At 44.2% G+C, this 144179-nt stretch overlaps 2 protein-coding genes and 1 long non-coding RNA gene across 22 annotated transcripts; all 3 read right to left on the bottom strand.

Moving 5' to 3' along the window:
- Positions 1 to 3369: 3369 nt before the first annotated feature.
- On the bottom strand, positions 3370 to 20452 carry tmem161b (transmembrane protein 161B). The gene is made up of 12 exons (XM_076731867.1): positions 20208 to 20452; positions 15391 to 15494; positions 14298 to 14378; positions 12649 to 12746; positions 12393 to 12549; positions 10932 to 11083; positions 10767 to 10827; positions 10512 to 10652; positions 8892 to 9005; positions 7438 to 7612; positions 6549 to 6645; positions 3370 to 6454 (listed from the first exon to the last, which is right to left on the bottom strand). Exons 1-12 carry the CDS (start codon positions 20208 to 20210, stop codon positions 6165 to 6167), a joined length of 1473 nt encoding a protein of 490 aa, XP_076587982.1. The 5' UTR covers positions 20211 to 20452; the 3' UTR covers positions 3370 to 6164.
- A 15434-nt stretch (positions 20453 to 35886) lies between these two features.
- On the bottom strand, positions 35887 to 74698 carry LOC143320783 (uncharacterized). Its single transcript, XR_013077183.1, has 4 exons — positions 74277 to 74698; positions 59684 to 59760; positions 40615 to 40711; positions 35887 to 36190 (listed from the first exon to the last, which is right to left on the bottom strand). It is a non-coding gene; the product is annotated as an uncharacterized LOC143320783 (long non-coding RNA).
- A 6044-nt stretch (positions 74699 to 80742) lies between these two features.
- On the bottom strand, positions 80743 to 142977 carry mef2cb (myocyte enhancer factor 2cb). 20 transcript variants are annotated; one of them, XM_076730705.1, is made up of 11 exons: positions 142417 to 142977; positions 120899 to 121114; positions 110998 to 111201; positions 96244 to 96387; positions 93301 to 93490; positions 92419 to 92466; positions 87363 to 87535; positions 86808 to 86831; positions 85841 to 85970; positions 85369 to 85504; positions 80743 to 85065 (listed from the first exon to the last, which is right to left on the bottom strand). In XM_076730705.1, the coding sequence occupies exons 2-11, from the start codon at positions 120950 to 120952 to the stop codon at positions 84717 to 84719; spliced, it is 1452 nt and encodes a 483-aa protein (XP_076586820.1). In that variant the 5' UTR covers positions 120953 to 121114; positions 142417 to 142977; the 3' UTR covers positions 80743 to 84716. The 20 variants fall into 20 exon arrangements, with proteins under 20 accessions (XP_076586820.1, XP_076586833.1, XP_076586823.1 ...); XM_076730718.1 differs by having other exon boundaries at positions 80743 to 84969; XM_076730708.1 differs by having other exon boundaries at positions 93310 to 93490.
- Between the last annotated feature and the right edge of the window lie 1202 nt (positions 142978 to 144179).

Below are 144179 nucleotides of genomic sequence, written 5' to 3'. Positions count from 1 at the left end.
GCTTCTGTGAGCTTAATATCCTGCTATTTCACCATGAAAGACATTAAGCTGTGTACAGTAGTGCCGCTTTTGCTAATTAATTTGGAATGTACCATTAATTTGTCCAACAGTTAAGCACAGTTTTCTTGTAAATCATGGATTACACAGACAAGACACAGAATACGAAATTCGCTTCTGTTGGTGGGTGAATATTAGTCTCTGGAGGAGTGTTAAGTCTGGAGTTAAATGCGTCTTAATGGCACAATATGAAATGATTGATAGTAACATATCTCCCTGTAAGAAAAAGGCTCATTTAAAACAGTAAATATGCAGGCCGGTGTTTCTGAACGCACCGTTTGTTACTGTGTGACGCTTTGAGAGAATGAAATGCACTGTTATCGCAATGCATTTCAGATTGATCCTCAATAATATTAAAAAAAAGGACAAAATGTATTAGGAATAATAACACTAAATACATAATCTATATTAAATTAAAAAAGTGGGATGAAATGTCAGTGCTGGTTTACATTAAGCTTCAAAGAGGAGCAATTCATTTAAGTGCTAAATACATGGATATGTGCACACACACACACACACACACACACACACACACACACACACACACACACTTACACAGTCGCGTTTCCATCATTTCTGGGGGCGTTACATAGACTTACATTCATTTCCTGGAGACTTACCCAAACCATAACCGTAAACACTACTTACCTAACCCTTAACTTAACCTTAACACAAGTCTTCACCCTGAAATTTAATGATTCACATTATGAGGACTTGCGTTTTCTCCCCTTAAGGAAGGCGGGTCCCTACAATGTGCACACAGATTTATGTCCCCACAACATGAGTAATACACACACACACACACACAGTTTGAAGGAGCTATGTGTACTGTAGCAGTGTGTCTGTGGTGCAGTATCTGCTCGAGCTCGAGGAGGCTGCTGATTAAAGGCCTGCAACAATGAAGCCTGGAAACCCCAACGGAACAATGTTCATCTAGAGATGAATTAATGTAAGAGCACTGGTGATTACACGAGGGCAGTCAGCCATTTCATATTTCGAGCACGAGGCAGCGGACCTCAAATTTTAACCATGACGAAATTTTAATGTCCTCTGCTCGGCGAGAATCTCAGTTTCTTTCTTTCCTTTTTTTTTTTTTACCTCGCCGTTTTTCCCTGCTTTGCACTGATAACTGGTGCATGTTTAACTCAATTAGGTCGTAACACACAGACAGCTCCATAGATGAACAATATTTCCCATATGTGGGGGTTGTGAGTGTTGAATGGGTTGGAATCAGAGTGTGCGTCAGTGGGATAACATGGAGGAAATACAAAATAAAGCTGCTCCTCCTCAGTGCTTTTAGATGCCGCCTGTGCATCTTGGCTTTCTGTGTTTCTTGTGCACCTCATGAACTGATAGAGAGAAAACCAGATCCTACACTTGACCCTGTGTATTTGTGTAAAATGATTGGAACAATTTTTGATCAAAAACAGCCTTTTCGCTGTCATATTTCAATCTGATTTCTCCGAGCATCACTCGAACACACCGTGGACTCACTGCCTGTCAACACGCTGCACTTTCATCTCAATTATCAATAAAATTCATTTAGAATCGGCTCGTTTTTCTCCTCTAAATTCTTTTATGCAACTTTGTGGAACACGTGCTGAATGAGATGTCTGTCAGCTCGCTGCGGCTCAAGATGCTTAAATGTTGTGCGCCACCTTCTCAGCTGTTGTCATGGTAAAGAAAAGATTATAATTGCATGTATTGCATTTAAGGTGACTGCTCCATGCTGATCTCAGTCAACCGATCTGCAGCTGGCACTCGATTCAGCAGGCGACCGTTTCTGTTTTTCTTATCTTTGTCATAATTTAGAGGTATCGCTGGAGAGAGAAGTAGAAAACAGGTCAGAGGAGTTCAAACAATGTAAAGTGTTCTCTTTTAGGCAATTCACCGTGCAGGGTCATGTCAGTCATGGCTGCTGCTTCTCACAATCGACATGAGGGTGGGATCACCATTCTGTGTCAGACAGAAAGCCCACTATTATAGAGTCACCCCTCCAGAAGCTTCTCAGTTCTTCTGGCTGTGCTGGAGACCGAAGGGTGGGGGTCTTCGCTCCCCTTCCTGAAGCAGAGCTCCACGCCGCTCTTCGGAGAGAGGGACCTCGGTGAATAGGCTCCACTCAAGAGGAATAAAGGAACCTCTCCACTGGTTTGTTTTGGAAGCTGTCTTATTGATCTGTCTACCTATGAATGAATGCATTGGCCCAGTTTTCCCGCTCATGCGGACAATGGCACTCAAGGCCTGTATTAACTGGCTCTATGTTCTTCCCAGAGAATGGCGTGCATTAAGAGGAGTTTGGGAGCGTTTGTCATTTCATCTCTTTATCTACTCCACTAACCTTTCCCACAAGAATAGAGAAGCCAAACTACGAAAAGCAAATCAATGGCCACTGACTGCCTAAATCAATGCCAATTTGCACAAGGACATATTTCATAAGTAGAGTGATGCTGAAGCACAATTACAGTATTATTGAGCACCATCATTCAAAGACTATGAGTCTAGTAAAAAAGACGCCATTTCAAATCCTTCCTGAGACCTTGAGGACCCAAAAAGGAGCCACTGTAAATGCAGAGAAAAGCTTTAAGTACAAAGCAATGGTAGCATTGCTTTGGAAAGAGGACATTATGTGCTTGTACTGTCCAAGCAGAGAATAAAACACTAAAGCTTTAAGAAAGGGACATCTGTGTGGAACTATTTTGTAAGTCGGGATTGAACGGCTGAATCTGAGTCGGGCATATCATCATATCCTTCAAGCACGTTCAAGTATGAATTCCATGAAAAGGCCATACCGAAAAATAAATAAAAGTTCTGCACACGCCCGACGCGACATGCCAAAAAATGTGCTGTGTGATCTCAATCTCGTTTGGAGGACTTTTACTCCTCTTGGCTTGATGTGGAGGAAAGGAGAGAATGAGACTGAACAAGGAGAGACAGACGGAGTCAGTTAACTCTTTTTTAGGCGAGGCATCGTTTCTGAAGCTTGTGTGGGAGAGAATCATCGAGCATTTTGGTCATTTATTGACCGACGAAGCTAAAAGTGAATATGGAGCTATTTAATATCAAACCTCAGCTTCTCTCTTTAGTCATCTGCACTGTTCAATGAGTGTGACCAATAAATCAATCTGAGATTTTTACTTCTCCAGGACTGCAAGCTGGAAGAAAAACATGCTTTTCGATGCTTGCTTTGAATTTCCCTGTAGGTCACAAACGCGTCTAAAGCTTCGTAAATGAATCCACGTGCCTGCTGTGCAGCCGTGACAGCCCTACATGAAGACAACACAGCACGAGGATGAAACAAAAAAAAGGACATAGTAAAGAACATAATTTATTTAAGACAAAATCTAAAGCAGAAATAAATACATGAAGGAACAACAATGTGTGTAATTTACTTTGTGAACTCAACAATGAGTAAGAAACCCTTTGAGTGGTCGCAAACAGAAGAAACAATGCCTCATTAGGCCACTGATTTCTGAGTATCCCAGCTACTTCTTAACGGAGCAGACATTAAAAAAAAAAAAAAAAAAAAGGTTAATCTGTAAATGATTTGTCAAACACATTTCAAAACTGACTTCAGCCATCATGCACTCCGAGAACAAAATAAAGTGTTTGCTGTTAAAATTAGAAATGTTTACAGGCCTCGACATGTGTAATAAATACAAAAACAAAGATAATCAATAAAAACAGTCATTAGGACAAATTAGATTTTGTTGGAAAGGTAGATCGAACAGATGGTAGTAGACGAGTCATGAGTAGAGGAAGTGCGGGGGGCGGGGCGTTAAATCAACTCACCGTACAAAAATCATTTTCATGAAAACAATCGAGAAATTAGGCAGGATTGATACATTCATTATGTGCATGTTCCCCATCATTTAAAACATCAGGACCTTGAAGATGTGATATGGTGCTGCTCGACTCGCTGGAACGTTTCCTGTACAAAACTCATAGAGCTGGAATTCACAAATCACAGCACTACGATACAATAAACGACAGAATGAAACGGCAGAGAGCCGCCGGGCCGCGCGGTCCGGCGTCGTACCCTACAATCCTGAATAGACTGGACAATCATGTCGGGCCAGTGCTTCACGAGCACAGTGATTGTTTGTGCGTACATTTACCCACCGAAGACTCGCAGCACGCAGAGACGCTGTAAGCACTGTTACGCGAACCCGAGCTTGTGATTCTCTCGATCGAGACGGATCTACAGAAGACAGAAGGCCGCAGATGTGTAGTCCAGATGTAGTTTCAAACACTAGCAGACACCAAATCTACAGACACTGGGACAGGGGAACACACTCACTTGGCACCATTTAAAAAAAAAACAAAAACCCAAACTTTTACAAATTCACCATTTGATCGATTAGAAAAAGGGAAAAAAAAAGTTTAAAAGCAATGGATGGGTGAAGGTTAAAGAAAGGAAAGCAGAACATGAAGGCGGTAGCTTATCAACAGTAGTTGACATCATCTCCTCTTGATCACAATGCCCTTTCAGATTACAGCTGACCCAGAGCAGAGATCCCCCACATGCAGACAGACACACAGACACAAGCACATACCTCGACTGAGCCCCGAGTGCTGTCCTCCCTTTAAATCATCGCTGCCGCTCAAAAAAAAAGAGCTGCAAATTCTCCCCTAGCTTCGAAAATGGCTCAGATAAAACCAGGGAGGTCACAATGCACATGAAACACCACCAGTCTGCTGGAACGCCTCCCGCTCAAACACCGAAGTTTGTCCGAGATGGCGACTTCATTCAGACGCATTTGAAGACATCAGCTTCAAGTCGACGAGGTGAGTTTAACACCTCCTCTTCCTCCTCCGCAGGTACAACTCTTCTTCACTTGTCCGCTCTCCTCACCCTGGTCAGCTGCATGGCAGCTCTACCCAACCAGCCATTCTGGGAATATCCACAGGCTGCTCCTCCCTCCTCTTCCTCCTCCTCCTCCTCCTCCTCCTCCTCCTCCTCCTCTTCCTGCAAACAGAGACGTGTTGGTCCTCGCTGCAAAACTTTAAGACTCTCTGACACCTTTGTGGTCCGTGGCCATGGAATTCAGACACTTGAGTAATACACGCCATTTTGCTTGAGCACACATTAAAGTTTTGATCAAAGACAAAGATGGGGCACCTGCATGGCAGTTATCAGCTCCCCCAAAACTCAGGAAAACAAAAGGAAAACAAGTAATGCTTATGTATGAAGTCGCACATTCGGCTCCATGAGCAGCTCCAGATTCTGTGATATTCTGACCTAAATGCAGCTTCTTTAAAATCCCTCACTGTTAGAAATTAGCTGTATCATGAACTGGGATGCCGACTGGAACGCAGATAGCTGCATGACTCTTTGTGTCAAAGCCCTGCACATAAGCACCAACCAATAAAACAACATGTGTCCAGTCATGACGAGTTACTCCAGATGTTTTTCCTGGATAAGTTGAACTATAATTCAGACTGAAACCCAGTTTAAAGCAGCCTTAATGACCGCTGAAAACAGGGGAGGGACAACAGCCTGAAATCTGACGTGCATGAAGCTGCATTTAGGGCTGAATCTGAAGAAGCTGATGGATCAAACTCATTGCATGAGAACGACAGTGTTAAAAAGAACATGAATTAAAATCACTGGCATCCCTAAAACCGGTGGAACTGAGCAGAACTGCCACACCACGTTTCAACATGTAGGACGAATTGAAATCAGGATCCAAGATACAGTATTTCACTTCATATCATTCAAATTTCTCACAGCAAACAGGAGCAGTTTCTCTTAGGACGCCATGCCATCACTGACACGGACTGATACTCCTCTCACTCATACTTTAGTTTGTCTGTTATTAAGGTTTAGAAATCTCGCTGTCCAAATAAAAAGGTAGTGGTTGTTGTAGTAAAAACAATGACAAGAGTTCACAGAGTCAACTGTGGAGGAAGCACTGGAAGTTGAACCAGGAGCTCTGATGATATGCTCAGTCATCGTGAGGTGGTCGGTGGGAGGGAGGAGGGAAAGGAGGGCTCGTGGAGCAGAGTCATAAACAGGCCTCTGTCGCCCCCCCGCTCAGTCTTCTCTGATCAGGCCGAACACACAGGAGCCCCGTGGGGGTCTGGCTGCCACTGCTGGGTTGGTGATGCTATGCCGCCATGAGATACTGATGGTAGAAGAGGCCAAAGAGGGAGGTGGAGAAGAGGCAGGCGGCGATCCACCAGGCAAAGAAGGAGAAGAGCCCCCGGAAAAGCAAGGGGCTGAAGACAGTCCGCAGGCCTCCCAGAGCCACCGACAGCTGGGCCACAGACGCCCGGGCTCCTGTTTCTACCACCGCAGCCGGTGTCGGGGCTGCGACTGGAGCCGCCCCCATCACAGAGTTCATTTCATGGGTACAAGGAAGGTCTTCTTCAGGATAGACCCACCAGGAGTGTCCACCTGTAACAAATGAGACAAAGGGAGAAAAAAAGCTCGAACTTGAAGGCAGAGAGATGTTCTAAATTGGAAAATCATCGAGCGGTGCACGACTCACCTAAGGTTTTTAGCAGCAAAGTCGTATGCAGCAGCATCACCAGCGGCGCCACATACTGTAGTGCGATTACACACAAGTAGTAAAAAACACGTGCAACCTGGGTGGAGTTACAGAAGAAGAACCGCGTCACGTTGGGCTTTTGCACAAACTGTTTAACGACACATTCTGCAAGGTTTAACACCAACCTGTTACGGCTGCTTTTCTTTTCTCTGCAATATATCCCCTCAAACATCATCTCCCCATCCAGCTGGGCAGTTTATCAGTTTTAATAACGTTACATCTTATGAGAGAAATGGCATTTTTAATGATGGTGACAGTCGCTGGACGTGCCAGTTCATAAAACCACATTAGCAATAAAATAAGTAAGAAACTTTGCCTGTTAGACCACAACTCTTTCACTGAGTCTCGAAATGACATCTGTGACAGCTGGCCTGGATTAGCAGCACCATATATTCTATTATTTGGGCTGATGTATATAAACACTTGCATCCTGAAGCAGAATACGAGTTGTAAGATAGCGGAGGCTGGTCTGCACTGGACCAGACTATCAGTACTTTATGCTTTTAGAGGTGAGGACACGAGCTGATGTGTTTGGCCACTACTGATGCCAGTCCTAAACACGCTCACTGATAATGTATCCAATTTCCAAGTGCACCACAGGTGGGCTGCACGCCTCCTGCATAATGCATGTCCTGTGCACAGATGACCGACTTTTGTGCTGTTCCTTAATTCACAAAGACCGGAGCCGAAATGTGTCTATATTTGTTTCAGAAAAGGGGGAAACTGGCTTCCTCCTAAATTTTTCCACTTGTGCAAATCCAGCCTTTGAATCCCTTCAACAGTCTAGCTGTGTGTTAAGTGGGCTTATTTTATCTCTTATCTTATTCACCATCTTCTGCAGGTCAACGGTACTTATCCGTCCTGCTTCCTTCTTCATCTGGTCCACACCCTTCTGGGCCAGGTTGAGGTAGGCCTGCAGGTGATGTCTCATCATAGCGAGCCGGAGTATACACATCAGTATGATGATCCATAACCGCAACGTATCGTACGTCTGCTCCGTCATCCTGATGACAACAGAAAGATGTAAGCGAGGAAGAGAACGGAGATGATGAAGGGGTGACGGCTTTTTCTGGCCTGCAGACTCAACGCGTCATGTAAGCTGCTGCAGAGACAATGACTACGTTAACATGTGTACAGAGATGCAGAAGAAAAGTCCACATTTCTGGCTGGAAGGAGAAACAAAGCTACCGTTAAACACTGTGAAGGACTTGGATATCAACAGGTTTTTTGGATATGTGCAAATATCGCAACGTCGACCTTTTCAAGAAGGTGGCTGAATGAATGAAAGAGGGAGTGTGAGGCCGTTAATCAGTGAACGCACAGATGCATGTAAACAGCGATACTAGTGGGATATTCATTTTAATTATCCTTGTAATCAGCTTAGTTGGAATACTGTCTTTTCAGGAATGAAGGCAACAACCGGAATATCTTGTGCATGTAAACGTAGTCATTGAGACAGACAGGAAGATAATAAGAGCAAAGGAGTCATAAACAACTCAGAAGAAGAAGTACAAGAGGGTGAAATTGAGAGATAAAGAGGTGAGAAGGGGGGTGCCGTAACATGAAATCAGGCTTAATCATGTTTGACCTTGATAGTATCAGCGGCACCGTCAGCATCAGAGGAAACTTTGACACATGACAGAATTCAAAGTTGTAACAAATGAAAGCTGTAATCTGGGAAAGAGCTAACAAATGACAGCAGTTAGAGATACGATGAAGAGCTTCCCCTGAGGTATGACTACATTTGTTTACAGTCTAATTTTAACCCAAGCAGACAATGTGTGTGCTGTCACTTCATCTACGGGCTGAATACATTCCTTATCTCATCGAGCCGTTGTAAATTCCATTTTCATAACTGCTGTTGCATTGTTTACATCCATTTCCCAGCACAAAAGCCACAATTACTTTTATTTTCGCAGCTTTGCGACGTCGTCCCGTCCCTCTTGTTTGAATGGCAGGTAATTAGCTTGCTAGATATCAAGGGAGTCCGACGGGTTTGCCTCCAGAGCACAGATCAATCAACACAAGGTGCGAGTATGTACACCTACAGCTCACTCTTGTTCGCCAGAAATGTTGAGGCAATCTCATTCATGAGCTACAAAGCATTTTACCGGCGAGCTCATTGTCCATTGTCCAAAAGGGAACTTTCAAATAACTAAAACAGTCACTTCTGCTACAAATAACAACAAAAAGGTGAAATCTCGCCTTAGCAAACCTCTTTTTGAGCATGCTGACTGTGGTGTACGTTGGCATTTTGGAAGCAGAGTAATAACTTTTACTTACAAAGGCACACTCTCCTTGTCCAGAGTGGGGTTCATTATGTAGTCCTTGGTAATGGGCTTCACCCACAGCAGGACCATGATAAGAGGGGACAGGAAGTTGATATGAAGCAGAGTCCTACAGAAAAAAAAAGGGGGGAGGTGAGGGAGAAGATGTCCACTTACACCAATCCAGACATGCAACACCTTATCCTCCTGGATGCAAGAGTCTCAGAGGATAATTAAAAAAATGTCTGACCACTGAAGAAACTCCAAACTGATTGACAAATACAGGCTTGATGGCTCAGAATCATCAATACCTCCCGTGCATTTAAGAAAAAAAAAAAACAACATCGAAATCTTGCTCTTTAATCTGAAATTTGAAGTTAACGTAGGGAGAAATGAGGTCCATGCTATCAATGCAACTTTTCCTGAGAGGGGTGAGGAGATAACCAGGGCGCATATTTTGAAGGGCTTGGAGATAATCCCTGCTAGTGACAGGGTCTGAGGATGTAAGCTCATGACAGTTAAGAGGGGGAATGGAAGGGGAGGCCATTTTGGAGAGTCTGCTATGCCAAAGTGGATTATCTGGATGCGACGTGCTCCCTGCTCTGCACCCCCTATCATGGTCGTAGACGTGCCACCCAGTGAGTTCTGAAATAGAAATCCGCCCCAACTGAGGAAGTCTTCATCTGACTCACGGGGTGCTTTCTCTCGTATCTGACACTCGGAATAATAGGAGACAAGTTCGGCTGCGCTATATTTGGCTTCTTAGTAGGACTTGAGCGCTGTGTTTGCGGCCCATCTGAGCACATCGTGTATTAATTAAGCCCAGAGGCGCAGATACGGCAGACCATCCTGGAGCTTTTTCCTTTACCAGAAACAATTCGTTCATTTACGTTGGGATGACATGAAAGTTACTTGCTTTCACTTCAAACACCGCTGTTGGGAAAATGAGCGAGGACGTTCGGCGCCGACGCTCAAGGTTGAGTCTGGAGAGCGAGGAGGAAGGGCGACTGAAGCAGCGGAGAAGTGAAAACAAAGCTTACTTTTCCCTGACCAGGAACTGATCCTTCAACAAAGACTGCCGTGACTTCTCACCTTTTTACATCCTCATTACGAGCAGCTCCTGTCACATTTTCACTCACTCACTCAAGCCCTGCACCTCTATGGAAACAGCACAGTCATGTTTAAACGCAGGGAGAGCTCAAAAATGTCTTTTGGGGAAAAAAAGAAGGACGGGGGATCCACATGCTTTACATACAACCTTTACAAAACCGGGCGTTTTCAACACATGTGAGTGCTGGTCTCAGCCTGAACATTCAAGGCCTCCCTGTTGTGCTGAGGAGCGCAGAATTTAAGGTTTTTTGTTTCCAGGAGTCGTGCAGAATAAAGCGATTTGATCAAATACTCCAGTTTTTAGCTTAGAATTGGTTATTTTTCCTGTTCAACAAGCGTCATAAATTTGAAAATCCAACCATATTTTCTATTTTTAGATTTAGATTTTTTTAGAAGAAATCATACTTTCAAACCCGCCGCCGCATTGAGGGGTGCGAGGGTTAAGAATGAGGAAGACATCAAAAGCATTTAATGAAAAATACATGAGTGACCACAGAGGAGGAGACAATAACTGTAGAGGACTCACTGTGTAAATTTGGCTGTGGTCAGATTGAGTGCATCTAGGTGCATCTGGGCCAATCGCAGACCAGGGAAAGTTAGAAATGCTCCAATCAGGGAGCAGAGCAGGGCCAGGATCAGCTTGAAGGTGAGTTTAGATATGGGACCCCTGTGAACGAGAAAACACATAGTGAGTTACTATTGTAGTTTCATGAGTCATAAAGAATTCATGAAGGCAGAGAAAACAAAAATGATACTGTGAGAATACTGATTTTGTACTTACTGGGACTCTAAGCCCTGGTGCTGCAGAAAGTGTAGAGCACTGTCAGAGAAGTTGGCAAAGCCTGGAGATGAAGAAATGTTTGACAGTGACTCACACGCCGGTGCCAAAATTAATCAAATTTGGATGTGACTAACGGGTTCATTCGCGAGACTGTGGAGCACTAACCTGTCTCCAGACCAAACTCCAGGTAGTTTTCAGTGACGATGAGAATGGCCATGGCTTTGACAAAAAAGAAGAAAGCAAAAGTAATGCAGAGCGAACGCTCGCCTCCTTCCTCCAGCTTGAAGTAGTGAGCCGTTAGAGAGAAAAGGGTCTTACTGCGGGAACACAGTCAAGGGAAAACATCTCCAGAAGCACGCTGGCATACAAAGCAAATACAATCCGCTTTTGCAGATATATTTTCAATACCTTTCACACGTTCACGAGGAACAGAAAGGAGCCTCTGCAATCAGCCCTCCACCCATTACACAAGCCCTGACACCGGCAGGTGTGGGCACCAATGCCTGCCACTGAGGTAGTAATAGTATTTTACTGTGTCCTCGAAGACACTGATCGGAAGACGAAGGACAGAACATGTTCTTCGAGCAGACTCTGGTCAACACGGAGATGAAACTCCCCGTTTCTGCAACATTTCAGGTGACAGCATGGCAATTTCTCACTCCCTTTTAGTCCATTTCAAGACTGGTGTTCAATCCAATGGAGTCTTCTTTTCTTTTTCCCCTTCTATTCACTGCTGTGAAGCCAGCTGTATAAACACTCGCCAGACAAGCCTGAGCCAGCGTGAGGCTGAAAAGAGAAACAGCCGTGTTTGAGCCATCACGTGGAGGGCTACAATTAATATACTGCCGAGCTGGCCTGTCAACATTGGCCAAAGGTGAGGACATGCAGTCACATTTATAAATTTCAGGGGGAAAAAAATGGGTGAAGAAGCGAGCGAGGTACCATAAGACGCAGACACCCGAAGAGCATGCTGCTCCCTCGTTATCAGTGGCGGTTAAGGCAGTAGAGCTGATCTCCTGGGCGAGAGTCTTAAACATATCATCAGAGCTGAAATAGGAAAACTGAAATCAAGTGTCCCATTAACACATATATTGAGCCGACCCTTTCCCTCATCTTCATCTTCATAGTCCCATTTCATCTGTTCCACAGTCTGTCCTTTTCCCCAAGCATATCAGTCTGTTGGGCTGTGAAAATTGGGCCTCCAATCTCCGACGTAGGCAGGAAATGACACACCGTCTGACCGCGGTGAGCCGGGCCCAACCAGGAGCACTGGAAAGATTGATCCCTGTGGTTGGTGGCAAGGATAATGCATATTATTTAACCATCATTCGGCGTAGCAAAATGGCAGGTAGCTGTGGAGCGTAAAGGTGCTGAAGTCAAGCCAGTAGGTGCTTTAGCAGTCACTTTATAGTCTCAGCCACTGCTGCATCCACACAATCAAGCTGGAATGATTCGGTCCCTTAAAGACAAAGAGACGTGAACCTACGACGGCGGCGAAGAATGTAAAGTGAAAATAAGGGAAATGTGCAGAGGAGAGTCCCCAAAAAACCTCAAAACCCACCTACAGACATAATGTAAGAGCATACCCCCAGATTAGAAAAAAGGCTAGCCGGGATGTAAGGATACATGACAAAAGCGAGCACCAGCAGGCACCAGACCACGCTGATGTTCATCTCTCCTGAGGCCTGAGCCGCGCTGTAGTACAGCTCTGTTATCAGATAGACCACAGTTGCCGCTACTGTGAAATCCACCAGCCACTGGAACTCCGGGAAGTAGTGCAATGCTGGGGGCATAAAGAGCATAAATGAATCCAAAAATATACAGCACAGCATATACAGACATGACAGAGGAGCTACAATTCAACTGTAGACATCCGTCCTACCTAACGTGTCGACTTCTGTGATGCATTTCGTCTCCAGCTGCAAGTCGATGTCCTTGGGAACCGTGAGCGGCTTATTGTCTATGTGACCATTGTACTTCCTGGGGCAAAGAGGGAGTGCAGCAAAACAGCAAATGAGGTCAGAAACAAGCAACTCAAACAGCAAGTAAACAGAGTTTTACACATTTTCCTTTCCTGTGAGGAGATACGAACTGGAAAAGAAAAGAAATCCTCACAGCGGGGTCTGTCCTCGCAGACGTTTTCTTTCACATTTTTTGTCAACTTGCCTTTTATACAACTGAAAAGAAATAGCAAGTCCACACATTCCTGCACTTTTTCTATTTTGTAAATCTGCGGAAAATATTGGTAAATGTTGCAGGTTGAGTGAGATGGTGGCCTGAGCTGGAGAATCGTCCTTCAAGAAGAACTCGAAATAGATTTCCTACCTCTTAAATACTCATGGCGATAGTAAAGCACAGGTAAAAATGCAGCTCTGGCATCTAAATGCAATGGTTGGCAGAGGTCAGGTTACTTTTTTTTTTACTAATACTACAGGACTCTCCCATGACCAGGAGGGACAATGCATAAGCAGCTCTAAATCGCCAACAGCAGGCTAATGGAGAGCTGTTCTTTGGGCTTGGACAACTGTCCGCTGGGCCTCCTCAGTTCTGGGCTTTGTTTGTTCAGCCCTGTGTGTGCACTGTATTCACAGGACAATACCACTGTAAGACTCAAGGGCCAAACATGCCCCGGACAGATTTCATCTCTGAGGCACCTGACAGGAAAAAAAAAGGGGCTCAGCTTGGCCCCTCACCAAGGGAGTCAGACTGTTAACAAAGGGAACGGAGCTGCATGGCACGAGCTGGCCAAAGGACAGTGAGTCCATCTTTTTCTTCAGGGGATTACTGAACATGTGGTGCTAGAGAGCCTTGACCTGCCTCATACAGGGTCAGAGAAAGGACCGCGCTCCAAAAAAAGTTCGGAGCTGGACACCACGAGGAAGAGTGAGGATTAACTTTCAGTCGTGGCTTCAATTTAGATTCACATTTAACAGGAGAGCACAAAGGAAACGGCACTGAAATCACGTGCTCGACATATGGCTCAACTTCCACCTGCGGCCCGAAAAACCGAACAGCACTTTTATTTTAATTGCAAATTAGCCTTGAAGGAAAATCATCTTCCAGAATCAAAGCTTGACATCTGACCACTTTGAAGACATAATGCTGTGTGGGAAACTTTGATTTCAGAGAAGATGCAATCCCTTTAAACTGTCAGCCCCTAAAATAGCCTAAATAGTAATGGCTCCAAAAAACAGGACCAGCTCTCCTCACATCTACCAGACAGGGCCACTTCTAAGCCGAGTTGCTCTGAGCCTCGATGAAGAGCCATAAAGGAGCAAAACAACAAAAACAGACTTCTGTGTCTTTACTTCAAACGGGCCTTAAATGAGCCACATAAACACATCAGCTTCATCTGTTTGCTGACATGCTTCTGGTCTCCATCCATCTCAAATGTCTGCTTCTCATCTTTTCTCTCCACTCTGATGAAAGGGGTGCCTTTCGTACCTCCTGTGTGCCACTGCATTTCCCCAACCCCCCAAACAAAAGCCCTTCTTCATTCCAGCCCGCACCCCTCCGCCCCCCCCCACCTACCTGTCTTTCCTCTTCTGTCCTTTTTGTTTCCCAGCTAAGCTCCTCAACTCATCTTCCGTAGGGTGCTGATACCACCGCAGACTGTGAACAAAGAAAGGACAGAGACGTGGAATCAGGCTCACACAGGGACAGAGGAGGAAAGAGTGAGACAGAGTGAGACAGGGGACACCACGGAGCAGATATTTAGAGCAAAAATCATGTTGAGTCTGAAGTAAGGAAAGACGAGGTTAAGTGATTTGTACTTTACTGTAAGAATAAAGGGAATTTCCTTATTATTAAAGGCTTGAAGTGCCTTTACATCACTGCTCAAAGCAACTATTTCTAAAATCCTCAAAGCACAAATTTGCAACAGCTCGGAGCTTTATGATTAACTCACAAACAGAACACACACACATACACACACAACAGGCGTTCCTCAAAGCTTCACTTTATATCAGTGACTTTACAAATCTGAAACACACGTGCGAGAAGCTTTACAACAGCAGGGTTATCTGTCCTTCAGGGCCCAGTCTGACACAGGAGCTAATTTAAGAGCGTCCTTTAGAAGACAAACACTTTCAGGCACCCCGTTTAACTTTGAACTGAAAACTTGGAAACGCTCTTGTCGGAGCGTCCCGAGAAGCGGAGGGAAGGAGCACGGCTTGTTTTTCCCCGCGCACGTTTATTTATGATGGAAAATTCATGACTAAATATTCTAGAGGGACGCTCCGGGCCTCACGCTCGGGGTAAAAGTTTTCAGAAAATGTTTCGATGGTGCCCTGAAAAGAAAAATGAATGAATTATTAAACGTGTTCCAAGAAGCTGTTGAAAAACATATGTGGCGCTAATTAGAGGAAATGAGGCGGGCACTTTCTTTCCATGCACCGTCCTCTCGGGTCATCCCAATATTTTGACGCCCTTTGGTCTCTGCAGTGTGATTTAATGATTCCCCTCTTCCTCTTCTTCTTTCCACAGGCCTTTGCGCGCTCTGTCGGGTGAGTAAACACTTTGATCCCCATTGTTCTGGACCCTTTTTGAGGGAAAGTTCAGCTGAATGAAGCCTTGAGCGTAGAGGACCTATCTGAAACATCACATGTGCAGGACATTGCCTTACCTGCCGCTGCAGAGTAGCCATCTTGCAAAGGAATAATGAGGTATGATTTTCTGAATTACACTGGCCATTACCATGGTAACCACCAGCTGCACACCGATCACACCCTGTGGAAAGAGGATGGGGGTTTAAAATCACATTGAAATAGTAATTAGACATATCATAAGGCAATTATGCATAAAAACTACAGGTTCATACACAGCAAACTGATACAGGCTGAAGCATATCTTCAAACTGCACCTTGTGTTTCAAATGGATTCTGAAGTCCATCAAAGGTTTTTGCATCTTAAACTGCTCATGTGATCAATAAAACGCCCTTGACACACCGACGGACACACACAATAACATGTTGTCAACAGGGAGGACACACAGCACGTTGTCCCATCAAACTTGAAGATGACGGTGCAGAGAGGCTCGTGTTCAGCTGTCATGACAGACTCTGAATGTTTACTGCGCCGCATTATAAACACACTGTGCAGATGTACTATATGTGATATTATAATACTAATATGATATTATAATTAGCATTTTTTAACACTGCCTTCAGTGTTTCTGAGGAGTTAGCTCTAAATTGAAAGAGGTGAGGTTACAGACTTTAATGGTGCTGTTTTGTCCCACTTGCAGGAGCCACAGATGCTGTTGCCTGGAACTTTGCATGAATACTCATAGTCTCCGGACTGCATGCAGGGTTTGAGACTAACGGCGTTCTGTCGGCCCGGGGACGACAGACAACGCGTTTGGGGTTGAACTGCAGTTTACTGTGACAACACAACAAGTTTACAGTAAATAAATGGATTGAAGTGCTTCAGGTGAGTTCAGTTTGGAGGTAAAAGTATTTTGAGTTAATGTTACATTTTACCAAATGTCTGTCAGAGATTAAAGTAACCAAATACAAAAAGGGTGTTTAGCTGTTATTGATTAAAAAGTGCTTCATGTAAACTATGTCGCTAGCAACTATAGATGATAATAACAAAGTAAAAAGCCACATCTTGTTTTTGGGAGCGTTAACATCACTTTGGAAAGGTTGGGCTCTGGGACGGAGATGAACCGAAGCTGGAGCCCTGCTGCATGGATCCTTCCTCTCTGTGAGGTGTCAGAAGAATAATGCAGCCAAAAAAGCAAACGCTAGTTGGTTTCAACCAGTCTACATCAGACACCACAGGAAAGGTTTTTATGGTAAACACTGACGAAAGATTAGGCTCCACAACTTTGATTAAGATCCAAAGCTCAAACACAGAACGACCTTCAGTTCAGCATAAACACAGACAGAGTGCAGGCTGTGGAGCCCAGGAGCCGATCACTTCACTGTTACTCAGTCGAACCAAAAACAGGCAACACGCCATGTTAGAATCCTCAAAGCAGTTCCTCTCTGCTTCCACTTGAAGCCATGGTGTGTATAATATGAAAGTTTTCACTTAAAGGCCCCCACAGTTGTGGAACCCAAAAGAGGCCCCGCGGCAAATCTTTCAGGCTTCTGACATCCTTCTATTACCATCCTGATATCTGCTCCCAAGTACTTTAACATCATTTACACCTTGATTCACGTGACGATGGTGTCTCTTGAAATTACTTACAGAGTGATAAATGTCAGAAATGACCACATTCACCGAGATACAACAGAACGTAATGATTTTTAGAGTTTGATTATAAGGGATTTAAATATTAACCAGCCACATGCTGTAATCTGAGTACATTTAGTGGCGTAAATACCATGTTCACTAAATTCCTCAACGTCTCCAACATTTGTCACAATGCCAGCCGCTGCGTGCCCCGGAGAATGAGCAGCCGGCGCTCCTGCGGTAGGCACCGAAAGATTTAGCAACATAAGGAGCTCAATATCAACCCGGCGCAGTTAGATCAATATTCACTTAGGCTTAAGAGGCCAAAATCATTCCCATCATGCTGCGCTTTTATCCACTCACTGTAGGCTAAGGTCTGCAGGTTGGCCTATCTCTTTGGCAATCAGCGGGAATCATTGATATCTGTGCCTACACACATTTGAGCAAAGAGAACCAATTAGATAACTAATCCCCTCTAAAATATTTTCTCTTTTCCAACAACAGTCTGATATCTGTGCTGGCACCTGGGCAGTGAATCTACACTTGCAAACTCATTACCCGAGTATACAGCAATAAATCCTGTAGCCTTCTTTGTGTTCTCAACATGTTTACACATCAACAACATGAGGCTAAACAAAACTCCCCGCCCTCGCTCAACGCTACTCAACAGAGCCCAAATTCACCCTAAAAGGGTAATTTAGAATGCTAATTTCTCTTTGCTTAATCTGTGCCTTGGCGGTAATTTGGAGAAGCACCGGTGCATTAAAAATAACGTTTTTCACTGGATGGAAAATTAATACAGGACTCAATCTTTTCAAAAAGTAAAACACCAACTCTGCTGACATGCAGATTCTGAAAATGTGTCATCTGGGTCGGCGCATTATTGAGCGGGTGCTTGGCCTGTCCTGGCCGGCATACCTTACGCCTTTCGGTTATTGGAGATGTTTATAGTGTCTGTGCAACCATCCACTCCTTCCAGCAACAAATACTAATTAAAACGATGCCCCAGCTCATCGTTTTCTGGTTTCTGTGAATCTTCATCTTTAATTGATTTTTGCACCAAGTCCCCTTTTTTGCCGGTCCAGCCCTCAGCATCTTTACTTAGACCTTCAGCTCGTTTCAATGTTAGCCTCATTCAAAAATATGTAGGCTGAATTACTGCAATGACAAAATGACAAGAAACTGGGTTGGTACTGCGGTGACTGTGAGCAAGCTCACACATATCCTGCTCCTAATATAAAGCTGGACAACAAGCACACATTCATCACAATGAACAACCTGCACATAAGACTAATAAATGCATATCTGAGTTAAGTTTGAACCTATGTCAGCCTGCTGTAGGCGTAGAGGGAGGCAGAGAATGACACCTAAATATGAAAGATGGTGATGGTGAGGCCAGACCTGCACACCAGACCTATATTTTGGATTGGTCATGGGGATCCCCAGTGTCACCCAGCATGGGGTAAGCTCCAAAAGCTAAAGTCAATACCTCTTCTGGAGCCACAGAGGGGACAGTGGGTGCCATTAATTTGGCAATCACACTCACTTCAAGATGCAACGCGTGACCAAACACAACCTCTCTGACTCAAGACATTTCTCCATGTGAGTGTCGGTCAGGCTATATAGGTCAAAAGCACACAACCTTCGCTTGGTGGATGCTGACCGTTCTCCGCGGGGGCCCTGCAAGGATCCCAGGCCTGGGGGAAATTGAGCCAGCATGGACTCTCTTATCTTGGCCAGTCCGCTTGACCCCCCTCCACACAACAACCAAATGAAATCTGTAGGGGGTGGGGAGTGGGAGCTGCAGTGATAACCACCAACCATATGCGCTCAAACACCTCACATGAAACTAACTTTGAGAGGGTGAAACCCCTTATTGACCGGTGCTTCCCCAGTTTCACTCATCTCGACGAGTCTCGGTGTATTAAATCCTTCTCTGTTCAACCACTGACTGTTGGAAATTTAAGACTACACTTTGTAAAAATGAAATATTGCAGCTATAGACGGACCAAAGTGTACATCGAAATGGACCTAATGTTGCAGTAAAAGATTGAATGACATCCTGGATATCTGACATTTCTGTGATATACTGTTGTTAAGATATTTCATTTTTCCACTCCCCTCGTACTACATAATACCCTGAAGGTACTACAATAAAGTGGAAGTGCTCATGCCTTATCTGTTTGTTCCACCTGCTTGAAAAATGGACGACTCCACCTGCCTGTTAATCATCTCCACATTATGAATACTAATTTCTAAGTTTTGTCACTTTTGTCCCGTCCTAGCTGCTCTCACAGAGAATAACACTGAACAGATTGAGACATTCTGGTTGTGTTAACTGAAGAATCATGCAAATCACCACTGATAAATATTCATAAAAACAAATCGCAATACAAATACAACCAAGATAAACTCCCTGATTGTGTTGGAGATCCCCCAAATTATTCAATTTCATATTCTCCGTTTTACTTGTGTCAGTTGTGTCGAGATTACAGATACCATCTGTGTTTCAGGTGGAAATTTGAGGATTATTGTGTGCTATAAGAAAATAACATGCCCATTCTTTGACCAGTATACAAATGTCATGAAAAACGTGCAGCCTGCCTCCAGCAGTATCAATTTCCCTCAGTAAGCTGGCGATGTGAACACTTCCCTGACAGATTTCATAAAAACCTTGACATTTGATTATCAGAGGATTCAACAAATGCTTATAACATTTACCACCAAATGAGCAAAAACACGAAATGTAGTTCCAGTCCCTCTGAGGGCATCCTAATGTCAAACTGAGCAGGTCAAGAGGGTAAACACACCTTGACTTCTCCCAATGGTATCCTGCTGCCAGATGAATGGCATGCTAACTGTATGCTGGTATGATTCATTCTAGTATTTCCAATGTATTCTCAACTTCTCCCCTACAACACCAGCTGATGTCAGGACAACAAAACACTGACTGTGATGAAACACAAACCAAAACTTTAACCATCGAATAGTCCTAACGTCACTAAACCGCAGACGTCCACTTTTAGCTAACGCTAGCTAAATAGCTACATTGGCTAGCCGGCTACAAGCACCTGCTATGGCTAGCAAGCTAAGCTAACGTTACACTGCAATCACAGCAACAAGCTGACCGAACACATAACCGGGTCAGCAGCGTCGCAGTAGACATCGACATGAAAGCTGATGTTAGCAAGTACTGCTCTATGAATGAAGTGCGACAATTCAGAGAAAACGTTGCGTTCAGGTGTTCGCTGTCACACTCACCATGTTGATGCAGTGCAGCTGAAACGGACTCTTCCCCGACAACACTGAGCACCCCGAGTCGGAAATCAAGCGGCGAGGAGCACATAAGCCCTTCTTGCGATGGTTGCGCACAAAATGAAGAGGTTTCTCATTCAAATTGTCATCGTATCCTTGCAGAGATGGGTTATAGCGTCAAAATTCAATGGATCCAACCTCCGCTCCCAAGTATTTTCAACTGCAGTAGAGGTCATGCGAAAATTTTGGGTAAGGAGGTGTCCTCAGATATGCCTGTACACGCAAAATAAAATACGAGGATTTAATTATTCTCACTCTCGCGAATTGAAATGAAACTGTGGTCTTGATAAATATTAAATATACATGTGTGTCAGGTTATTTTAAATTTGATTGAAATATTGTATAGACTTTGGAATTTTGTGTCGGACTTATCAAGATCCCTATAAGTATCCATTAGGACCCCCACAACCGGAAGAGCGCAAGAGTCACCACCACACATGACAGAGCGGTACCTGCATCAGATGCCTGGCAGTGGGCAGTGGAAACACAGCGAGTTGAGGCAAATAACACCCTCTCCTAGTTTCTGCTTTTTTTGATGTCAGAATGTGATTATTGACCGCATACATTGTACTTCGTGGTTGTATCAGTTGGTAAACGAAGTACTTTTGGCACTTCTACTCGTAATTAAGTCGACTGTAATGGGATCCTCGACCCTCGTAATCATAACTCCTCTAACATTTTTAAGTCAGTCATTAACTGTAAGGCAAGTTAGAACAGTCGGCGACTATAAAAAGTTAACAGGATGCAGCCATGCTGTCGTAACTAACGAACCGAAACATTTGAAAGGGTCTCAAACGCGTCCTGTGTACTTTTAGGCCGTGGTCACAGAAATCCAGCAGACACAGAGGCTACTTCTACCGCCCGTATTTAACTCCATCTAATGAAATAATCCATGTCTGTGTAATAATGAACAAGAGTTACACTGTTTTGATGAAGAAAGACTGTTTTAAGATTGTGATTATGTACTGCTGAAGTGCCTGAAGTGCTCATTTAACAGTGGTTTGTCTCTGCTTTCCTTTCAGTGAGCGGATGGTGAAAAAAGGCCCCCGACTCCAATGAACCAAATATAACTGTGGTAGGTCCTGAGTGCTACTGCTTATTCACAGTATCCAATCACTATCTATGTGTATTTGAAAGAGTTACTAGCACACCAAATAAAGGACAAGATATGAGCTTCTGCCACCGTTTAAGTCCAGTTAAACATTGTAATGTCTGCATCACGTACAGCATTAGAACAAATATACAATGAATTATTAGTTCAGTTCAATAAGAAATCCATACTCAAAATGGAACAATGTTGCTGAAATAATACTTTAAATACTTAATTACATTGAAGGTTATTGCTCATACTTTCATCTGTTTACCTAAACTTGAGAAATGCAGGACTAAGAACACAATATATTTCTTATGGAGGATCTTTTTTTCCACAACTACAAATGAGATTGGGTTTGTTTCATGATACATTGAGGTGGTAAGTGAGTGAAGACCCCCCCCCCCCCCCCAAAAAAAAAAAAAACCCTGAGTGAGGAATTATCTGTTCAGTTCACCAACCATTCACTGTCAGTGGCATCACTTTGAATAACTCCCCATGAATTCAGTAAAGCAGACTTTTCTCTTCACAGCTGGGTGAAAGTTCCTTTTCGCATGCTGCATTTAGGAGAAAATGAGAGACATCAAGTGTCAAAATCCCATTAATTAAAGAGAATTCAAATGCAGCACGGTTCAGACACAATCAAACGCTGAGCACTCAAACACAGAGTCCACATGCTTGTGCATTTGCATCTGCAGACATGGAGTGGCCTGTATATCAACATGTGGGTATACGCGGGCTCGGCTGTATTTGCACATGCGCATACGTTGGCTGAGCCCTCCTCTCTTATTGCAGGGATGCCTACCCCACCCCCTCGATGCATCGTACCAGCCCCTCGTGGCATGTAGACACACACACACACACACACACACACACTGCAGCCCTGCGCTTCCACGCTGTCTCAATCTACTCGCTTGCACATTCCCCCCCGTTAATTACCATTCTGCCCCGAGGCCGAGGAGATATCTCTAAGATCGCTGTTTAATAATGATGATGTCAGCAATGAATGCAATTAAGTTAAAGCGATGCGGTAATTCACAGGAGGAAATAAAAATTACATCAGGACACATGAAATCTTGACGATTTTGAAAACAGGACGATGTTTCACAAAAGTGGCTCTAGAGAGACGCAGACGGTGATTTATTTCAGTATCTGGGTTATTCCATACATTTCACACTGATTTCCTTTTCATTTATAATTGAAGGGAGTCTCGTACTGTACATTCTCCTCGTTGTATTCCGTATCACACTCAGCACTATTACTGCTGCTGTTTGAACTCTATTCTCTCTGGAGCTTGTGTTTTTTTTTCTTTTCACATTCAGTGTTGTCTGTTCTTTTTAGTCGGGCTTGTTATTTTTAGATGAAACATAATAGCCAGGATCTTCAGTGTACTGTGAGAGTTTCACACCCCTTCCTAGTGTTTAATCCATATGACATCTCCTCCGTGCCTACTGGTTCCTTTGAGTTTCAACTCACAAGCCTTACAATATAAATAAAGATGATGAGAATATTACAGTAAAAAATCTCAGCCTAGTCAATCAAATAGTCTCATTGTTCAATGTCACGATTCATTTTTAATGGCAGTTCTTTTTGTGTGTGAGTGCTGGTGAGCATTATACATCGTTTCCTTCTTTTATTAATCAAACAACAGTTTGAAATGTGTGTCACTGATCTCAGCAGTATACCTCGAAGCAGAGGAGGAAAATAGAACAAAAATCCATGTCAACTCCTCACCAGTGAGACTGAAATTGGTTCAGAATGTAATTCTCTTTGGTGCAGCGCCTCCTTCTCCATTCTCTGTAATCTACAAGAATGCAAATTACAATGCAAATGCAAATACTGCTGAATAATTTATGTGTAGCGTAGAGTTCCTGTACAGAATCGAGGAGCTTTTTGCTTAAATAGAGTAATGTGGCATTGGGAGCGTACATACGGTTAACCACAGAAACATGGCATAGAAATTCACTGTGTGAAATCCAGCTCGACAATTTAGTGAAGGTTCTGCAGGTGTCGGGATTAAATATCTGAGATGCACAATCTCTGTTTTTGAATTATATCATCTCAAATGCGGCACTCTGCCGTGTGCTCACTTTATAATAATGCTGGTTAAAATCCAGCTCTGGACCTAAACAACACGTTTCTTTGTCTTACTGGTTAAACATTAAATTTCATCTTGCGTCCTCGATTCCTCTTTTGTTGCTGATGTGTAATTTGGTCCATTCTGGCCCGACGAAACGGCCAAACTAAATTTTGCTTGAGGACACTGTAGGTTATAACCAACAGTAGTTTAATTATTTTTTTCCCAGCATTAATTTATTCTCATCGCAGCCGATGGTTAAACACCTTTAACGTACTGTATGTAAATGTCAATCCAAAGCACTGTTGACATTAGACCCAGTCCTCAGATGCTGCTGTGCATCTCCATCCAGCACAACACATCAGTCTCATTTCTCTAAGTCAAATTGAAGCACATGCAGAACGCCGCTGTATTTCGTGTGGAGGCTGGGGGAAAATTACACGTATTACAATTAATGACATTCATATACACTTGAACACATACATTTGTGTTTTTGATAATAAAAAAAAAAAGCGTCGGTTTTTCTAACGTGTGACTGTTCAGGCTTCTCCCTCAGCGGTTTTTCCATCAGGGATTGTAATTAACCAACAGCATTCATGAGTGGGCATGCTCATTTAGCCTGTGTCTGGGCTTAGACAGCTTTAGAGGGATGAAAGAACAAATCCTGGTGGAACAAGGCAATGTATGCTATAGCCAAATTGAAAACACTGCACACAGAATAACAACTGCTCCAAAACTTTTGTATGTATGTGTTTGCAGTAACATTATGTAGTCTGAAACATATACTTTCTCCTGACTATTTTGCCTTGGGAAGCACATATATTAAGACTTTACACTGTATTTACAGCAGCATGTTTTTTTGTTTTTACACAAGTATTAAATAATCCATATACTCTGACCTATTTTTATATTTTTCCTGTGTACGAACAGCACAAAGATCGTTCTGTTTTATAAGCGATGTCTCTTTTATATGCACACTTTCATGGCTAAAAGCTGACGTTATTCTTATCACTGGGGTTAAAAGAGTGAACTTGGGCTCGTTGTAGTTGGACAGGTGGAGCAGTGGATTTGGGACGATAATGACAATAATAACACAATAATAAATAAAAGGCTGGCATGGCACTTTTTCATAGAAGTGACAGAAAATCGTTTTTTAAAACGACTGAAAAATAATATGTTACAACACAATTTTACATAACGATGCCTTTCTGTGCTCATCTGCATATAAAATAGTTATGGAAATGTAATTAATTTGATGCTGTGTCGGTGATGCTGACGCGGTAATAAAATCTCAATATTAAATCATAATTATGTTTTGAGGTTTTCTCTTTGTAAACCACGAGATGAATCTGTGAGGCCAAAATCTGTGACGTTAAAGAATTAGATCTCTTTTCGGGCCTCTTCTTAATTATAATCATCCTCAAAGTATCCTGAGCTTCCAGTCCTTGTTAGGATAATAATAAAAGAATACAGAATTTTTACTTTTGGTGACTGTGAAATGGAAACGTATGCTTTTTATTTAATTGCTTCAGACTGCACTGACCGAGTTTCTGATTTTAAGATGGAACAATTTGGATGTTTCTTTAAAAAAACATAATGATGATAAGAGGCTGCAGGCTTGACTCAGGCTCTGTGGTTGTCCATTTAGATGAGATTAATCATAAACTGCAGTTTTTTTTCTTCTTCACACAAAGAAAGTCAACAAACTAACAATGCAGCATAAGGCACGGTGGCAAAGCCTGGCGTCACAGTGGCCAAACGTTCCCGTCAGTGTTGCCACCTGTCTGAAATCCGCAAAATCAATTAATTGTCAGAGCGTCACTGTGGCGTCTTGTGCTGTATTGTGTTGTTTTACTGTATATTTCACTCCCTGCTCTGAAACTCTATTGTCTGCTGAAGTCACGGGAAAATACCAGGTTTCACCAAAGCCTGCAGAGCGCTTTGCAGCTCCAGAAAATATTAATGCTGATTTTTTTTTTCTCCTCTATTCAATTGAAGACTGATTTATATCAGAATTAGGCTACAGTGTGTGTGTGTGTGTGTGTGTGTGTGTGTGTGAGCATACAGCAACAGACACACAGAGAAATAAAGGCAGAGCTGGAGGGAGAGAGAGAGCGAGAGAGAGAGAGAGAAGCTCATTATAATCAGGCAATTATGCTGGCAGAATTAGAAGCGTCCTTATTTTCTCTTGTGGCAGCCTGAGTGTGGAGACGGTTTTTTAAGTGACTGCAGACTAATCCATGGATATGACTGACTATCCTGTGTTAATATGGAGCATCTGTAGTCGTGTATGACAACAAGATTTGGAAGTGAAAGCCTGTGATTTTGGCTTTTTGGAGAACCGGTGATTCAAGCAAGGCTCCCCAGGTTCTGGGCTCTAATTTGCATTGATGAGGATTTTTTTTTTTCTCTCTCCTGGTTGAGGTTTTGGCTCAGCGGTAGTGAGAGACGAGGGCAGTTATACCCGCCTACAACTCAGGACCATGGCTGTACACAATCAGTGTCCTCCAAACAGTGGTATATAATTATATTGCATGTTTTTTTGAGACATTTTATTCAATTTCATGTGGTATGGTATGTGCATTGCTGCTGTTGTTGATGTTAATATCAGTGACAAAGAGTGTGTGAGAGAGAGGTTGTGTGTGTATGTGTGCGTGTGTGTGTGTGAATTATTTATGATTTATCCCTAAAACTGGAATACATTTTAAAAGTCCATTATCAATCAGAATGTCTTAACGTTTTTGGAATAAAAATCAAAATGTTTCAGGGTTAAGAAATATTGTAGAAATATTGTGATCATCTCATTGATTATTCTCACATAATAAAATGTGTAAAAAATGCAATAAAAGCTCACTTCATACGTCTGTTTGTGAGACCTCTTAAATCCAAATAAATGCACTGTTGTCATCATTATTTGACATATCTGTTGACTGTGCACGAGCAGCATGTTCACACTAAAGACTTTGACCTCAGGTCAAGGGTATTTGACCAGCATTTGACTCTTGACCTCTACTACAAGTCTTATCAACTCGCCTGTTAATGTGTATTGATCATCTCTCCCTGGAGACAGACAGACTGACACGTTATTTTCAGGCATTTTTGGCAGTTTAAACAAGCACTTGCAAAGACATAGAAGTAAAAAACGTCCCCATTCCTGTATAATAAAAAAAAGTCTCACAACAGAATAAGCAATGCAGATTCTGTCCCAGCAGTGTTTTTGCATGAGAAGACAAAATATTAGAGACAGAAGGACATATTTTAATGTCCATCTCGAGGACACGCAGACCCAACACCCAACATCTCCCAGCCATTTTCCACTTACAAAAAAAGATGTTGAATTGTGCATGGAATTTGGCAGTAGGGACTGTCTATGTGTGTGTCAGGAGGCTGGGTGGGGGGGTTTAAGATGAAGTGGAATGACGACTCCCTGAAAGTTCTCAGGGAAGTGCTTGTGTCTGGCCATGGAGCAGGCAGCTGATTTGGGATAGGGCGTTAGCATAACAAAGGGCCTGAGCCTGTGAACTTGGGGCACCTTTCGACCCTGGCACTGTGGAGATGAATGGTCTCTGGGCCTCCCCATAGAGCACCCCCATGGCTAGCCTGATCGTGGCTAAATTGTTAATCAGGGTAATTTAATATAGTTTTCAATATGCCTCATCTCTCATCGGGAAAGCATTCACCGCCTTCTCGCCTTCCCGCCCAAAAAAAGGCCCCCCTATTCAACGGGGCAAGCCGGGCAGCTGCAGGTCTTCCAGCCTTCTCAATTGAAATGTTCAAACATCAACAGCGCGAAGACCCCGGCCCTGTGTTTGTGCATGCGTACGTGTTTGCATGTGTGTGCGCTGGTGTGAGCCACTCCTCGTCCAAACTTTAGCATGAAGAACTATTCATGGATGCGTAAATCTGGACAGAAATACGCAGAGCGCGGATCTGTGGGCGAAAGAGGAGACAAAGAGAGAGATAAGAACTCCACCATCTTCGTTTTAACGAAACGCAATGCCACATATTTACTCAGAAAATGAGGCAGTGTCTTTAAGCTCTGACGTGACGGCCAATCTGTGGCACTTTTCCTCTCTAACCTGGATCAGGGTGAGGTCACGGCGAGCAGTAACTCTCCGTCTCAGGACAGGTGACGTCAGCTCTCCTGGTCGCAGCGTCCAGTAGCGGAGGTGACTCATCGGACTCAGGGCCCTAGTTTTAGGCAGTGTGAGGTGGAGACACCCATCCACCCACACACACACTCAGGGCCTGGGTCCTGACTCTGCTGTCTATAAATACATACTGTAATCTAGAATGACTCAGACACTTCATGGCTCTCTGTGGGGAGGCAGAAGATGGACCGGGGAGGACAAGGAGTCTGTCGGAACAATGCCGGCAAGACCGCGCGTTGCTGTTATCTCTGGGTGCATCCGAGCTGACGTGGTGGCAGAAAATGGAGGTCGATGAACAGGAAGTAGGGTCTGTTGAAATAGTGGGTGACGCTTTTGTGGGACTCATTAATTAAGAATGAAACATGGCAATCTCAATCTGTTACGTACACATTATTAACACCCACACAGATATATAACATATTAAGAAAAGCAGCCTAAAAATATTACGTATGAAGCCTGATTGTCCATTTATTTGCAACTCTAATTATAAACCGCTCTATTATTTTCAGTCATTATCTGCTTTATATCAATCTAACAAACTAGAGCCTGTTCTGACAGATTATATTAGCGACGTATTGACTGCTTATCATACAATGACATGATATTTCCTTGGATTTAGATGTGCGGCGGCTGATTTATTTATCAGCCCGCTTTTTTTTTGAAAATTTTCTCACCTTTTCTGCCACTGATGATATTCTGTCTGTCTTTTAAAACCCTTTGTTCCCAGTCAGACGATAATAAGTGTTGGCATGTAGACATTATGACAACATACTGATGGCAGAGTGCGCACATGTATGTGCAAACACCAGCTAATTAGCATAACACCTAGCCATGAGCAGGCCATGTGCTAACAATGACACTATGAGGAGTCTCAGACCAGCCGACCGGGTTCCCTTGTGGGCCATTGAATAGAAGTGGCCTGCTCTTGTGTACTCTGTCTAAGGCTGTATGTTAATTTGCACTGTGTGACTAGATGATAATTCATGACTAAATCACCAGACAGCACCCCCCAAAACCCAAAATCCAGACATGTGTCTATGGGAACCGAGGACCCTAAGTCAACACAACACCAGACGTATTCACACCGCCCTCACAAACACAGTTCGACTCGGATAACCAAAGCAAAACAAACACAGAATTATTTTAAACAGTGATTATTTTTTAATATCAACACTTATGACTGAAAGAAGTTTCTACACTAAATAAGCATCAATTATTCATTTTTTGTTCATTAATGTGTTTTGACAAATAATATTCTCAAACTACTTTTTGTCGTTACATCTGTAAAATTAAAGCCTCCGTTTTTGTCCACTCTGCAGGTCACTGAGTCACTTACTGCTCCGTGCATGCCTGTAGTCCGAGTTTCAAAGTTTGGATGTCACGGTGTTTGTTGTGCGGCTAGTACGACAGGAAATAGAATTTATCAACATGGAAACAAAGGTATTATAGGCCCCTGGGGGGACAGGGTCTAACTGGGGTCAGGACTGCGGGGCCTTGTCTAGACGGCCTGCTTTTGTGGTTGCGGGGTCTCAGCCTCTATCTCACCCTTTCAATAAGAGAACTTGACCCGTGTCGAGCTGCCGTGGGACTCGGAGACGGGGAGGGATGGACTGACGAGATAGTGGGACAGAAATAGAAGAAGTTGTTTTTGGTAATTAAGTAGTGGAGAGGCTGACTTTTTAAATTTAGGATGATAAAAGTGAAACACAAAGTAGGCCGAAATTGTTTGTGAAAAAAATTATTTTGACTTTTGAACTCTCAAGTTACATTTTTTCCCAGGCTGGAGTTCACCACAAAATGAACCTCAGGCTTGATTTCCAAATTTTTCCAGCTCCTCTGTATGGGTGTGTCACTCCGCACAATACCTAATTCAGAAAATATACGGAGTTAAAACCAACCAATGACAATACCAATACACAGGAACACCAAAACACCATTAAACGCCAAATTCAAATCAATCCCTCCTACTCTCTTAGCTCCCGTCTCAGTGTATGTGGAGGGTGCAGGGTGCTGCTGCGGGGCATGGTATAATTGAAAGGCTGAAGAAGAATACTGCTTGTTTAAACCAACCAGCAGGCAGCAAGGGCATGATGGGAAAACAAAGCCGGAGCCCCAGGAGTGGGTGACACGACATCACTAATGGCGGAGCAGCGAGGAACACTGCCTCTGTTTTGTTACCCTTAGTCCTTGTGACAACCAGCAGGTTGAAGACACTACACAGCGTAATTCAAGAATCCAAATCTGAAGTTTGTGCTGCCGTTGGTTCAATAGGATCTAACAGGGCTCTCCTGGGTGCTGGCTCCAGAGCTATGTTCTTTTTATATGGGAAATATATTGTCAATCATCAGTGTAATTAATTTGGATTTTGTCGCCATGATGGCTTCGGATGTGTTGGTGTGAATTGAATTCCATATTTTCACCTCGAATATAGTTTTCAGGCTGCTGCAAATATATGATTTAAGGGCAGAAGGAGCACATATGGATTCATTTGCTCCTGCACATGTAACAGAACCTCTTTATTTCCTCAGTCCCTTTCATATACAGTGCCTATATACTGTACATACACATCGCTGTGGACAGTAAGTGATAGTTGAGTGGATAGATTGTAGAGTGCCAACACGCTGTTATATTTAGACAATATTGAAAATCTGCAATGTTCCTTGAGACCTTTCCATTTCACATCTCTTGTTTTTTTTTCCACCTATGGATGAGAGTTTGACACAGGCTATATCTTAGCAGTATAAGCCACAGCAGCTGTGAATTCCCTCAAAGCAAATCACCAGGCATGTCTGAGTCTTATTGACCCACATCAGGAATCCCCACCCACCACCTGCAAGACGGAGGCTCATTTTAGCCAGCAATAAATATCAATGTTACATATCAATAAACCCATCAGAGAGGTGGGTAGAAATAGCAGGGAGGAAAAGGGGTTAGATTGAAAGGGGGGTAGATGTGGAAAATGAGAGAGGACAGAGGTGGGAGAAAGGAGAGAGAGAGAGAGAGTAAGAAGAAAGAAAGAGAGAGAAGAAGAAGAAGAAGAAAGTGAAGGCTGCTCGTCTGTTTCGGCCCTGTGGTCTCGTGCCTCCTGGGATAGCCGAACACTCTGTCAAGATTCTGCACTTCAAAATCAATCACTCTCGACTGAGCACAGAGAGAGACGCACACATTCACACGTGTGCATGTCCACACACACACACACACACACACACACACACACAAACAAATATACATTCACACAACATGTTACAGGCGATGTCGTCTGTCCTTGTCCAGCCTCAACAAGGCAGCCTCAGCATGTCACGGCAGTGTGTGATAGGGGGCCGTCGTGACTCCATGACAAGAGGAGACAGGACTCCAGATCACCGACGTGCTCCAAAAACAGAGGCACTACAGGGCTGAGTTACCTGTTACATGTTCCAATGAGATGCAGAGATCATCTATGTGAATTCCCAACCAGGGGTACGCGTACCCCGGGGGTATTTCTGCAGTTGCCTGTGGGTACTTGGAAAATTTGTGGAGGAGCTCAAGTGATTTGAAAGAAAAAAAAACAGAAATCATGCTAAAAAGCAAAATCCAAACATTTTGAGTGAGCTGTAACATCTGATCGCTGTGTGAACTGTGCAGAGAAGTGTGGGCAGTTCGTCAAAACTAATGAATACGTGGTTAAAACAGATTGCTAAAAGTAATGCATAATTAGTTGAAATATTGGATAAATGGTTGAAATTGCTGAAAGTGGTGGATAAATGGTTTAAATCACTCAACATAGCGGATAAAAGTAATAGATGAACAGATGAAATAATGAGCTAAAAGTAATGAATAAACAGATGAAATAATGAGCTAAAAGTGATGAATAAATGGTGAAAAAGCTAAAAGTAATGGAGAAATGGTTGAAGCTTGCTGTCTCTACCACTCTAAGCAGAAGCAATACAAATGCACATTTGACCAAAGTGACCTAAATATTGATAGTTCCAACTGTGTGAAAGAAATATTTCCACAATATCCACTTTCATACAGCTAAAAGCGACGAGCTCTTCTGAAACACAGTGGTTGGTGTTGATGAAGAGGTGCTTGAGTTCACCTGGCAGATACACCAGACAGAAAAGGTGAGGAGCCACAGATTTATAGAACAAGTTATTTTGGTTGATGCGTCTGACGGAAAAGTTAATTTATGACCAGCTTTTCATTTAAAAACGTCCCCTTTTCCCTTTAACCTCCACCAAACTTGAATCATCCCGTCAAACTCCCTTTTCCAGCACCAGATTTTGGTTGTGTTCTTAAACCAGCTGCTTTTTAAAATCTACACACATCCTCGCATTGCATTTTAAAGTACTGTTAACACTATGCAGCCAGCAGCCTCTTGGGTTTCCACTTCTTCCAAGGGAATAACCAGCGGGTTAAACACACACCAAAGGTAGTCTCAGTAAGACCTCATTTTTCTCACTGTGAAGTTTCCAGACTTGGAGTTCTGTATCTTGTCGTCTGTTGGGATCATGGGGCGGATAGTACCTGTGAATCTTCTCCCAAACAAAATAAGATAACACGAAGTCCTGCTATCTGTAGATAAAAGTGAAATACTGTGCCGTCTAGTGGAAAAAAAGAGGAGGGAGACAAAGAAAGGAGCAAAAAAGTTCTATCATATAATGGAGTTTAGAAGTTTTATTCTTTACTTTTCCTCGCCAGCAGCTACCAAGGTCAAGTTCCCGGGCCAAAACAACACCTTAACATAAAAAAAGAGGGTTTTTTTCATCAAAGCTCTGCGTCAATAGTAGAACTCATGCATTTATTTTTTACTGCCTTCAAGAGATCAATCTTAAGTAAGTGCCATCTGAGATCTTTGTGGTTCCCAAATGCTCTTGGTTCAATTCAATTGTACTGAAAGATGTAGACAGCTGCATTATGATTCCAGGAAGACTTATTTAAACTGTGATCCATGTCTTCACGTGTTTGAATCTGTCTCTATTGGATTTCACTTCGCGTTCATCCACCAGCCGGTGTAACACAATATGATCTGCGGTGAACATTTTCTCTCATGGATAAAGCCACATTATTGATGAGGCATTCGTCACGATAAAACATCGTGGTGTACAGCATGTGCGGCGCCCTACGAAAGGTTTCGCATGTTTTCCAGCCCTGAATCTTAATGAGAAATGTATGCCCATGCCTCAACCCAGGCTCATTAAAACATATTATTATTCTTGTCATGTCAGGAGAAATCAGAAGCAGGCTTGCAGCTTATTTTGGGCTCTGATTAAGAATTAAACAAACCATGATCTTAACGATTTCTAGCTGCTTAGAAAACTCAAAGTAGTTGAATTACAGTAATTATATGAATGAATCATGACTGGCCTAAATGGTCTCTACTAATAACTTGTAACGTGTGGATATTTGTTTAAACTGACAAAAGAAAACAGGCCTGCTGCCCTCATTGTGTCCTGATTCAAACCCGAGTCCTTGTGTTACAGCATACTGTATATTGCACATGGTTGCACATACTATAAGGCTTATTGTATGTACTGAGTAGCATGGTATTGGGAAATATAGACATAATGAAAGCAATGGCTTTGCAATGGTGCATTGTGCTGCTGTGGGAAGATTGTTTGTTCACATTTCACCGGTTTGCTCCTGTGGATATACAGTAAAAGAAGCATTTGAGCACCTGTGAGGAAAAAAGGCTTATTCAAAGCAGAACTCCGTTCAGCTTTTGGCTAAAAAAGCTGCACGGAGCATTCTGCTCTCTATGCTAAAAAATAAATCCTTACGAAATGAAACTGCACTTACAAACAGATCAGGGTTCACTTTTGAGATTTGACCTTTTTCAATACTTCAGACCTACATAAGCCATGTTTCCATGAATGTATTTTTGAATTATCACATTCGAAAAGGTTGATGGAAATGGCTAAAATCGAAAAAGCTTCCCTAATTTTGCAAGTTTGTGTAACTCACAATACTGATCAGCTGTTTCTGCTCTGGAAGAAGAAGAAGAAGAAGAAGAAGAAGAAGAAGAAGCTGTTTCTGCAGATTAAAACGTGTCCTCATCGCTTGTAACCTACCTTACATCAATACATGAAACAAACAGAAACGTCATATTTCCATCATGCGTTTAATTTTGTTTTTTCGCCGTTTGAGGTTTGACTGATGCTCTTTAATTATGTCATCTTGTTTCGCCCTTTTCCTCTGCGATGGCGGAGGAAATTGGTGTCAACTACTGCTTATCTCAATGAACCAACAGCAGCCGATGGAAACAACCCTTTATTTGCATTTTTTTTTTTTTTTTTTTTCCAGATTTTCTCACAAATTTGGTAAAATTTGTGATACATTTGGATGGAAGCCCAGCTATAGTGACATGGTACAGTTCATACACACGTCTTCAAATCACTCATTGGTTAAACAGGTCATAACTCAGGTCAGAAAACAACAGCTCTGCCACATCGCACAAGCTGTGTGATCACCTTCATTATGGTGAAGCATTTCTGTCGCTAAATTTTGCCCGTTATCGGTGTGACAACACATACGAACTGGTACAAGAACCAGTGGATATGAACGTATTCTTAGTTTTCAGGTATATAGCGCAAACATTTGCCCTTTCATAGACATTGTCCAAAACGGCGTGATCATCAAGATTTAATGAGATGGAAATGGCAAAATGCTAATACAGCTTTGTCAACAGAAATTTGATTGTTTGGAATATGAGAAGAAATTAAGATTATGCAGCCGTGTGGCAATCATGACAGACCTGAAGGACATCACAGCACATGCTTGTGAATGAGGCCTTTGTGGGTGTTTTGTCTGTCATTGCCATTTTTTCCTCTCTGGATGGAAGTAGCCGTCGGAGAACATGAACACAGTGTAAACCAGAAACCCACGGCTGTGTGTTTCATTGTAGAGCTAATTGTTACAGTATGTTTTTGAAGTGGAGCATTCTCTGCCAGCTGCACGAATGACGGGATATCTTGCACAAGATTTCGTGTTACAGCCTTCAAGTTGACGCCAAGACATGTTGGAGCTATTTTAGCACTCCTGAGACACTTTTTGTTGATGTTGCCTTTATTTTGCTAGTTACCTGTAGATGTGACACCGCTGGCTCCAGGGCATCCTTTGTCTCATCACAAAAGCCACTAGCGGTTGATACAAACATCATTGGACACTCTTGGAATACACACCATCTCACCTGTCATGCTGTAACAATCACATCGACAACTTGGTGCAAACATGAGGTGTAAAAACGTACACAGACAGAACCATCGGCTCAGATTCCCGTCCCATACGACCGCTGACGTGTGTGTTTGTGTGAGCGTGGCTGTGTGTTGGCATGAGTCTACAGTATATGTGTGTGTCTGTCTGTCTGTGAGGGAATAGGTGGAGGCCATCTTTCATCTCTTGCTGTGATCAGATATTCTACATGATATGATATGATGATACAGGCCCAATTAAGGGATGGGGTTGTGTGAAAAATGTGATGACAGGGCAAGCCGAAGACTAGACTGTGATCTGACATCTGAGAGGGAGAGGAAGACAAGGGAGAGAGAGAAAGGTAGCGAGAGAATGGGCAAGGGCGGGGGAGGACGAGCGGGGACAGACGGGACTGAAAGACGGTCGGAGGAAAGAGGGGAAGAGTGATGCTGGTAGAGGAAATGAAGATGGAGTAAGCGTGAGAAAAATAGTGAGAATGAATGTTAAGTGGGGAGGGACGGAGAGAATTAATATGATTAGGAAGGAGAGGGGAAAATGGAGAGGCACATAAAGATGAATGGAGAGTAATGAAAGATAGAAAAGGGAGAAAAATTAGGCTTCTTGCCCATAAGAAACAATTTGTCAAAGATTTTATGGATCCTACTTTTGAGCCTTCTCGTAGAAGAAGAATTTTGGGGAAACTTTGAAGGGAGACAAAAGACAAATTGTTCTATTTTTCTTTAAAAGGCAACATAACTCGGTGTAGAACAGAAGCATAGTGTCATTCTAGCTTTTAATTGTTTCATATTTTGCGCATTTGATTTGACAGACAGGCAGCAGGACACCAAAAAAAGCACACAATCAGGAATGGAGCTGATTTTAAACAGAGAGGCTTCTGGGTACTGTCTGAAATCTGTTTCCCCACATTTCGTAAGTCTGCCTGCACAGACTACAACCGTGTCAGGTGTATGATTTTGATCAGGACGCGCGGCAGCTTTGATCACCCTGCCGGCTTTTATCAGCACGCATGCTCTTTTCATAACCAAATAGGACCCAATTATGTCAAGCACATTGTTCTTAACCTGGAGTACCAAAGCACTACACAGAAAGCAGAAAATAACTCAACTGAAACATCTCTTGAAGGAAAAAAAATCCCTTTATTTAGCTGTCAAAAAATATACTTGTTAGACTCAATCAATTACAAGAAATAAATAGAAGTTTCAACGTGTGAAATATTTTCTTCCATAAAATTCTCCCATGTACAAAATTACAAAAATAAATTAATTGGTATATTAGTGCAAGGTCACAGGATTTGTCAGTTTTGTCTTATATAACCAGATAACAGAGAAACAAAGAAGAGGGCGCAGCTCCAAGCGGGGTAACGTGAGGTTTATCAGCGGACATCTTGAAGCTCCTCTCCGCTTGATCAGGATTCATCTACCTGAAAAAGAGAAATATTAAAATTACTCAAACAATTCACAAACATTCCAGTACCCTCAGCTGATTATTTACCAAATATTACATGTCATCAAATCAAATCGCCATGAAAAACTTCCAGTGAGACTAAATCATCATTCCCAGCTGGTGAGGCTCCTCCAGCAACCTGTCAGTTACAGTAACAAACACACAACCTCTGTGTGCACAGCTGAAGCATGAGGGACAGCACTTGTTGTAGAGTTTCATCACATCCCAAAGCGAGATCCTTGAATGAAAGGAGTTCAGTGAGCTGTGAGTTCCCGGTGTACTTGACGGTGACAAAGGCCTCAACAATAGCCGCTGACATTAGTCCCCCTCATATCACACTGCACTTTCCTCTCATTGTTCCCCCTGCACTTCTCACATGTATTGTCTTACGTGATATCCTTAGAACCTGATAAGACGCCCAGCGAAGGTTTTTGTAGCTGAGGACACAGGCCTGGGAGTGTCTCAGGGTTACAGCTGCTTATTATTCTCTCATAGAGGAGACTGGGAGACTGTAGGGTCTGGGGAACGCCTTATCGGATCCCCTTTACACCCGGTCTAACCTGGGTTACCTGCACCTCCAGCCCTTCCTCCATTACTCTTGCCATACCTGACACTCCCTTCCTCCAGAAGGACATTATGGTATTGCATTTCCCACAAACTATAGAGCTCGCTGACAAGCACGGGAGGTATTCTGGGGCCAATACGAATGTATAGGCTGTACAGAACAGCTGGGGTCATTGGAGACAATAAGGAAGCCTGATTGGCTCAGTGAAATCGTCAGTCTGTGGTGTCATTGTCTGCATAACAACAGAGGCAGAGCAACATGTCCTTTCAGGATTCCAGGAGGTGCTTCTTCTTTACTCTAAATGTACTGGCTGATTTATGCTGTCAGACAAATCTCTCAAAAGTGGATGTGTCCCTCACAGGTTGCTATAAACCTGCATCTCTCCTCAGTCTTTTTCCAGGAATACAGAATGTCCAAAAGTACTTTTTTGGCTGGGCTGTCTACTTCAACAAATTTCTCTGATGTTTGCTTGACAAGACAGAACAGTTCAGGGTTGGCAGAGGGTCCCTGGACCATCAAAAGCCAAACTCAAACCAGCTCCAAGAGATGAAGAGAGGTGGATTCAGACAACTCAAGCACACCACTCTGCCTGCTCACAGCACCTCAAGGGCAAAGCTGCCTGCCTGGCCTGTCTGTCTATCTGTGGCAGCTGATCTTAGTCAAAGCTACATGTGCCTCTCTCTGCATCCTCCTCATCTTCTCTGCTGACACTGCAGTTTAATGCCTATATAAGGATGATGTCCGCAGTGGGTGTGTGTGTGTGTGTGTGTGCGTGTGTGCGTGCATGGGTCCAGGGCTTTGCTGATGGCTCTCAGTATTTCAGATATTCTGGTTACATCAAACAAAGCATTTGACACTCTGAGTCAACTGAAAATTGAAATAGCTGCAAAAATGTTCATCAACTTTTCAGTGTGTGGCATTTCTGACCGTGGATCAGTCAGTGGATGGTGAAGCTGATGTTTTGCTATGCATAGAGAAAATTCCATCACCTGACATGCTTCCTGCACTCAAACCTGCCCATCTAGAATTGCTGACATTTAGGCCTTGACCACACACATATGGATATTTTTTAAAGCAGATATTTTCCTTGATGTTTTCTGTCTGAATGACCTTCGTTTTACAAAATATCTCCAAACACACCGGAACATAAAAACTGATTCCAAACGCACAAACAAGCATGCCGGGCCAGTAGGTGGCGATAACATCTACATCAACGATATGTCAAATACCAGAGAAGAACATTCTGAGTGTAGTGAGCTTATTTTACTTTGGGGTGAAACGAAGACACATGAACATGAACAGGAAAACACAAACAATAGCAGCGAATTATTTGTAATTATTTAACGTCTTTGTTGCACACGGACGAGCAGCTCTAACCAAACGTAACCTAACCAGGAGTCCGCCATTGTTGTTGTTTCAGATCTACGCTCATTACACAAAGCAACAATGGGTGTGCGTGAATCGATGTGGTGACATCATCACTTTGGAGCATCTGAGTTTTTAAAAAGAGATTTTGCATCGAAAAAAGGGCGCAAACCCAGAGGAAAACATTCATTTTTGCTAAATGTCCGTATACCAGTGTAACATTTAGTGGCGTCTAGAGGTGAGGTTGCAACCAACTGAGTATCCCTCGCCTCGCCCATCACCTTCCAAGCAGGGAGTGGAATTTATAATGGCTGCCAAATGTGAAAGACACTCTATAGCCAGTGTTTGGTTTGTCTTTTCAGGGCTACTGCAGAAACATGGCGGTGCAACCTGGGAGGCTCTGTGGAAGAGGACCTGCTGGTTCCTGTGCAGCTGCAAAGGCCTCATTCTAAGGTAACCGAAATATGACTCTCCTTATTTTCAGGTGTCTGTACAATAGTGAAAACGTAATTATGAATATTATATTCAATTTCTGCCAGCAGATCTCCCTAAATCACACAAACTGGACCTTTAAACTTCGTAGTTTTTTAGCAGGACAGCAAAACACCTGCGTGACATCATGAGTGGGGTGTGGCCTGAAATGTAACATGCTCATGTACTTCTGACTTATATACAGTTTAATAGCTGATGGAAATAACAACATGCTTTCCACGAGTGAGCTTCTCAAAACAGGATAGTTGGTGTCAAGGTATCTTTATAAACATGGACATGTTTTCATAGTTTTGGCCTTCTTCCTATCAGAGATAACATTTTCCTGACTATGTTCACTGTGGAGATACATTTGTATTGAAAACAACTCTAGATAGAGCTTTACAGACAACCCACAGGGCACTGCAACACGTCTCTTAGCAGTTTAGTCAACTTTTTTTTTTTTCTTAGTGATTCAAACCATTTGCAGTGTTAGAAATGAGGGCAAAGAATCACTATGAATTTACTATAACTGCCAGATTGACCCAGTTTAAGTGAATCAAACTGGCGGTTATCGGTGGTGGTCTCATCTATTTTTGCATCACTCCACACACTCTGTTTCTAACAATATCATTGTCTTGGGGCCTTCGCAATGAAACTGCTGAAGATTGATGCTCCTGTCTTAGTCACAAGGAACAACTGCCAAAATGTGGAAAACGGAAAAAAAAATCCCTTAAAGTATTAACTCAATAAATAATATATCTAAAATTTAAGTGCAATGAAAAAATTATATTATTCTTTTATCGTTCTAATCTTGGGGATTCTTCAGTGCCAATAGACTCCGATTTCCCAGACCAGACTCACAAACATGGATAGTTGTCATGCTCTCCGTCACAATGCGCATTTATGCGGAAAAATACAGAATTTTTTGGGAGAGGTCTCCCCTCATCCACAAAAAAGGATTTCATGTCAAAGTGTCCCCTGGGAAACAGATAAAGGCAGAAAGTAGTGCCTGGTGTTGCCCCGAGTCTGATAATCGGGTAGAGGAGTTGTATGCCTCGCTCTCCTTCTGCTAACTACTCCCAGTAGACTGCAGTCAGATGCCTCCACTCTCCATGAGGAGGCAACTGATGCTGCTGCTGATCTGCAGAGAATAAGACTCGACTGAAGCCTATCAGAGTTGGAAGGGACTACTAATCCAGACTGAGAAACATGATGCATACACATGCATGCATGCATACATATAGGTGCGCATATAGGACGTGCGCTTGCACTATGAGTAACGCTGCTTCATTTACATGATATAATATAAGACTGGGGTGGGTTTGGACACAGCCTACTGTACATACCAATGCCAACAGAGAGACTTGTGGGACTAAATAGACACACATGTACACAAATGCACAGACATGAATACCAAACATGCACAAAAATATGACTGACACACACACAAACACATCTCAGCACCATCCCATTCTCCCCCTCTCCTACTTTCTGTATCTATCTCTGTCCATGCTTCTGAACCTTAGGGAGACATATTCTTTTTCATCTGTCAGTATGGATGGAAACAGACATGTTCAAAACACACAACAATGGCCTCCCCAGCACCGAGGAGGCTCTATGTTTTGTATGCTTGAAGCACTGCATTATCTCCTAAGTGTCTAGCAACCCCAGTATAGTAAATAATGGATGCTCCTCTTCCTTCTGAAAAAACCCTCTTTCACTTCAGGGACCAGTCATGGTTTACCTGTATAAATGCCCTTTCTGTGTCTTTGGAGAAATGGATAGCACTAAAGGATGTGGGTCAGACGATTTCATTAGCACAGCATTTCTCCCTGTGTCTCCTTCAATCAGCCGTTTGACAGAAGCAATGTCACTCAAAATGTCTTACAGAACTTTCATATAGAAGTCTCTGAGAAAAGGGATGCAGAGACTGCTGATCCATAGCAGGGAATTGGTGAAATATAGCCCATCTAATGCTGGAAAGGAGAGAGTGCAGTCACCTCTGTGATCAGCTGAATATCCTTGACGTCTTTAGCACGGAGACTCCAGGCTTTATGATTTGTGTGGGGGTCATGATATACGAGGTCTCCATCCAACCTAAAAACACAGGACAGGCATAGCGTTTAGTGCCACATAGCATACGTGCGGTAGATAAACATGGAACATTGCTGCTCACATTTCACAGACCGTGCATGGAATCAGTCTTTACTGGATGATGAGAGTCCTTTATGGCTTATTGGGTATTGCTTTTTGACCTACTTGTTTGTCTATGCCTTGTAAGGAAAGTCGAAACACTAAGTAGGATTGGACTAGACTACTGTGTGCCACCATGTAGTCAGTCTCTTTGGTCTCCCTCCCCCATTCATTCCGAGGTTACATCGAAAGAGTTTCAGCTATTGTGAATTATTTACTTGATTCACCATTCAGGCCTTTAACCCCTCAGCAAATGCACAGGCAGCCGGGGTTAAAAATACACCCCCACAGGATCCGAGTTTGACTTTCCATGCATGTGTGTGTGAGCATGTGCGTGTGTGTTTGTGTGCGTGTGTGTAGGCAAGGATATGGGTTTAAAATATAAAACAGTATGGAACCCGTGACACATAAAGCACCTTCCATTCTCTCTCTCTCTCTCTTTCTCTCTCTCTCACACACACACACACACACACACACACACACACACACACACACAGGAACTCATCAGAGCATCATTATGTGGGTACTTTCTGAGTGAGAATCCAGGCCGTCCCAGATGGGATTATTATAACACAGCTTGATCTGTGCAAGAGCTAAGAGTGTGATCGTGTGAGTCTGTGTGTATGCGCGAGTGTGTGTGTGTGTGTGTGTGTGTGCATGTTTGTTAGACAGTAAGAGAGTCCTGACCTGTGCTTCATGACCTGAGTGAATGTGAGGGTGCACCTCTCTGTGTCTGTGAAAGTATATAATATATAGTCCAAGCATAAAACTGTGCCATGCCGAACCATTAGCGAGAAGGTGTTTTCCTTGAAAACTGTGTCAAACTACAGAAACGGGCTTATATTCACTTACAGGAGAGTATTTATACTGTGGGCTCATGTTGAGCCTCTGAGAGAAAGGCTGAAATAAAGGTGTCTGCGATACATGCCTGTCTAACAGCAACCTGATTGAGACTGCAGCAGCTTTCCTGTCTGACTGAGTGAATATTAATGTCACCAAGATATGTGGGCCCTAATGGATCTGCACACACACACACACACACACACACTCACACACACACAGACACCAACTCTACTTGGCCATGTTGCCGTGCTATGTCCCTGGCATGCAGCAGTGTTGTCATGGATACCCCCAGACACATCCGCCATCCCAAAAGCGGGGGGATGCTGAGCGCTTCAGAGGGGCTGGCGCCGAGGCCCCCGCCGCCCACCCCCATCCCCAGCCCCAAACCCTCAACCCCCATTCTCTATCCCCTTCCCCCCAAAACTGAATCCCTGTCCCTTATTCTCCCTGAAAAACCGGCTCAGCCACAAAAAGGCTCTGTGCTCGTCAGCCGGGGAGGCCTGGAAGCACACAGCAGCTATCTTGTCCCAGTGTCGGGGCCGTGTTGGGGCCCGCATTGCTCTTAACTTCAGTGGGTTGTAATGTGACACGGATGGAACAATGAAGAGTGACATATAGACAGAGCCAGTGCCAGTTTGAAGCTTGTCTCAGAAAACCTAAAATAGATGTCGAACAGAGGAAATGAATGATGCTCTGGGTGTGTGTGCTTGTCTGTCTGTGTGTGTGTGTGTGTGTGTGTGTGTGCTAGCCCAGGGCTATGGTTAAGCCTGTAGTTTATCCTGATCTGATCCTTTTCATTAGCCATTATCAATAATTCAACAATGCACTTGCTTTAATGGTTTAATGTGGGCAAACCCTCAATCGGCACACATCCGCACTGACACACACACACACACACACACACACGCTCGCACACTCTACTTAATAGCACTCACTCTATTGGCCTGCGCCCAGTGTCACTGAGGTGAATATAGATGTGTAAACGTGCACATAACACAGTCAGTGCACCTAAAGCTCTCAAAGGTAAATACCTATCAATCCGAAGAAACACTTTGCACCAGCAGGCAGTCATAGAAGCCTTTGATTTAGAGAAGAAATCATTTATTATTCCCCTACAAAAGTCTGTTTTACTGTATATCAAGTAATATTTCCAATAAAAAAAAGGCACATCAAATCCTCTACTCTGAGACAAGGAAGTGAAAGGGTTAATCTTTTATGACGCGTCCCCTCCCATCCGTGCTCTCTTTTGCCCTCCCTTTCATATTCTCCAGTATGGCAGTGCTCAGTGTCTGCACATATGCTGGAGAAAAAAAAGAGGATCCTCTTTGATTGGAAGGCTAATTTGAAGTGTCAATTATTCTTATGCAAATGAAGGTACAGTTTCTCACGTCTGAAATGGGTTGGGGGGCACAGATGGGTGCGTATGTGTGTGTGTGTGTGTGTGTGTGTGTGTGCAAATCTCCCTCCAAAAACATACAGCGCCATTCCACCCCCCCCCCCCCCCCAACTCTTCATCTATACCTCATAGGGAAGAAAGCTGACATACAAAGACAGCCGGCATAATGGGACGAGGATATTTGCATGCACATTGTCCACACTGAACAGCAAACAGATCATAAATTGAGAATACAATGCCAAAACAGTAACAAAGGCGTAGAAGTGCAAGTCAGCGCCCAAAAACATTTGACAATACGCCGGCATGGTTCTATGTTGTAATGTAAATAATGAAACGATGTTGGGTACACAGCAACGAAACAAGAGCTTGGATGTATCATGGGAAGTATTGTGGGGGAACAAAACAACTTACTAAAGCTTTTGTCATTTAAACACTTTCCAGTAACATCCTCTTTTGCTCTTGCCATACCAGAGGTGCAAGTGAGAAATATAATCCCAGTGTCTGCACAGAGAGAGTGGTACAAGAAGATCCCGTTTAAAGAAAAAGTGAGAGAGAGTGAGGGAGGAATTGAGAGCGACAGAGTGTGCCTAAAAGCATACATTTGCGTCAAAGTACAGCATGTGAGTGACTGCGCGCTCCTCTTTATGGTAATTAAAGCTTCAGACTCCAGCCTAAATCTGGATGAGAGATTTAGACCGGCAAAGAGAGACAGAGTGAGGATGAAAAGGAGAAAGAAAAAAAAAAAAACAAGCAGACAGACGGAAGACTCTGCAAATAGAGTCTGTTGTCTGACCCTCTCAGCTGATGTGGTGGTTCAAGTTTAAAAAAAAAAAAAGGCTTTTCAGGCCCAAAACAGGATCAAACAACCTGCTGTGGAGTCCGGTTACACCATAACAATGGCTTACATTCAGTCTCAGCCTCAACACACAAGCTTTTACCTCAAAGGGTGTAGAGGGAGAGAGTAAGTCTGGTTTGGAGGGTGGGTGCACGCGGGTATGGAGGGGAGTCGAGCGATATCTTAGACGATAATGGTGTTCAACAGATTAGATGGTATCAGCCTACCATGTTTGTTTTCAACTGTCGGCTTCTGCAGCTCTGCTGAGATCTATGGTCAACCCCGCAGGCACTCTCAATCTCAAGGAAACTTTTAGATATTGCCGGAGAAAGTGAAGCACTCTGATAGATAGCATTCAAAACTCGTAGATAAAGACAAGCTGGTGAAGAGAGCAGCTGGGGACAGAAAATACGGAGACATCCTGGAAACCTGCCGTCGTCAAAATCTGTTATTGTCCGACTGATCGCATTGAGCATTTTGATGGACTTTTAATTGACTGGCGAACGGGTGCGTTTTCTTACCCCTCCCTTCATTAGCTCAGGATTTTAAACTCAGACATATTGACGGATTCTTAAAGATATCATATAGCCAGCGACAACAGCCGTCCCTGTAAGCTTCTCTGTCCACAGCGGACAATCTGATTAATCACAGACCCACAATAGGCAGCTACTATCTGCTAACCTCCTAAGACCCTCCTGCTCAAGCAATGAAGAGCAGCCTTGGCAACTTGTATTTGTTTTGCACTGGTTCAGTAGTTCTGGAGAAATTAGTATGCAGTCAGGGATGGGAGAGCTTGTCAAGATCAGGGGGGGGATCTCTACCCACCCACCGGGTGGATCTACATTCATGAACAAGGTTGACAAGAAAGCTGACTAGTGTAAAGACAAGGAGCAAATAAAATGGCGGAGAACACCATGAATATTCTTTTTCATATGAGTGCACTGAGAACACCTTCACAGACGGGCCCTTCCTCTATCTGTCTGTCTTGCATGTCTGTTCATCTGTCACTCTCTCTTTTCCCTTCTCACACCCTCCAGCCCCTCTTCTCTTTTCCAAAAACTATGTGTCATGCACGTCAAAATGCTAAGGCCAGTCCTTTTGAGGGTGTTCTGCTGGACCATGGAGCGAATAAACATCCATGTCAGGAGAAAGCGATCTGGGGCCCTTCTCTCACTGAGCCCGAGCTCTCCTGGGAAACACACAGCTCATACAATGGATAGAGGAGGCCTTTTGTTGAGTCTCTGGGAGCTGCAGGGCTAGCTCTGGATCAAACAGGGGTGTGTGTGTGTGTGTACATTTCGACATTTCGCACACGCGCAAGCACACACACACATATATGCGAGCCAAGCACACTGACACGCGAGAGTGAGCACACACACCTTCGCCCACACACACACAGAATCACAGACTTTCCTCATCTCCCTAAACTCAGTGTGACTAAGTAAACTTCTTCACCCTTTTGCAGTAGTTACCGAGGGCAGGAAGATGAATTTGAAATAGCCAGCAGGGGAAGAGAGGAGAGACAAAGAGCAGAATGGTGACGTAAATCAGTGTTGGACTGATTTAGACTGGTTTAGTGTCAGTCTAAAGGGGCTTTCTGTTGTACTATATACAAATCACAGTTCAAAGCCAGTGGCTGGGTTCCTTCCTGGGGTCCATGGCAGGGAAATCCTGCAGAGAAGTGTCTAATACTTGTGGGTAGCCTGTGTGTGTGTGTGTGTGGCACAGTTATTTCTTGCATAGGCTTGAGAAATGTATGAGCTAATATTGCCGTAATGAGGGAGGGGCTGCACAGAATGGCAACACAAGAACTAGATGATTGCAATTGTGCTCTACAAAAAATGTTTTAAATACTTAAGGGCAGCAGTTGAGTGAGTGCGCTCTGGATGCACATTAGAAAAATGCTGTCTGCACCACTATCAGCTGCTTATGTCGCCATTGTCTAAGAACTGTGTCTGTCCTGGCTGAATAGTGTGAACAAGATGTGGTACAGACACTAGAATACAAAACCGCTACCGCTCATCCTCTCTTCCCAGAATGCATTTTAATAAATCTCCATTCGAGCCACTGCCTTGCTCCTGGCCGTCTGCCCCTGCTGCAGGATCTATGGGAATTCTCCTCACTGAAATGAACTCACACCGTCTGACCCTATTCATCCCCAAGACTGCACTTTCTCTGGGACTCCCCCCTTTGCAGTCCCCCGGTTTCCCACAGACCCCCTCTCTATCTTTGCATCCTCCCCTTTTTCTCCCTACCTTCCCACTACCCCCACCACTCCCAAGTCTCTGCCTTGCTTTCAACTCCAATTTTGGGCACAATGAAGTTGTTCTGGCTGACAGTTTGGCCAGTAGAATAAGTGTTGTTTGAGCCTGCTGTGTGGCCCTGTAGTGGGCCCATTCTCCCCCTCGCCGGCTCAGTTACCGAGAGCCTTGTTGGTGGGACACGGAAGCCATCCGTCCCCACGCTCCCACCCTGACCCAAACAATTAGCCTCAAACCACACTCAGGCTCACCTGCGCCTCCTCTTTACTCACAGGCACACATGCATGGACAAACGCATGCACAAATGCACAAAAAGAGCTGTCAGCGGATAAACAGCTCTTTTGCAACGGGAGATTTGAAAGTGTATGAAGTCTTCATACTTTCATATTCTTGTCTATGTCATGAGTTCATCACGGCACCATGTGGTGCCCCTCCACATCGCATCTGTTATGGCGCAGTCACTGCTACACCACAGCCAGGTTGGCCTGATTTACTCAGTTACTCCATGTCTTGTAGGACGTGTCAGAAAGGATTCTGTATTGGGGTCAGCTGGAAAGACAAAGCCTGCAGCCCTCTCTCCTCTGTCGCTTTCAGTAAGCATCAACCAGCCTCTCTTTCTCTCTCCCCCCTCTGCACCCCCCCTTACTCCCTCTGTTTCTTTTCCAGTTCTATGTTTCTCTGTTCCAATGAGTTATCAAACAAATATAAAAAAGAGTCACGCTATAAATATTCTTCTTGTGTGTATCCCCTCTGACACACACACACAAAAGCCACACACATACACACACACACAGAGAAGCCAGGACATGAGAAAGTGGCTGGGAGAGGCCCTGATGGGGGGACCATATGTCCAGGCGTTGTATATCAGTCGGCTCGCCCTCAGCGCTCTGCCAGACCACCATAACTTAGTTTGTCTTCAGCGCAAAGTTTGGTCCAAGCTTGGCTGGGTTCATTAGGAACCTATTCTCTGGAGCCAATGAAGCTCAACAGACCTCCAACAAAGGAGCTAATCACACCCACTGCTGCTCTCCCTCTCTCCCTGCCTCCCTCACCTTCGCTCTGCCTCTGAAAACTCGATATCTCCACTATTTCCACAAGGTCTCGATCGTTTACTGAATAGAAACCAAACAAAAGTAATCATTCAGTGCCAAACAATGGTAACTGTTAACCAAACTTAAGACAATAATGGCACAGTCTGTAAACTGTACAGCATGAGGAATAAACAATCACAGCAGCGGTGGCAGAAACGTAGCAGCTGTCCAATGGTCGTACGCTTCATTCTTTTGTGTCTGAACAGCTATGGTACAGAAACAAAAATGGATAATTGTGTCTCCATTGAAGAGTCACACCTGCGATTGTTGTTGCTGTATATGAGCGGACTTACGATGTGTCATGTCTTCACCTGACAGACACTTGCTGTCTCGAGTGCGAGTGTTAGTGGGATGCGGTTTGTAGAATGAACGCCTAGCAGCAATGTGTTTGTGAGTGCATGTGTTTGTGAGTGCATGTGTGAGCAAAAGGATGCTGCGCGCTGACAATGGAGAGCTCCAGGCTGCTGAATACTTGAAATGACCTTGAACCTCAGCATTCTCCATTCCCATGGCTGCAGGGACGGTGAGCACGTCTGTGTGTTTGAGCATGTGTGTTTGAGAGGAAGAACAATGAGGCTTTGCTCGTCTCTGCACATAATAGCTCTTCCAAAATTCTGTAACAGTCAAAACATTTCCAAAATATCAACAGTGAATAATGCAGGAACGATTTTATGGCCTTTGAATTCATGAAGAAGTTCACTTTGCCTCTTCAAAAGTGGAAATTTTAAAAACAGCTTTATCACATTATCACATCAGAGTAAGCTATCCGCTGTCACATGTGTGCTGCACTACTTCCCGGCCTGCAGTGACCGTGTTTGCTCACTCTGCATCCAGCAGAGAAAGACGCTTGTTCCATACCATGTCCCCTGCTGTGCACACAGGCTACAGGCAAGCATGAATGTGGCTGATCTGGACATGGCTTAAACACACAGACACTGTACACACAGGATGGTCCCAAAGCACACAAATACACACACAAACAGACACACCTGCATGCACTCTGATGAAGAGGACTTGGTTGGGTTAAGAATGACGGTAGGGGGTAGGGCTGGCGAAGGGAGACCCAGCGAGGGGTGGTAAAGGCCATGTCACCGGGCCCTGCTTGGACATAAATGTCAGCAGCATGACTACCTGTACATGGAGAGCCAGCGGTGAGAGAGAGCGCAGGAGATCATCAAGAAGAGAAGGATGAAGAGGAGAGGAAGAGACTGACCAAAGACAAAGCAGAAAAGCTTAACTGCAGCACAAGAGCAGGTTTTAGGACAATGATTTTACCTTAAACCCTAAAACGATTCAGGATTTAAAGGCTGAACTAAAACATGTAACAGTGCAGAATCATCTGATTTCAGAAAGGAACAAAGACTTGTCTAAATTTTAGGGAATGTTAAATGATGACTTTTCTAATTAAAGCAAAGCTCTCTGCAACATCAACACTGAAGGTATTTTACCAAAACTCTGTCAGATGCATTACTCAAACAGCGTGCACACCTCCCTCTCATGCCCTCCGTTACCGCTCCTGCTCCCCATCCATTAGATGTTGAACATTTCAACTTTCAAAGTGGAGAGAGAACACAATGCCCTCTGCAGCCTAAAAACACTGAATACATTATAAGCATTTTGCACTTGCACTTTAATATTCCAACAGATACAAACAAACAAGCACGCATACAGTATACACTGAGATTGTGAGGAAAATGTTTTTTTTCTATCTTTTAAAGGTCAAAACACAACCCTGCACTATTCTGAGGCACTTTGAAGACCAACAAAACACTTCTACACATGCACTCAATGTTAAAAGAGATAAAATCCACTTTACAGCTCCTCAGGTAACAACAGAAAGTGTGTACATTGTGATGCATTTTCTATTCATCCATGCATTAGTGAAGAAGCTCTTATAAACAGTGCATGTGGACTATAAGCAGGAGCCTTGTATTTCATGTACAAGGCAATCAATGTGGATGTTTTTATACAGGTAAAAACCACACAAGTGTAGTGGGATTTAACTAAAATTGGAAACGCAAACACACATGAGAAGACACACAAACTCAGACAAAAAAGGTAGTGATACAGGCTTTGATCCCGAAGGACAATAAGGAGCAAAATCAGACATTATAATACATAAAATGGCCAATTTAAATTTAACATTACATTGTGAGATGGAGAAAGGCTGAATGAGATATGAACTCACTGTGCTGACTTCATCTCTATATTATAACACATAATGAAGGTGTTTATGTTCTTATGAAGACAAAGGCTTCACAAGCAAGATTCGGGGCAGGGAAGACATCTCTCGCAGACATGGACGAACCATAGATTAAGGCATTTATATATTATTTGTTTTCTTTTCATGCTGCACATATTGTAATTGTTGCCCACACACAATACATCCACAAGATACACACTAAACAACACGGTTCAAAGTATTTGCTTTGTTGTGAGGGTAAACACAAATGGAAAAAAACCCTTATCACCTGTTTGTTGAACTAAAATTACACTTTTTATTCAAAACCAATTGAATCCTGTCCATAACAAATTAATTCTAGTAGTTGTCTAGGAACAATAATTATTATTACTTTTTGTTCATTTTGCTCCCATGTAGCCTATGATCATGCGATTGGCACAGGGTGTGTTGTACAAGTTTGATTTAAATGTGGGGTTACGAGTCACTGAGGTCATGTGCCAGTCCAAGTAGTAAAAGCTAGTAAATGATGGCTGTTATATTGGAGCAGCAGAGGATACTTACAATCATGCTGATATTCTTAGTTCACCTGAATTTCAAGTCACCATGTGTACTGTAGAATAAACTTGCCTCATTTCAAGACTGATTGCTGGTGAGTTCCACTGATCAGAATACCTTAAATGCAGTATTTCGATTTTTAGGGGAGAAAAGTAAAAATGTTGAATAATCATGTTGAACTTCAAGCATCATGGTGATTTAAAATGTGTATACAGATTAAATAACAAACTGTGCGTGTTATTGAAATACGCTCTTGTAGCCCTTTACCGTAACCTTAACCATCATGGCTAAATGTGCAGCCCCAACCTTTACTCAAACCCTAACCTGAGCCTAAACCTTAAAACAACGTCTGAACCCTCCAACAGTCCTCTGAAGGTCTGTCTCAAAATAACAAATAAATGTCCTCACTCTCCAAAAAATGTCCTCCCTCCCAAGGTCTAAAGCTCAAATTGGTTCTCACAAAGATAGCTGTACAAGTACACACACACACACACACACAAACACACACAATCTCCAGATGGCCATAGAGAGTAAATGCCCTGGCAAACACAGCAACAACAGATTCCCTGAACCCAAACCCGAGGCCATCTTCCTCTCAGCACGCACTGTCCTCAGAAAAAAAAAGTCCAACATCCTGATATACAATTTTTCCTTTCCCCCCCTTTCCTTCATTTCCTTTTGTTTCCTCCAATTCTAACCTCTGCCTGGAATCGCAGCAAAGTTCCTCAGTGAAAGCGGTGTGTTCTACTCATCACCGACACTTTTACAGATCCTCAGCCAGACAGTGGTGATTTGTGCCTGTGTTAAGGCAGAACTACTCCTTGCCTCTTTCACAATATAGATTGCTGCCATTATCTGGAGCTATTCCTCTAGCTGACACAAAAAAGAAGAAGAAAACATGGGGGGAAAAGGATGAAGGAATTTCACCCAACCGCTGTATGAATTGCTGATGGGACCTGAGTGACAATTTGGTATGCAATTGTCAGCGTCAGTCACAGAGACGTTGTCATGTCTGATTCCTGTCGTGTGGAGCCAAGCTTTAGTGGGTACAGTGTGCTGTCAGAGGACAGCTCTCCATTGACGAAGTCCAATCAGCATCAAAACACTTTTATTGGTATAGCTGAGAGGGATTAAATGGGGTTTGGGGATTAATTTTGGCTAATATATATGCTATTACATGCATTCACATATCCCAACACGCTAAGATTTTACTTTGCGCCAAGACCTTTGACTGTAGCGGAACCTGACTGATATTTTAAATAATGTGGTGTGAATGTGGCGGAAATGCAAATTCACCCGCAAATTCAGCTGTCGCCTTTCACATTGAGGAATTAAATCAAAGCTTTTGTGGCCGCTGGGCATTGAGGGTGGGAAAAACGGCGAAGCGAGGGGGTTCCTCGGGCCACTCGTTCGGGCTGTGAATGAGCCGGTGCCCAGGCGGGAAAGATGGTGTGCCAGTGGTGAGCTCTCTGCTAATTGATTGCCTCTGCTAACAAGAGCATAATGTATTCTATTGTGATCACCCTTTGCCCATGTTCATTAAGCCAGGAAGCAGCGTGATCTTTTCTTTTTGTCTCGCTTCGGCCCCTTTTCTATCCCCTGCTCCTCTCATCCCCTCCTCCCAATCCTCTTTTTCTTCCTCGCTCCTCTTCTCTCTGACCCTCTCTCTCTCTCTCGCTGCATGGGGAAGGTGATGCAAAGGTGGTATGACAGGCAAAGCATCCCTCACCATCCCAAACGCAAAAACGAAGAGGAACAAAGGACAGATGGAGGGAATGGAGTAGGTGGCTGGTGGGATGCTGCGGGAAGGAAGTGCGGATGAAAGGACGAGAGGAGAAGACAAGGACGGGAGATGATGGCTGAGAAGGTAGAGGAATGTGGAAACAAAAGGAAGATGGTGGGAAAAGAAGACACAACGCAAGTGTGAAAAAAAGATGAAGATCAGAGAAGCACCTCTCGCCATCTCCCTCCATCCCTCTCTTTTTCTCCCCCTCCCCCTCCCACTCCTCTGTTCCCTGTCAGGTTCCCACTCGCTCCTGCTCTCCCCCGCACCTCTTCTTTTTACCCCCCTTATCCCCTCTTGCCCCTTTTTCACCCACCTCCCTTCCCCGCTTCTGCTCCTCACCCCATCTCTGGTTCACTCTTAATAAGAGCTGGCGGGACAATAGTACCATTGTTGCCCGTGTTTGGGAACCCTGGACTGAAACAATCGCTGTTTACCCAAGCAGTGGCACAGCCTGGACCCTCTCCTTCATTACAGCCGGGCCAAGTCTGATTAAGTCTGTTCCGCAAGTGCCACAATAAGCCACTGAGTCAGCCCCTACGACTCATCCACCCTGTCTATTCGCTCTCCCTCCATCTCTTTCTCCAACACTTCCTCCCCTGTCTTTCTTCTACAGTCATAACTTGATTTGGATTTTCTCCCTCTGCTTCCACCTGCTAGCACTGTCGCCCTCTGATTTACATTTTGTTCATCACCAGTGACCAGGAGAATCACATCCACCACAGGAGGAGTAGAAGAGAGAGAAATAAACACAGAGAGGAAAAAGAAACAGAGCAGAGGTGGCGTATAAATGACAAAATATTTCAAAAACCATTAGTTGAATCTGATCTATTTTCAAAATGACCTTCATAATCTGGGACAACACTAATTTCTTTATTAAAAATTCCCACTAGGTTTGAACATGCTGCAGGCACTGGCAATATGACTGACTGCAAGAAATGAGAGAAAACTCTCTCTCCATAATGGTCTCAGATCATAAAAAAAAAAAAAAATCGCATGGAGGTAGCGTTATCAAGCTGATGCTTGTGGCGGAGACGCACTGAATCAGTGGATTGAAAGCCTTTTCACTCAACCACATCCCTCAGCTCTGTGGCTTGTAACAGAAGTATGCTACCAGCACTATGCAAAACAGCATCATGAATATGCGTAATTAGGTGGGACTGGTGTAATTTTTCTGGGTTATGGGATGTGACATTTGTGGGGCAGGAGCATACATCAGCGTAAGCACGACTGACAAATGCATAATCCCTTTCTCTGCAATAAGGCATTTTACACTTTGCAATACAAAATATACAGTTTGGCTTCATACACTTAACGGCCGCATGCAAAAATGCATGAAATCATACACACACACACACACACACACACACACACACAGCCACACGTGCACAGACATGCTCAGTTAAACACACATGCAATAAAAAGCACTGTGCATACGGCACTAAAAGAAAAGTGTGTATTTGAAGACACATATAAACTCTGGATCACAGTCCATTTTTATTTAAAAAAGCGGTGCACAAATAACAACAGAGACACGGATTTACTACATTTACGAAAAAGAAGAAAATAAAGGCTGAGTTGAATCTAAAAGTATTCGACATGAGGACATCAGAGGGGCACAATTACTCAATGGTAATGGCAGGAATTAAATAAAAAATAAAATAAAATATGGCCCAGCCTTGGAAGGCAGAAGGACACAAAGACTGCTATTGCCAAGCAACAAGGTTAAAAGAAGACTGATACGCATGGATTTTTAACATAATATGCTACTAGATATCAGTTGGTAATGAGCTTTCGACGCTGTTGTCGGTGACCAGGAAATGCAGCATAGCTGATGAGAGAGTCGCAGCAAATTTCTCTCCACACATGACTATGATGTTAAGAAATATGTGGAAATCGAGGAGCATTTTCTGCTTTTGAATTACTTAGTAATTCAGCAGCATTGAATTACGAAGCATCCGTTATAATATATGGTGTGTTTTTCTTTCTTTTGCATTAGTGTTTCATTTAGATGAACCTTCAAAAGAACTGAAAATGTGAATGCACAAAAAAAGGACAGGCACATGGGAATAGGTACACTGACAGAAGCATCTATTAATAATTGGATCATATTCTTACACAACCAGAAACACACACACACACACGCACATATGCGCGCACACTTTCAACACACCTCTCTAGCTCTTCAGAGAGAGCCAATTTATAGATACTGTACTGAGCCCCCCTCACCACCTCTCGCCTCTCTCTTTGCCTTGCCATGCCCCTTTCCCTTTCCCCATTCACCCATACAGGCACAGACACACAAACACATACAGGCACACACGCACACACAAACACACCGGCACGCACACCACCCTGCCACAATCCACCGCCCTGCCACACATACCGAAGGGGAGGACACATCCCTCATAGCACCCAGGAAATTAACTTGACATTTGATGCAGACAGAAAAAATATATTTCGGTGGGGGGAGGAAAAAAAAAACAAAGTGTACTAAAGCAGAGATAGCATAAACCCATCCCTTGTTCACCCTTCCCCACCCCACCCCGCCTTAAGCCCAGGGACGCATTCGAGGGGGATTTCAGCGATCTGCAATGCAGACGCCACTGGGTGCCCATGGAAAAATGAGCTTCATCTTTTGCCTGTCCTTCTCAGTGTATGCTGTCTGTCCCTCTTTGTTTCCATCTTTTATGATGCCAATGCTCCATTTTCATATTCACTTCCCCTCCCTTCGCGTTTGTGTCTTTCTCTTTGGGAGGAAGTTGGGGAAAAAAAAAATAATAAAACAGTGTTGGAGGATCACTTGGTGGTGCATGCATTTGAAATTACGTTTAAACGGGTCCTTGTGAAAGCAAAAATTCAGACTGAGGATGTTTTAAATTGTTGTTGCCATGCCACTTCTTTCAATTTCCCATTTATCTCCTAAAATCCCAGCCACTCATATGCGCTAATATCCCTTTGCTCAGTTTAAACACCTGCATAAATCTGGATTAATCACTCCGAAATGAACCATCATTTGAGAGAAAGACAGCAAACATACGTCCGCCGGTTGCAATTTTGCACAAAGCAACAACAAGAGTCGTCGCTTTTACTCGGATTACAGTGCACCTACAATTCCATGCAAGCAGACTGGAAAATAAAGTGCAGTGTGATCTTGCATATGCTCGATAAGATTAACGATCGCATCAAAAGGCCACGTAGTAACCTCGGCAAGGAGCCCAAACACGAGCGAGAGCAGGCCACAATTAATACATCATTATGCACTGCTACAGTTTATCCCCGTGAACACACACAACACACAGCAAGACCACCGACCAGCTAGTGTCTGTCTCAGTATCCCCTGCATTAGACATGCAGGAATGTTAACATCATTATGCACAATTGTGAATGTCTGTCTGCGCCCTCCCCCTTTTCTCCTCTACCATATTGTGTCTGCGGGGCAGTCCACGTGTGTGTGTGTGTGTGTGTGTGTGTGTGTGTGTGTGTGTGTGTGTGTGTGTGGTGTCTGAAGGAGGGCAGCATTATTTAAATATGATTTTTATTTTGTATGCAAGTTGAAACAAATTACGGATTGTCGCGCGGCCACGAGGAGCCCTGAACGTGATGCTGTTAAACCACGTTTACGTTCACATCAGCGTTTAGTCAAAGGAAGTCGTGCAGCAGGAAAAAAAAATACATGCTTTGCAAATGGATTAAATAATTTGCAGTAGGACTTTATTGCATAATTCTGGGATTTATCTACAAATTAGGATTGGATAAAAGTTTGGAATTAATTTGTGATGAAACACACACTGGCATATTTTACACCACACACACACACACACACACACACACACACACACACACACACACTCTTTGAGCTCTGCACTGTGGTGTTGTGTTATGAATTCTAAAAATGATGAGATGTAATTTAAGGAGAGAACAAATTGATTTTGGACTCTCAAGCACACAAATGAATCTTTTTGCATGTGATGCATTGGTGCTGTTATCCTGATGCAGTAACCCTGCCGGTGTTTTCAGTAGTCGTGGTGAGAACCAAATCAATTAAACAGGAAAATAAGTACGAGCATATTTTTTCCTTTTCATGTCAAAGAGAAAATGGAGACTGACCTAGTTTGTCATTACCTAATCCCCCCAGTTAGTGAGCACCCTTCTGAAAACGGCACGTTTGGTGAAGTTTTACTGGGAGGGTGAGGTGGAGAGCAGACTTTCATTAGAGCTGGTGTTACTAATGTCTGCTCTGCATTTTCTCGGTCAAAATATTGCATCATCCCAACACACACACTGCAAAGCTGCAGCCATTGTATCATGTTTGCGTTCTCTGTGTTTCACAACAGCCTCTTGAATGAACACTGCATTTTGTTGCATCATAAAAAAAAATGAAATTTCCAGCAAAATGGAAACAATACAAAGCTCCATATTGTTTAGGCATTGTAAGTAAACAGATCTACCCAGCATTTATACGCAGAGGAGACTCTACAAAGTCTTGCTTTTATACCAAACGCTGTGCAGAAGAGATTTGGAATCAGATTTGAAAGCAATATATTTTTAGTTATCTGCCACAACTTAAAGGAAGATTGTCCAGCAAGTGTTGTATACAAAGTCCTTGGCATCCCTCTGCTTATACAAACTCCCCTCCTGCCACCTCGCGATTCCTTGCTGCCAGCGATTTGCATTCATTTGCATGATTTTACGATGTGCATATCCTTTGTTCTGACTGTATGATGATGCAGAAGAAACCTTCCCTACGCAGCGCTATTACACAGCCTGCTGAAAGCTACTTGGATATTAAATTAAAAAAAAAACAAAAAAACAACTGGAGTTTTATCTGTTTTAATTATAAATTGATAAGAAGAGATTTCCACAAATACCACACTCATCCCCTGGTACACCAATGATAATGTCGTGCATCAGAATGAGGGGAAAAAAGATGAGTGTGTTCTAGTTGTGTGGAATTTTTGAACAACCATGGAAAGGACATATTGTGCTATCGCTAAGAGGCATGAGCATCTGCAATATATAGCAGAGGGAAAGGTTTGCATCCAAGCATGAAATATGGAATTACTTGACAAATAGGAAATAGGAAAATTATAGATGGAAACTAAATCATTGGAATAAAAAAAAATAGCCTTCATATATTTTACAATATTTTTATAAATTATGTGCTACTTTGTCCCTCAGTTGCTTCCCTGATTTTACTCGTCATTTCTAACCGTTTGCTATCTTTCCTGCACACGACTGTTCCTTTGGATGTTTGTGAATGGAGCTACTGAAAAGTCTTTCTGTATGCTGGCATCTTTTGTTCTGTGTTGTTGTTTCATCTGTGCAGACAACATGCACACACACACACACACACACACACACACACGCACGCACCGATGCTTTAGCACTCCTTAATAATGCAGGCGCATGCAGACGACTTCATTAATCGCTGTGGGCTAGCACTGATGATACAGAAGCCAGCCTACAACACTGGAGGGTTTATATTCACGAACGCGGGCGCCACATTATAAATACTCACCCCCGCTGGCACCCTAATAGTAAGCAGCTGTACTCCAAATATGCATGTCTGATAGATGATTATGAGTATAGCATAGGAAATGAGGCGATGCAATGTAAACAAACTACACTGTATAGTAAACATTCTGTGTTTTCAAGGCTGCTTATCTGAACATTTAGCAAATGGTACAAAGGCAAATGGGAATGTGACCCTCCAACAAAACTCCTTGTTCTCATTTCAAGTGGGAGCATTTCCCGATACTGCCAAAGTGCATGTGCATCTGCAAAGAGGGGAGCTGTCCTGGTTTCCTCAGATTCAAACCTGTGACCCTGCCATATTCTGCACCCAGGCAATGGCTGATGGGGGGGGGGGGGGGGGTTAGAGGTTACTTATGAAAAAGCTTACCTTTCTAACTAAATAATGCAATGTCAGATATAGGGGTCTAATGACCCTGACACACTTTAAGGGATGGGCTTTTAGCAGAGAGGTTGAGCTCTATCTGAGGTTTGTTATGTATATAAAATGTTTGCAAAGATGCTCCACAGACATTGCTCTCGCTGTATCTCATTGGATCACCGAGTGAAAACTATGACTATCGAGATATTTTTTTTTTATCATTCAAACGTCCGCTTTTTAAAGCTGTTCAGCAAAGTGTTCGATATATCAAGCTGTTGACCCGCCTCTATTATGCACTGACACAATTCTGAAGTCTCAGGTAACAACTTCCTCTTTCACAAAGGGCTAGTGGTTTTCACTTTGCACCTTTAACATCTTTGGCTATCAACAACGATCCGGCTACACTCACAATCAAGCAGTAGTCCTAAGTGCTAAGTTGAAACGATGTCGGAATAATAATGACACGTGTACAATAAATACACAGAAACACCAAGATGTTCTATTTGAAAGTTCTATGGTAGCAAAAGCATTAATTCTATATATATATGTATAAAAAAAACGTTAATTTGTGGAAATGTACTGCAGAGCTCGCTGTAAGACGCCATCTCTCTGTGGTATACTTTAGATGGCTACAGAGTTGAGCACTGACTTTTCCTACCCAGTGACTTGCCCTGCCCTTCTAATTGGCCCTTCTGAGCAGTCCACCAAATGTGTGTGTGAGTATTGGGAGTAATTAGGACGAGTAACACCACCGCACACTGAGACCCATGGGCGCTGACATACCACCTCTTCACTTAGCCACTTATTTTTTTTTTAGCATCACCAAGAAATAAACTTTTGACTCTGCGAACTCTCAGCACAGAACATGGGGAGTCACAGGGGTATTTTCATTTGCTTTAATTTTTTCCACACCAAAGGTGCCTCTGTGTGGTATTGTTTCCCACCATCGAGACCATAAGCATACAGGTATAAAGTGCTACTGCATGTTTTCTGCTGACAGTGACATACGTCAGTTATTTCAGATGGTTGTAAGAAAAACGGGGTCAAAGCAGAAATGAAGCGCAGATGGAAATCTGCTGCCGGCTAATTTATTGAATATTTCCTTGTCATGAGAGCAAGCTCAGCTCATTAAAATGTTTGTCTGTCTTCAATAACATAAAATGTCACGTGTAATAATGGCTGGAGGTCTAATTGATAGAACAAGATGTCCTGCACGCAACGCAAACAATGCCAGGGCGGAGGGCAATTACTGCTACCGCATGGATTTCGATGGCTAGAGGAAATTTTTTTTAAATCACTTCCTGGTTGTAGCTCCTGTTGGGGTGTGTGTGTGTGTGTGTGTTTGTGTGTTGCTGTTGTGTTGTTGCGATGATGAACAGTGAACAGTAACCTCTGTTTCCCCTGTGCTTCTTGTCTTTGGTATGGACCACAGGGCAAAGAATGGGTCATGGGATTTGATATTGCCCACGATCACATCGCCTGAGCTCCCTTCAAACCGCTGTTATTCTGTTTACTGTGTCCTCTGGACCACTACTAACATCTATGCCTTCATCCAACACACACATGGGCTAACTTTGCTGCAGGCAAACACACACACATGGACACAGACTCACACATGAGCAGAGACAGGCACAGAGGGGAAAGACAAAACCCCTGCCAACAAAGAAATTTGGTTGTTTTTGGCAAAAATTTCAATACTTACGATATAATTAGCATCTATGTTTTTCAGAGAAATACAATCAAACTCACATGTCAAGCAAATTATTCAGAGCTGATTTGTGAATTTGATTTAAGGGAAAAAAACAAAAAACAAAAAACACATTCCTGGAGTCCACAAATTGGAATAATGCCGTTTCGGTGTGATTAGGCTAAATTTAGGTTGTTTCTGCTGGATACAAAAATGAATGGCAGGCATAGACACAAATACTAATTTAGCCCATATATTCTGATATTATACTCACACCATACACACACACACACACACACACACACACACACACACACACACACATTGGTTTATTAACCCAAGCTCACCTCATGTGGGTCCAGTGGAGAGCAAAATCCCAGAGATCTGGTGTGGTCCTCCACTCCACAGCTCCCATTCTCCATCACTGCAGCAACAAAAGACATACACACACACAGGGAGTGAATATGTTTACCAAGAGGTAACCTTTACATTACATGTTGAACAACTCCTCTTGAGCAAATCACAATTAACTCGCTTCCACTAAAAAGAGAAAAGGGGAGAGCAGATGCACGTTACGTATACGGTGGAAGGAGGAAACAGTGGTAGCATTTACCATGGCTAAGTTTACTTGCAGGAATCCAAATTGGCAATAACTTTGTGCAAATGTCGTCTCAACCTTTACACTTTGCCACAAATAGCAAGTCTTGCTATTGTGCCCTTAATGGCGCATGAGCAGCTGCTTTGCAGATCATTTGAAGGTCATGGGAGGATGTTTTTTCATGCTTCAAAATATTACTACAAAACCTTGTTCAAATGTTAACTCAGAAGTCAAAAGCTGAATTACTGATGTATAGATACTTAAATATCTTACATCAAAACTTAATTTTGGTCTAAGCAGGGAAGTCTTGCAGGCTAATTCTGGTGTATGCTAACACCGTTTCAGCAGCCATGTTGTTGAACCGCCCCTGACCTCTGCCTCCTCTCACCAGCATGATGAGGTCAAAAGTGAAATGTCAAGGCTAAAGGACCATGTCCATGTGAGGTCAGAGGTAACGATTATAGATTGCAGCAGCCAATATTGAGTTTGAGACCCTCATTTTTGACCTCACACAGCGACATGCCGATGAACTTGAATGCATCCTTAAACAATTGGGGATATTTTGTTTCAGTTTTTTCATTTTTGTCCTTCAACCTTATAAACAGATGTGACTGCTGACATTCTCCCAGTCAAAATCCAGTCAGGCGTCAAAAATACTGGAATTGAACAGCGATTGTGAAAAAAATTTTTTTTTATCCAAATCCTGTAACAGTTCATTTTATTTTCATGCGCCGGTTGTGACTCATTAGGAGGATGCATACAGGCATATAGAGTATATACTGTATGACGTTTCTTTCTCCTGGATTTATTTCCTGCTGTGGTCCCAAATGATTGTGAGGCTCTTCTGGCATGTCAATATCAAACTGACATATGCCACGTTTTATTAGAGCTCCATATCAAAGAGCACACACACACACACACACACACACACACACCTAACCGCACGCTGGCACTGACACGCACACTGTCATGATGCTGCATGTGGCAGTAATCAATAATACAACCACACGAGAGCCTTCTGATTTAGTTCTCGATTTTATTTGCTTTTATTGCATCAAATACAAACTGCAAAAATACATTAAAATCAAGGATCCTGAAAAAAAAAACACATGAATGTCAAACAAGCATAACCTTTAAATTCAATTAACACTTGAGGAGTCGTAAGAGGAGCCAATAAAAACAATTAGGATATCTTTATGCAGGACGTATTCTCGTGCTCCCCAGTGCAATGTTCTACACTCTCCTGAGCGTGTTTTGTGGTTGTGTGGCAGACCAGTGTGTGTGTGTGTGTGTGTGTGTGTGTGTGTGTGTGTGTGTTTCTAGCCCTACGGCAGGGTTTAGGGTAACTATACAGCACTCCCCCCTCCACCTTCACCCTGTTCCCTTTGCGGCTTGTGTGGCTTGTCTCATCCCATCTCCCTCCTGCTCCTCTATCTCCCTCCTCCGCTCCGCTCCCCCCCTCTCCCCACCGCCACTCTGCTTCTAGCCTACATGTGTGTGTAGTGTGGTTTGGGGGGGTGGGGGGTGGGGGGTGGGGGGGCTGCACGGGCGACGACAGTGCCAAGAATCAACCCCTGCTTTCTCTAAAGCGTGAGGTGATGCAGATGATGCTGAATCTAATGCAAACCGCATGCGTATACATGTCACACACAATCACACGCAGGCAATATAAGATGACATGAAGAGGGACACAAGGGTTATTTTTATAGAGTGGAAAAATTATGTTTAAGTGAGCTGCGCTGATTTGAAACACACTGGAAGAAATTTAAAATTGGGAAGTGCATACATCTTGATTTAAGCGATGCAGAACTGACTGTGCCTTTCTCGCTCTGTGCAACTCCTCACCAATAACACCTACCTATATGACAAAAAGAAGTAGTCAAAGAACAAAAGCATTTCCTCTACGAGAGGTGTGTCTGCTCTCCACCCTGGTGGCTTTCAGTGTTTCATTATCCAAAGTCGAGGTCTGCTTTGCCACCCAGCTCCCCCATGCTGCCTGTCTCATTTCCTCCCGGTAACAATCCATTAACCAACGCCAGGCTCAAACACGCAGCCGCTTAATTATTCTCACTTCTTTGGCAGCACGCCGGGGCGTACCACTCATCAGAGGAAACAGGGAGGTAGGAAGGGGAACAGCTGATATTGTATGTATACTTTATGCATGTAAAAAGGGACAACGGGCTGACTATGCAAGGACACACAGCTCATACAGACATAATATCCACACGCACGACGACTTCAAGCATTTGAAAATGATGATTTCCAGATGAATGCACACGCAGCAGTACAGATGTACCTACAGAAATAAATTTACGCATCAACAACCAATTTAAAGCGAAACTCTAATTGTAAAAAACGGCAAATAACACACTTTCCTCAACTGGTTAACCGCGTATGCGTGAGTGTCTGTGTGTGTGCCGATGCCCGAAAAATGGGGATGATGTGTGTTATAATTCATCTTGAATAATTTCCTGCACATTCTTCTTCATGCTATGCCTCAGGAGCACTTCAGGATGAAAGGGAATGCTAATGCTGTGTCTGTATCTCGCTGAACAATGTGTGTTTGTGTGCTGTTCGTGTGTGTGTGTGTGTGTGTGTGTGTGTGTGTGTGTGTGTGTGTGTGAGTGTGTACGCCACCTCACTAAGCACATTTATGATAATTAACAGATAGGAGAGGTCAGCTACAGTGTGTGTATGTGACAGGGAGACAGAAGGAGACAGAAAACGATAGGAGGAACGGTACAGCGCTGATTAACATAAATTGGCAATATTGTCACCGACTTTCTGCAGCATCTGTATCATTTTGGGTGTAACAGTTAGAAGAAAGGTATCGTCTTTACTCTCACAATAAGAGCAAGTTTTATCAGTAAGCGCACACAAAAATTACAATGCGGCACCTTTATCCTCAAGGTTCGGGTACGTACACGTTTGTGATGTGTACAATATGTTGACTTTTATTTCCATCGTGTGTGGAACTTTAAAAAGGCAAGCTCTGGTTGAAAATGACAGTAATCACATAATTTAATGAGCTATTAAACACTGTAAATAAACACATTAAAACATGTAACTTGAAGTATTTTCAAATAGAAATGCCTAGTGTGTCATATTACAATGTTTTGCCAAGCTGAACTCAATAAAAGCCAACCTACAAATTGTTCCCTGGGCTGGAAAATACATAGAAATGGTCCATTGAAATCCTTCAAATATCTGCAAATACCAGCTAAGTTCTGCTGGCCGTGGTGCTAGTATTAGCGCTCGTACCCAATAAACGGCGGGCAATAGAAAGCTAAACACAGGCCGATCTCGTAGGTGACAGTAATCGAGGGAATTAATACATGCAAATGAAATACTCAGCACGCATAGCTGCCGATGACAGTAATTGAATAATTGACTTTCAGAGCTCTGTGTTCCTGTCCACGTACCACACAGAAATTTGTATGCGTTAATGTGTATGCGTGCGCGTGTCTATGCCAGCGGACATTTTAGGTCTACCCTCCTCACACTCTCACTACTGCCAAACGCCTTAAGATGGTGGCACCTTGAGGCAGAGAGAGACACTCGTAGAGAAAGCCAACCTCCTCCTCCCTTTCCCCCTTCTTCCACCTCGGGTCCTCACGACAACACAGGACAGGCCCCCCTTCCTAACCCTTAGCCCCCCTAATAAATATTTAATTCACCCCTCTCTAATAAGGATATTAGGCGAGTACACCCCGGCCCTGGCGTATATGCATGAGTCCTTTCTCATCAAATTTACATAAAAGGGCCAGATGCTAATGCGAGCGTAGCAACTACTGCTCACTATTCTATATGCACTGGTACTGGTTCCCCAGTCCGAGAGCCCATATAATTTAATTGCCGAACAGCATATATTTTTCAAATGGTTCCTCGTATTCAAATTGCATCCAGGCCTCAATACCATATGCTTTACAAAGAGCGCAAAGACGGGCATATTTTAATTGTCGTGGCCGCACGTCTACAGTATTTATGCTTATTTAATGTTTTCTGAAGCCCCTCCTCTTGTGAAATGGCACATAATACAGACGTGCTCATGCATAATATGACAAAAGAAAAAAAATTCCGGATGTTCAGACAGTGAATAGAGGCATGTTGTGTTTTACAGAGTCAGAGTTTGTTCAAACATTAATTATCATTTCGACAATAAAAGCCAATTAAGGTGTGGAAACTGCATTAGGCTGACAGTGTTAGGGCTTTACTAATGGGACACTGAGAGCGAATACAGTGAGAGACAATTAGCATTACAATTTGGAAACAAGTACCTGGATATTGACAGACCGTGCATGTACATACAGCATAATGTAAATAAAAAGCAACATGGAGACCACTTAAATGTAGGGTATAGCATATGGCATGTTGAGACTGAGCGCCCCGATGTTTGTAATTAATAGACGATGAATAATGCAGTGACACGAAATATATTATTTACATCCTTTCATCTTCGAGGGAGATTCAGAGCATATTTCAGATGCAATTATACTAATTTATTTATAGTGCATATTATTTGCATAATCAAACGCCAGCAGAGCACAGATATCCTTGAAGAGAGACTACAGCCAGCTTTGGACATGTAGAGCAAAAATAGCATGTATGCACACGGGCTTACTGTGCACTGCTGCTGCCACAGTATTGATATCTGATCATGCAGCTACATATCTCAATGTGTTTTGTGCTACGTCTTAGCCATAATATAATTGGAGATCAAAGTAGGAAGTATATAATGTTCCATTTGCATCATATTCTACTTAAAGTCATGCAACTTTTGCGGTTAGATTTTGTGTCAGAATAAAAACAATCTATGTCCCAGTTATCTTAAATTTTGGGATATTGTAAAGACCTTTAACAGCTCAACAACACGGCTTGCATTACACATTGTGTACAATTAACATTGTCACATGTATGTTCACTTAAAAAACACTGAAGCTGGCGATAACCACTGCATTGTCTTTATTATGTCTGCAGAAGATCATAAATCTCAAACAGTTGTTCCCCTCGAATAAAAATGGGATCAAACTCTGTGAAGGTCTGACTTATCTCATAACCTTTTTTCTTGCCTTCAGATTGAACCTTTTTGACAAGCAGTGGTCAGGTTCTGTGGTCAGTGCTGAAACATAAGAGACATGTAGGCAGTTGCTGTGGCAGACTAGCAAGCATACTGATGGAGAGTTTCAATTAAGAAGGCAGGTTTGGGAAAAATACAGACGCTGGTGTTAGCAACATCAATTTTGGGACAACCACGTTTTGGCTTTGCTTCGCCCTTCAATGCTGCAACTGTCAGCTTGATGGACAGTTAAGGGAATAAACACAAGCTCACAGTTTTAAATAGGCTGACTACAGATAATCATAAAATTAGTCCTTTGTTATGACATTAGCGTTTCACTGACGACTCATTTTTAGTCCTATGTTTCACTTAATGGTAAAACTGTAAATGTCTGTCTACCTATTAGCTGCATATTATTCTGTGTATCTACCAAAGGGTTCATATTAATACCACAAGAGGTGAATACTCCCATCATGCCTCACAACAAACCAACACCGTACAGACAATACACCTCACTCACGTTCAAGCACAGTCACATTATTTTACGTATGGAGGAGATCTTTGACCGTGCGTCAGAGCCCAAGGTGCCTGTCTAACATGTCGGCCATGCATATCCACGCAGTTAGCTGAAGGGGAGGGCCATACAGCGTGGCAGAGCACAGCATGCCCGCTGGTCCCCACAAGACGCTCAAGTGGCCATGCATGATGTCATTAAAAAGGGCCCAACCATGACATTCTTTAGTGGATTATTGGCAAGTTATGGCTGGCTGGTCCGTTATACAGGGACGTCGATCAGATCCCCGTTAATCGCCAATGACACCATTAATGAAGCCAGTGACGCCTTTTTGAGTGTTAGTGCGCACCAGTATGTGTGCAAAAGACCGATGGAGAGTCTGAGACTTTGTTTTGCCTGACATATAGAAACCACAGCCTCCGACTCTCGCAATTCAGTCAGGAGCTAAATTAACATTATGACCTCAATTTATGGAGGAAACTAGAGAGCCTTCAATTAACCAATGCGTGTGCGGTTACCTGACAGGAAACACATCTGAACACTGCCATGGAGACAGGGAGTGGGTGGCAGTCTAGTTTCTTGCATAGAGCACTCCACACACACATGCACGCACACACACACACATACACACACACAATCGCACAGACACTCACAGAAACCAGGAATCTGTCCTGCATTGGCAGGGGCTGATGCTGCCATGCGCACGGTGATCTCACCTACCGTTGCCGTGGCGACACCAACCAGAGGGAAAAGCCTTATTGTGTGTGCGCATGCGTGTGTGTGTGTGTGTGATTGTGACAGAAGCTTGAGCTGGAGGAAGAGAAGGAGGAGGAGGAGGAGGAGGAGGAGGAGGAGGAGGAGGAGGAGGAGGAGGAGAAGGAGGGCCTGCAGGAATTCACATTGTGCCTGGCTTGTTTAAGGTTTATGCCTCATTCACTTACTACCCTTCATCAGGGGGAATACTGAACCGGCCCTTTCAATTATCAAGGCAATAAATTCAGCACGGCTGTGTCGTTAAAACAGCAGGCCGGTGCTTTACTAGGGAAAGGGCCAGTATACGGGAAGGGAATGGGTGTGTGTCGATTAATTTGCATAAACTATATGGTGAGATGAAGATAAACAGGAAGGAGAAACACGCAGGGCTTCATGCATACACGCTCAAACGTTGACAAGCTAACAGATGCAACACACACTGCACACATGCGTGCAAGCTCGACCACTACTGGCACACCACTACTCTTATTTCTCTTTAGGCAAACAGACAGAATAAACTCCCCTACTACCAGCTGGTATTGTTGAATTCTATTAGTGATGAAGAGCTAACTCAGACTATAGGGGTCATCTGCTCATCAATGGGTGGCGGTGGCCTGGCTTGCTCCACAGCCATGAATGCACTGAATTCATTACCCCTGGTGCACAGATGGTGTCTGGCTGCCTGTCTCAAGTTCAAGTTCATGTCCAGGAGACACACAGAAAGAGAGAGACATGGCCCAAGCCAGACAGACAGACGTTGTTGACTGAGACACAGCTATTGTTCCCCCTCAGCAACATGATGTAGCGGCCTCGCTCGCTATCCGAGACGCCTGGGTCAGTTAATCGCAGAGACAAAACGCGCAGGGAAGCGCACGTGCAAACACAGATGTGCATGCGTAGATGCACATGGAGCCTCTCGCCCTATCACAGGGCTCAGGAGGAGGAAAATGGCCCTGCAGTTCTGCTCAGTTAGCCTGGTTGAAACAGTTTCCACTGTAGTGGGCTAATACTGCAGATGATGCTTCATGGTTGCTCTAAATATGACAACCTCTGCTGGAAAAGCAGCCACACGTCTAACCGCTTTGTTATTGCAAAACAATCAGAGAGAAGGCCGCGATGACTGGCAAAAAATACAGCCATGCAACACATATATTAACAAATGGCACCCCGATGACGACTATATTCATATCCTTTGTCTGGCACAGAAATTACCCTGGGCCGACACATATTATAAACCTGCTTCTGCACCTGCCATACACAGCAGAGAGGCACAGGGGAAGCACATAAAAACCCCAGGCACGCTCACATAAAATATGCTGATTGCCCATCCAATGAATATGAAAACACCTTCTGTGGTCGCCATGGTTTTGTTACTCAACATATCACGTGACAACAATGGCTGCGGCACACTGTATGTGTGAGCATGGAAGGAGGGCACAGCCGAGCACGTAGCACCCATTTACGAAGGAGGAGGAAAAGGGACTGTCACCACCCATTTCTGCGCGAATAGTCAAATCACACGCCTATATTTATAAATATATGGAAATGGGGGCGCTGTGAAATGAATAGCAGGGCCTTTCTTTTCCAGCAACATGCCTGCATGGCAGGAACACTTCTATAAATAATATACTGTTAAAGCATACTTTTGGCCACCACACACTCTAGAGGACACAATAACTCAGCCTCATTTATAGAGACACAGGCAAGAATAGAAATGCACCGTTACACCAGCAGGTGAATTTGAATTTTTAGATATGGCGTCATCATCGCAGATAGAGAATGCAGTTCATTATTTTTAAGGACTCGAGGAAGCCACGGTTGTCTGTGTTCATAAAAAGCGCTAATGTGAAACAAAACGCTGAGATTTACTCAATCTCCAGAGACGGGCAGTAAAGACCATGCAAACTGCTGCCAAGCCATCCAGCAGCTCTCCCCTCCACGCAGGCTCGCTGAAAGTGGCTGAGAGGGGAGATGCATGCAAGTGTGATCTGCAGCTGTTTCATACATGTGGTGATGCTCTCTCCTGGCAACAATGCATCTCAGCATCACATTGCATTTCCTATTGACTGTATGGACCATGGTCCTTTTCTGCATGATGCTTTGAAGGATGGGCCTACAGGTGAGTATTGTGGAGGGAGCGATTCAAGCCAGTGACATCTTGTGTACACTGACTTAAGCCTCTTAACCTCTAAAAATATACTGATTGTGATAAACACAAGCTGAAATATAAATGTAGGAGAGCACATTTTGTTGCAATCTATTGTCTGAGTAAAATGAGCCACTATTCTCAGAAAGAAATAAGCAGGCTTGGATAAAAAAGCATTGTATTATGCACAGGTTTTGTAAGAGAGGCATGCTGGATGAGCTGCTGTAGAAAATTTAGTGAATGATATGAGATGCTGGCTTAGTTACGGATCCTACGTTTTTTTCCCTACTCTGGGTTGACATTTAGTGTGGCCCCCAGACTTGAAAACAGTGTTCCCTTTCATAAAGCTAGACAACGATTTCAATCGACTTAACTGGGGACAATAAGACTTGTTTTATTCAGCGCTGCTCGGCCCAAATTGTGTTCTCAAATTTTCTTTCGGGTAAACGACCCGGTATTGTATGCCGTCTTTGACAGGGGTCGGGAACAAGAGACACTAGTTTTGTCTGACGGTGTGAGAAAGTCGGCAAGAGACCTTTTCAGCTGAGGCGGTGTTGAATTCAGCCAGTGTGGCTCTGTTTAACAGCGCACTTGAATAATCCTCTGTTGCAAAATAGCCAGCTTCACAGGTTTCTGAGCATAACTTGAACTGTGACTTAATCAGATATTTGGAAATTAAACACACACGCTTTGAACAAGGGAACAATGATTGATTGATGACAACGTGTGATTTATCCTGGCACAGTCGAACACGTCATAAAAACGATCGGGCCTGTTTTAAACACGTGGTCTGCACGCCGGAAACAGCCTATCATATGACAGAAAAAAACGGCATCACTTATTTGTGATAAAATAGCTTTAAGTGCAAAACTCCTGACTAAAGCCTTAATTAAATTGTGTCCAAAGAATACATCCACTGTAACAACACTGTAAGGCCGATGTTTTTATATCTGAGACCGGCCATGTGTCCTTTGACCTTTTAAAGTGTGTGTCAGGAAAGCGTTGGGTTGATCCTTAAAGCACTGATCCACCAATAGTTCACCTCCAGCCTGCATGTGTTTCCCCCCACAATTTTATGTTGCCACACTCACAAAATGCTCTTAACAAATTTTCTTCCAGCAACTTTAATCTCAAATTGCTGCGTTCACGGTCAAGTTCAAATACACACAATGCACCTCGATGTCACCTATTCAAATGCCCCAGACTCCTTTGTGCAGCATTATCTGCGCTGTTACTAATTCTCAGGAGAAGTAGCCTCCAACGCCTGGGTCCGCGCGCACAAGTGGGGCCACGCAGGATTACATAGCCGCAGCACATCCCTTTCAAATCCATAAACCCGCACAGTTTTAAGATAATGACCCAAAGTCCTCATTATCAGTACAATTGGCGAGACATTACGCATTCACAACCGTTACTACTCCAAGTTCAGGAGCGCCGCGTCGGCTGGGGCTGGGAAACGTCGCCTCATTCTTTGGGGATGCAGATGAGTCTGGTGCACTTGACGTCTTTTCATGACCCCTGTCGGCCCCCATCCCCCCTCCCAGCCCCTCCAGGCCCTCACGGCGCTGTCTGTCATATTGGGCCGGGGCATGGCATTGCCACTTGCCCCACCGAGCGTGGGAATGGGATCGTCCAGTCGTTCACATCTCCTGCACTGCGGTTAACGGAATCAATTAAGCAGCCCCCCCCACACACACACACACACACACACACATCACCCCAATCCCCTCACTCCCTCCCTCCTCTCCTCTCCTCCCTCTTCTGCCACCTCCCTCCTTCTCCTAACCCCACTCCCCCACCTCTCTCTCTCCCTCTCTCTCCATTTTTGTCAGTTCAGTATACGTCCTAATTATTACTGTTTGGGATGCCAGCGCCGTTTCCTGGCCGGACTCGATCATGCTGAAATAAAAAGCATGCAGGCGCACACGTGGGTTTCCACAGAAGCCGTAAATGTCACTCTTTAATTCCCATGAAATGCTCGAGATGAGCCTACGATGAAATTTCATTCAAATTAAATAAAATGTAAAATCGCACCTCATGTTAAAGGATCAAATGGGCTCGGCCTATAAATATTAACATGCAATATCTGGCCTGAAGGGAAGTTCAGTGTGTGTGTGTGTGTGTGTGTGTGTGTGTGTGTGTGAGAGAGAGAGAGAGAGAGAGAGAGGATGTGTGTGTGTGTGTGTGTGTGTGTGTGTGTGTGAGAGAGAGAGAGAGACTGTGTACATGTTTAAATGTTGATAGGTGAGCGCGCCTGTGTGCACAACAATAATATGCTCTCTGAAAAAGTTCTTAATTAAATGAAGGCAAGTGCACAAACAAAGCTGCCCCCTTCCTGCTGAACATGTCAAACTTAAATGACAAAGAAAATCAAAATAATATGAAAACAAAGACAGTTATATTAACAGCATCTACAATCAGCTCCATGGGAAAATTGAGGAATATGTCATGTGTCCTCCTCAAGTCCTCGACGAGTCTGGAAGTAGTTTTTACTTTCGGTTATCTAGCTTTATGACGAGCAGAACACTCATACAGCTAGATAACCAAAGATAACAACCCACTTCCCAAATCTTCTGCAATAATCCACATGTACATTTCCTCTTCTTGTCTCGAAGTTTCCGTCCCTCAGAACTCAGATACATTAAGCAAAAAGTCACCAGTATCCTTTTTCAAGTCACACTGTGCATTATATTCCTTATATTCCCTTTTTGCCATTGAGGGCCACTACTGCACAGCCCCGACTGTTTTACACCCGGTGTAAAAAGGCGCAAATTCTTCGAAAAGATATATTATCCCAGCGTTAATGTCATATTCACTTGACATTAACCAATATTACTGAGTTGAAGTAGGCCTTGAAAATCGCGGGTAAGGTGCAGTCATCCTTGCACAGGGGCCCTAATTTGCAATGCAAATAGCTCCAATCCCACAAAAGGCTCTTTCGCCTCTATTAAGTCGTTGTGGCAGTAGCAATAGATATCCTGTGAGGCCGGCGGAGAAGAAACACGGTGGAGAAGGGGGGAAATCCGGTTTCCTGTGGAAAGTGCAATAACGGCACAGGGAATTACGACGCAAATGTTTCGGATTATAAAGACAGGAGCTTGCTTTTTGGCCAAAGAGTGTCAAGTTGTCCTTTCACATCCAGCATGTACTTAAGGAGAGGTGAAGCCGATGACTCTGAGCCAAAGGGTCCGTTCTGCAGGTTGCATGGTCGGTCGGTCGGTCTGAAAAGAGTGGGGGAATAAGGGCCATCCCCAAACGATAGGGGGGCTGGGGGTGGCCAAAATATGGACCAACCCCGGTGAGGTCAAAGGCCTCGGACCACGACAATGTTACTGCGATGATGTCATGAAAAAATCGCAAATGCACCCTCCTATCCGTGCACAATCTCCATCCATTACACAGAGCGCGCTGGAATAAGTCCGCCTTGCACCGAGCAGTCTGCACGCCTTCTCTCACACAGGGATGAAAATGGATGGCAGGGAAACCATATGCTTCCTTTTTTTTTTTCTTTTTAACAAAGAATGAGAGCGATTCAACTGCTTTGAACAGAAGACCTGATCAGATTTAATACCAATTAATCAATAAAAATGAAACAACTCAATGAAGAGAGCATCCTGGAGCTTCCCGAGCGCCAGCGTCTTCTGTCTATCCAATGTAGGCTGTATTTTCTGTTCGCAATAACACGCCACCCGCTCGGTTATTGCTCCTCTTCTCATCTATGAGGAACCGTTGTAGGAGCTAAATTGCTCTCACGTTTTCGATTTTGCGTCGAAATCCTTACTGGCCTCGTGTTTTTTGGTCATCGTCGCATCCGAAGGGTAGACTACAGTGATATTCAGGCTGGCGAAGTGTCGCCTCACGCGAAATAAAGCCCAAGCGCTTCACCGCGTCCGCGTGTTAATCCGCTCACTTTTCCATGGAAATGGAAGTAGTTAACCGATAGCTCAGCACAAATGGGTCAATATATGGGATCTTTGTAACTGAGTCAACAATAACAGGCAGCGGAACATGTGATGGATCATGCGCAGCAGCATGCGACTGCAGGTTACCGAGCCACTACCGTGTGAACAACTTTGATTCTGTTCGGACCGTAAAGCAGCTCCGGTTCAGGGGAAGGAAAAGTTAGCCTGTGACAGCAATCCACTCAATTCATGTCTGTCTGCATGTGTGTGTGTGTGTGTGTGTGTGTGTGTGTGTGTGTGTGCGTGTGTGTGTGTGTGTGTGTGTGTGTGTGTGTGTGTGCGTGTGTGTGTGTGTGTGTGTGTGTGTGTGTGTGTGAGACTATCAGGTGGTGACAAATTAAATCCGTTTTATTTGTCAATGGCATCATCACCATGTTTTTTTTTTTCCTTTTTTTTCCCAGGTCTCCATTCACTTGCTACAGTTTTAGATCAGGCTCCCAAGTTTACTCTGGTTTCATCGGTGGGAGGGGCAAACCAGAGGTGTTTTAATGAGCAAATATGAGTCACAAGGCCTGTGCATTTCAATGAGGGATTATTTACTATAAACAGCACTTTGTCCCTTACATGTTCAGCCACAGCTATTGCATCCCTGTTTCTATGCTTCAGTCACCCCTCTCTCCATTAACACACTCCGCCTGCAACATATGACACAAGCTAGCAGCCTGAATTTGTCCTAATGTCACTTAAACTATGGCACATTCTCATGATTCACTGCTTTACGCATACATTGCTTTTCTCCCTATTTCTTATCATGCAGTCCAATTTTCACCCGTCCACAATCATTCTGTCCCCCTGGTGTGGATCTGCTGGATGGTAAACTGTAAGGCCAACTTGATATCGTTAAGATCAACATTATAAAGCGCACCTCATTAGGGTAAAGGAGGCTTCAGAATGGGCCTCCCACACAGAGGCCATGCTTTAATCACAGCACACCATTTTTAAAACTTACAACCTGCTGATCCTCTTGAAATTATAATAAGCTGTGTTCCCGTGAAGGTTAATGATAGTGCTGAGAAGTCAAAAAATATCATAAGGGCGCAATTGTGCTCGCATTATTAGCTTTATTGTTTGAACAGAGGCTTCCGTGCGTAATAACACATGGATAAACAACACAATGAACGCTTTGTTTTCAAGACATTGTGTGACGATTTTGGTGACGTTATTCATTCAATGTTTTTTTTACTTTTGTTGCAGCCCAACATTTCAACTCGTTTTCTGAGGATAAATAATTATTCTTATGTGTTTTACTGGCGTCTTTTCTTGCGTAAACGTGCCCATTTTTATGGTCACTCTGAAATAAGCTGGAACACCTCGCTCCCGAGATCACATTTCTCACACTGAATCGATACTACACTAACTAAAGTCTTTGTCTTCACTATTGTAGAAATTTGCATTTTTAGCGGCCTAATAAGGATTATTTCGGGCAACACAAGTTTTAAGAAGAAAGCAGAGGAACAGAAGCAGATAACCAGAGACGCATCTACTGCTTTAGGAATACTGCCGAATACACTCTCAAGTGAACTTAATTGTAGGAGGCAGAATGTAGAGAAAGCAGTCGGCAATAAGCTTCACAATGTAAAAGGAATCAGTATTAACATATATCACAGCCTAACCGGACAGTTGGATTATATACAGCGGCTTCTAAACGGTGCCAAAAAAAAGTCTAATCCGTGCGCCCTAATTCCAAAGTGTGTGAGGAAACATTCACAGTCTCAAACTTCACATTTCCGTCTATATACGTGGAATCTCACCACAAATCAACAGTCCTTATCCACTCTTAAGCAAATGACTACCAAGAATATGTTTTTCTTATCTCAAGCCTCATATTTAACTTTTGCGCTCATGGGCAACCTTTACGCACACGATTGCCTCTACGCAGCCTATTAAAACGGGCACAAAAGTTGCACTTACTTCCTAAAGGTGAGTCAAATCACTGCAGTCGATAAGAAAGCGTCCCAAGCAGGAGGAGAACAGCGGTGTTCAGACGGGTCCGTGTGCACCGTGATGTGGTATATGTTCCCCTTCAAATATCCCAGCCGTATTATTTGGTGGGGGGGCATCACTTTAAAATTGCCGCTAACACTCAGTAGCCTGCATTAGGCGTGCTTCAGCTGCTCTGTGCAAAGCATGAGCATATCCCAAGCACATGATAGACGAGGAGAAGGAGAAGGAGGGAGGGATGGGGAGAGGGAGAGAGACAACTTTCCCATAACGTCTACAAGCACCAAATAGAAAAGTGCATGCACAGTTGAGCTCTCAGAGTGTGCAAGTTTTTTTTTCCCCTGTTGGTGGTGGGGTGGGATGAGGAGGGAGGGGGTGATGATGATGATGAGGAGGAGGAGGGGGGAGGAGGGGATGTAAAGTCCATCCTTCTGTGTGAGGAGAGGACGTGCTCTGAAATTCAAACAAGTTCCCTCGGTTCTTTTGTTGCACGCACGAACTGAGGCAGCATTGTTCGCGGTTTGGCGTGGACCTCTCCCTCCTTTTCCCTGACCAGGTTACGAAGTGAGCCTCGCAGTTGGGTGGTAATGAATTTGCTGCAGGCGCTTCGCTAACACGCTTTGACAAACGGAACGCATTTACCGGTTTTCAGACAGAGGGGAAATGATTTGCTGCATGCAATTCCCAAACTAAGTCTAGAATCAGGTCTATAATAAAAAGAAAAGGGGGGGAAAGACAGCACTTTAAACTTCACTCAGAAGCTTTTGATTGGATCTGCGTGTACAGTAGGTAGACTATAGGCCTGTACTGGACGCATGAATTCACCTTGCTCCCAGTAGCCTAATAAGAGGTAATCTTATAAGAGTCACACACAAGCGCGCGTGGCCCCTGCCAAAGTGGACACACACACACACACACACACACACACACACACACACACACACACACACACACAGCCAAGAGAGAGACAGGGAAAGAAAGATAAGAGAAATCTTTGACACAAAAAAGTTGGAATGAGGTGACCTACTTGTAACTAGCCTACCAGTAGCCTGTGTCTTCTGCTAATTCTCTTGGTGATGACACACTTTTTTTGTTTTTATGAATACATTATAATTCTCGACTTTTTCTGCAAAACGAGTTGGAGCGCTGCGCTCTGCAAGAACACCACTCCTCTCTGTCCTTGCTGCAAAAGCGTCAGGCTGTAGCCGCTGTATTATTTTCACCGATCACAGTATTCAGAGTAAAATTGTTATTTTTTTTCCCTGATATTATTTTTCTGCACGTCTTATAAAAAATGTGAGAAAATCATCATGTGACTGAAAAGACAGCAAACTGGGAACGCAAAGCATCCTCTCTTATATTACTCCCCCTCCTCTTTGCCTAATTGCAGGCGTATCCATTAGATTCAACCGGATTCACGTTTTAGTTTAACAGCGAGGGCACGTTCAATGACGTAGACAAGCATATCAGCTACGTGCAGCCATATTTAAATACATCAAGGCAATTAGCGCATCAAAATATGCAAATCCCGCTTACTACATAGTCCGCCCGGCCGCAGTCGGAGTAATTCCCCCCCAGCCAGTTCTTGGGTGTTTGATTGCCGTTTTGAAAGTCAGCATAGCCTTGTTTGTTTTTCCAAGAGGCTTCGTTTATGTGAACGGGACAGAAGGGAGACATGAAGAGAAGGGGGACCGTTGCTCCTGCGTGGAAAGCCGCCCATGCGTAATGAGACGACCCGCTCCGCCATTCTCAATTCTCCGACGCCGTTGGCTCTGGTGTGCGTATTATTTTTAATATTGATGCATATTCAGTGGATAGATTTGCATTACATACTTATCGCTCAGTGTTTATTTTCCATGCTTTTGCGCTTATATAGATGCAAAGCCCTTGTTTAGCCTGTTACAGCGCTGACATTCATTACCTAAAATTGCAGATTTCATAGTCAAATCTTAGGTTAATGTGGCATTTACTGGCATCGGCTGCTCTGTGGTCTGAACAGTTAATTTTTATTTTTAAATCTGAATGATGCAAATCGCCGAAAGCCTTTGAATACTCATATACAGCATGCATGAACAAAGAGCTCTCTGGTGGGCAAACAATAGAGCAGATTCAGAGGTAAGACTGAGGAGGTGATCCTGGAGGATGGAGACGGCTGCCTCATAACAAGAGAATGACACGGGCTGTGCGGAAACTAATAACCCAAAAGTCTCCTGCTCAGTTTGTAAGAAATCCAGTGACGCAGCGCTGACATTTAGGCTACAATCGCTCGGGCTGTCTCCTCGGTGTCCGTGCGCGCTCACCGTGGTGCCAGAGACGAGTGCGCGCCTGCGAGCGCAAGCGCTTAGGGAAATATATCCGCAATTATCACTTAATATAAAATAGAAGACAGACATTTCCATACAAGCATCTCAGTCATTTCCCCCCCTCTATAACAACGCCGCACTCGCTGCGTCTTTGTGATCCTCCCAGAGAAAGCCGGGTCCCGGATCAGACCTCTTAACTTACCTCCAATTAACAAAATCCAAATGGTGCCGCTGCTGTGGCTCGGTGCTTGGTTACGTGCGACGTTTCTATCGAGTTGGTGGGACGTTTTCCAGGAGGGCAAACTTTCTGGTATCAGCCAGAGCAGATCCGGTCCCCATAGGCTACTCCCCTCCCCATTGAACCCTGCTCTTCAACTGCTCGTGGCTCAACACCACTGGTCAGGCTGGCTCACGTAAAGATATTCAAAGCCACGGGAGTCCGTTACCTCACCTGTGCTGGGCTCCTCACTCTTAAAAGTAATATTTCCTCATTAGGCTACTTGTTCTGAAATGCTAGAATATTATAAGACGTTGCTTACTTCTATGTAGCTCCCCAGGAGCTTAAATAGTCCGCTCTGTTGTATTACCCACGTCTCCATTATTCCACCACCTCCCACCATATAAAGGACGCACACACCTTCGTTTACCTTCAAAAACGAAAATAAGCAAGCTCGTAATTGAGAGTTTTAGGGGTGTGTAGTGTTTTTGCTCTAGACAAAATCAAGCTGTAATTCCTCCAGTAAGATGACGCTTTGCTGGTTTGTTTTTAATGATGTGAGAGGAGTTTCAGATAGGAAGGAGTGTGGGAAGGTGGTGGTTTGTAGAGGATTTAACAAACCTCTTATTCCTTCGATTGGTGGCTTTATTCTCACTAAAAAAAAAGAGTCGAGGTTGAGTAATTCGTTAATATCCCCTCTTTGTTGGAAAGCCAGGCGTTGAGCATTAGCAGGGTGAAACACACGAGGTCTTTATCTTTTAAAGCCATGTCTGGAGCACAGACTGGAGGATAGGTGCAGAGTTTTGTTATGGGGGCTGTGGAGGAGAGCATTCCGCTGTTCACTGATCCTCATTTGAATCATATGTAGGAGAGACACAATTTATGTTCTCTCTGCTTCTGTTCATTCAATAACTTGTATTTAATATAACTGCATTTGCGGTAATATAGAGGCAAAGAAAAACGTGTTTTTTGCGGATGAGGAGATCAGTTTTTTAAAAAATCATATTCATATTTCTACATCTATATCATGCTCTCATATGGAGATGTAAGAAGAGCCAATAATTCGGCTTCCAGTAAATTTAATAACATGTTTAATTTAAAACGAGGTAAGCAAAACAAGCGTGGAGCGTAATTTTATTTCCAGAAAACGCCACTGAGGCAAAACACCTAATTTCTCCCCCAGTTTTAGGCCAGGCATCAGCCAACGGTGCAGTTTGGAACAGTCGAGCTTCGTCTGAACCACAGTTTAGAATTTAGTGAGATGAAACACCTCCAAATGAAGGAGGCAGCCAGGTTGTTTTTTCTATAACATACCTGTAGGTGTAAGTGTGAGGCGTCTCCTGCACCGGTGAATACTTTGTGTCCTTCAAGGGGACAAACACAAGTCAGCTTAAATGTGAATGTGAAAGCTTCCATCCTGTATTATTATTATTATTATTATTATTATTATTATTATTATTATTATTATTATTATTATTACCTTGCTTTACTGTACACCACGAAGTATCCCTCTTTTTCTAATCAGATCTTAAACAATAACACGGAGATTTAAATGATCAGGGAGGAGGAATATTCCATCTCACACTGACACTAACCATGAAAAATGTTCGTGCAGCACACAGATGAGCACGCAGCCTTATTTATGTCTGCTCGATCTACATGAATAGCTTTGGAGACCGAAGATGAGGATGAGGAGGGTGAAGGTTAGCGAGGGTTCGACTAGATGACTAAATGGTGACATCTAGTGGTGATTCTGGAGAATGTCGATGGTGAAAGATGTGGCCATCCTTCACGGTCACAGGGAGCACACTGCGCGCCCCCGCCCTCCTCTCATCATACAAATGACTGCGTGTAAAATTCCACACAATTCAGGTGCAAGCACAATCTTAAAAATAGCATTTTTATTAAAATAAAAAAAATATTGCCTCAGCTCAGATCGATCAGATGCTACACCTGATCTACAAAAGAGACGCCAACTGCAGCCTAAACATATTCATGAAGGCCATCACATGTTCAGAGTTTTTATTATTATTATCATTTCATTAATGTTATTATTATTATTTTGGCATATCAGTAAATTCTTAAACTCAAGCAGGCCTTTGCTGTCTTAATTCATTTCATTTAGACGGAGACTTTAATTTTTAATGCGCTCGTTCTTTCATATTTTCACACATTTTCTCACCTTTCTCTTGGTTTTCATTCCCCTCGTATCTGTAGAGTTTTAACAAGCGATGGATCCCATTCAAGCAACCTGTTTGCCCGTTCAAACGCCGACGTGTCTTGCATCAGTCTGACCTTTCGAGAAGCTGTGAGAACTGCTGTCGCAATAGACGATTTCTGACAGATAATAAATTATATTGTACCCACAGTGACTTTATCGGGCTTCTTCACCACAGGCTTCTGGAATCAACCCTTCAAATCCTCTGAAACGGCTGCAGGCTTCAAGTAATGAAGCAGCAGAGGGGCTTCATGCAGCGAGGCCTAATTAAAACCTGCGAAAACGCAACACAGTGTAGAAGAATTCACCGACTGCAGGGATATTGAGGAGATTAAAAAAAAAAATACCACAAACTCTAACTCACAAAAGTCTCTCTTCAGCCTCACAGACACACAGATCCCGATGTGAATACTGCAGTAACACTGCACATAAAATACACCGTTACAGTAATGTCATATAAAGAGCTCAGTGCCGTCAATCATAACTCATGTTACGGTGTTTTTAAGGGAATAAACATAAAATGCTGCAGACTGTGAAAGGATTTATGATTTCGTTATGTTCGATTTTGTGCACATTCACTAAAACAGTTCTAACCATGAAGGTGCGTTACAGTCCTCGCGAGACAGGCCTTTAAAAAAAAACTCACAAAATCCACAAAATAACAGTGAGGTTTTTGTTTTTAGTTCTGCTTTTTGCGTGTTTTAAACAGAAAGGAATATTTAAAAAAAATAATAATAAATGAATGAATGATAGTTCACTTCTCAGGTGGAATTTCTAACTCCCAAAGGAGTAATTTAATATGAAGAGTCGCAAAATGAAACTGGAGTTTAGGTGTGACACAGAAAAACACTGCTTTTAAATTAAAATCTGAGTCAAATTTATCACGATGGTGAAAGGAGTGTTTAAATTTTCGGATAGCTGCATCGTAACACGCGTTTTCTTTCTTGTGGAAGCGTTTAATCAGACGGGACTGATTAATGAAAAGGTGTTTCCAAACGGGCCTGAAGCTGAACTGAGTCACAGGTGAGCAGTCAGCTCTGATCTGAATAGCTGGACTTATTTTAAATGATATGAACCTGGTGTTTGAAACAGGATTAACTTTGTGAGGCAGATTCCGACGAGAAGAAAAGCAAAAACCTCATAAAAATCACAGGTTTTATTCAATAAAAATGCAATTAGAACACTGTGGGACAATAGAAAAGCTCGCTATCGGAATTGGATGTTTCTAAAGGAAAACATCATTTTGTTTACTTGTTTTTTATATTCATCCACTTTGAGCGATGAGACTAAAAAACCCTTTTTAGATAAAGAGAAAAAAAACGAGATTCATGCTGTGCATAGAAACGAAACACAAAAACCTGCCGAAAGACGCGCAGTTTGGTTAAAATACGTCTAATTTTATTTTTTAAACAGAGTTTTTATGTTGACAGCCCTCCGCAATCATATCATCAACTCTTAATAAATGTGTAACTCTTGTTTCCGATTTTCTAAAATGCGTCATCCTCCGCCATTCTAATTAACACGCGCTATTTTACTGCGCTCTTTGCGTCACATTCCCACCTGATTGTTGCGAGGAAGCCCGAAAAAAAAGGAAATCATGGATTTACTGAATGAGCTCTTCCTCCTGCTTTCTTCCTGTTCTCTCTTCTTCTTCTTCTTTTATTCAGGAATGCATGCGGTAGTCCAGGAGTAGGCCTCTGTGTGTGTGTGTGTGTGTGTGTGTGTGTGTGTGTGTGTGTGTGTGTGTGTGTGTGTGTGTGTGTGAGAGTGTGTGTGTGTGTGTGTGTGTGTGTGTGTGTGTGTGTGTGTTGGGGGAATTAATGTTTTCACATGTCTCTGATTCTGATTTGCAGGAGCAGGTCACTGTTTGCATTGCTCATAATGTGAATATCAGGTCTTTGTGTATTGTGTACAGCCTAATGTATCACTGTGAGAGATGATGTCACTGTAATGTTAAGTGAGATAAACCTTGGCTTTAAATGTCAAATCAATGTCTTCAGTATGAATGCTTGCATTAAAATGCCACATTTTCAAAACGTAAATGGATTGAAGCAAATGTGAAAATGATGCTATTGTCATTATTTCAATGTCGTGCAATTTGTATTGTCCTCAAATGAAGCTGCTATGGCACCAGCCACTGACTTTTTTTTTTTTTTTTTTTTTTTTTGAGTCTGCACATTATGAAAGCAACTTTCAGAGATGCATGCAGAAACAAGTCAAACACAATGAAATCACACCAAGTCACATCAGGATAACTAAGAAAGCCAGTAACTTTACTGAAATCTCTGCAAAATACAAATAGCCTTTCCCTCCAGCAGAGGAGACTTTTATTTCATCCCCATACGTTTTCACTACATACAGCTGAATCAAGTCCCTTGAGTTACAGAGATGTGGATTTAATTTAATACCATCTTAGTCTCAAGTGGCGACAAAGGCCAGCTTATGCCGCTGAAAGCCGCTCTTGCGTTCCAGAAAACATTAGTTCCAAACCTCCCCCATTTTCAGGTTTATACAAGCTACATTTGATACTACAGACTGACTTTTTAAGCATTGTAACATATTACTCTTTTTTAAAAATTCCTTTTCAGCTTTTGAATACAACTTAAATAAACCACAAACACGGTGGAGCAACAGAGAATCCCATGTGAATGCAGGGACCTATTACATGGTTATTACACATGGCTGTACAGTTGTATGGTCTCCCCTTCTCACTGCGAGTGACTTATCAAAACATCAGCTGAGGTACTGCTTGGGTCAATTTTGAGGTACCAACATTTACGCTATTATAATAATGACAAAGAACAACTGATCAACAGGTGATGAAAAAGAAATGGCTTCAAATTGAACAAACACAAAGAGGAAAAAAAAAAACAAAGATATAAAGACAGGTTTTCTTCATGTCTTTGGTTAAAATGATTTCAAAACTACAGCACGCTAATGAAGCATCAGGACATGTTGGCATTATTTCAATCAGTGAGCATGATCAGAAGCGTGTAACGTGCTTTGATCAAGTGGACAGCGAGGCCGCCTTTCACATGATCAGGCCTGAATCATTCTGTCGAGCGAATCACAAATTGGAAATACAAAGTTTCCGCATGGAACCTTTTCAATGCACAGGGGGACGCGTGTGCAGCTAAACATGTGAGCTACGGTTGGTACTGACGATGCAGCTCGAAGCCTGAAGCTACGTTTGACTGGCTGGAATTGAAATGTGAAACCAATTGTACATTTGAGCAAATTCTTTTATTGTCTTGTTTCAATGCTTGCAAAAACCATAAATGAATGTGAAAATAAAAGTTGAGTTTACAACACAGAAATGCCACTGGCTTTGGTTTCTCCACACTTATGCTGCCTGAAACATCATGTTTATTTTTTTTTCTCAACCTTTTTGTATTGAATTTTAAAAAAAGAGAAGAACACCATTATAGAGGCTCTGCCCCTGTTTGACTACACAGACTGTATACAGTAACAACATAGTGAACCTGCATGAAATATGCACATAGAAATATCATAACACTTAAGTGACAGCAGATACGGGAGTGGGAGGCAGAGAGATATGTGGCTAGTTTCATTGTTTAAAAAAGAGAAAAAACAAAACAGCTATTTATTTAAAATAAACAATTGTGCTTCTTCCACACCAGCTCGATCAATTTGTCTTCGTGTATCTGACGCTGAGCTGTCAGTGACATGTGGGAAATGAGGTGGAACCCTGTTCTGAAGAGTGGAACATGAGGAGTCACAGGACAACACGCAATCAGCTGAAGTTAGCAAATGATCAGGGATAATTACAAACGATGCACTGGCGAAATTATACTACAAATATATGATTTAAAACAAAATTGTATAGATTGTGTCTGGGCCTCTGCAGCACAGGGTGAGACTGTGGCGAAGATCTGAGATGGAGCAGAACAAATATCGCTGTATTAAATGAGATAATTACGCTTAAAGATGAAATACGTGATGCATTAAAATGCATCCGGACCGGACTGAGGTCGCTCGTATTTCCTCATCAGCGTGACGCTCTTGTACATCATGTGTCAACATCTATTTTCTGTGTCATCCCCAGTTCCAGTCTCATGACATTTTCCACTAACAGGTTGTTTTTCAGCATTCAGGCCCGTCTCTCCTCCGTCACACAAACCCTGGCGGTGCTTTCCAGCTGGTTTTTAAGGTTAGACTAAATACACCCCTGAACAGCACTGTTCAGGGCTCAAATGAAACAAACCAGACAACATGTGCAACTGCACATAGAAACTCCACTAAGAAACCAACAAAAATCATTAGTATATATATTTATATATTAGAAAGCTATACACAAGCATGTTAATTTCACAGATTTTTTTTTAAAGATTCTTAATATTACCATTATTATATATAATTAGAAATACACGTTTAAAAACAAACCTCTACAAAGATAAAACAGTTCAGCAAAGCATTGGATCTCAGTCTGTTTTTCATGGCTTAGGGCGTCAGAGCCCTGTCATTTCCCCTCTGGGTGAACTATCCATCTCTTATTAGCAAAGCTATCAAAAAACACATTCTGGCTTATAGAAACTACAAAAAGCCACAAAAATGCTTTGCATTGTATTCCTTTCATATGAAAATATAAGCAAGTGTATCGTACAATTGTTTTTTATTTTTCCTTTTTTTGTTTATTAACACTGAATATTAATACTAGATCCAGAGTTTTCTTGATTACACTAACGTAGCTCTTAGATCAAAGGGTGGTCGTCGCCGAGCTCCGTTCTTTAAGGGGAGCGCTAAAATCACCAAAGGTTCCACACGTCTAGCATTGGGTCTGCCCGTTTACCTGTACAATCCTTCAAATGTTGCATAATAGCTTTTCATTTAGTGAGTAAATAAATCTTGTAATGTCTGGCAACTGCTGACCCCTGCCCTTCCCCCCTTGACCCTCTATTTACATAAATACGTTGAACCTGCAACATGACATCATCTAATGTTAACACACGTTTTTGCAAGGGAGAACTGCAGAGAAGCTATATAGCAATGAAACTGACACTGTACACATGTATTGTTTGTCCAACTCAAGTGCTAAGGTGTTTTCCACTGGACACACTCACTCTCATGTTAATGTTTTTTTTTTTCTTTTTTTTCTTTTTTTCGTTTTTGTCTCTAGTCACTGATATATCGCTGAGGCAAAGTGTAAGTACGTTTTATGAAACAGAGTACCTGACTATTTTTTTTTTGTTTATTTGTTGATATGCATATATGTACACATACACACACGTGTAAAGATATATGCATACGTGATTCTTTTTATCCACACACAATACAATTTATGCATAGTTCCCCAACAAAAAATACCCCCGGATCCCTTCCCAACCAACACCCACCCTCCCAGACCCCCATTACAACACCCCGCCGGTTTATATAATGTCAATATGTATAGCACACGCACACACACTCAGCAAAATAAAAGAAAATAAAAAAGGAAAAGAAATTACAAACGTATTTTTGAAAAGGGCTGTCCCTTTTCTTTCCTTCAGCATTAAAGAGATAAAAGGAGAGAGGCCGTGGGGTTGGGTGGCGAGTGACTCGTGGTATCGAGTGAGAGGAGGAAGAGGAGGGAGCTGACTTGGGGGGCATCGTAACGCTGCGTCGTCGGGGGCTCAGGGCAATTCGGGGCACTGCCGGGGGAGAGGACAGAGCTATCATGTGGCCCATCCTTCTGACAGACGCACCCGTTTGATGGAGGGGCTCTCGCGCTCGTCCAGGGCGGGCCGGGCCAGTCCCAGAGGTGAGTGGAACTCATTCCTGTGCTCATCGCGGTCGCTGCCCTCGTGGGAGCTGCTACAACTGCTCAGGCTATCAACAGGGGAGCGTCCCGAGTCCTGGCGGGACGAGGGGTTCTGGGGAGGTGGTACCCCGCCACCATAGCCCCCCGGTGTGCTGCTGGTGCGATCTCTAGGAGGAGAAACAGGTTCGGACTTGATGTGCAGGCTTTGAGCAGAGGGCAGGGAGAGATTTGAACCCTGACATAAGTGAGAGCTAGAGCAATTTCTGTAGGAAGGAAAGGAAACGCAAGGGGTTACAGAATTACAGAGCAAGACTTTAAAGTGATCTTTAAGTCAGTCCGTCACACATGCACGCAAGCACGCATATACACACACACACACACACACACACACACACTGACAGACACACTCATTAAAACAGGGAGGTGTCATATTTGTGCTGGACCTTGCAAACGAAGGCTGAAAACAGTGAAGGCCTCTCGGTGTCTCAAAAAATAATCTCTGGTGATAATTTACACGTTACATCATGCATCCGCGCAACACCTCAGATTCAGCTCAGCGCACTCACCCTAGCTGGCCGAGGGCCGAATGCTGCATATTCTGAAGGTGTTGCTGTTGCCACCCGCTCATTGAGCCGAGGTGAAGGGAGCTGCCGCTGTTGAAGCCAGACAGTGAGGACAGGTCTGCGCTGTTCAGGGAATACTCTGCGCACAAACACACGGGGGGAGGAAGAGGGCCAGGCACATTAGAGCAAGTTCATACAAAGTTGCAAGGAGAATTCAGCTCTGATGAATGCTGCGGTGGATGAGACATGAGCGTGCTCTCTGTGCGCTGGTGTGGCGATAGCACCCTCTGCTGTTCGATTGTTGTATAACATTTAAACTGAGGAAGGAGGTTTCATAAGCAACACACACACTTGAAGTGAGTCAAATTATAATTTTTACTGATGTGCAACATCTGAACCAAAACTTGTTTTGCGGATTCATTTGAGTGACTGTAATATTAAATGTTATGTACATGTATATGTATGAGGTACATACCGGTACCATAAGAAGTCGAGATGGCCGACGGGTAACCGCCCATGCCTTGTCCTGGCAGAGTGGGAGTTGCTACTGATACCACCGGGGTGGCCAATGACTGAGCAGACTGAGAGTTGTTTATTCTCTGGTTCTGTGACAGAAGAGGAGAAGACAGAGAGATGGGAGAGGTTTGAGAACACGCAGTCGACTCCCAGACGAAACAAACAAAAAACTGCAATAAACCAAGAAAGTTTTTTTTTCTTTCTTTCATTTCTTTCTTTCACTCAACAGATGCTGAGAGAATGAATGTGATGCCAACTTCTGGGGAAATTAATCACTTGACATGCGGCACGGCTGAACCCTGCCAACCCTATCATTTACCACCCTTTCCGAGGGCCCACTGTCGCTATAGTAACACCATCGGTCTCCACAGCAACGCAGGGTAGCGACGGCAAAGGAGAGGCACTTTACCGTCGCAGAGGGTTTGGCAGAAAAGCGTGCAGGTTTGATGCAAAATGAAATTGTTGCCCTTCATTTGTACAATCTGAGTAATGAAAGCTGTGAGCTGTGCAGCGCGAGACTGTACGCAGGAGAAAAGATAAAAGGAAGGAAGGAGGGAGGAGGAGGAGTGATGCAGACGGCTGAGGAGAAAAGAGGCCAGGCTGCTTTTGCACTGACACACCACCGGATGGCACTATGTGTCCTTACAAAACATCACGCGAGGTGACGCCGGAGCCCTCAGCAACGATAAAGGTGAAAGTTTCTCCACAGTCTGGACCCCTTTTCTCAAAAAACGCTGCATCTAGCCCAAATCATCCGAGCAGTGATAGAAAAACTTAACGCAGATGAAGAGGTTAGACTGCAACGCCCTCGCTTCTACAAGGCACGCTATGCTCTCAAGAACTAACCAGCTTCTGATTGGAAAACCTCTCAAGTTTCAGACTGTGAAGGCTGTTGTTTTCTAAATTTGAGTGGCAGTCCGACTTACCAACAGCAGATCGACATCCTCAGACTGACAGCATTAAAAGGGGAGGGCAATAAATTCAAATTAGTGAGTGTGAGTGAGAATATAGTAGCGGTGTGCATCTAGGGATGGGGCTGCTGCAGGACTGACCCAACGGAAACACAACTAACGTGAAAAGAGGATGCTAAGAACTATTTTTACTAACTGAAATATCAGGGCCTAAAAGCACCATACGCACACAGACACAGCAGAGGGAAGATATCTGACGCTATATCAGACTTGGGCCACAGGTGAATTTTAAAGACGGCCGTTTATTTAAGAAGACACATGCAAAAAACAACCAAAATGTCATGTGCCTAAAGTCAAGCTTATCACGAACATCAACCCAAGTCTGATATGAGGAGATGAAAGCTGCAGCGAGGACATGAAAGGAAATAAACAATAGCAAACAAACCCTCCGCAGAAAACAAAGACCCCCCTCCTCCCCTCCCCTCCACAGATAGGGAGATACACAGTAGGGAACGGGCTCGGGGAAAAGAGGAATTATGACATGAAACGAGGGATGGAGGGATTACTCACGATGGAGGGCATGTTGTTCTTGGCACCAGGAGGGATGAGCACACGTAGGTCAGGTTTGCGGTTGTTCATGCCTAAGTTCATGGGTGGGGGGGACTTAGCCTGCATGTTCTTGTTCATGCCGCCTGGGGAGACGAGCAGACCTGGCGAGTTGCGGTGGTTCCCGTATCCATTTCCTGAGAGAGCAAAGAAATGTTTGGGAGAAAGAGGCAGAGACATGTTGAACATACGGGTAATCTTGAGTGCTACTGGAGCCAAAAACACAGCTACATGTTTCAGAAGTTGAATGAATCTTGGAAACCCTGTTGTCCATGATGGTGTGGACTAATGAGCAACTGCAGGAGTGCATTTCCGGCTTGTGAATCGTGTTTGGTGAAAATGGTGCACACTGGTCAAACACACGCTGTTTTTGCCTTGATTATCACTGCTGTTTGCTCGGCCGCCGTACAATCAGGGCATCCTTGAGAGGACCTCACCCTCCACCTCTTTCACAGTCAGTTGAGGCTATATGTGCACTGCAACAGCCAGTGAATCGTGTAAAAACATCTAATTATGGGTAGCGAGACCACAGAGGGATGGGGCCCATCATTTGGCCATCAGAGTTAAACACGTGTGGTTCTTCCAGACAAAGACCCTGCCTTGGGGTTGCCACCAGATCTGCGTTGCTTTAAGTACGGAGGGCCAAGTGCAGCACCCATTTCCTCCTCAAAAACCGGTGGGGCGAAATCCCAGCAACATCATTAAAAAAACTGAGAGTGGAGCATTCTTGCAAGCAACATAGTCTTTGTTTCTAACCCAATCCCACAGGCTGTTTTTCCCCTTACTTCTCCTTCCTTCTTCCAAGGGGTAGAACACAGGGCACTGTGTGGACGTTCCCACTTGAAAGACGGGCAGGAATTATACGTTAGACATAAATGAATTTCCTAATCATATACTCCAGGGGAAAATGAGTCGCAGATGTCTTCCTGGGCAATTTCCCTCGCTGATCTTTGTTTAATTTGAGAGCGAGGTTTTTGTTGTTTGGAAATGAAAAGTCTCAAAAGCTCAATTTGAACAATCTGAAGAGTAAACGGCCGCTAGCGGTGAGAGAAAATGAGGCCGTCTGACAGAGGAGGAGAAAAACAGTGTGTGCGACTGCTGCTATGTGCGTGTGTTTGTGCCTCTGCTAGCATGCGTGATGTGTGTAGAAGTTGATGTTAACAACATAGACTTTGTATGTTTTGCAGTATACAATTTTGCATGAACATGATTCCATATAAGCACCCACTTTCTGCCACTGAGAGCACATAACCACAGTATGACTTGAGACTCTGCAGACATGCTGTGTGACTGCTTATGCACGAGCCATGCGTATGGATGCACGTGTGTGTTTTGTATTGGACCCTCTTAGTTCCAGTGTCAATCTCACATTAGCAAAGAGGCAGCTGCCTCTTCAGTTTTCCCGCTCTCTCATTCTCATGGCTGGGCCTTTGTGAGATTGAGTGGGTGCATGTGGAGATAGATGAATGAGACCTCACACACACATAAAACACACACACACAGCACACATACACAGACTTTGGTAAATAACCCAGCAGGAAGTACATCAGTGTTTCTGTACAGATGAATCAAAAAAGCGAGGGAGCTATAGAGAGACATTAATACGCACTTTGGTCAAGATGACATGGACTTCATCTTGGTGACAGTTAATCAGACATCTGTGTATCGCCACCCTGTGGAGACGGCTGCAGTCCGGCCAATTATCTGCTAGATGACTATGATCACGAGTGGCATAGGCCAGTCCTTAAGCACTCCAAAAGTAAAATCATTAGCTAATTAAGCTAATGAGGGAAGAATTGTAACTGAAACTGTAACTTTCACTTCTGTTGATCACCCTGAGCTTTAGGACAGTTGCGCTCAATGGCGACGCATCGACTCAACTACAGCATCAGCTGCGATACCCAGAGTTCATTTCTCCTCCTCTAATGCAACTATGCACGGTCGAGCTGCGGCGCAGGCTGGCGTCAGCCGTTTAGAGGAAGTACCAAAAGAGACACAGCCCAGCCAGGAGTGTGTTCTGCTGCTGTATAAAACTCACACATAGAGTGACATCTGATCTGATCTTCAGATAAACAGCTTTTTGCTATTTCTGAGCTGGGGACAACTGAGGTCATAGCTGAAAGACTGCAATCTGAAGGTGCCATGGTTACAACGTAGCACACTTCCAAATGCATGTGTTTGACAAAGCCCCCCCCCCCAAGAGTGTTCGTTTTTTTTCACACACACACACACACACACACACACACACACATAAAGGAGAGGTGTGGTTAAACTCATGTAGATTTTACTGTTACTGAACAAAATTCTGATGTCCTGTTGTGGTCTAACAGGCGTTCTATTCCCCATACACACACACTCTTCCGTTGCGGTTTGGCCAAATGTGCATTCAACCCTGAATTCTCCAACTGAACTAAGGTGTCACACACACACTTACAACTTGCACAGTTGGTGTGAGGTGCTGCCAAGACTGAAACCCACATTGTTTGATCCCTGACTTGTTGTCAGTTCTTGCATGTGTCCTTTTTAGCTTGTATTTCTGTTTGATTTTGACCGATGATGTCTTAAAGGTGTACCCTGCATGTAACTCGTTTGAGGGAGTAATTGGTGTGTGATCAAGGTGAGACGTGCCACGAGTTTCTCGTTAATTCCTCGCAGCGCTTTGGTGAGCGGAGTGCTGATCGGAGCATAGATGACAGCTACATAATTGCATAAATGGAGGTGAGAGGTTTCTACAAGCTGGGGCCTCGGTCCGGAGCTCCCTTCGTCAGCTCTCCTTCTCCCTTTCACTCACATTCTGTCTCTTTCCGCACCTCGTGCTCTCTCCCAGCCAGCAAAAGAGTTGACAGATTGAACACATACTGTATATAAATGAGCAGACATATGCACATACACACCTCGCACAATATTTCCATAGAACTAGAGATGTGATGACTCAGCTTTTCGGTAACGTGCCCTATTTGCACTGGACTAGAATTACCTGGGGACCTCGTGTGATTTAGACTTTACCTTCGCGTCTGGGTTTCATGCACTGTATTTGCACAGGATAAACAAAAAGTCTGTGTTCCCATTAAATTTACAGGCCAAATCTCAGTAATTATCTCCAGATATGACTTAAACATAGTGCGTCTTCATACTAACGCTGCAATGAACCTCACAAGTTTGTATTTTCTTCATGGGGAGTCGAGTGCATGATATGTTTGGAGTTCAAGTCATGAAAACGTTGCTGCTAAGCTACTAATAACAAAAATGACTCGTTCCCTTTTAAAAAGTGTGAGAAATTTTGTTATTGCAACTTCATTAACTATTAATAGTATACAAAAAGTAACTGGCACAGGTTGTGAGATTTTGAAAAATGTCATGAAAAGAAGAAAAAACATTTAAGGCTGAGATAAATTCACACTAAATTAACATTTTTAATTCTAACTTTACAAACTGACGACATCGCAGACTTTCACAGAATAAAGACATAAACGACTTCTGCGGTCCTTCCAAACGACAGCAGCATCCCAGATAATGTTAATACCATGTGAACTGGGCTTTAAAAGCTGCCCTTTTCTCTCTTCACAGACACTGGAAACATGACATCTGAGGCACAAAGGAGGTGTTGTGTTTATGTGCATGTCTGAACCACACACACGTCCGCATGCACGAGGCCCCTCCTCTGGCACTTAGGCCACGCCACTTAAGACACTCACCCACAGGCCAGACAGCTACTTGTACAATCAGCTTATCAAAACTCACGGTGAGGAGAGGAGGAACATTAAAACAGGCCTCGTGGTGCCACAGAGGCTGGGCCACCTCACACTGAGTCACTTAGAGGAACATCATTAAAATGGCTGACCAAGTTCACAGAACACTTCCATCTGTGTTCCCCCACTATTTCTACTTTGCACACATGCTTCCACCATCAGTGGATATTCATCACTGGGGTTTCCCCCCCACACGCTCTTTCTCTCTCCCCCTAGACGAGATTTAAGAGAGCTTTGAATGGAATCTTTTAGCTCCCACATGACTCTCTCTCCACGTCGTGTTTTTCGCCGCTGCTGAGCGACACGCAGCTCTCACAGAGCGCCTCTGTTCCTCCAGCGCGGTGACACAAAGGCTACATTTGAAGCATGTTCTGCAGCACGCCGTCGACGGAACACACGCCACAACAAACGGTCCTGTTGTGTGTGTGATGAGTGACCAGACAGAGGAACCAGGCATTGACCCCTTGTGATGGAGCCCCAGGGGCCAGACAAGGCTGGCCAGCTGTGCCCCACCGACCCCCCCCCCCCCTCCATTTTTACACTCTACACTGTATGTTGAGGCTGTAAAATTTAACCCTTTAAGAGGGAGTCTCTTTGCCATAAACTTGAGCCTGACATGTCCTCAGGGTCAAACCCATGACACACAGAAGCTAACACATAAGATTCCTCACACATGTTCCTCAAACATGGCTTGCTCCACTCTCCGCAGGGTCATTACGGCATGGTGAGCCACTACAAACACTGAATTAATTTAGCTGCAGACATATGATAGCAGTTACTCTGAAGCGAGTTTGTGCCGCATAACAAGTTGATCCAAATGGGAGCTATGGGTGTTGTCATTTTGAATTTACGTGCGAGAGGCGGTAGACAGAAAGATGGCTCATCACACGGAGAAACAGAGAAAATTCAGCTGTACATTCAACAGCCCAGCGTCTCTTCTGACTGCCTGTCAGTCAATCAGCTGCCTCAGTATATAGTGCGATTTATTTCTGTTTCCCCCTCCACTTGTTCTGCCGTTTTATAGCTGAAAGCAGGCAGGATGTGTCACAGCCCCAGCGCCGCGCAAACATTCCCAGATGAACTCCACGACCACTAACATCAACACATCATGGACAAAATCTCCACTTGGGTTTGGGTTACTATTAGTCATGCATTTTACGGCCCAGAGTGGGTGAGTGGGTGCCATGAATGTGTGTGTGTGTGTGTGTGGGTGTATGTGTGTGTGTGAGCAGACAACTGTGTGTGAGAAGAGGAGACCAGACCGTTCTTACCAGCACTGGTGCCTGCGCCAGTGGTGAGGTCAGCACCCATGAGGCCACCTGAAAGATGAAAGAGAGCAAAAGAGAGAAAACCATTAGAGGATAGACACCCACGTAACATGCACTGTGCCTCCTGTCTCTTACCTCGCCGGCCTTTCAGAAGCTAACTCAATTTAATCACAATCCACTGTGTGTGTGTGTGTGTGTGTGTGTGTGCGTGTCACTGCGTCAAACGTGTACTGATACCAGAAGTAATACTACTTCCCACTCAAACCTTAACACTCCGAGCAACTGGACGCTGCGAGTGGATACATTCAGCTGCCGTCCAAGAAAAATGACACATTATTATTTTTAAGCCATGTGAGGTGGAAGAGTGGGAGGGTCCAGAACGTGTGCGGTTTGGTGTGGATGCTGCGAGCGCCAAAACTCATATTTAGTTTGTGCTGGCGCTTCTAGCATCCAGTTGTAATGACAGGGTGAGGGTGTGGGCAGCAGCCTTCAGACCAGAGGGACAGAAAAAGGACTTTGGACAACAATAACAAACCAACAGGCCTGATTTGCTTATGTCACCAGCAGCTCAATGCCTATACATAGGGCCAGACATCCCATGTGTAGAACCTCACACTAAATCAAGGAGACTGCGGGCTGGGCTTTAATATGATGTTAAATCATCAACTTACTTTGAACAAAATACTGAGCAGGCAATATGTGAATATTTACCAGCAGGAGATGACTTTAGAGTCATTCATTGCCTTTAGGTGGAATATTGCCATAAAAAAAAAAAAAAGCATTTGATGTGTGTGAGCCTGGCAGACTGGTACACACACAGTCGAGAAGATGGGCAGACGGGACAACAGCATGTACATGGGTGCGTGAGTGGATGTAAGGCCCTACCTGTATTACCTGCACTGGGGGGTCTGTGAGTGACTCCAGGAGACATGCTGTTTCTCTGTAGGCCATGGTGCGCCAGTGGCAACAGGTTGTGGTTGCCTAGAGAACCACCAGGATGGCTGTAAATGAGATTGTTCTGGTTGCTAACAGGAATGGACACGGGCATGTCATAGTTCGACTGGGGCACGGCCTGCTGAGAAAGAGAGGGGAAAAAGAGAGACAGAGGATGATTAGATACGAACGACGGCAGCGGGCGAACGAGCTAATACAAGGAATGGACTCAGAAAGAGGGAGAGATTGAGAAACAGTCGAGGGACACAAAGGAAGTTAAAATCTCTTGACGACCAACTGTGCTACTGCAGGAGCAGCAAACAAAAAGAGCTCGAAAGGACAAATGAACAGCGAACAACACACAGCCATGCATAGATGAAGGGTACAGCTGCTCCAGACAAAGACGACATGGATGGTGAAAGGGAAGGCTGCACAAAAATTTGCCTAGAAAGCTCCCCTCAGAGCTACTAAACAAGCCCCAGATGATATACGCTCTGCCATTGGTGGGTTACTGGTATCTTCCTGTCATTGACATGTTGTGATATTTGTCATTGTGAAGGCAAAGGCTTGACCTGAGGAAATACTGTGGTGTGGACCCGGCATTTATACACCCTGAGCTGCATTCCTGCTTTAATACATTTAAAGAAATAAGAAGGCTATGGTTTACTGGGAATAAAGCCAATGGCATCCCACTGTTCTAAAAGAGCTAAAGATAATTCAGTCTGTCTTCACCTCACTAAAAAAAGCCTGCAGTATTTCTTACAAAAGTAGCTTCGAGACTGGAGAATGAAATGCAATTAGGAATAATTTATTTTTCTGTCACATGGAGCTAATGCAAAGTGTTTTTAAGTGGTAGACTCAGATCAGTCAGCAGTCTCATCAGGAACATGAGCAGAGGTAGCCTGGCCTCAGGCGTCTAGTTTGTCATGTTTATTGTGTCACTTGGCAGAAGGGCTTAACCTTGGGAGTGCCCTGGAAGTGGTTGATCCTGCATGTTAGCTTTAGGAAGTAGAAAATAGGGCCCTAAATTACTGCCATGTGTCTCGGAGTTAGGGAGGGAGCGCATCAGGGGGATCATCAGCCTGGTTTGCGTGGAAGTGGGATATGTGCCTCAGCACTGCTTCATCTTCTTCACTTTTCTCCCTTTTGCCGAAACTCTTTTCACGGGCCAAATATTATCTCAAAGTACAAAGACAATTACTTTAACCATATTTCATCGCGAGCCTCTGCACGTTTCGCTTTTACTGCAACTTTACACAAGAGTGGGCGAGCCAAAAGCTTCGTAACCAGTGAGGGGCTCTCTCTGGTTTTCGTTTTGAAGACTTTCAGTAATTTCTTCCATCTCGGATTCCTTGTTGGAGTTTTTATACCTCATGACTTCTCTGTGCGGTGGGGGAGCTGTGTCTGTGTGCACAGTTGCATGCGCACACACCCCATCGCTGGGTGTTAGGGCCCCGTCTGTGAGCTGTCCTTTAACCGGTGCCATCCTTCCTGTTTTCGCTCATCTTCCTCTTCCGCCTCTCCCCGCAGTCCCCTCAACAGTCCCCTGCAATCCAGAGGCCCAGTGCTTGGCAGCCACCCTGACCACACACTGAACTGCCACTTGTTGTGTGCAGAGTCCCCCCCCCAACACCACCACTGCTGTTCCACCCCCATCCCCACCCAGCTCCGATCCCAAAGCCACTCCACCCCGCCACGCCACCCCAGCTCACCAACCCCTGCACTGCTTCTAACCACATCTCCCCCTGCTCCACGCGGCTTAGACACTACTGTTCTTCTCTGAATGATCTACCATGGAATTATCTCTTTCTCTGTAAGGCTGCAGCACTAACCATTCCAATATGGTGCTTTCTGAATGAAGGGCAGGCTCAGCTTACATAGAAAGCAGCCTTTATTTTGAGGTTTCTGGCAGCTGGTTGTAGAGTAGATTCCTCTGCAAAATTAACACGACATAATATAAATTCTGCAACTGACATATCCTGACATGTCTACGTCCATTAATAAAGACGCTTTATTAAAGCTACGCAAGATTTTGCCTTCAACTATTTAAGCAAGGACGCCAGATAATTAAGTTTTCTGAGGTATTATGAGACGTGCTGAAGAGTGTTTGAATGTCTGCTGCTGCTTCATTGCCACAGCGTCTGTCCTTGTTGTTGCGGGTGACTGAGCGCTGTGTTTTGGTGCAGGAAAAGGAAAAGCACATGCAGACCGCACCTCCCCTGAGAGCCAGGCAAGGCATTATGGGTAACGGGTTCGTGGAGGGAACCCAGTGAGGTTAAAATTTGTCATGAGAGAACGTCTGCAATTACTATAGCTAAGATGCCTGCTAGTTATGGTTACAGTTATGTCAAATTAGAGGACCGCTCCTCAACTGTAATCAAGCAGAATCAAAGAACTGTCATTTCTTTCACTGTAAGTATACAATATAATCCCACTCTAGTCTTACTCTCACTCTCACTTTGGGTGTTTAGTCTGGTGGCAAACAATGGTGGTTAGCTGGGTTAGCTCAACAGTTACCGGCCAGTCAGCGTTTTGTTAGCCTGCTGAGGGTGCAACGTAGCTTCAACCCAGTACTTACAGGTATCTTATGAGTTTTAATCATGTGATCAAACTCCTCGTTAATCTGTTTGTATTTCTCCTCAGTGCGTGGGGTGAGGATGAGAGCAGACTCGAGCTCCGGGCTCTCGCCGCCTTTGTTCTCCTTCTTGCTCAACGCCTGCCAGGTCCCACAACCAGAGATGGACGGAGGGAGACACGGACGAAGGGACGGAGAGATGGGTGGTAGGAACAGGTGACGAAAACGAGGACGAAGTGGCAGAAAAGCACAGGGGGGGAAAGGGAAAGAAAAGAAAGAAAGGTGAGAGGAGGGTTCGGGGTTCAATGAGAGGTACTTACACACAGTCTCTGTCTGCTGATCATCAGATCAATGTCCTCGTTTATTTTCCTGTACTTGTCCTCAGACTCGGGGCTGTGGCCGACCGAGTCGTCTGCGTCGGGGTCTGGGCTGTCACAGCCGTTTAGGCCCTTCTTTCTCAATGTCTGCAAACAGAGCAGTTGCACAATATTGTTGAAGGGCTTTTCGGGTAGGGAACAGCAACCCAGGTGAACAGCTTGGGAGGGACAAATGGTGATGAACTGTGAGGAGGCACCTTTTTAGAATCGATCCCGACAAAAGTCCAATTTGAGGGAATTTCTTTAACAATTATCCGGCCATATTTAATAGATTTCCAAAAGTCTTTTTTTCTTTTTTGTTCCACAAAAGATCTACAACCTTTTGCATGAATCATTTTGGCAGGCTCCATTCTAACCTCCATAGATGTGAGGCGACACGAGGATACATACGCTGGCTGCTTTGTGAACAAATAAACATGCAGCTAAACACTCAAGATGGCACAAAGGATTTAATTGCATCCAATAACAAGACATAACAAATGATCAAACTCTTGACCAAAACGACAAATCACGGGACCTTGAAACCTCATAATTACACAGGAAAAGGAAAAGTCGTAAAAGCAAAACACAATTTTATAACCATAATCATCAGTGGGTCATGAAATAGACCTAAAACAGCAGAGGTGCTGGAGTTCATGACTATGGTGCGTGTGTGTGCTATTAAATGCGGCAGTTTCTGTTTTGGCCACCTGATGGCCACCTGCCCCCATTAGAGTGGCCAGAAAACAGCAGGAAAGCACACGCTCCACTCGCTCACCACTCCCTCCGATTGGAAGAGAGACACAAAGACAGCGTCAGAGGGAGAGAGAGCTGCCTCCGTCCTTTTTTAGATATTGTTGACAAGCATAACGACAGGGATAAGTTTCAGAGCGCATTACTGCGTGTGATAGCACGAGGGTGCGTTTGCTTGAGCGAGCGGGCGTGCACCGGTGGCTGCTGTGTTCATTTGCCTCGCAAAGTGAGAGACAAAGACAGAGCAGAAGAGAGGAAAAGTACAGTAGCTGACAGTTAGAGATCTCATCAAAGGCTCCCCCCCCCCCTTCTCCTCTCCAACCCCCTTTCAGTCTCTCTCACCACCACCACCCCCTCCACCCAACTCCCCTTTCCCTCTCTCCTCCTGGCTTTAATAAAGGGAGATTAGTCTACAGGAGGAATATCACGGGCCTGCTCCTGTCTGTGCAGTCGTCGCTTCACACTGCGCTCTCCTACTTTCATCTGAAGCTCCATATCAGACAGACGTAATTAAATTTACTTTAGCACACCCTGTATTTGATGCTGATCAAGTGTGTGCGTCTCTGTCTCTCTGTATATGCAGTGTGTGTGTGTGTGTGTGTGTGTGTGTGTGTGTGTGGGAGGGGAAAGAGGGGAATGAGTCTGTGTTTGTGTGTGCCTGTGTGGGTGTGTGAGAGTGGGTGTTAGCGTCGAGAAAAAAAAAAGAGAAAGAGAGACCGAGCAGGAGAAGGGAGGGAGATGGATGCTAAGATAAGTTAATCTCGGTGAACTTCTTCCTCTCATTTGTTTGTCTCCGTCAGCGCTCGCTCGCGGAAGAGATACGAGTGCGAGCAACTCCATCACAACCAGCAGCAGAAGTGACAGGGAGCGATCTGCCTGTTTAGAAAACAAATAACAATCCAGTCATCTCTCATGTCAGCACAACAAAGGCCTGTTTTGAGTGTGGTTTTAGTGAACTTAGAGGGCTTCTTTTGTGTGCGCGATAACTGTTTGATTCCTGAGGCGTCTCGTGGCGAGGCAGCTACTGTAAGCGTGTCAACATTTGCTGGCTCTCCTCTTTCTCTCTCTGAATCCTCACTTGGCCCCCAGAGTGGAAATCTGGAATTCAGAATTTGAAAGCGTCTCTCACATCTTTGACAGTCTTCAGGAAATCACACCAAGCAAATCAACCAAGGCGATGCAGGAGATCTGACTTCTAACAGACCTGCAGTGAATCAGGCACTCTTGCTCGATCTGAGGTGGATGAGTCAAAAGAACAAAGGGGTTGCAGAGGTTTAGCATGCTGTCTTTTTTGGCAAAGGCGTGAGATGTAAAACTTTTGCTGTTTCTTTTGTGTAGTTTCATTCTGGCCTTGGCGATGCATCATATCGAACTGACGAGAGCTGAACCACTGGCCTTTTCCGTTCACAGGAGAATGTAAGAAAAAACACAACTTTTCTTCCTACTTGCACAGATTTCCACCACCTACCGCCGCCAAGTGCATGAGAGATTCACTTCCATTCTAGGAAGAGCAGCAGTGGGGCATTGCTGGGAGAGGAGAACGAGGGCTGGGGTAAAGGTGACACCCATATGGGGCAACTGAGCTGGTGGTCTGGCAGGGGGTTGGGCAATGGTTGCATTGGGTGTTGATGGGGTGCAGGCAGCCAGGGCGTGAGTGTTATATGACTATGAAGCATGTGGCCCAGGCTTAGCTTTCCAGCAGGGCTCAGCACATTGAGGGTGCGGTACAAGGGCAGTATGCTACTCATCCCAGTTATGCCCACCTGTTTAAAGACATCACACCTGTTGCCAAAGGCTGACACACAGGGCAGCAACCAATCAGATCTGTTGAAAGCGCTCATAGCCATAGAAGGGCCTCTCACTCCTGCACCCTCAACACCCTGCTGCCTTGCTCTTGTCATCCTATATATTTTCCTCTCCTCTAATAGCCCATTGCTTTATCTGTGCCCTGCGTTTGTTTTGTATTTCATGGCTCTGCCCTGAGCCCTCCACCGCTGCTCCAAACAAGGCTCTGAGTCTGTTATTCAGTGACGTCATCTCTATATAAGACACATCAAACCATATACTTCAAAATGACCGAGAGAATAACGATCGTTGGAAAAAGAGCCGCTACCCTTATATTGGAAGAAAGAGGAGCAAGGGTAAGAGGAGCAGGAGCGTCTTTGGGGAATATGCTAATAGGCTGGGGTTTAAACAAAAACACTTTGGTGGAGTTCACTCGTGCCAAGAATTTTATGCACAAAATCGTCACCCAAATTATCATTCTTATATTAAAATGATTCAATTTATCGTGTAGCTGGGATTTTCAGTTTCATAAAGAAACACTCATTATTTTCCTCTTACAAAATGACTGCTGGCATAAAAGGAAAACTTTTTGTAGAGCATTATTTAAGCCATTTCACTGCCTCTGTTTACAAAAGCGCCATTTTTCACCATTAATTAATTAATGTTTTTTTTTTCTTTTTTCACAAAGTTATTGAAAAAGACTAAAGTTTCCTGCGTTCCTGCTGCGGTTTAACACAACAGAAAAAAATGGCAAAATGTGGATGTTCGGGGACGTGAGAAACCAGTTCATAAGATCGATGGACAAAGAGGGGAAGCTAGAGCAAACAGCTACAAGCTACTACAATGTGAACAGTCACCGGGCAGGCTGCAGGAGAGTGAGTACAGTAAATGTGAGAGAAGGAGGAGAAAAAGTATGACAGAGAGGAAAGACTGCAAAAAAAGCTGTGTATGCTTGCTTGGCTCTGTGTCTTTCTCCGTGGCCCCTTTGGAGGCTTGCTCCTAATTAAACTCCTTCTTCATGATGCTCCCTCATGACTCGACTTGTCACAGGGCCTGTGTGAAGCAGGCGCAGCATAGACACGGCGTCCTACATATTTAGACACCCGTCTCATCGGTACCCTTCAGCGCTGTACCCTCGGCTAGGCTGGACTAAGATGAGCTGGAGGAGTATGGTGAGCAAGGCTACGACAGGCAAGCTCGACTGGATCGAGATAATCGGAGGTTGAGTGAAGCAGGCGTGAGCTACAAGAGATTCACAGTTTTTATTGCTTGCTGTCAAAGATTTGGCTTATCTGGTGTTTTAACTACAGGAAAATTACAGCCTTTCATAGTTTGGGGTGTGGGTGCTAACTTCATGAAGCTCTTGAGAAAAACTGTGGAGGGTATTTGGGTGTGAATTCTGGGTGGCCCCAGGGGGTCTGCTAGGGACAGCTGACGCCTGCCCAGAGCTCCTGCCATACCAGGATCCGTCTGCTCGGCATTCTGCCACCCTGCTCACCCTCTCTATCCCTCTATCCGTCTTTCTGCCCCCATCTTTCCGTCTCAGTCTGCTGCTCAGTCTGTCTCTGTCTCCCCGCTTCTGTCCTCCTCCCTGGATTTTCTGCAAAAAACCACCACATCTCAACAGAAGCTGAGTCAAAACATTGTTGGCGTGATGGCTACATCTTCCTGATAGACTAGTTGACGGGCTGTGTTTGGAAGAAGTTTCATTGCTGACCATTCCCCTCTGCAGTTATCTTGGCAGTGGCTGAAGGGTACGACACATTCAATATTGTGTTTATGGCTATTGGCGACAGCCAGGCCGATGAATGTTTCTCAATGTCTTCAACCCAATGGCTGACAGCATCAGTGCAAAAACACTCCACAAAAACAGCCCGTTTATAATGGGCCTTTTATATCTTTGCCAACACTGTATGGTCTTCAGAATACACATACTATTGTAAGCAAAATCAAGACTTATGAAAGAAGACAGTATTGTGCAAGGGAACAAAGACTTTTCCCCAATAAATGCAGCAGTTTATGGTTTTGCAGTACATTTCAGCAGTCGATGGAAAACAAGTCGCTGACAGACAAGCACAATATAAAAGCATTAATAACTGTGCCACTTATGGTTAATCATGTTTGCTGTGCTGTTAAAATATAATAAAATGGTACTGGAATAAACAGCTTTGCCTGGCAGGGTCTCAGCCTCTGTTTGTCACAATGTTAAAAATGGTAGAGAACAGATTGATTCACTCTGACGATCAGAGATATTCCTTGAAGACATGACAGTATGCAAATTGTACAGACCTGCCTTCAGAATGTGTGAGAATGTGTGTAGGCTGAGTGTGACCACAGGGTGCACCTACAGTATGCACTACAGTCTTTTCAGTAACTGGTTTCGGACCCAAAAATGAACCGCAATTTAATTTAAAAGGGCTTCCCAATAATCTTCATGAAAATGTCAGCTAAAGCTAGAGGCTACAATAATTAAATAGGCTTTTTTAATTCACACAATGTGCAAAAGTCTGAATGGAAAATGACAGGTTTAACCTAAAAAATACCCAGTATCCTAACTTACAGACCTAAGATTTAGATCGGGATTGTTTCAGAGGGAAAAAAGTGACAAAAAGAGGAACAGTTTGGAAACCGCAGGACAACAGGGAGCTGCCTCGCTTTTACCAATTGACAAACCCAATTTCGTCAGCGCAGATTGGTAAGGAGCAGTGTGGCTTGGTGTCAGTAGGGGTGAGGCGGCGGGGAGAAACGTTGTCCCTTCCCATCACAAATAACAAGATGGAGGTGGTCATGAAGTGGACCCGCTGTGGATTAAGACCCCCCAGCACCACTGCACAATAAGCACACTCAGGGTGGCCTTGCTCGCGGCAGGGATGGGCTAATAGTATGTTTGAAATGTGCTCCCATTCTCCTTATTTCTATTTCTTTTTCTGTTTGTCTGGCTCATTCTTACTTGCTCTCGTTTTTGTCCCCCCCCCCCACCACCACTCTCTCTGTCTCTCTCGCTCACTCTTTCTTTCTCTCTGCTTTTCAGAGTGGAGGGAACATCAGAGGGATCAGGCTGGCTTAGCTTATTGGAAGCAGATGGCAGACCAAAGGCAAGAAGGCCACAGTTTCATGAAGCGTGGTTTGAACATGCCAGGACCATGTCGAGGGGCATGCCCATGGATGATGGCTACATGGTGTGTATGCGTGTGTGTCTGTGTGTGAGTTAGCATTTGGGGGGAGACAGTTAATTTTGTAGGTTACCAATCTGAGGAATGGGACCCCAAATCACAGTCTGTCCCTGCCTAGTTTTTTTTTTTTTTTTTCTCAGTCCTCATCTGTGCATCCCTATGCGCTGGTTGAGACGACGCATCAATGACTTTTCAGTGATTTGGTGGCTTTGAAGCCCCTTACTCCTGGTGCCCTGCTGCACTATAATCAGGAATCAAAGGCTGGCGCCTGGGATCCATCATCCCTGGGCAAAGTGGTCGTGTGTTCAGTAATAACGATGGCTAACTGTGTAATTACTAGCTGTCAGGGGATTACTAGATTGACTAAACATTAAAAAAAGGGAGTGAGAAGTAGAGCAAAAAATAGAGAAAAGTGCTGAGAGTGAGTGGGACAGACAGAAAGCAAGACAGCAAGGGGACTGTTCGCAACAAGGTTCTTCCACATTTGTCCAAACTGTGGCATTTTGATGGTGCATGTGCTAAAATCACCATTAAGAAGAGCCCACTGCAGACGAGAGCCCACTCACAGACAGACAGTCTTAGCCAGCCAGGACACAGCGCAATACCAGATGGTGCAGTGTTTCCCATATGGAATAGACAAACACTAAGCACATGTCAGAATCCAACACTGTTTGCTACAGCAGCATCCCGGCCCTGGGAACAAAGTGGTCATTCAAACTAGTCACTACACTGTATAATTACCCAGATAGACATTATGAGACACAATGCCAGCTCAGTGAAACTGAATAAAGAGGGCACTTATGTCTGCACCCTCAACCTACCCATCTTTCATCCCGTCTACACTCCAGTTGCATAATACGTCTCTATTCAAATGACAGAAATGAGAATATGTCTATACATATTTCTGATTCAACATAAAAATCAATTTGTCAGGGCTATATTTTGGGTTGGAAAACACTCGCATGCTCGCTGTGCGCACTGCAAAGCCGCATGAGAAGTTTATGCAGTGCCACGTATGTGAGTGCACTGTGACATTATCAAGAAAGCCTTGAATTAAACAAGTTTGTCAGATAGTAACAGCCTCGGCAAAGTCACTCCAGCTGTCTTAGGGTGGCAATGGGCAAAACTCTGAGTCCCCCTCCAGCCATCCTCCGTTCCTTCTTTGTCCCCCCACCAATCGTCACTTATCGTCTTTTGTCTCACTGTCTCTTATCGCTTGGTGCCACGGCAGGAAAAGGGAGCCTGGGGGAGGCCTTGAGTAACAATGACCAGCCGGTTGACCTCTATACTGTGACCTTGAGTTTCCACACCCTGTCCAAAGCAGCAATCATGGCAGGGGAGGGGCTGAGGCCAGGGGGGAAGCTCCAGGCAGGGCAGGGAATGCCATCTACAAAAATAGATCTTCATTATTCTGAATTTTCCACAAATAGTTTCAAAGAACAAGGCATCATTTCATCTTAATGGCTGGCGTGAATTGTTTTGGGCTGCGTAGTGGAAAAGCCTTGCCTTTTGGCAGCGTGTCCTCAGAAGTGGCCTGCCTTTTTCACCGCTCCACACCACAGGGACCACATATTGGCACATTTCAAACAGTCTATTTTTAAAACCTCTTTTTGTTGTTGTGTGAGTACCTCAGACTTCCGCTTCAATGTATTGACCTTAAAAAACACCTCTGACAGAGATCCAAGTGCTACTTAGTTTCTTGTCTGAGGTTCTGCTTTTCTGGGCAGCGGCTGTCTGATGTGGAATAAAATGCTCAGCCTTTAGATCACATACATTATCTGTCATCTTGCTTTTAGCCTCTCTTAAAAAGTGGAAGCATATAGTCTATAAAATAGGAACTCAGTAAACTTGTTCTCTTTATGTCTGAGGCTGGCGCCGCAGACAGATGTGTTCTCGTGTGCCGGCCTAAAACTTCGAGCAGACAATGTGGAGCTGTGTGAGGAAGCGGAGTTTCTGAGGGTGATGCCTCTCAGGGTTTGTCACTTTTTTTGGGTTTCATAAGAAAACCTGCTGATTAAAGCGCACTTAATTCTATTGACGGAGATAATATCACTTTCCAGTATTTTCTCCAATAAAAAGTTTTTGGAAACAAGCAGACAGGAAGCCACTGTTTGGCGGAGTGTGGCGGGAGAAAAACAAGGGAATTAAATAACAGAGTTCTTTATACAAGGCATCAAATGTTTATGGGCACCGCGGGGTCTCGGGCCGATGGTCTTATGCATGTGGTCGCCGAGGGCAGCTCTTCATGGTCAATCCTCAGGAAGAGAGAGAGTCGGAGGCTGAATGAATAGCCTGACACTTCGCTTACTCACTCTGTTTCAAAAACAACCCCCACCCACCCGGTTTCAAACACAAGGAGGGGGGGGGGGGGGGGGGGGGCGAAAAGAGAGAGAGAGAGAGAGAGAGAGAAAGAGAGAGAGAGATTCCATGCCTATTCTTCTACCCTCTCCCAGCAAGGACCGCCAGCCAGGCAACTATTTTTAGCTTCACCACACACTATATTTAGACCGCTACCACTTTTTGAGGCATTTATTAGGAAAAAAGTACATCAAATAAAAGAGAGTGATGGTGGTGGTTGTTTTTTTTTTTTTTGGGGGGGGGGGGGGTGCTTTATTCTGACCTTCTAACAAACTGGTTTTTATGTGGTGAGTTCAGTGCCAATCACGTCGACGTGGATGCATTCAGAGGAAAACGCGGACAGCTATTCCTCGTTTTGCTGTCTCAACACCCTTTTCTACGCGACAGAGCAGACAAGTTTCTGAGCGAGGCTTCGGGGCCAAACAGAAGGGGACGGAGAAGGGTGTAGACAGGAAAAGGAGGAGGACAAAGGCGCAGCTCTGTTGTTGGACTTCACGACACTTTGAACGCCAGACAGATGTTTCGCATACACTGTATATAGTATGTGGCAGCTTGTTTATTTTTCCACCAACATTTGAGCTTCTTTATAAGTCCGTGAACGATCTCCAGAGCCAACTTTAGCATTGTTAGCACTGTAAATATAAAGTATGAACTGAAAGCAGAGATGTGTGAAAAGTTATTGACAGTGGTTTCTCTCGCCCACTCTTCAACATGTGGGCCTAATTCTCAACCTCACATACTAACTAGCATTTTTTTTTTTTTTTTGATGATGCGTTTAAGCATGCACACGCACTGTCATCGGGATCTTTGTTATAACAAACTGCTGCACTGTTATCTCGCCAATGTCGCAAGGTTAATTTACTTAGTCAGTCAAAGCAGCTTCAGACCTTAATCCTCAGCTCCCAAGGAAAAACAAGCCTTGCCGATCGCTTCGTCACTTGTAAACACTGAGGCCCTGTGATCGCTGTGACAGCCCCACCCCTCACCTCCACCTCATGTTGCACCACATGCGCCTTATCCTAAAACCTCAAAATGACTCCATGCAAAATTACTGTGGACAACTGTAAGACAGGAGATATGATATGATTCCCTTATTTCTCTTGGATGCTGACACATGTCAAAGTCGTAGAGGGTAAATTAGTGAAGGCATTCAAGCCGGAGTAATTATACAGTATTTGAGAGCCATGAGAAGAAGTCATTCAGTGAGCTGATCAACACAGAAAACTCCTTAAGGCTAATGTTCTCCATGCTGTTTAGAAACCAAATAAGCACATAAAATAGCACACATGCTGGAAAATATTTTCACAAGAGCGAGGCAGAACATGAGCACACTGGCACTTCAGAGAGGGAGATCACATGTCCCGTTGACTTGCAAGAATATTATGAGAAAGCAGAGAAAAAGGCGTTTAAATGAATAAAGAAGGAGATTTTTGAGGTGTCTGTTAGAGTGTGAGGAAATTGCCAATTGAAACATTGCGCAAGACATGCGCTAAACTGTGTGGATATGCCACATTACTCGTTTTCTTTCTGCCATCTCCCAGACATACTTGCTTGATTTATTTTCTCTTTATGTTTCTTCATTTACACCCCCCACCCTCCCCCCTGCTCTCTCTCCCTCGCTCTAGTGGACTGTCACTGGGCTGAAATCACACCTGTGCTTCTCACACATCTCGGCACACGGGTGAAACATACGCAGGGTGAAACATGGTGAGGGAGCTTTGCTGAATCTCATTAGCCAAGCGGGTAGTCATTAACAGAATGACCTTTGGAAATAATTACCAGCCTTCCTCCCTACATCCCTCTTTCCCTCCCTCCTTCCCTTCTCGCACTCATCCATCCCTCTGTCCCCCCCTTCCCCCTCTCATTCAATAGTTCCTTCTCGGTGCACATGGAGGGAGAGGGAGGAGAAAAGAAGGCAGAGAAATGAGTTGAGGATCGGTGGAGAGCCAGATCCCTGCTGCTGCTGTTTAAGATTACAGGGTGAGCTGAACTTTCAGATTAGGTTAATCTGCTGGAAATGGGATTGGCCAACGGCCGTTCTTCTGGCAGGTAGGCAGGTCTGCTCAGCACCAAGAGCCATGTGCCACTCCATGTGATTCTTGAGCCAATGGCATCAGAGTGTGCTGTGCTGGCTGAGGTCATCACAATGCCGTCAGCTCTGCGGGGTTCGAGCCAATTGCCACTATGTATGTGCGCACGCATACACCCATGCAGAGCAGCCATTGCGAGCACACACTTACACAGGCCAGACTCACTTTCGTGTGTGTGCATACTGTATAACGCAGATATTACAGCGTGCTCACCTCCTTCCACTCAAGTATATCCAGGCATGGGGGGGTATAGCTATCACAGTTCACTCACTAACCCTTTAGTTGTTTCACAAACCTGTGTTCTTTGTTTCAACAGAGGGGAAAACAAACATATTGTGGAACAGGGATTTGGCACAGCCCAAGTGTGTTGTTGGATTTGGGGCCATTCAATCACAGCAAGAACCAGCCAGCGCCGCTTAGGTTTAGGCTGCAATCATCGGGAGGGGAAAGAAAGGACTCTTTCATGTGCTATTGCAATTAACAACCCCCACACTGGCATCATAAATCACCAATAGGAGCTCAAAGTGATTGTTCTTAAGCAGGAGTAAAAAGAGAGGAAAAGGGAGAGATAGATCTATTCTCTTGTCACTTCCCAACACGGCTTCCCATTTCTCCTCTAATGCCGTTCACATGTCCAGGAAACCGGCCTGGCAGACAGCAAGTATAGGAAATCTATCTGCATGTTTGACTGTTTTATCTGGAGCCAGACTCAGAGTGTGCTGTAGACCTGCCAGGACGACACACTTGGACAGCCAGTGATGGAGGTTCTGCCTCCGCGTCTGCTCTCATCAAGCTACGAGAGCCGAGATGAGCTTAGATGTCTCTTTGAACAATTAGCATTAATTAAGTGGACCTCCTCGATTGTTTGTGTAGCGGCTGATGACACGGTGTAGTACATGTTTTATTGCAGTCTCGGGGGGGAGTCTCTGTGAGTTTAGACACCGCTGTATCCTACGTGGCAAAACGTGCATTTTGGGATGAAATGGAACCATTGAAAACGGTTTGTTTGGAATTGCTACTGTATTCATGTGATTACTGTTGGTTTCTGGGTGTCATGCACCGCGAATGTGACGATAATAACTCGTAGCCATTTTGATTAGCAATGCTTCTTTTGTTTTACAACTTGTGCTCAGAGGAGGGTTAGCTTTGGTTTCTTGGTCTTTTGCTTTCACAGATATTTGTGGAAGTGCCATTCCCAGCTGAGACTGTTTTCAAGTGAGTCATCAAGACCTTCTTTAGCACTGCTCTTTCTCTCTCTCTCCCTATTTCTGTCTCTCACATACATGCACCCATTGACCCCTACATAGATTCAACATAACGGAAAAAACATACTATTTTTTTATGCATCTATGTTCAATGAAAAATTGCATGAAAAAAGAGAAAAGGAGTGAGGGTGAGAGGAAAAAAGCCCTCCAGCCTCTTGTAAACATGCTGTAGCTAGAGAGGCTGTGCAACACTCTCTGTGCCACTCTCTCAACAACGCTAATTATCAACCAAAGACATGCTAATTACATAGAGCTTTATTGCTAATGTAGCAGGCCTCTATGCCAGCCGCCCACACTCTGAGCTCCGCTCCCCTACCTCTGTCTCTCCTCCCACTACACCTTCAGGCAAAGCAGCAACAGAGGGAGAGAGATGCATGCATTTTGTATACTTCAAAAGAAGAGTGCTCTCCAAATTTGAAATTAAATATGTCACCTATCAGATGCCACATCTAAGCTGTTATTGTTTCCCTGTGGGGGATTCTGTCCTTAAATCCGGCCGCTCATCTTGTTCTTGACCCCCTCCTCATCATCCTGCCATCTCAACGGGAAGTCCGCTTCTCTCCTGCCTCCCCCCAAACTCAACAACCCACCCACGTTCCTGCACCTGTGACGTAGCCTAGCAGCGGCACACAAGGCTCGGCGGGAGAGATCCAACCCCCAGTTCCCCTCGCTCCCCCCGCCCCTCCCACCCTCGCTAAACGTGCTGGTGTCAGCCCTGTGGCCAATCCCGTTAGCACGCCGCAGCTAAGGCTGAAGGCCTCTTCAGATCGATTTCTCCCGCTGTGAGTCGCTCAGAGTCCTCCAGGGATCACAGTGTAGGTAGTGCTCCGCAGCACTCACCCCCACTAGGCTGTTCAGCGTCTTCCCCTGACACGGCTGTTTACACGTTAGCCATCCTCTGCTCTCTAATGGAGACACAGTTAAAGAGAGAGCCTCAAAGCGGGGAGCTCTCGTCACAGGCACTTGCTGAAACATGTGACAGCTCTCTTCATTGGCTGAGCTGGGGCAGGGTAATACACTGACTGTACAGTGGCTGAAGGGTTTGGTGCATAAAGGATGTCAGTGCTTACAGGCACACTCGGGATATGAGTGGATGCTAAATGGGTTAATGCAAATGATATAATGCATAGAGGATTATTTTTTATCCCTTCTGATAGACTTGGGTACGGTTAATTTTGCACAAACTGTGCAATTCATATGGATTTCTAATAAGACTTAAACTAAGCTTAGATGTAAACAGCTTTGCTGATTATTTGATGTTTTTAAGTTACACAACATATTATAACTACAATAAAACTGATTTCATGTTTTAAAAGAGTCTTCGCTTATAAAGTTATAGCCTCATCCCCATTAATAATTCAAAAAAAGGCTCAATAATATGAATTATAGGAAGGGAATAAGAGCACATGCATCTCATTGTAAAAAAGAATACGCTCTTATTCTGTGTCTGCTGGATTTATTTGTGCCTCTAAACACTGTCCATGATAATGCACCCAGTCCATTCTCTTTGTTTTCATCATTAAGGTTAGCCATATGTTGAGTGCTGTATCCCTTGATGTACGAGCTACATTAACACACTACATATCTGACTGCGCCAAATGGAAACAGTGATGGAACAAAAGCAATACTGACAACAGCGGACCACCGTTAAGTTTACAATATGTTGCTATACGTTTATTCATGCTGCTTTTTTCAACCTGCAAACATGATACGGAGAAAGAGGTAATTATATGAAGGAAAGGAATAATGCGAGGCAAATTGCTTCCAAAGCAGAGCACAATTAATATCAATGTGTAAATTCAAAAGGTTTGTAGTCAGGTGCATAGTGCCATCTGGAATAGCAGGAGTGTTCCCGGTGGGCCTGACCATCCACGGCTGGGCAACAAGCCCAGCAACACCCATATGAAAAGATAAAAACATGCTGTTTGATTCAGTGTTGAACTGGCCAGCCAGCGCCATAGGTGTGTGTGTGTGCTCAGGGTAAACATTCATTACATCTCAACTGCTCCTCACTTTTACATTTGGTCTTTTTAAAATCCTGAACCGACAATGGCAGACTTACAATGTCGTGCACAAATTGCGACCACGTTTATTTCACAAATTAACAAGATGCAACCATCAGGTGCTGGTCGAATTACAAACTGAACATATGGACACAGCTGAGGTTTTCTGTGACCTCTGAGCTGCTAAAAATGTACCTGGTGTATCTATCATAATATTTGTACTGCAAAAAAATCCAAGCTTCATTTGAAATATTTTACAGAAACTACGATATATGGGTAGATGAGTGGAGTCGTGAAACACAAACAATATTTTAATGCTGAATCACAGGCAAACATGCATGAAATGGATACAACATGTAGAATTTTCTATTTAATGTAATGTCACAGCAAAATGCCATCTGGATTTGCATATTTAACACAATATAAGCATCATGTTGGTTTAAAGGATCCATGTAGCAAGCAGACAAGGAATACTGAAGAAACTGCATGTGACATTTTCATACAGCTAAAAATACAATTTACTCAACATTATTTTGTGGGACAGGTGCAGTTCAATCAGCAAGCATGGTGTGAGTGTAAATGTGTGCGCGCAAGAGAAAAGGATAAACTCTGCATGAGTGCATGCATGTCTGTGTGTGCGGCGCAGCAGGTTTGTCAGAGCTACAGTGTGAATGTTGCATAACAGGTTCACGTTGAGAGCTTAAGGATCCTGGTGGGTGCCAGCGTCATTTCCTGCTTTATCTACCTGCCCACTGGCTGGCCTGACAGCACTGTTTAACATAGCCTTGAGCCAAACCAGCGACATGTGTCCAAAGCAAGCCAGAACAACATCCTCGTCTAAGAGGCACATCAATGGTGAAAAGATGTCAAAGGCAGGGGCTGGTGGCTGCACACCACAGGGGACAATCTGAGAGGTCCAGATCAATGATAGGCCACCACTTTTATGTTGCAAAGTACACACGACACAAGGAAGCAATTTAAATCAACAGATTTTCTCGAATTGAATGATATGTTGTGAATCTTAAAATACCTGTTTTAAAAGTGATTATCGGGACTGAACCCTTGGGGAAGACCGACAAACTACGGGAGCAATTATTTCTTGCACTATGTTCAGTGTGAGGACCAAAAGAGAGAAGTAAGGGTTGCTGAATGAGTCACAAATGCTGTCGCCATCTGTCTGCCTGTGTGTTTCTGTGTGTTTGCATGAGCGTGCACGTGTCCGTGCACGCGTGTGCTCTCGCGCATCTGTGCGCGCATGCATGTGTGCCGTCTGCGTTTCCATGTAACTTACCTCCACAATATCGGAGTTGGTCCTGCTCTCATGGGGCTCGTTGTACTCGGTGTATTTAAGCAGGACCTTGTCCATGTCTGTGCTGGCATACTGGAACAGCTTGTTGGTGCTGTTGAAGATGATCAGGGCAATCTCACAGTCACACAGCACGCTCAGCTCATACGCCTTCTTCATCAGGCCAAACTTTCGCTTTGTAAATGTCACCTAGGTAGAAGAAGGAGATAAAGAAATTAGCGGATAATGATTAGCTGAGGTGAGAACAATGTATAAATAAATCCTATTCACAGTGTGGCACTGAAGATTTATGTGCACACATACAGTGTCACTACACCAAATCTGGCAAGCTTTTTTTTTTTTGATTTGTAGTAATCATTTCATCACAGCAAAAAAGTCCCGGAGGTTCAACATATTCGCTCAGAATAAAGAGGAATCTGGAATAATAACTTTTGCTTGTTAAAAGATGTGGTTCAGCATTAAAACACAGTGAAGTCTGCTGATGGTTCAACACCACCTGACTGTAACAGCCCATCCACTATACCAGGAAAAAAAGAAAAAAAAAAAGAAGCTGGGCTTCCATTTAAGGAACTGAAAACGCTCTGTCTCAGACAGATAACGGTAAAGAAGATCAGTTATTGCTTGTACATCAAAGCACATAAAGGTTCATCATGGAACATATGTCACCTTAAATCATCCCTTTCATACGGCCTGAACGTGTTCACAGTCTCTGTAAACAACTCCAAAAAAAATAAATAATAAAAAATACACACACCTATAAGTATTTTAATTTAAAAAATAGCTGAGGCATACTATTTCCTCACAGTGACATTAATGCACATTGTTCAGCTGTTGTGTTACCCAATTAACCGCCTCTCGTAGTGAATAACAAGCCATTGATATAAATAACGGATGGGTTCCCTGCCTGTGCTTGAAGCTGTTTGTGTGTGCTCAAATAGTGACAATGCACTCAACTTAAACCACAAAAATTGTCTTCTCTAATGGGGCCTTTTTTCTTTCTCTCTGTTTGTGGCTGTGTGTGTGTGTGTGTGTGTGTGTGTGTGTGTGTGTGTGTGTGAAGACTGGTACCTTTAATAACACACACATACAAGTGCCCACATTGTCAAAATAGAACAGCCTCTATTCCTCTATTGTTTGGATCAAAACTAGAGCAGTGAAAGTGAGTTAATTCCAGTGAGCTGCACCTGGTTTCTTTTCCAAGCCATGTGTGTAAGCTCTTTGGCTGAATGGGAAAAGGAGAAAATGTGCCACTGCCAGCTTCCTTCTCTGCTTTTTCTTTTCTTTTTTTTTTTTGCATTGAACTTTCTTTTATTTTCTTCTGCGACTGTGTATTATTTACATTGGAGATCTGTATCGACAAAGCTTTTTACAGAGAGGAAATACTGCCAGAACTGTGCCCAGCTGGTAGCTAATGATCTCAGTTTGTTGATTAACTGCATGTTTGTCTATTCTCTTCTGACACTTAAGTGGGCCAAAAAATACAGAATGAAAACCTCCCAATACTCAGTTAAACATGCTCTGAATACACTTATGAAGACGATAACAAAAACCTTTGCAAAGAAGGCCTTTAAAGAGAGATCTGTGTGTGTGTGTGTGGTAGATCTGAGTAATGCATGAATAGATTTGTGGCATAAATCTATCATGCATTGCCCTTCACATTTTCTCTTTACAACTCCGAGGTCTGAAAGAGGAGATAGGGTTCAATGGATATTGATAGATAGTTTTGGATTTCCTGAAATCATATCTCCCAGGATGCACCAGGGAAACTGAATATCAAACTATCCCTCACCTCTACCCTGTCTTTCTCTCCGTCTCCCTCTCTACCGACAGTGGCTAAAACCTTACATGAACTGCTGCATCCTGGACCAGCTTCCCCACCTTAAAGTTTTCCAGTGATGTCACTGTGTCACGCCGAGCTTTGTGTCAGACAACAGAGGCTGAAACCAGAGACACGGCATTCTAGCTCTGTACAAACGAACGTGTGCAATGTCAGGTTCTGTACCTCGGCACAAACGCTCATCTGATTCGCCGACGGCGTGAGGCGAAAAAGCTCCCTTGGGCTCTAAATACCATGCTGACATTTACACAGTCACACTGAAATGTAAAAAAAAAAAAAAACAAGCCTCATTCTTAACGCTGTGAGATCAAAAGGTATCTTGTGACAATAAGATTAATTGTCATATCCAACCCACTCTGAGCTCTACCATCCAAAACCGAAACAAACGCACCCTGAAGGGGTCTGCCAGCCTCACGACAGCAAAGCTACAGTACAAGTCGCACATGAGCGAGTCAATAAGATGACAGGACTGTAGGACAGAAGGTCAAAGCAGACTATTCAGGAACAGGACATGTGGAGTGTTGTCTTCCCTTTGGTGTTTTGATGCAAGGGGCACCAGGGGCAAACGCAGGACACAGCTAGCTGCCGGCCCAGCTCCGTTATCACCCACTCACTCAGTCGCACACTCTGCTGGGGCCATTAATGTTTCAAAAGGTGGCACGTGGCACGCACAGGGGGCCGGGTGCGTGTCCCAGAGGTCCAGAACTGCCAGTCTCAAAGGAGAGAGGGTCACACGCTGGCTCGGACAGCTCGCATATCGGAGGACCACTCCACACACTCGCACAAACACGGCGAGTGTAAGGCAAAAGGCAGCTTGTTTGCTGCTTGTCATTTCAACGCGTGCAAAAGAAAAGCAGAATCCAATCAAAGTCGTCTTGAGCCTCACACTTTAAATGAGGAACTGTGCATGCATTTCCCACATATTAAAATTCACACATAGACCGACTTCAACAACACCACAGGAAGAGAATGAGTGCGATTATGAAAAGCCTTAACTGACCAAACAATAACACCTACATAAATATCACACCATACCCCCACATCTCAATCTGACAAGTACAACCTGCTACCTCCAAATCATTACCAGCACTATGCATATACACCCATAAATACACAGGCATGTATACAGAGCATGCTCACTGAGCAAGAACACACACACACACACACACACACACACACACACACACACACACACACACACACACACACATTTTAAAAGACAGTTGGCCTGTGCTTAAATGCTGTCTTGATGGCAAATACTGGTGCAAACATCATGTGAGACGTGCTGATTTGTACTGTATCTCAGCTATGCAATTTTTATGTTCTGTATTCGGTTTCACCACTTGAGGTTACTCTGACTTCATGGCCTCACATGATGCTGTCATGTGACACTTTTAGCCCATCAACGTTCAAGCTGGTGATGTCACCTCTTTCCTTTCCTGTGCAAGCTTAAATAAGCTCTCTCAGTCCAAACAGCAGCCGGAAACTAGTGCGCTGGACCTGCATTCGAGGACTGACTGCTCTGCACTCAAAAACAGGTGCTGTGAAAGGCACACCTGATCTACAGCCCTTTACAGATAGATGTCCAGTAGTGAAAAGGCTATAGTGTATGTGCATAAAATAATAAACTATTATGATAATCAATTTAGGAATCATAAAAGTTTTACTATGTGCCATTTTTCTAGCATATGTTAAGTAAAAAAACTAATTATTACTGTCCAGAAATCCCAGTTATTTATATTTTATTTCTAATTTATGCTACCCATACTTCTGATGCTGGTGCACAGCCTTTGTATCAAGTGACAACATCTATTTATTACACTGAATGAGGCCTCTATCTTTGTTGTTGAACCAAAAAACTCATTGTAAACCACCCGTATGTCAGTGTGGGTGTAATTTTTGCTTCCTTGGTCAGTGGGTGCTGTTAGACACACCACTATGTTAATAACAGAGAGCGTGACGTTACAGCACATTTGCAACTGTGTGCACTGGTAAAAGGGACCAGTGTAAGTGCGTGAGTGTGAACTCAAGTGCGTCTTTTCACAGTAAATTGGTAACCATGGTGTGAAGCCTATCTTCACACACACACACAGGAAAAACTGTGGACCCTCATGGCATAATGAGACGTTTAGCTTTTGAACTGTCATTGTATGCTAGTCTCTGTGCATTCTTGTGAAGCAGTTAGAGGCTACACACACTATTTCTGGAAAAAAAGATGCACCGCAAGTTTATGAGGACAGCTCTCAAAACTCAACCGACTCTATGCATTCGAGCTCTGCATCTACGGCAAAATCAAGAATTTTGGCCTGAATATTTGTGTTTAGAAACCTTAGCAGCTACAAACATTCACCAGACTTCCCAGCAGAGATTACTCAGCTATGGAAGAGCTCATGAAGACAATAAGATATTGCACACTTTCTTTAACTTTGTGAAGCAGACGAAAACACCCCCCATCATCCCATAATAGTATGTACACAAATGCCTACTTATACATATGTACAGGCTGTTATCTAGTATTACACTCAATTCCTTTGGCACATAATGAGCACTCACTCATAGGCAGACGCATCATGAACGTACGCTGTAGGCTCATAGTGACACACAAGCCTTATTCGTTCACCCCTATCCTCCTCCACAGCATCATCCCAAGAGAGACTCTGACGCATGCACACACAAATGCATGCAGACACATACCCCTGTAAACATGTGACCATGCATAACCCTCTCTTAGAGAAATTTTCATTCAACCCATTTTAATTTGTTTTTGCTTTGCTTTCTGATGTGTTTCTATTTGTATATATAGTTATATATAGTGCATGCTGTCACTGGAAAATTACCAATAGTAAAAAAAGAATTTAAATAATCAGTTGCATTTCCTCTGGTCAAAAAGCTGAAAAATGCCCAGGATCAACAGAGGAACAAAAAGAAAGGAGGGATAGTGGCTGATTCTCTGCCACATGGGTGAGAGGCGAGAGAGGAGGAGGGAGAAGAGAGGGGGCGGACGCACAGGAAGCACATTTGTATGCATTTCCTCTCATAACAGGAAGAGGCCAGTGGCTTCCCCTTCACAATGGCTTCGCTTCTGCTTCCCACCTCCTGCCTGCTTCCCTGGGGGAGGAGGAGGTGGAGGAAGAGGAGGAGTGGAGAGACAGGCACCGAAAACTGCTGGTTAGCAAACCAAACATGGCCATGTGGGGACACACACACACACACACACACACACACGCACGCACGCAAGCATGCACACACATAAATGTCAGTCAGCGACGGAGCAGCGCGATTGGTCTCGAGACAAACACTTATCCCATTGTCAGGGGCCAAGCAGGAAGACACGGGCTTACGCAAAAGGAATAAGAGGAGCCCAAGACCTGGTCCTGAACTCTGCCTCAGAGCCAAAGAAGCTGTTAAGAGGGGCATTACAACAAAAGAGTCTTTGTCCCACCTCTAATATATGCTATGCTCTTCTCTCTCCTCAAAACCCCACTTATCATCCTTCTTCAGTGCGCCTTCATTATACAGTACGACCAGGAGGCGGCAAACATTTCTTCATTCGGTTTCTGAATGTCCACTCTGAGTGGTTAAAAGCTAACCTGTAGAACTGACTGAGTGGTGTCTTAATTATGCCAATTTTAGTTAAAGATGTCTCTAAATACATGCCAGTTTAGATTGTTCTTCTTACCAGAGCTTGTAATTACATTTCAGGACAGCGCTGTAATGGCTGGCTGGGCCCCTTCTCTGTATGCTCTTGTTTACGCTGAAAAACCGCAACTGGAAAAGGATATACCCTCTGACTAAAAAAAGTGGATGTTACATTACAAGGCCCAAGTTAGTGGCCGGAATGACAAAAATAACTTATTTGAGGTGGATAAGCTTTTACTTTTGCAGTGGCACTGAGGCAGATATTGTCTATTTAAGGCACACTGTTTTCACTTTCACCAGTTTTCCCAAAAAAAACAGGAGCCGAATGGTTTAAACTGATTTTCACATGGATTACATTTCCTTACGCATCTAATTGTTTTAGTGATTTCTGCCGCAATAAGACCCTATTAACCCCAGTTTTCACAAAATGAAGACTTCTTATTACAAGCACAGCTCAGAATTTGCTTCTAGTAGTAAAAAAGGGAGAGAAATATGAAGGGAAGATGTAAATGAGCTGCAGATTATCATCCATTCCCACAAAGTCATTTTTAAGAAAGCTAAAAATTACTTTTGCCAGTCCACGGGCTGCGCATGCAACATATTTCAACAATCTTATTTTTACACATAATTTTGTTTTAATGTTCAAAATGCGGCCTGATAAATCAACAAACTTTCCCTTTGAAAATTAAAAGCCCGACATAATGAGCACCACGGCGGACAAAGGAAAGAAAAGAGAGGGAGCTCGACAAAACCATTAAGACTCTCTAGCGAGTGAAAATTGGAGAGGGAGGTGAGAGAGCAAAATGAACCATGTGAAGAACATGTGAATGAGAAACAAGGAATAAGTTGAGAAGGCAAAAGAGAATAAAAATACAGCAGAGAGGAGGTGAGAGCTTAGTGAGCCCTTTTCAGGTGAGGTCTTGCAGTGCTGAACATATGACAGAGAGGAGTGCCACTCGCTGTGGTAAAAGGAGGAGATGGTGGAAGGTGGGAAACAGGGAATTAGAGGAGGGGCGCAGGGGTGAGTAGCTACCCTGTGGGCCTCATTATTTTCCTGCTGTTAATTTCACTTGCACATTTTCTCACCCCAGTGCTGTTGATTGGAGAGAAGAATGCTTTGTCGTAGAAACAAAAAGACCCTTTATTTCAGCTGCAGCGCTGCAGTTAACAGGGTGAGGGAAGAGAAGCGGCGTACGCAGGAAGACATAAAAACATCTTTTTTTTAATCTTCCCCCAGCCAAGTATGTGTTAGTGTGACTGTTGTTTGTGGGAGTTGGGAGATCCCGTTGTTTTACTTCCTGTCACTGATGACCTGATCCATGTTTAACCTTTGGCCCTGGGTCCCTTCCCCCTTGGAAACCACATGTCCCACACAAAAACACACACACGCACACACACATACACACAGATTTCCACAAACAAGTCATCCTAAATTAAGCCCACTGAGTGCACTGGCTGGAGAGGTAACACTAATTAGAGCCAATTGCAGTAAATTATTCGATCCCCAAGACCGACTCCAGAGAGATATGTGTTTTAGATGTGTACACGTGTTCACAAGCATGTATTTGTACATGCTGCATAAACAAAATACTAAATACACCGTCTAAATATGTGTTTGGGTGTATAATCTGTTATGTCTCAAATATATGCCAGCATACGTATGGACACACACACCTGTGCACGCCTCTTGTAGTGTAGGTGTGAGCACCTATCTGTGTGTGTGCTAGCTTGGGCAAGAGAGTCTGCTCCCTGTGTGCAGCCCATGAGTTTATGGCACAGGGGGCTCTTTCATGTGCCCGAGGCTGGGAGAGGGTCTGAGTGGTCAGGGGGCTTGGAGCCAGGGCTCACACACTGCTGCCCACTGTCCAGAGCTCCGGGCAGCCAGTCAACGCCAGGGAGGCCTGGCCCTTCTGCCCCTGCTCTGGGGAAGTGTTTCAGGGCCTGGGGGTGGCAGCCCAAAGTGGCCGCCCAGAGAGAGCCAGGCCCTGTGCCCACTATGATACCGCTGCTGCAGGGAGGGCAGAGGTAGGGAGGCAGCGCAGCCCGGTAGGTGGCAAGGTAGCGCTGACAGCCACACAGAGTGGTGCCACTCCAAAGAGGACTGCAGTATGAAGTGTGTATGCAGACATGTACGAATCAGGGGAAATGTTACAACAGCTTTTGACTGGAGCTGTACCATGTTCTGTTTAATACAACTTCAGGAGCTGTTGGATATGCATATCAGGTCAAACTAATATCAATCTGTTAAACACAGAGGAGCTTTAAGAAGATGGAAAAACTTTTTAGACATAAAACAGTAAAAGTATGTAAAGAATGTGAGGTTGAAAGCAACACTATACAAATTCCTCTGCTGTTTATTTGGCTTGGGCCCTGGGACATTTCCTCAGAAAGGAAGTGAAAATATGCAAATGCAAAGCTTCCGTTTTTTTTGCTTTTAAGAAGAAAATTTAAGTTTCTGTGTCTGTCTCTGTCTCTGTCCCTGTCTTGTGATGTCCGCCTCTACAAAACGGGGTGATGTCATTCATCTAGGCCGAAGGTTGAATGACACTGGAGGCCATGCGTGCATGAGGTGCTTTCCACATGACTCAGTGACATCATGTCAGCAGGAATTGTGATTGGACTTAAACAAACAACTGAGTAATCTATCATTTTAGAGATCAAAACAACAAAATCCAGTGATATATTGATTTTCCTTTCCCTGAACCCTCTCGCTCTCTCTCGCATCTCCTCCCTCCTCCTCCCCCTGTAAGTAAAGCCCGGATATCTCAGGCATCGATTCCCCTCAGGTGTCCTTCCTGTCTCCCTCTTTCCCTCCTTATCCGCAGGAGCCGGAGTGCCTGGTGCAACTGGCGGACCCAGTCTAAGGTGGGATGAGAGAGAAGGGCTGAGATAACAGTAAGGAGGAAGTGAGGGTGCTGCTGCAACACGATAGCTTTAGTCCTCATCTAAAACTCTGTGACCTCCTCCTTGCTCTTCCTCTCTCTCTCTGTCTGCCTGTCTCTCCTTCAGTAACAAATACATAAATCAGAACACAGACCACATAGATGCATACTGTCACATACCCTCCCTGCCTGTTTCTTTTAATCTTTCTCCTTACGTATCTCTCCTTTTCATGCTGCAGGTGTGGCTCTAAAGGCGCCCTGCTTTCGAGATGAGCCCGCTGAAGTATGGTAAACAGTAAAATCAGGATTATTAGACGTTTCTTCTTTCTCTCAGGTCCACTCACATCCTCACTCCCCTCTCACTCTCCTCTTGTTACTTGCAGTTACACTCATTGAGTTGAATCATGACAGGGGTCACAATCTTCTTCAATTACTCCTCCAGTACTGAAGAATCGATTCTTCTTTATGTCAGTTTATTCTGGCCACAAATGACTGGGTTTTGTGAGCGCGCCTCAAGAACCGGTTGTGCACTATTATTGTGGATGTCAGACGACAAAGACGTGGAGAAAGCGATGAAGCGGGCCTGTGTTCGGACAAGGTGCGTGCGTCTTTGTGCGTGTTTGACCTGCAATCCAGGGGCCACGCTAGCAGCGTATGGATCCAATTGGGCTGCCAGGAAGCTGACAAAGTGTCAGTAGTCAGTCGTGCCACAGGAAGTGATCAATTGTGGGCCTTGAGGGCAGTGAGAGAGCTCTGTCTCTATCTATTTCCTGCCACAGACGGCGGTGTCTGCTTGAATCACGCTGTCCACAATTTATTATGTCTCACTGAAGCACTGCCAGCTGTTATTAAACAGTGCCTTTCATGAATTCCACTGTTAGGTTTGTTCTTTGACGGTTTCTAGTATCTCTGATTTAACAAGGCTCAGCAGAGGAAAGCTACAGCAGACCTTCTGTTACTGATTTAGCTCAAGAAAAATACTGATTCAGTGTTTGTCTCCCAGGTAGCCCTTCATCTCCACCCTGTTGGCCCAGTCCGGTGTGTCACTTTGGACCATCCCATCTCTGTCTGTTTGTTTGTTTATGTTTTCTCCAACCACCGTCTGCCCGGTAATATTCCACTGCCAGTGAGCTAAACTGGGTGGCATGGTGTGAGAGGTTGGGTGTGTGAAGGGCGCTACAGTTGTGTGTAGGCCGCAGCCCTCAGAGCGTGCAGCGATATGCAGAATGGGTTTTTGAGAATTACACATGTTCTCATGCAAATCCCTTTAGGGAAAAATCCTCCTGGTGCCCTCACACTGGTTTGTCAGCTTGAGGGGAAACAAACCTGCCATTATGAGCCAATGGAAGTCTTCCACCCAAAGCAATATCCCCGCATACGCTTCTCTGTCGCCCAGTTCACATATTGCCCAGACTCCCAGAAGACCTTCATTGTTGAGGGGTGTAGGGTGTTTCTCCTTCCTCCCCCCTCCACCCCTCCCCTTCCCCACCCTCATACTCATCCATCCTCCCATCCCCCAGGGACTTACCTGTCTGTTGCGTTCATCCATAATCCGCGTGATCTGAATCTTTTTCCTCCCCATCGTCCCCGTCTCTTTCTTTCTCTCCTCTTTCTAAAGAACTTTATGCTTTCTTCACTCTCCTCTTTCTTCTTCTTTCTCTTCACTCTTCTGCTCTTTCTTTATCTGTCTTTTGTCTCTGCTTTCTATTTGTTCCAATCAACTCAAAGATTCCAGCATCCGTACCTGCAAGAAAGAAATGGGGAGGGGGAGGAGAGGATGAGCATTAAATGAAATGAAATATGGCAAAATACTGAGAGGAAAAAAAAAATAAAAGTGGCATCATGGCAGCCACAAGGGAGGGTGAAGAAAGACAAAGAATCTGTCAACAATGTTGTGAGAACTGCTGTGTTTTTCACTGTCGATATCATGCAAATCAGTTTTTGCATTTTTTTTCCCAGGCACCGACTATGAGAGGAGACAGCGCTGTCAGGATCTCGCCTCGTTCACAGAGAGTTTGACAGTGTTTTGGAAGTGCCGCTAACTTAAACGCTCTAATCACCAACACTGTAACATTACCTCTAGACTGAGAAATACATTTTGTTTCTTCCCACGAACTGCACTGTATTGACAGTGGAACTGCCAGACACAGCTTTTTCTACTCTATCTGCAGCTCATCTCCAAAATGGCAGGCGTGAGTTGCAGGATGGAATACAGATGTAAAAGTGAGTGTAGTCTTGGCATGTTCTGGTAAAACAAAGCCAAAAAACAAAAGAAGAAAAGAAAAAAAAAAAAGGTGCCAAGAGTTTGAAACATGGTAAAAAAGGACGTTTCCTAGAGACAGAAATCAAGTCAAACAAAATTTCAACATCAACTTAATCCAGTTGGACACATTGCATGTCAATGAGTGCATCTGAGGAGCATCTGAGTAAATGCACTTGTGCGTCTGCTTGTGTGTGCACAGCTGAGTGTGTGTGTTCCCGTGTTTGAAGAGCGGAGGCCAGCAGCTGATGAGCTGGACTGCATGTGCGAAGAAGAAAGCTGCGCTCCAAAAAGTTTGCGTGAGTGAGCGACTGTGTCCATGTGTGCGTGCGTGTGTGTGTGTTCTTGTGTGAGTTTGGCTAAGCCAGAGCTCCAGTGCATCTCTCCAGAGTGCTAAAGTAGGCCAACCCAATCTATCTCAGGGAGGAGCAGAAGAACTGTTGTTGTGTTTTCTTTTGACAGTAGAGGTGATAACGTCCCTCGTTATGCAAATGAGCATCCCATTATTTAAGCTCAGTGCAATGCAGGGGAGCTGTCAGCGCCGTCACATAAAAAAAAAAAAAAAAAAAAAAATCCTCCATCTACCCTGCCTTTTTTTCTCTACTTTCCCCTTCTTCTCTCTTCTCTCCTTTCTGAACCAGATTTCCGGCACCTGGCAGCACAAGCATCAGACATTGATGTGGAAGACGACACCGCTTCACCAAAAGACATGTCAGTCTCAGTCTCTCTCTCTATCACTCTCTCTCCCTCTCTCTCATACACCCTTGCTCTCTTCCTCACTCTCATATTCTCTCCTTTGCACACTCCCGCACACATACATGCACATTGTAATGCACTTCCTTTCCCCTTCTTTCCTTTTTTTTATCTTCTCCTAACCTGAATCCATGTATTTATTGAGTAACATGCATGAGAAAGCACAAGAAAGCTCTAAACCCCTGAGGTGAGCGCAGCACATTGCTATGCACTTGACCTCTTTGTGCGAGAGTAGGACATTGATAATGAAAGCGTGTAATAGGGACATCCAGGGACGCTGTGGCTCTAAGTGACAGACCAAGGCCTGCAGCAGTCGCACATGACTGTAGATCTTTTCATGTGCAACAGAAAACACAGGCTGTGCACTACCTGTGTCATTCTTTTAAAATCTATAGCACAGTAGTGTTTGGTTTGGTTACGGCCACTATGATGATGTCGGCCTGGGGTCCATATGCAGATTTGCAAGATGTATTCAATTTTCAAGGAATAGCATCACATCGATTATTATGTATATTTCTGCCAAAAACTTCCATCACACAAAGATGGAAAACAAAGTGAGACAATACAATATGAACAATGATGAAATGCATGACAAAAAACTTCCTGAGTTGATGGTTTGGAATACGCCCACTTATGGAAGAAATGAGATACAAACATAAATGCATCATTTGGCAGTTAGGACAACAGCCGGACTGCACCATCATAATAATAACAAGACCTAAAATAACTCTGTGGCAGCTCTGAAGAGGCTATCCAAAACATTTTAGCATTGCTCTGCGCAAACACACCCATCCATAGACAGAAAAACAAAGAGCTGCCCTCTGGAAGAAAACAAAGAAGGATGTTGTCAGACAAACTAGGATTACAAGCCAACACTAAGGCGCTTGGCACAAGACAGCCAGACAAGGATATCAATCAAGCCGGCGTACCTCAATCACAGGCTGACAGCATCATCCCCTCCCAGTCTTTGTACTCAACACTACCCAGCCCGGGCATTGCTCCAAACAAGGAGGCGTTACCTCTGTGATCCCTGCCTCCTGGCCTCCACCTCCTCCTCGTTCCTCCCACAGCCCACTGAGCAGAGCTGAACCTCTCAATGTCAACAACCGCTGGGGCAACACCTTAGGCCTTACGTAACATTAACGCTAAGACTAAGCCCGTGTCCTGAACATTTAATCCCTGCTTCTGGCTCCCAGCGCCAGCCAACGCTCCCTGAGGTGAGGCTCTGCAGCCGCTTAGCCCCGTGTCGATGCCTCCCCGCCTCAGCCAACCCACCGCACCCACCCACCCCTCCTCACCATTACCTCCTCTACCTCCTCCTACACAACGACGCAAGTTCCCTCCGTCCCCACTTCTCGCCCCCCTCTCTCGCCACCAACCCCCCCCCCACCACCACTTCTCCTCACACCCGCCCCCGTCCCATATGAGTGCCAGGCAGCTCCTGGATAGGAACTGAGCACCCACCTCCTCATCGGGCTCCCTTCCCTCTCCTTCCGTCTCCTTCCCTCGTGGTGGATAGAGCATCACTTAACTTAACAGATTACCACTGAATCACTCAATCCAATTTAGCCTCGTGACGCCATGACAGTGAAACGGAGGGAAAGGCAGGCAACAAAAACTGCTTCGTGAACATGGTCGAGGTGGCAGAGGACGGTAATCCTCGGCAGGATTCTTTCGCGGGGGACCGACACTGACACCTGACCTTGAGAGGGCAGATGAGGTGAGAAAGAAAACAAGAGAGGAAGACGAAGACACACAGAGCGATCCCGAAGAAAGAACTAACAAGCTTGTACACATTAAGCCAATTTACTAATCCCAAAGTAAGGCGTAGGGAAAGAGGGAATGAGCTGTGGAAAATGAAGAATACACAAAAGAGTTTCTTTATCATCTCCGTGGAGTCTGACTAATGGTATGCCTGCATTCACACGAGCCTGGTAACTGGAAGGAGGCTGGAGCGGGAGGCTGCTAGGGTCAGAGAGCAAGCTGGCACCAAGCAGACAGAAGGACAACGGCCGCCCCCTCTGCTTGTCTCATATCCTGGGTCCCAACTCTCCGTGCTTTGAGTTGGAGGGGTGACAATGAAAGAGAAGGAGAGCGGAGGGAGACAAACAGAGAAACGCAGAGAGGAGAGGGAAATGGAGTGAAGCATAAAGAGGGATCTTTTGAACAGGCACCAGGCCTCTCCAGGGGGAGGGGAAGAGCTGTATCCACGACCCTCCCATCTGTTAAGCAGACGGACGGAGAGAGAGAGAGAGGGATGAAGGTTGGGGGAGGATGGGAGAGATGGAGAGGGAGCAGCGATTCAGCACATAGATCTAATGAGCATTCTCTCTCTCTCTCTCTCTCTCTCTCTGTGTCTCAGAAGTGGAGCTGAGAGGACGATGAGAACATATACACTCAGTGCACCACAAGGCTTGATTCTAGGTCGCCTCTCTCCCAAGTGTTTAGTCACTAAAAACTAATATACAGCACATGGCGCTTTTTCACATTCTAATAGACGGTCTGCAGGGTGCTTGTTAATGTGGCTTTGTTATTGAGGACAGACACTGAAGACGACTCCTTTGAATCAAGGGGGTGGCCAAAAGAGGAACTTTACCTTGACTCATGCTCGGGACTAATTCGTCACTTTGAGAGACGGCAGCAGAGTTTTGTTTGCGAGCGAGGGGGAGAAACTAGCATGAATGCTAGTTCCAAGAAGAAAAAAAGTTGCGCACAAGCATCTATCAGATTCTGCATTCAGAGAATTGTGATGAAACTAGCATGGCTGTGGATTCTGCTGATGCTCTCGAATCCTAATTCTACAGCAAATTGGGGAAGGTGATTTATCATGACAGGATTGGCTATGTTTTTCCAAGAAACCCCACCTCGGCAGCACAGCCTCGGCTCATGGTACATCTGCAACACATTTGGTAATAGCATGTGTCCTGAAAAAAAAAAAAATGTATATATAACGCCAGTATCCCCTATCCTCCTAGGAAATGTGGTTGTGAGGATTTGAAATAACATATTACACTGCAGTAAGTAAACCTTTTAGGAGGTGTATGGTACATTAAATAAACGCTCTCTCTTTTTAAATAAACTCCCATTTCCTTGAAGAGGAGGACGAAAAAAAGCGCTTTAATATGGTTTTCCAAATACAATCTGAATGTCAGTACACACTCACACTGCTCCATTTTTACTTGAGCATTTCTGTCATGTAGATTTTTTTTTATTTTTTTTTCCTGGAGAACATTAAAGTTTTTTTTTTTTTTTTTTCAGATGTGTAGATTTTTGGAGGTTTCTTCTTTGTGTTTTTTGATGCAGCTATGTTCGCGTGCGCCGGGATAAACGCAGATGTGTTTGCGAGCGCGCTTATGTGTGTGTGTTGGTGCTTTATTTGGAAAGAGTGGTACACAGCACTTTATCTCCTGTCAGGATGGATGGAGATATACCAGCAGAAATGAGAGGAGGGGAAGGATCAAGCAAAGGAGCGAGTCGATGGCCAGGCAGGATGGGAACAGAAAAAATGTGTATCAGGTCTCATTGTGCCTCTAATGTCATTACAGGCAGTGACTCCTCTATGTGGCACGCCGCACTACCCATCTGTCAGAGCGAGATAGGCAGGGTGACGAATGGCTACCACTGCTACTTCCCTCAACCCCCACCACCCCCACCCCCCACTCTAATGTCTGTATCTTTTTCGAGTGCTGGGGGAGAAGAGTGACCTAAACCTGGGCGGTAGCCCACGCGTAGGTGGGCCTCTATGGCTCTGAATCTCAGCAGATATTAGGGCTAATTTAACATGTTAGCGGCTAAAGAGATTAGCAACATGTACATCTGGGGATTAGAGTGATAGCGGTGGATCATCTTATAATGTGTTCATTCCTTTTTTTTTTTTTTTTTTTTCTTTCCCAGTGAGCGTTCAAGCTAAACTTGAATTTGAGAGGCTGTAGAGTGTGCGTGTGCGTGTGTGTGTGTGTGTGTGTGTGTGTGTTCTTAAATGTGTGTTGGAGGATATGTCTTCACCTGTCTCTCTCTATTAGCTCATGATTTAGCTGGATCATTAGTGAGACAGAGACAGTTTTCACATGTATTCTATTTTCAATCTCTGTGTGCCTTTGAACTGAGACACCTGCCTATTGATGAGGAGGAAAGTGAGCCAATAGCCTGTGGTTGGCACAAGTTCTACACACTCTGTCAAGCACTCATAAGTCAGATTGACATTATGGAACAAAGTATATTGTTATAAGTAGCAGCTCAATTGCTACAAGATGAGTTCTCAATTTCTCGCCAACTCCAGTTCAACCAATTCCTCAACTTATAACTTCATACTTCAAATTTAAACTTAATTGATTTTCATACTAATGGGACTCTGCCAGCACTGTTTCCCCTCTTATCCTTCAATCCAGCAGCTCTGCCCCAGGGCCTCGGAGGACAGAGAGACAGGAAACACACACACAGAAAGACAGCTCGGCGGAAGGATGTGACATCAGCAGGCACAGACAATAAAAGGTGCTAAAGGTGCTTCCTTCCCTAAATCACTCTGTTCACAGAGCATAAACTGGAATCAAAATCCAATCGCAAACAGTCGATGAATGCAAATAAACAGAAGCGATACGCTCACTGGAAATGAAATACTTACATTGAGTTCCCTAAAACGTCGCTCTTGCTTTACATGGTCAAGGGCCCGTATACTTAGATTTCCAAGGGAACTCTTAATAAAAGAAAAGAAAGACTTAAGTTAACTTAACACTTTTTCACAGTGCAAAGCATTTCTTTATTTTATTTAAGATATTTAACTTTAAAAAATTGCAATAAGCATATTTTTAAATGCCCGTGCTTCGAGTGGCACAATATGAGATCATAATTTCAGCAGTAAGAAAAGCAATTTTTTAGATTTTTGACTGCCCATTCATTCAGCACCTTATCTGACTTCGCATCGCAACAACCATAAAACTGAAACAAGTCGAACATTTCTAAACTAAATGACATCGCTTTCACTGAAAGAGCAATTAGAGAAAATTCACTTTAAAATGCATAAAAGACATACAAGCACCAATACAGGATGGATGATGTGCCTGCTTTTCATGTAAAATGCAATGTGAAATTATTCCAAACTCTCATATACTGTGTGTATATGAAGTATTTCTAACGGTGAGTTCACAAACAAACAGCTTGCAATATTAAATTTGAGTCTGAACGCAGTTACATTTTCACAGGAAAATATTCAATTTCCCTTCATTTTTATAAAAACACTCTGATTATGAAGTCATATTTGATGATTCATTCAGGTTTGTATTTTCCGCCTGAGATATTTCATTATTTACGAGGAGTTTTGCCAACTGCAGTGTGGTATTGTCAGGTAATAATGAATGGGTAGAGATGGAGGTAGACGAGCACGGAGCCCTGCCCTTCGTTTGGGCAGCTGCACGTCTCACTCAGCACCAGCAAACAGGGGCCTTGGGCCATCAGAGCCGCAAAGGAGACAGGTAGCCATCCGTCAGAGCCAGTATGGAGACAGGTGAGAGCCATCTTTCCATTGCCCATTGCTGACTTCCCCAAGGACAAAATGACTTGACACAATGCGTCAACCCCCCTCTTTGAATGGAGGCCAAGGGCTGTAAAGCCACAGCTGCTAGGCCAACGGCAGACGAGCGCGAGGGCACACATGAAAGCGAGGCGAAGCCAGACAGACGGGGACAGGGAGGAAGAGGAGCTGTCGCGGTTAAAAAGGCATTCCCTGTCGATTGTCAGCAGCTTCGTGGTGTGACAGCGGCTTATAGCCATGAGTGATAAACAAATAAACTTGGACCGCAATGACAAACTTGCCACACACATACCCTTGTGCCAAGCTGGAAAAAATGGTATCAGAAAAAAAAGGAGAAGAGAAGAAAAAGCAGAAGCATAGGCAAGCCACAATTTGGAGAGGCCCCGGAAAGGCTGGAATGAATCACCATTTAGTACATTCAGTCTTTCCATGGCACGAGCACGAGGAGGGGCAATGGACGCATTCAAGTATAGAGATAGAAAGATGATAGCCAACAAAAAAGAATCAATGTTACAGAGGTGACACAGCCCGAGCCGGAGACAGAGCAAAGCCCAACAGAAAGGGGAAAAAATCGAGGTATTGAAATGGTTTTGAATATGGAAGTGGTGCAGATTGCGGGGATCCACACATCTGATGTTTAAACACAAATAACTTCTCTTGAGTTTCACTTTATCAGCCCCGCCACAGTTTCTTTCACTTCTTCCTCTCTCTGTCTCTCTCTCTCTCTCTCTCTTTTCCAGTCATTGTAAAGTCATTTGCGAAGCTCTGCCGCAGGTCATGTTTTCCAGTGAGCGTAAACCACTGTCTCAATTCACATGTTGCCCTGTGCACCGCAGGCCCCAGGTGCAACCAACTGCAGCCACTGAAGGGACGGGAACAGAAAATGAACGCACGCACGTACATGAATAATCACACACTCACAAGTGTGCATCTAGCTGCACAGATAACTCACTCCCGGCTTATACATTATGCTCATAAAACAAGCAGGGGGAAAAAAAAAAAAAAAAAACCTGTAATGAACAATGAACCAATGCGGTGGAATTGCAGTATAAACCCTTCAATGAGTGTACCCAGCCCCCACAGGAACAGCCGGGAGTCATGTCACTAAGAACACAAAGCACTGACATATTCACCCAATTATGTTCCCTGCCGAGTATGACAATGTCTCAGGATGTTAGCAATGTTCTCCAGTGGGGGGAGAAGGGCAGGGAGTGTGTGTGTGTGTGTGTGTGTGTGTTTGTGTCAGAGGTTTGAAACCGAGGCTACGGGCTCGTTACTGCATGGGACACGCTTACTTATGCTCACAGCAAACTTCCCAGTAGTCGTGCGCCCCGACTCCCGTGCTCCCTCCCCCACCCCACGCTGCATCAACACCAAAAATCATGGCGAAGATGATGATTTCATCACACCCCCGCTGCCGCCACCCCTTATTCTTTCTCTTTGCCACAGCATTCTAATCACCCTAATTAAAAGCTTTGTTCATTTAGAAATCTCTGATGACAATTTGTTTCACTCTACCCTACAGCAGTGGTGGCTGTGAAGAGAGGAGAATTAAATTTGATCTTCTGACAGCAATTATTAAATGCTCCCTCCTGGCCTCAATTAAGGCCCGCAGGCTAATGCTAACATGGCTAACCCTCGTGCAACCACGCCACGCCGGCGTACTTCCTATTTCTTCGCCAGCTTCATTTTGTCACCCTTGTCGGCACACACGCGCACGTGTGTGTGTGCGTCTGCCGACTCGGTGGGCCTCGGACTGCGTGCTTGCTTATGGTCATTATCTGTTTTACATACTTGCTGATGGGAAGAGGCTAATAAAATGATTTCCTTTTTTGGCTCTGTGTTGTAACAAAGTCAGCATGTGGGGACGGGCAGATCTGCGGGGAAGTTGTAGAATTTACTATTTTCCAGTCTCGCTTTATCAGCAAATTTGGATGCCACATTGATACTGTCGCATGAAGTGAGTGTATTTGAAGTTGCGACTGTGACAAGCGAATAGAGAAGCTGCTGCACACTGCTGATCTCCTCTACCTCCCTACTGTCAAGTGTTCAGTGTGCTGATGGCCTCAACTTATATCCATAAAAATCAATAAAACAGACAGTTGTCATGTTTAGCATCACTCTATATTGCACCGGGCACATGCTCACGACTTAAAGGGACAAGACTTTCGCAAAAAAATATTAAAAAAAACATAAATTGTAAACAGTTAACACTCGGCAGAACACTGCCTCTCCCTGTCGTTGTGACACTCCAACAGTATTATGTGTCATGGTCGCAGCCTTGCTGAGCTGAAATGAGAACCACAGCGCTGCTTTGAGTCTATGCACAGCGTGTGGGTAATTTGCAGAGAAGTAGAAGGTTGCACACTTCAACAAGGATGTCCTTCATAGATTCGACCTTCTGGTTTTTTTTTTTTTCTTCCTCCGGTCCCTGTGCTCTGCTAGGAAACCGAGTAACCTAGATCGTAGAGTAGGGAGAGAGAGAGAGGGACTGTGGCAGAGATGGAGAGCGAGACTGAGCAAAAAGAAGCAGTAGGATGGATTGAAGGGAGACGGAGTCAGAATTTGACACCCCACCACCCCACCCAACGTTTAGAAAGATAAAAAAAAAAAAAAAAACTCTGCTAGGATGATGTCAGGTTTGCTCCTCTTTTTTCTGGTTACCGCGAGCTGATTGTGCTGATTATTGGTGAGCATTGTTTCACTGTTGACGCTGCGCATCATTAAACAGAGATTGTTCCACTGTTAGTGTTTGTTTAAGCGAGGCTGGTATAATGTTTCCAGGCACTTTCTCTTCACCGCAGACACACACTCCCACACGCACAATGTAAACTTGACACACAAGTTGTGTCTATACTTTACATCCTGCGCTTTGTTTCAAGTCATATTTGTCAAATAAAGCGAGCAAATGAAATCAAAAAGCAATCTGTCCAACCTCTACAAGGAGAAAATATATACACACGTCTTTCAGCGCACGACCTGAACTACTCTCACAGTGCTTCACAGTTCCCAGAGGAGAGCTGGCGGTGGGGTGCATGAGACGAAAGGTTGCACAGATTGTGCAGGGTGTGTTGCGGCATACGGTACCTACAGATCAGCCTCTGTTTAGGGGAGTGGCCCCACCAAGGCCAGAGCCGGGCCAGACCCAGTCCAAGCCTCTCATTAGTCATCGGCTGGGTGCCGCGCTTCTTTTTGGAGTGGTTAAGGGGGAACCGGCGAGGGTCTGGCAGTTCCACTGTACTCCACTCCCAGCACCATCACAACCCGACCTCATCAAAGCGAGCGCTCGTAATTTGTCACAGAAAGCAGCCAATTAACATATGTTAAGGGAGGAGGGACGACGAGAAGAAGGGTGGAGAGGAGGGGAGGGCGAGTGAAAAAAGATAGCGTATGATTAAAGAGTCTGCACAGCTGCACAAAATCAAGATGGCAAAGAGAGGTTTGAAAGAGACCTCAGACCCAGTAATCTGATAAAGCTTACTGTTACTTAACCCCCATAAGCAAGAGAGAGCGGGAGAAGGAGAGAGGGGGAGAGTGAAATAATAGAGACAAACAAATATTAAATTACTGCTGTGAAGCTACAAGCTTTGGCAGAGTGCCTCTGCTCTCAATATGCGGCTACAGTGAAGGCCACTGTATCACATGGAGATGACCCCTCTTGCCAAAGCACTACTGCTGTTTGACCACGCTCTATTTTTAGCCCGGCGCTCACCATTGTGTTTAACATAGTTCACAGTGAAGCTAAAAACTGCCAGGAACTTGTTTTTTTTTCTCTCTCTTTTTTTTTTTTTTTAGTTAAAAAAAATGCGCACGCCTGGTGCACCACAGCAATTTAGCTCCCTTTCTCATAAAACAAAAGGTGTTTTTTTCATTTTTCATTTATTTTTCTGTCACAAAGTCTCAGACAAGTTGCTTACATTCTGACTTGTTTGTTTGCTTTCAAATTCTTGTTCCTCATGGTTGGTTTTTAACATGCTGTGTGTGGTTATTTATGCATGTGTGCGCGCCCGTGTGAGGCAGTGTGTGTGTGTTTGTGTGTGTGTGTGTGTGCGTTTATGTGTCTGTTATTGTTGATGTTGTTGTTGTAGGAACATCTTGTGAAGTGAGTTGTGTGATATTTTGCCTTGTTGTTGGATACGGTGGCAGGCTGAATGCATTAGCAGCGCACGCCGTTGCCATTCTGTGTTCTGTCGTCTCTCAGCCACCTCTGCCTTGTCTCTCTACAGCGACTGATCACACGGGCTGACAAGCAAGTTTGGGTCTTCGTCTGCCGCGCCATCCTTCACTACGTGGGCTCTGACTCCTTCAGCGAGCAAAATAAGGGAGAGGCGGGGAGGAAGCTTTAAACAAATTTGAGTGATTTTGGAATTGTACGTCAAGTCATGGGGAAATCCCCCCCAAACGAAAAGGCAGCAAACTTGAACAACAATTCAATATTTCTAATACAGTTAGAGGGTTAGAAGGGTTGAAAATTAAAATTATTATCAAGGTTTTACTGATAACATTTTATAGAAATTTATATTTAAAAAAAAAATCCACAGAGCTTTAAGAATGGCATAAAAGTATCGCCTTCTCCTAAAAAAAATAAATATTATGATTGAGATGAAAATGGACAGTAAAACCACAAATGGCCGTCCAAAAAGCAAACCCTACACTATATATAAATCATGACTGTTTCTTTTTTCCTCCTCTTCCTCTCTCTTGCGCTCTTATCTTTGCCATCAAGCATCAATCGTTATTTATTTATTTTTCCTATTTGGGAAGTAAAGGGCTAGAGTGGAGGAGCGGAGGAGTGAAGGAGTCGAGGGGTGGGGGGGGGGGTGGCGGACGGAGGGGGCGGCGGCGAGTTGTGTTTGGTTCACAAGGCTTGCTGCTTGGTTGAATTTTCTCTTCTTCTCTTCTCCGCTGTGTTGCGAGCTGGTGGTTCAGTGAAGGACCTGGCTGCCTGGAGTTCCCCCCCCAACACACACACACACACACACACACACACACACACACACACACACACACACACACACACACACACACACACACACACCCTCCACTCAAATCCCTCTGCTGCGCACACAGCTGCACCGTTCACATAACCTCGCCTGCCCCCTCCTACTACCCCCCCCCTCAAGCTAATGATAGCAGAGCACGTCCCCTCCGCAAGGCAACAGCTTTTTCCACTTCACGTACATACACACAAACGTGGCGCGCACGGCAGCGCTGGACGCACGCGCGCACCAGTGGGCACGGCGTATGCCTTTCCCTTCTCTTGGTTCCTTCCCTTCATTTTTTCTCATATCATTCAATTTCTTCCCCTTCTCTTCACCCTGAGAAAAATCCCCTCGCCTTATGACCCAAGGAAGGCCTGAGAAAATTACCCCCCCACCCACACACACACACACACACACACACACACACTCTGAACCCACCCCTCTGACTCCAAACTCCGTGTGTTTCTCCCTCTGTACAACGCTGCACAGCGAGTGACCTGCATCACAGCTGTGTGTGGGAATTTGTCCGGGTGGGTGTATTTGTGGGAGTGTGTGAATGTATGTATTTGCACATACCTGCACACGCCAATGTTCACACTCCGTATGTTGCTGCGTAACTGCATGTGTTATACATTTACTTAATGTACATATTTCTGCTGTGTGTGTGTGTGTGTGTGTGTGTGTGTGTGTGTGTGTGTGTGTGTGAGCAGAGGAGGAGGGAGGTGAGGGCGGCTCTGGGCTTCTGCTGCGCCTACTGTGCATTATCCCAAATAAACAACTCATTACACGTGTACTTAACCAAGGGGAGCTGGCGAGCAGTGGAAGCTAATCCCCGTTATCGTTCCCAGCGTTTCTCTTCCGATTAGGCTACAGGGAAGAGGAGCCCAAGAAGGTAGGCTGCTCAGTGCAGGAGGAGGAAGAGCGAGGAGGAGGAGGAGGAGGAGGAGGTGAGAGAAGAAAGAAAGGCATTTGAGTTAACTTCCCACAAGTGCCTTTCTTACTTAGACTATCCCTTCTCACTCTATCTTTCGCTCTCCCTCTCCCGCTACCCTCTTGCCTCCTCTCCTTCCTTCTCCCTGTGGATTTTGCACTGCTCTTCCTTGTTTTCGACCATCTCTCAGAACTGGGTCATCGACAGACTGTGCGGCAGCATTTTGAAGAACATGGGAGGGGGGCGGCGGGGGGGGGGGGGGGGGGGGGAGCGTGTTCTTTCTATGAGAACAATCCAAGGCTTCTTTAACAAGTAGCCCGCTTATCAAATTAAGCTGTCAAAAGCACATTAATAACAGGCAGCACAATTCCCTTCACAGAGAAAGGGAGAAAAAAGCACGTTCAGAAAAAAAAGGAACGATTTCTCTTTTGCCGTGTAAAGACGGTCCACTAAGGGCAGCAGAGCTTTTCAAAGATTTCTCTTTCTCTCTGTTTCCGTCCCACTAACCCTAACCCAACATGATCACGGGGCCCCGATTATGAGGGGCCAAAACGTAGAGTGGCACTCATTTGGAGGGTGGACAATATGCAGCAGGGATGATGCCTGTGTTTGATATAATTACAGGCTTAACGTGTGCTGTTTTTCAACTTTCTGCGAGACAGACTCAACCACTTGTGCTGGATGACAGTTAAACAGATAAAAGAGCATCTCATGGTGACAATGTGGATTCAAGACCAAATAATTACATGGTTTAATAGAGGAATATGATGCCCAGTAAAGGATAAGAGGAATAACAGAATGGAGACACAACACTTCAGTTTGACCCTGGATAATCTGAACCTTTTCAGAGATAAACAACTGTTACATGTGTAGAAGCATAAACAGGCTATAATAAGTAATTTCTACTCTCAAAGCTAACATCATTATCAGTAAAGCAATAGCTGGTTCACACGTTCTTTTTTAACTGAGGGCTCCATCGTTCCAAAACTCTCATTACCCTCAAAAACGTGGAGCCGTATCATCCCGTAACGAAGTGAGAGCAGAATGTGAGGGAAACAGTGTACAGCAGCGAGGCAGAGAGAGAAAGTTAACACTCTCAGTGCTGTTCGCATGGCATATGCCTGACAGTCAGAGATGAAATTAACAAGACACCTCGGCATACACATGGCACAGAGGAGAGAAAACCACCCTATGACCTTATGCTCGCAGACTAAGTGTCTAAAAAACACAGCTCTCGTTCTGAAGCCTTTCTATTGTGTTGCCATCTTGACACTCCTCTCAAAGCCTAACTGCTCCGTGTTTGTAAAAAGAAATTAACTAATCCGCACTTTACAAAGTCTGACAGCGCCGGCCGGGCGGCTCGTGCTGGACTGCGAGTCCTTTTGTGTTTCACTCCAGAGACCGGTTTTCTCACACCCTCAATTTGAGTCCCATCCTGTTTGCTCGGCCCCCGAGGGGGCTGATCCGCCACGGCCGCGGCGGGCTGGTGGTGGATGGATGTGACGTGGAGGCACTGGGACCGTGCTGGAGGGAGGCTGGAGCCACGACAGGTATCCCCCGCACTTCCTCGGCTATTTATAAAGCCACAAGTCCAGCACAGGGCCAAAAATAAGACGGAGGCCATTTTTATCCCAAATTTTGAAAAAAAAAAAGCCGACTCACTCCCTCACCCACACGCTTTAATGCTCACACCAGGAGCAGAAAGAATATCCATCCACAGCGCACAAACATTAATAACACACTAACAAAGTCTGAAACTCCTCAGCAGACAATGAAACCATGTCTGTCCTATCGAGCATGCTCAAACGTGCGCACACACACACACACACACACATGCACAGCAAACAAAAGTCAATATCAAGGCTGAGCTATTTCTGTAGAGAGCACTATTTAGGAAGTGTGGGCTGGGTGCCAGTATTCTCCTCAGTATCGTCTGGGCGTCACTGCACTGCTGCTGTTATACAAACTCACCTCTTTCCTCTCTCACCCGCTCCTCACCCTTTCCAACCAGCCCCTCGTTCCATTGTCAGCGCCCCCTGTGTCTCTCTCTCTCTCTCTGTGTTTCTCTTATACACACACAAGGTTATTTGTTTTTCCACTGGCTCGAACCACAGTGCCAGGTGAAAGCATCTATTGGCAGGATAAAGAGAGTGGCTGGTGTGAGATCACAAGGCCCCACTCTGCCCAGCAAACCTTGAAGAGAAGCGCCGGGCTGGAGTTTCAAACAAAGTGCCCCCTCATTCATTATACATGCAACTGCACTGAAAATCTCCTTCCGCAACACCATCTCTTCTCCCCTCTCTCTCTCTCTCTCTCTCTCTCTCTCTCTCTCTCTCTCTCTCTCTCTCTCTCTCTCTCTCTCTCTAGGCCGCTCTCTTTCTCTTCCTCTCTTTCCTTCTCCCTTTTCTCTCGTTTTTTTCCAGACAGAGCATCCATAAAGTATGAATAAAATTAATGACATCACGAGCTGCACTTTGGAAGAGCCACTGTAGGAAAAAGCCATACATCACGGGGAAGAAGGAGCCGGGACGAGAGAAATGTGAAAAAAAAAAAATGACAGAGTGAGAGAAAAGGGGTGTGCGTGGGGGGGCGTTGCTTCACCCTTCTCCACCCTCAGGGCACTTCATATTGCTGTATGTTATTGTGTCTTATTAAGTTTCATTTCAGATGCACTTTAGCTGCAAAGTTTCTTTTTTTTTTCTTTCTTTTTGCAGCAAAGCCACCTTTCCTTTCTCTGCATTTCTTTGTCCCGCTTCCTCCTCCACTTTTCCTGGTCAGCTAACGAGTGTGGGCCCTCCGAACAGTCCTGTGCCGCGCATTCTTTTACAGGCTGGCCTTTGGTGTGGGAATGGCACAGATGACAGTGGAAAGGAACACTGGTGTGGACTTTGGCAGGACACCGCCTGGTTAAGCTGTGTGCTCTGCGGAAGAGGGAGAGCACTGAGATTCTTATATAGCTGTTTCTCGACTTAGATGGTGTTAACAGCGTTTTCAACAGCCCGGTCCCCTCGGAGTTGAACAGCAAACCTCCTGATGCTACAGACTTTGCCCAGATATCTGAAACTCCACCGTGAAAAACAAGCACCGTCTTTAAGTCTCTAATATTCTTCCTTAGAAGAAAAGGGGAAAAAAAAGTGATGGATTCGTCACTCGTGCTGCCTATTATTGGCAATTTAGTGTGACACTGTTTCATTACAAGAGCAACATCACACAAAAGCCTGACTGGGTAAAATTCGAGACCTTATTCTTCTGAATCCAGCGTGAACACAAGATCTGCTAAAAATACGCGGAGAAGCTCAGCAGCAGCAGCAGCAGCAGCAGCGTGGATGGCAGCGGCGCAGACTGTGGCGGCCGAGTGAGCAGAGGTTTCAGATGGATGTAAGCTTGTGTGAGGCCAAGGCACAGAGCTACCTCTGTGCGTCTCACCGGACGACGTTGCAGAATGACTCGGCTATGTTGCAGACGTGACAAAGATAAATTACAGCCACTGGAAAACATTTCTACTTTTTTTTCTCCCTCCTTCTCCACACCTCTTTTCTTTTTCTTTTTTATTTCTTTTGGCATTGGGTGTAGTCCAAAAAGGCAGAAGATGATGTGTGTGGGGGGGTCTCTCTCTAAAAATACATTAATTGGGTAAAAAGTTACCCCCTCACCGTTCACAGGTCAGGCAGTGTGTTTTAAGATGGAACCACTTCTCCCTCAAACTAACCCCCAAAACTGACTAAAAAGGATTCCCAGTCAATTCTGGATATGTTTAGAGCAGATATGACAGAGTCTACACACCAGGCTGCCCGGATCCTGAAAAAAAAAAAAGAAAGAAAGAAAAACCTCACAGGAGGTAAAGCTAAAGTAGGTGTCTGGTGAGGAAGTTAATGAAATCCTCATTTTAACCTTTACGTTTCGATGCTGAGGCGCTCTGCCTGATCTGAACCGTCCAATGTTTGGACGAAGAAATCCAACCTCTGTTCTACTCTAAATGTTTCTCTTTGTCTTATCATTCAAAGTCCTCTGCTCCCTGCACTGCTTCAGCCTTCTCGCCTCCCAGGACTCTCTCCCTGTCCAAATATTTCAGGGAGCAGGCCTCAAGTATGGTGAGGTGTTTTGGGTGTCTCTTTAGGTGGGCTGCAGCTGACGATATGACTGTGTGGTCAGCACTGCTGAGCACAGACCACCCAGCAGGCAGCTGCTGCCATAATGACCCGCAGGCTGGGCAGGAAACAGGAAACAGGAAGAAGAAGGCAGGACATCCTGTTCATCTAGATCAGTGTGTTAAGCGTGACATCACGAAGGCATCACTCTTTAATGAAGAATACCTGATCGGGGGGCAAATATTCTTTGGTTCTGCTCTCAAGTCGCCTCAGCTCAAATAAATTTCGATCTACGGTTTCTCTGTGTGTGTCTTTCTCTGTCTGTCTGTGCATCTGTCTTCTCAGTTTGCCTTTTCAGCACTCACACTGACACTGTTTTCCAGACTGCTCCATCATCCAAGACATCAAATCCTACCCCTCTTCAGTGTGAGAAGAAAGGAGAAAAAGAAATACACGCATTTTCATTTGAATATACACCAGCAACAACCTCACAAAACTCAGACAAAAAAAAAAAAAAAACACAAAAGCACAAACATTCTGACGCGCAAAAAAAGACGGAGACGAGGCACAAACTTGAACGCGCACGCACACACACACACATACACACACACACACACACACACACACACACACACACACACACACACACACACACACACACGTCCCAGACACACAGCACATACTGACAGACAAACACACAAAGAAACAGCAAACACAAAGCACAGCACAGCCAGAAGTGTACTTTATGCAGAAATATTCTAAAGTGTGTTTTACAATACAATTAAACATCAAAGGCTGATATATTCCTCTGTGATCTTTAACACCCCAGTGAACAAACCCCATACACCCCCATCCACTTACAGCATACAGAGAAAGTTGCTGAACGTCACCGCTAATTACTAGATAGAGACAGAAGAAGACTTTGCATCATTATGCAAAAACCAGGACATATTCAAATATATGCATTCAATCCACTATGAACCATTCAAGGACTGTGTTATTTACTTTAGATTATTATTTTTTAAGTTTCATGAGTAATTGCAGCTCTTATGAAGACACACAGACAGAGCTCCTAAGGCAAAGAAGCATTTGGCTAAACATTTCTGACATGCACAACAGTCAGGACAATGAAAGGGAGATCTGTTCTAAATGAGTAAATAAACACATGGCGAGGCTGAGCCCTGCACTCTTCATTAGTTCTATAAAAATGTATGAAAGTAAAAAAAAAAACAGACTTTTCCTCCCATGAAGCAAAAGAGGGAACACCTGCCTTGTGCAATAAACAAGAATACAACAAGCCCTTGGTTATTATGAAAGTTAAGCGTTCTCATCTGCTTATAAGCAGGCAAGAAAAAGTTATTCTGAGCAATTTTCCACATTATTTGAGTCAGATAAATTTACTGAAGAGATCTTTATTCTGTGACATTTGGATCGTAGTTGTTCAATGTGGCATTTATACCAAAGTACGTAAACCAAAATATTCTGCATTATTTACAGGATACACAGAGATGTCTCTTGACGGTTTACGATATTACATGCTCCTTAAATATGAGGTAAATATGATTCTCTACAATTGACTCTTATATTACCTTCCCGTTTGAGCCAAAGGGCATGAAGTCCAATTACAGTACTTCAATATCTACCTGCAGATCTTGCCAGCCTGCAATCTGCAAATGAGTGTTTTACTGATGTTTAACTGAGCAAACTCTGCAAACCCCTTCCAAAATATTTGAAACCATTAGAGAAAAAAAACTTTAAAGCATAGCAAAAGGGGCTATTAAATTATTTGCTTAAACATAAATGCTTCTGATGTTTCCATTAAGAATAATGTTTTCACAGATCTGGTTTTCCATAAGGAGGGAATCTTGAAATGTGCCTTCTGTACAGTATTAAATGTCCCTGCTCTGAGGCAGCACAGTGTTATACTCTATTCCTTTTTAAAAAAGATGCAAGTTTGATAGCGTATATTTCACAGTACTCAGATAAGTATTCACACATTAATGGGATTTATATTACAGATTCATGATTAAAGATATAAGCAACAGCCCATCCCATGCTGATTTTGTCCGTGCACTTTAAAAGCACATGGCAAAACCCTGACCATGGCACTCAATGTGTCCCTTCCCTTCACTTAACTAAAGCCTCACTGAGCCCCTGGTGTACAGCAAAGTGCCCTGACAATCGGCTCAATGCCCTGGCCAATCACAGGGACACGTGACCTTCTAATCCCTCTCTGTGAGAAGGGTAAGAGTGTGTTGTCACTGTTGGTTTTGTGAATCAGCGCCCAAAATCCCAAATGATTTGTCAAGAGGGAGAGGTCTTAAGAGAATAAGAGAAACAAAAGCAGCGCAGGCCAGATAGCGTGGGTGTCAGTGTGTGCGTGTGTGTGTGAGAGTGTGTGCGTGTGTGTGTGCAACAGAAAGACAGCGAGAGAGAGAGGAGGCAGACCATGCTTTTGTCCATGCATCTGTGTGTTTGAGTGCGACTGCATACGTGCGTGCATGTGTGTGTGCCTGTGTGTGTGTGTGTGTTTGCACAGGGTCTCTGAGATTACAGAGCTTGGCTGACAGAGTCCTCTGTGTGTAATCGTGGGTCCACATGCGAGCGCTCACCTTCCTCTGAGCGGATTAACCTAACGCTAAATCCCAAGAGAGCAACAGGCCAGACAGGCCACACAGAACAACTTCATTGACGATGGGGAGGAGAGGGAAGGCCATGTGTAAAATCTTTTTATAGATAAATACACTTTTAAATATTTTGTCATGACTAAACAACTCAAAAAACAGCACAAAGGACTATAAAAAGTAATGTGACAATGGACGGCAGCCTCTTAAAATTCAATAATGCATCTCAAATGTTGCATACCCATTACACTGTATAGGCTGTAATTTTTTTTAAATTGAAAGAACTGTGAAAAGCAATCATGCAGTAAATGACTGAGTGCCTGCAGAACGCTTTTCACAGTCACAAATTAGGTTGATATGCTGTAGTAGACAGCAACACTTCATCACTTAAATTTTTTTACTTTTTCAAAGTTCTCACTAATAAGCTGCATTTCAAATTTAATAGTTCTTCCAGATCTGAAAATGTGCCGTGAATATTACATTACTTTTATTAATTGTGAGAAAGTGGAGCTATCTCTACATTAATGGCATTTTTAAAAACTTTTTAAATGGACACTACTTATATTGGTGGTTAAAATTGCTGTTTAGCTTTAGAGCAAATTCACCAGAATACGGGTGTGCAGATTTTCTTTCATGCTTAGGCGACTGAGCATGAGTTAAATGCACACAGCTCAGTCAGTTCCACAATCGGTCTGCATTAAAACAAAGTGTGCTGGAGTCCTTTTAAATTTAACGACCATCCCCGGCTCATCGTTTCACCAGTAGGCCTCGTATCCACACGTGAAGTCCAAAACAGATACATCCAAATTTATTTAGAAAGCTGCAACCTGTGAAAGTTGCCACAGGTTAATTATGGTGTCATTCTTAATCCTCTCACTGCAACAGGTTCAACAGAGTCACACAAGACTGAACTAAACTCGCTGTAAAAATGCACCATTCTTGCTGTGGTGGGTTAAATCTAAATACTCTCAATCACAAAGTGACAGAGAACAAATTATAATTCGCCCTGCTCACGCCAAGCCTCCTCTAAAACAGATTTACAGGACTGTTATCACTGTGTCTCTGGTCTGCATGAATTCATGTCTAACAAACTGTGGTCTGTTGTTTTGTAGTGTGGAAAATATTAATTTTTACATCACTCCGTCTTCTATAATGTATTTATGAAAGCTGCCTCTGGACTGTTTGTCCTGATTTAATAACTGACTAATTGTGATCATGAGTGCACTTCAGTTTAGTTTGTTTAAACAACTGGCAAATAAATATATTTCCACAAAGTAAGAATACGTGCTGGGTTTCCCTTTATTCTGAAGGAAATTATCTAAAATTGGAAAAACTTCTCAGCTGCATGTATTTCTCCCCATTGACTGAGGTTTTCTTTTTTTTTTTTTTTTTTTTTTAAAGTTTCTTCTCATGACATTCGGTCAAATCGTACATATCAGGCAGATTTTAAAGTAGCTGTGCAACTTTTCCTGTGCCATCCCATAGCGCAGAAGAGCACGACATGTATTATGTTGTATGGAGGGAGGGCAGCCTGTTCAGTAGCTGTGGCTTTGGGGCTTTGCGCCTGCATGTGGACATGAGAAAGCTCCACAAGGTCGACGCGTCTGTAACACTGACTAAAACACGGCAGACCTCGACTCTTGTAACGGGCCATAAACAGCTATTTGATGTCAGCCTGTAATTATATGACACGGGCTAGTTGTCACCGGCAGGAGTCGATCGGGGTCACAACAAATCAATAGACGCAGTAGACTTTGTTGAGGCAGCGCGCGTCAGAATAGACTCCCCAAGTTTCCCTCTGGAACATTAAAAATAAAGCTCATATGATGCGACGTGTCTTGTGGGTGTTTGCTTGGCGAGTGCTGTGAGCGCCGTACTTACTTTATTTCGCATGAAATCTTGTCCGGCTGAAGTGAAAGACAGGGGAAGCGGTCCGCCGGTTGTTCGGTCCGGCCGGTTGACGGAGAGGTTGAAGCCGCTGCTGGATGGTGACGGACTTCGCCAAGACGCACTTAAAATCCAGGAGCGCAACTTAGCGGAGGACGTCGCCGGGAGGAAAAAAAAGTAAGCTACAGTACGTGGTATGAGTCTCTATAATGTCAGAGAAAAGTACTCGCTCTCTCTCTCTCTCTCTCTCTCTTCCTCCCTCCCTCTCTCTCTCTCTCTTTCTCTCGCTCTCTCTCTCTCTCTCTCTCTCTCTCTCTCTCTCTCTGATCGGACAGTGTCTGCTCAGGAGGCGGCGGGGACGCTTCGCCTGGTCTCTGTGCGAGGTGCCGGTGAGCGGACCCGGTGGAGCGGCGCGGCGGCGGTGGTTGGAGGTGGTGCTGGTGTGCTGCTGGACGTCTGGAGCTTGATGTTGAGAAGCTGTTTCTGCTCCTTCCCACAATCCTGACCGAGTCTTTCCCCAAACCCTCTCCTCTCCCTGTGCGAGGAGAAATAATCGATTTTTTTTTCTCTCTCTCTCTTTTTTTTTTACTCCTGAAAGGGGGCGGGCTCACATTTCCCAACTCTACTTTAATGAAAGAGGCACGGCTCTTAATGCTTTATTATCGCGCCAGCCCCGATAGAGTGGACGCGCAATTAACTGCTCAGAGAGGACCACTAGAGGAACATGATGGGGAATGTGTGCTTTAACTAATGAACCAACGGAGAGCGCGTTAAGCGTCTGCAGCCGACTTGAGACAGCTAAATCCGAGCCGCAAAAGTTGATGTTTTTGTTGGGGCGCACTCAGTTTCATGCATGTCACATCAAATGGGAAGTATGCTCAAACTGAAGTCAGACTTGCCCAAATAAAACATCAACAGGATAAGCAGCAAATCTCCTGAAACACTTGTTTTTAGAACACTTTGGAAAAAGCCAGAGAAGGCAAATCTCTCCTCTCAAGAAAATGCAGCGGTTGTGAAGACATGAGTCATTTTGCTGTGAGGACAAAATGAATTATTTTAAGGAAAAAGGAGATTTTAAGATGTTGCATTGAATGATAGACGCTTCTTGCAGTGTGATGACAATAAAAAGTTGGATAAACTCCTTTTTTAATCTTGTTCAGTCAGCCCCAAATAACACCGTCATTCACTCCTCAGCATATTTCTTCCATGTCTGTGCGACATGAACGCTGCTTCCTTTCTGAATCAACTTTCCACCTCCGTGCACGCCGCCAATCGTTCTCCAGGACCCAGCTATCTCTCATAGATAAGCCCTGACACAGACAGTAAGCATGGGGGAATTACCAAGCCTTTATCCATCCAACCAAATGATTTCAAAACATCCACTCTATTAGTGTGAAGATAACAATTAGAACAGCAAGTTTGCCACTAGAGATAAGACACAGACAGGCAGCGCAATGGCTTTCTGCACAGAGATGCATCCCAGATAGGCCTTGTAATACTGTGGTTCTATTATACTCACATTATATGGCTGCCCTATCAGTTTAAAGACTTTAATGGTTGTCTTCAGTGAAGCCTGTTAAAGTCTTGCAGGTCTCACTCTTGAGTTTTCATTCATCCATCTTTAGATGAACATGGGTGCTGTTAGCAATATTTTTGAATGCTTTTACATACAGTTGATAATCTTAACCATTTCCACGCCAAAACAAGTTAAAGGCCCCTTAAGTTTTCTTTGGCAGGAAATCAAGTTTTTTACAGAA

Source organism: Chaetodon auriga, chromosome 5 (assembly GCF_051107435.1).
Source record: "Chaetodon auriga isolate fChaAug3 chromosome 5, fChaAug3.hap1, whole genome shotgun sequence".
Taxonomy (NCBI): domain Eukaryota; kingdom Metazoa; phylum Chordata; class Actinopteri; order Chaetodontiformes; family Chaetodontidae; genus Chaetodon; species Chaetodon auriga.
This window is presented reverse-complemented; position numbering and strand designations above follow the sequence as displayed.

What these genes read in the sequence shown, in the direction of transcription:
- tmem161b (XM_076731867.1), bottom strand. An exon ending in GGACAGAAGAGGAAAGACAG is followed by an intron (nt 12,747 to 14,297) that starts GTAGGTGGGGGG and finishes TCTTTGCCCCAG; the next exon opens with GAAGTACAATGGTCACATAG. An exon ending in GACAAGGAGAGTGTGCCTTT is followed by an intron (nt 7,613 to 8,891) that starts GTAAGTAAAAGT and finishes TGTTGTCATCAG; the next exon opens with GATGACGGAGCAGACGTACG.
- mef2cb (XM_076730725.1), bottom strand. Translation starts at nt 120,952, where the DNA reads ATGGGGAGGAAAAAGATTCAGATCACGCGGATTATGGATGAACGCAAC. An exon ending in AGAACAACATGCCCTCCATC is followed by an intron (nt 85,971 to 87,362) that starts GTGAGTAATCCC and finishes CTTCTGTCACAG; the next exon opens with AACCAGAGAATAAACAACTC. An exon ending in TCGGCCCTCGGCCAGCTAGG is followed by an intron (nt 85,066 to 85,368) that starts GTGAGTGCGCTG and finishes TCCTTCCTACAG; the next exon opens with AAATTGCTCTAGCTCTCACT.